Raw genomic sequence first — 132,815 nt, 5'->3', positions numbered from 1 at the left:
GATGTGCACAAACCTGGTGGCCAACTACAATAAATGTCTGACCTCTGTGATTGCCAACAAGGGTTTGCCACCAAGTACTAAGTCATGTTTTGCAGAGGGGTCAAATACTTATTTCCCTCATTAAAATGCATATAATTTTCTAACATTTTTGACATGCGTTTTTCTGGATTTTTTTGTTATTATTCTGTCTCTCACTGTTCAAATAAACCTACCATTAAAATTATAGACTGATCATATCTTCGTCAGTGGGCAAATGTACAAAATCAGCAGGGGATCAAATACTTTTTTCCCTCACTGTACCAATTTAATTTAAGGACCAAAAAACTGACAGCTTTGCCATATAAATTGCAAAATAGTTGGGCAGAGATTTTCGATGTACCCATTCCATGGCACATGGTTTATGAATTGACACACAAAACAATGCCGGATTCAAAACTTCAAATTTTTCAATTTAAATTAGTATACAAAATTCTTGCAACCAATAGAATGCTATATGTATGGGGGATTCAATCTTCCCAACTCTGCAGGTTTGCTGTGAGGAGGCAGAGTCATTAGATACATTATTTTGGTATTGTCCATATGTAGCTCGTTTTTTGTCACAGGTCCAGGAATGGCTGAAGAATTGTAACATTTGCTTAGATTTAACGCTGCAGATAGCAATACTGGGTGATTTGAAAAGCCATAGTCAATCAATCAATAATATAATTATTATTTTAGCAAAAATGTTTATTTTTAATTTACAATCTGTAGAAGCTATGAGAAAATAAAGGTTCAGTACTTTTGTCAAGCATCACAGCACAGTTGAAAACTATATGGCAAATAGAAATCCAAAATGGATGGTGTTGGGAGATAGATGGGAGGGGTTGAATGGAGCTTAAGGGTGGGACCAATAACAAGATAACTAATGTAAAACATACGGGGTCTGTAAAATGTATATAGGTTCAGAAATTTGGTGAAATGGCACAGTTACAAATAGAAATCAAAGTGGATGGACATCAGAAATAGAGGAAGGACTAAAAACAAACAAAATATATATATTTTTATTTATTTATTTTTATTTCACCTTTATTTAACCAGGTAGACAAGTTGAGAACAAGTTCTCATTTACAATTGCGACCTGGCCAAGATAAAGCAAAGCAGTTTGACACATACAATAACACAGAGTTACACATGGAGTAAAACAATCATACAGTCAATAATACAGTAGGAAAATAGGTCTATATACATTGAAGCTCGTCTGGAGGGTTGTTAACACAGTGTCCAAAGAAGGGCCAGATGTATACAGAATGGTGTCGTCTGCGTAGAGGTGGATCATTGACTCACCAGCAGCAAGAGCGACATCATTGATGTATACAGAGAAGAGAGTTGGCCCAAGTATTGAACCTTGGGAGAGGTGAGGCCCTCCGATTTGACACACTGAACTCTATCAGAGAAGTTGTTGGTGAACCAGGCGAGGCAATCATTTGAGAAACCAAGACTATTGAGTGGTGATTGACAGAGTCGAAAGCCTTGGCCAGGTCAATGAATACGGCTGCACAGTATTGTTTGTTATCGATGGCAGTTAAGATATCGTTTAGGACCTTGAGCGTGGCTGAGGTGCACCCATGACCAGCTCTGAAACCAGATTGCATAGCGGAGAAGGTGCGGTGGGATTCGAAATTGTCAGTAATCTGTTTTGTTGACTTGGCTTTCGAAGACCTTAGAAAGGCAGGGTATGATAGATATAGGTCTGTAGCAGTTTGGGTCAAGAGTGTACCCCCCTTTGAAGAGGGGGATGACCGCAGCTGCTTTCAAATCTTTGGCAATCTCAGATGACACGAAAGAGAGGTTGAACAGGCTAGTAATAGGGGTTGCAACAATTTCGGCAGATAATTTTAGAAAGGCTGATTTGTAGGGGTCCAGATTTTGCAGCTCTTTCAGAACATCAGCTGACTGGATTTGGGAGAAGGAGAAATGGGGAAGGCATGGGGGAGTTGCTGTGGGGGGTGCAGTGCTGTTGACCGGGGTAGGGGTAGCCAGGTGGAAAGCATGGCCAGCCGTAGAAAAATGCTTCTTGAAATTCTCAATTATAGTGGATTTATCGGTGGTGACAGAGTTTCCTATCCTCAGTGCAGTGGGCAGCTGGGAGGATATAACTATTATAACTGGATATAACTATATAACTGGATATAACTATTGTAAAATAGATTGTGTCTGTAAAATGTGTATAAGATGTATAAACTGAAGGTAGAAACCTAAGTGTTATTGTTTATTAGTTTACTCCAATTGGGGGAAGGGTGGTAGTGTTTGCAGGGAATAATAAAGGTATATTCTAAAAAAAGTATGTATGTCTATATAGGTATGTGTATGTATATATGTGTATATGTATGCATATGTGTATGTATATGGATATATATATTCACCCAAAAAATATATGGGGGATTGGAAATGATGCAGACAATTACATTGATGGAAGCAACAATCTTTCCGCAATATTAAGCTGATCCACCCCTTAAAAAAAAAGTAAAATAAAAACTAGGCAGAGCTAGGCTGTTCCCAGCTGAACGTCTACACCGGCTTCACACGAAGAGTTTCCTGTACTGCGGGACTACTGGTCATGTAACGTCCATCGTTAGAAGAAGGGGACCAAAGCGCAGCATGGGCTGGGTTCATCATATTTTAATAAACGTGAACTAGCAAAACAATAAACAAAACACAACGAACGAACAGTATTGCAGGCTACTCACAACTATGCAAAATCAACTTCCCACAAAAGAGAGGTGGAAAAAGGGCTACCTAAGTATGGCTCCCAATCAGCGACAACGATGTATAGCTGTCCCTGATTGAGAGCCATACCAGGCCAACACAAAGAAATACACAACATAGAATGGAACATAAAAATAGAAAATATAGAACATACAACAAAATCCCGAAACACACAAAAGAAACACACCCCTGCCACGTCCTGACCAAACTACAATACCAAAATAACCCCTTTACTGGTCAGGATGTGACAGGTCATTTCGTGTCCTCCTGTCCACTAAAAGACCAGGCTCCCCGGTAGGGCCGAGTACTCTGGTGGGCCACACAGAGAACTTTTCCTCCCCCTTTACTCGCACCCATTTCCATGCCATCCTGCTGTGGGGGAACCAGTTGAAATCTCTCTGGGTACTCATCAACTCTGGGGCTGATGAGAGTTTTTTTGACGCTACCCTGGCGTCCGAGCTGGGCATCCCCACTCAGCCCCTCTCCATTCCCATGGACGTTAGAGCGCTGGACGGGCGCTGTATAGCCCGGGTCACCCACAATACCACTCCCATCAACCTACGAGTGTCAGGGAACCACAGCGAGGCAATCCAATTTATGCTAATTAAGGCTCCTCAGGTTCCTGTGGTATTGGGATTCTCTTGGCTCCAGCGACACAATCCCCTCATAGACTGGACTGCTGGTGCCCTCATGGGCTGGAGCCCGTTCTGCCACGCCCATTGTCTGAAGTCAATACAGCCTGCCCTGGGACATCTTCCTGTGTGCTCGGAAGTTGCCCCGGAACTCTCCGCCATTCCCGCGGAGTACCAGGACCTCCGGGAGGTTTTCAGTAAAGCCTGGGCCACTTCACTTCCTCCGCGCCGAACCTATGACTGTGGGATCGACCTTCTCCCAGGCACCACACTGCTCCTGGGATGACTCTACTCTCTGTCGGGTCCGATGACCAAGGTTATGGAGACCTACATCGAGGACTCCCAAGCTGCAGGGTGTATCCGTCCTTCTTCCTCCCCTGCTGGCGCAGGGTTCTTCTTTGTGCATCGATAGTGCATTGACTATCGGGTCCTCAATGACATCACGGTGAAGAACCACCCACCAGCTACCACTCATCACGTTGGCCTTCAAACCGCTCCAGGGGGCCACTGTTTTCTCCAAGTTGGACTTACCGATGGATCTCGACACCACCTGGTGCGGATACGGGAAGGGTATGATTTGAAAACGGCCTTCAACATGCCCAGTGGTCACTACGAATAACTGGTCATGCCATTTGGCCTTACCAACGCCCCAGCTGTGTTCCAAGCCCTGGTTAATGACTTTCTCCGTGACATGTTGAACCAGTTCATCTTTGTCTACGTCGACGACATCCTCGTTTTCTTCCACTTAGCCCAAGAACACGTGCTTCATGTCCGACAGGTCCTCCAGCACCTGTTGGAGAACCAGCTTTTTGTGAAGCAGAGAAATGTGAATTCCATTGCTCCACCATCCCCTTCCTTAGTTACATTATCGCTGCAGGGAATGTACAGTTGGATCCCGGGAAAGTGAGAGCGGTGGTGGATTGGCCCAAGCCTACATCCAGAGTACCGCTGCAACATTTCCTGGGATTTTCCAACTTTTATCGCTGCTTTATCCGGGGTTACAGCACTCTGGCTTCCCCCCTGTCTTCACTCACCTCTCCCAAGGTTCTGTTCATGTGGTCTCTAGTTGCTGACCGGGCGTTCCGGGACCTCAAGCACCGCTTCACCACTGCTCCCATATTGGTTCATCCTGAACCGTCCAGTGGGTTCGTGGTGGAGGCCGATGCTTCGGATGTCAGAGTGGGGGCTGCCCTGTCCCAGCGTTCTGCCCTGGACCTCAAGTTACATCCCTGCACTGCCTTCTCCCATCGCCTCAATGCCACGGAGAGGAATTACGATGTGGGCAATCATGAGCTTCTCGCGGTGAAGATGGCATTGGAGGTGTGGAGACTGGCAGGAGGGGGCGGAACGTCCGTTCATTGTGTGGATGGATCACAAGAAGCTGGAATATCTCCACACTGCCAAGCATCTGAATTCCAGGCAAGCTAGGTGGTCCCTGCTTTTCACCCAGTTTAACTTCTCACTCTCCTACCGACCGGGATCCAAGAATGTCAAACCGGAAGCACTTTCAAGCCGCTATAGCCCCGCGGCAACATCCTCAGACCCGGAGACCATCCTTCCCACCTCGTGCGTAGCTGCGGCACTCAGCTGGGGAATAGGGAAGCAGGTACGTGAGGTGCAGCATTCCCAGCCGAACCCCGAGGGGGGGCCCGGATAAGCAGATGTTTGTTCCTGATGCTGTCCTCCCCTCGCACCTGGAATGGGCCCACTCCTCCAGGCTTACCTGCCACCCGGGCTCCCGGCAACTCTTTTGGTGGCCTATCATGGTTCCGGACGTCTCTGCGTTCATTGCCGCCTGCACGATCTGTGCGCAGAACAAGACTCCTCGGCAAGCTCCGGCTGGTCTCCTTCAACCACTGCCTGTCCTTCACCGCCCCTGGTCTCACATATCACTGGACTTTGTCACGGGTCTCCACCCATCTGATGGCAACACCGACATCCTGACTGTAGTGGACCGGTTTTCCAAAGTCTCCCATTTCATTCGTTTCCTCAAGCTACCTGCTGCCAAAGAGACAGCCTAAAGTGGTCTGCTTGAAATATGTAGGTATTATAGACTCGGTCAGGGAGAGGTTGAAATTGTCAGTGAAGATACTTGCCAGTTGATCCACGCATGCTCTGAGTACATGTCATGGTAATCTGTCTAGCCCGCGGCCTTGTGAATGTTGACCTAAAGGTCTTGCTCACATCGGCTATGGAGAGCGTGATCAAATGTTATGTCACACCCTCCACTTTCTGTATTGTTCAGTTGACGTTATGATTATAAGAGTACAGTTAGCTCTGACACCTGTGGTCGTGTCTATCCTTCAAACTTAACATCACTGTTTAGTCATTTTAACTATAATTTAATCCGATAGTAAAAAAATACATGATACATCTTTCAAAACGGATCATTTTAAAGTTCTGAATAGAAGGAATGATAGAGGGACCATTTTCCATACAATGTTTAGGGGCATTGTGCGGCATGTATTGTGAAGCCTAATCTTACAGGCTTTGATTTTTCCATTTTATATTACGAGGTTGGACATTAGCACATGGGGCGCACCGATTGGTGTCATATCGTTAGTCAGTCTGTATTACACCTGTGCTGGTTGGTAATCTCGTTAGACGGAAGATGTTTCACCTGTGCTGGCCCAGGTGAAACGTAAGAGTGGCTGGCCCAGTACTCCACTTGGTCTTGAGAAAAGTTGAGAAAGTAGCACATTTTGTTGGTGCTCCCTATTTAAGTTCTGAAACAAAACCTTTTATCTGGTGTTTTCACTGTTTGGTTTTGCTCCATACTCTTTTTAGTCCGTATCCTAAAGTTGTTGTGGATTTTTCTTTTGGTTCGTCTTTTCAGAGTCAAACCTAGTGGGCGTCTTTAAGAACCCCTTACTAGTGTCTTGGCCAACTTTCAGTGGGCACCCACTTGGCTGTCTTGGTTGTCAGTGATTTTTTTTTACTTAGTTCCCTTTGTTGTGAACAATATTTTGAGTTTGTCTTGTGAAAACTTAACAACAGAGTGAAAAGGTATTGGTGTAGCCTGGTGTTCTGCCAGGGTTGGGGTCAATTCCAGTTTAATTTGAAATTCCAATAAAATACTTGAATTAACTCATGAAGAGGATAATTTGTTACATTTTATTCAAATTGGTACAATCTTCAAAATATGGAATTGCAATTGAATTGTAATTAGAATATTTGTACTGTTTGTATTGGAATTGTGTTGGTGTGTGTGTGTGTGTGTGTGTGTATAGTACCATTCAAAAGTTTGGACACACCTACTCATTCAAGGGTTTTTCATTGTACAATAATAGTGAAGACATCAAAACTATGAAATAACACATATGGAATCATGTATCAGACAAAAAAGTGTTAAACAAATGAAAATATATTTTAGATTTTAGATTCTTCAAAGTCGCCACCCTCTGCCTTGATGACCGCTTTGCACACGCTAGGCTTCATGAGGAATGCTTTTCCAACAGTCTTGAAGAAGTTCCCACATATGCTGAGCACTTGTTGGCAGCTTTTCCTTCACTCTGCGGTCCAACTCATCCCAAACCATCTCAATTGGGTTGAGGTCAGGTGATTGCGGAGGCCAGGTCATCTGATACGGCACTCCACCACTCTCATTGGTCAAATAGCCCTTACACAGCCTGGAGTTTTTTTGGGGTCATTGTCCTGTTGAAAAACAAATGATAGTCCCACTAAATGCAAACCAGAAAGGATGGTGTATCACTGCAGAATGCTGTGGTAGCCATGCTGGTTAAGTGTGCCTTGAATTCTAAATAAATCACAGACAGTGTCACCAGCAAAGCAGCCCCACAGCATCACACCTCCTCCTCCGTGCTTCACAGTGGGACCCACACATGCGGAGATCATCCGTTCACATACTCTGCATCTCAGAAAGACACGGCTGTTGGAACCAAAAATCGCAAATTTGGACTCATCAGACCAAAGGACAGATTTCCACCGGTCTAATGTCCATTGCTCGTGTTTCTTGACCCAAGCAAGTCCCTTCTTATTATTCGTGTCCTTTAGTAGTGGTTTCTTGGCAGCAATTCGATCATGAAGGCCTGATTCACACAGTCTCCTCTGAACAGTTGATGTTGAGACGTGTCTGTTACTTGAATTCTGTGAGGCATTTATTTGCGCTGCAATCTGAGATGCAGTTAACTCTAATGAACTTGTCCTCTGCAGCAAAGGTAACTCTGGGTCTTCTTTTCCTGTGGCGGTCCTCATGAGAGCTAGTTTCATCATAGAGCTTGATGGTTTTTGTGACTGCAGTTGAAGAAACTTTCAAAGTTCTTGAAATTTTCCGGATTGACTGACCTTCATGTCTTTAAGTAATGATGAATTGTTGTTTCTCGTTGCTTATTTGAGCTGTTTTTACCTTAATATGGACTTGGGATTTTACCAAATAGGGCTATCTTCTGATTGGCTCAAACAAAATAATTAAGGAAAGACATTCCACAAATTCACTTTTAACAAGGCACATCTGTTAATTGAAAATGCGTTCCAGGTGACTACCTCATGAAGCTGGTTGACAGAATGCCAATAGTATGCAAAGCTGTCATCAAGGCAAAGGGTGGCTACTTTGAAGAATCTCAAATATAAAATATATTTTGATTTGTTTATGACTTTTTGGTTACTACATGATTCCATATGTGTTATTTAATGGTTTTGACGTCTGCACTATTATTCTACAATGTAGAAAATAGTAAAAATAAAGAAAAATCCTTAAATGAGTAGGTGTGTCCACATTTTTGACTGGTACTGTATGTCGTGCAGAAAAAAGTTAATTAGAAATGATTTTGTATTAGTTAAGATCAAATTGTTATCCAGTAGGCTTTGATTACATTTCCAATATCCCCTTCCATGTGCACATTTTTTAAGGTTAATTGGAGGCCAGTTAGATGGTGGTCCGATCGCATTCTGTCTCCTATTAATACTTTTTAAATGTATGATGCCAGCAAGAATGAGACCAGGAAGTAGTCAAGACGGCTAGCTTGATTAAGCCTCCTCCATGTACGCTATACAGTATATACAAAAGTATGTGGACACACCTTCAAATTAGTGGATTTGGCTATTTCAGCCACACCAGTTGCTGACAGGTGTTCAAAATCGAGCACATCACCATGCAATCTCCATAGACAAACATGGGCAATAGAATGGCCCGCACTGAAGAGCTCAATGATTTCCAATGTGGCACTGTCATAGGATGCCACCTTTCCAACAAGTCAGTTCGTCAAATTTCTGCCCTGCTAGAGCTGCCCCGGTAAACTGTAAGTGCTGTTATTTTGAAGTGGAAACGTCTTAGAGAAGCAATGGTTCAGCTGCAAAGTGGTATGCTACACAAGCTCACAGAGTGGGAGTGCCGAGAGCTGAAGCACATAGTGAGTAAAAATTGTCTGTCCTCGGTTGCAGCACTCACTACCAAGTTCCAAACTGCCTCTGGAAGCAACATCAGCACAAGAACTGTCCGTCGGGGATTTAATGAAATGGGTTTCCATGGCCACGCAGAAGCCTAAGATCAACATACGCAATGCCAAGCATCTGGCAGTCCGACGGACGGATCTGGGTTTGGTGGAGCCCAGAAGAATGCTACCATAATGCCAACTGTAAAGTTTGGTGGAGGAGGAAAAATGGTCTGGGGCTGCTTTTCATGGTTCAGTCCCCATTGTTCCAGTGATGGGAAATCTTAACACTACAGCATACAATGACATTCTTGAGGATTCTGTGCTTGCAACTTTGTGGCAACAGTTTGGGGAAGGCCCTTTCCTGTTGCAGCATGACAATGCCCCTGTGCACAAAGAGAGGTAAATACAGAAATGATTTGTCGAGATGGATGTGGAAAAACTTTACTGGCCTGCACAGAGCCCTGACCTCAATACCATCAAACACCTTTGGGATGAATTGGAATGCTGACTGCAAGCCAGGACTAATCCCCCAACATCAATGACCTCACTAATGCTCTTGTGGCTGAATTGAAGCAAGTCCCTGCAGGAATGTTCCAACATCTAGCTGAAAGCCTTCCCAGAAGAGTGGTGGCTGTTATAGTAGCAAAGGGGGGACCAACTCCATATTAATGCCCATCATTTTTTATGAGATGTTGCACCAAAGTGATTGAAAAAAACAAACTGCCTGTCCAGTTGATTTTCAGGCACTTAGATTCATTTGCTGTTTTAGGATGCCATCTTGTGACCAATTAGAAGCACTACAGGGCTGTGCTTTTTATTCTGGTTGAAGTTTGGAGTGGCCCGGTATGACCCATTCCCCTAGCCTCGGTCAGTTTTTTGAAGTGTTCATTATTAACTAGAGGTGTTTTGTGTTTGTCCAGGTCCCATGCTCCTGTGCCTCTTGTGGGTGACAGACCTTTAGTTTGCGTATCCTAGATTCATGTCCACATCCTGGTTCAACCCTAACCCTAGTCTCATCCACAATGTACCCTAACCCTAGATTCATGTCCACATCCTGGTTCAACCCTAACCCTAGTCTCATCCACAATGTACCCTAACCCTAGATTCATGTCCACATCCTGGTTCAACCCTAACCCTAGTCTCATCCACAATGTACCCTAACCCTAGATTCATGTCCACATCCTGGTTCAACCCTAACCCTAGTCTCATCCACAATGTACCCTAACCCTAGATTCATGTCCACATCCTGGTTCAACCCTAACCCTAGTCTCATCCACAATGTACCCTAACCCTAGATTCATGTCCACATCCTGGTTCAACCCTAACCCTAGTCTCATCCACAATGTACCCTAACCCTAGATTCATGTCCACATCCCAATTCAAACCTAATCTGAGATTTAAGTCCACATCCTGTTTTTTTTTTTTATTAAACTAGGCAAGTCAGTTAAGAACAAATTATTATTTTCAATGACGGCCTATGAACAGGTTAACTGCCTTGTTCAGGGGCAGAACGACACATTTTTACCTTATCAGCTCGGGGATTCGATCTAGCAACCTTTTGGTTACTGGCCCAAAGCTCTAACCACTAGGCTACCTGCCGCCCCCCTGGTTCAACCCTAATCAAAGCCTTAACCCCAACCCCAACCCCAACCCTAGCTTCATGTCCATATCCAGGTCACTGCACCAAATACCCTATATTTGTACTCCTAGTTATTCGTACACCTCTGACGACTCTTCCCACTGGGCACAAATGGATTAAATCAATGTTTTTTTCAACATATTGTGAAGTGGAATCTACGTGGAAAATAGATAGGAGTTTTAAAAAGTCGAATTAACATTAAAACGAGTAACACATAAATGGCCACATTTTGAGGTTACTGTAACTATAAATGTCTTCTCTTATGCAATCTTGTAAAGCGTGCATGTTCAAGATAGCATGCATAGGTCATCACAGGTCAGTGGAGATCTTCACAAATGCTGTAATACTCTGCAGAATCTTGATTGATCAATTGAGCATTGATCACTTGCACTTTTAATGTAATCTCAACTGCAATCTAGGTAATTTGGTTGTGCTATTAGATTAAGCACAGTGATACCACATTATTCCGTTGCATAAATAAACAAAATATCGGACATTGTATTCCCATTTTAACTTTGCTGTGCTTTTAAATGGTTAAAAGCGCAGAGATATACATTTGGGTGACAACTAAACCAAAAATCTGACATTGTTTTTCCATTGGAATTTGGTTGTGCTTTTAGATGGTTGAAAACATAATGATAACACATTGGAAATTCAATAAATGTTTGGCTGTTTTCTTGAGTGGGTGAATATATGTTCTAATCTCACTGATAAATGTCTCAACCAAATGTTACTCAATTATCCAAGTTGAAATGATGTGGTGTGCCCAGTGGGTTGTCACTTACTTGCCACTAGGAGGATCAACAGTATTTTATCTGTGATGATTCAAAAGCAGGTTTATCTCTTGACTGTTTGATAATGGTAACACAGGTGTGAACACAACTCTAATAATCCTGACTCCCACTCTGTCCAGCCCGGTTCAACCCTATTCCTATTCTTAACCACAACCATAACCCTAACCTCAACCCCAACCCTAAACCTAAACCTGTCCCTCATAACCTCGTGGAAAGAAACATCTCTCAGGTGAAACAGGAAACCTCTACTAAGTACATCTGCCAGTTGAAGAGAGAATAATGTGCAGCCTAGAACAAAGTGTATGAGGAAGGAAGTTGTTCATCACTCCACTGTCAGTGGGGATGAGGCAGCCGCAGGGTCTGGAACAGAACACAGCCTTGGTCTGGTCATCAACAGTAGAAAACCGTCAGAAGGTTGAAAGCATCGGAGAGAAGACTGTTGCCACATCACTAGCACTCCTTCACACCGGGTTCAAATACTATTTCAAATCTTTCAAATACTTTGTGTGTTTGTCTGTCTGTTGTGCCAGGAGGATGGGTTTTGCATTTGGACTATTATATTGGTCCATTAAACCAGGCAGGCCCAATCAAGCACAGCTAAAGTATTCAACATGATTTTAGACAGCATTTTAACCCTGTGCTCTTCTGGGGCAGCCATAATGTGGTTTATTACTCTATCTGTTCCCACTGGAGTGAGCAAGGTGGGTTTCGCAACATGCTTTTAGAGAAAATCCTTTCTGCTCCAAATCCAACCTTTGGACCCATTAACAAATCACTCACATGGCTATTAATAGTACAGTATCAGCCTTTCACACCACCTAGCCAACCTGTTACTGTTATTCAAGGCAAGGCAGCCGTAAAGTTTATTTTCAGCTTCTTTAGTTAAGACCAAGAGCAGCACAGTAATATTAATCTGCACTAAAATGTGCCAAATTAATAAAAAAAGATTTCACCAAAATGATTTCTGCCTTGATTGACAATGCCATATACATAGGTACATGGTGGTAGATCTATGCTGAGTTGTCTCCTAGGTGAGTGAGGAGTTGTACCCAGTAGAAGAGGAGAGAGACAGAGATCCACTGGGCACAGACATCAGTTCAACGTTTTGATTTGAATTTGGTTGAGTTGTCAACTAACGTGAATTCAACGTGAAATCGACATCAAATGTCACCATGTTATTGGATTTAGGTGAAAAATATATTTAAAAAAATCCCTTATGTTGATGACTTTTTGCAAATACAATCAGTTTTCCACATTGATTCAACATCATCACATTTAATTATGAAATTATGTGGAAACAACATTGACTCAACCTGTTTTTGTCCAATTTGGGGGGGGGGGAGCAGGATTCTTTATCGATGGCTGAGAGGTAGTTTCCTGTGTGTCTACCTACCTGACCACGCTGGAGACGGTGGTATGCTAATGGTCTGAACACCTAGGCTGAGCACCCTGGCAGATGGCCTCAGCTTGTTTGAGTCCCTGTATGTGTGTGCGTTCACTACTCCAAATGAAAGTGTCTGACAGAACCTTAGCTGCTCCATTTCTTCTCCCCTCGACCTCTGTCTCACCTGCCACGCTCCTAATTGGACTCATCTCTCTGATCCCTGGGTGGTGAATAGTCATGGCGAACTGGTCCTAGACCATCATCCCTCTGATCCCTGGGTGGTGAATAGTCCTGACCTGGTCCTAGACCATCATCCCTCTGATCCCTGGGTGGTGAATAGCCCTGACCTGGTCCTAGACCATCATCCCTCTGATCCCTGGGTGGTAAATAGTCCTGACCTGATCCTAGACCATCATCCCTCTGATCCCTGGGTGGTGAATAGTCCTAACCTGATCCTAGACCATCATCCCTCTGATCCCTGGGTGGTGAATAGTCCTGACCTGATCCTAGACCATCATCCCTCTGATCCCTGGGTGGTGAATAGTCCTGACCTGTTCCTAGACCATCATCCCTCTGATCCCTGGGTGGTGAATAGCCCTGACCTGGTCCTAGACCATCATCCCTCTGATCCCTGGGTGGTGAATAGCCCTGACCTGGTCCTAGACCATCATCCCTCTGATCCATGGGTGGTGAATAGTCCTGACCTGGTCCTAGAACATCATCCCTCTGATCCCTGGGTGGTGAATAGTCCTGACCTGATCCTAGACCATCATCCCTCTGGTCCCTGGGTGGTGAATAGCCCTGACCTGGTCCTAGACCATCATCCCTCTGATCCCTGGGTGGTGAATAGCCCTGACCTGTTCCTAGACCATCATCCCTCTGATCCCTGGGTGGTGAATAGTCCTGACCTGTTCCTAGACCATCATCCCTCTGATCCCTGGGTGGTGAATAGTCCTGACCTGTTCCTGTTAAACTCATTGTTGAACTCTCATTGAACTGTGAATGTATTGGAGGGAGCTCTATCTCTGATCATTCTCACAACAGCTTAAAGTGGTATATGACCGAGTGATGTCATAGTGGTGACCCTCTCCTGTTAGTCCACCTGTCAGTCCAGCTGTTTCCATGGTTTCAGTACAGCAGGTCAGACACCCCACTCCAACGCTCAACTCTATAATCCCATTTCATAATGTCATGATGTCCCACTGGATGACCAATGTCTGACACGGATGGCAAAGACCTGGGAATAAATGTATTAGTTGGGTCGGCTAAGTAGCAGGGTTAGAACCAGTGTAATTAAATCATGAAGAATACTCCCTGGGACATGCTCGTTAATCAAACCACGAGCTCCATCCCTCTGCCCTTGATTCATCATGTCTGTTTTACTCATTATTTCACCCTAAGGCTCTGCTAAAGCCACAAAACTCAATATTATCATCACACCAAAGACAGATGGACAAAATGTTGTTTGTTTGTTCTTGTTTACCAAAGATATGAAGTAGCCTCACCCCGGCATTAACAAGCACAACCAGAGAATTGGCCAAAAGCAAAGCTTCACTTCATTTACAACATCCTATGAATCTTCATATCTTAACATAAGTATGTGCTCTTCTTTGATTTACTTCCCTTGAGAGAGCAATGGGGTCATTGATGTGATTGTGTGTCCTTGCTTTGAAAAGTAGTGTGGTTCAGAAGAGAAGAGAGGTTTCTGATTGTGTAATAGTAACTTGTATCACAGGTGACCTGGCTATGTGTTCATCAAGGCCAGTGTGTGTGTGTGTGTGTGTGTGTGTGTGTGTGTGTGTGTGTTCATCATGGCCAGAGTGGTGGTGTGTGTTCATTTAGGCCAGAGTGGTGTGTGTGTGTGTGTGTGTGTGTGTGTGTGTGTGTGTGTGTGTGTGTGTGTGTGTGTGTGTGTGTGTGTGTGTGTGTGTGTGTGTGTGTGTGTGTGTGTGTGTGTGTGTTCATCAGACCAGAGTGGTGTGCGTTCACATCAAGGCCAGAGTGGTGTGCGTTCACATCAAGGCCAGAGTGGTGTGCGTTCACATCAAGGCCAGAGTGGTGTGCGTTCACATCAAGGCCAGAGTGGTAAAAACCCTGGACAATATTTAATAGGACACATCGTTAGATCACCTACTTCACCGCCAATTGAAACCATTTTGAAACATGTATTGTGTCTATCATCCAATCAACTCTCCTCCAACGGCCAATTTCAGAGGATGGATGAGAAGACTATGATTCAGTTGACAGTGGTTGTTTTCGGAATATGATGAATACATTGTGAGAGCTCCATATGGTAAAGTCAACAATTTCAAAATGACATACACTATACAGTATATACAAAGGTATGTGGACACACCTTCAAATTACTGGATTCGGCTATTTCAGCCACACCCGTTGATGACAGGTGTATAAAATCGAGCACACAGCCATGCAATCTCCATAAGCAAACATTGGCAGTAGAATGGCTCATACTGAAGAGCTCAGTGACTTTCAACGTGACACCATCATACGATACCACCTTTCAAACATGTCAGTTCATAAAATGTCTGCCCTGCTAGAGCTTCCCCGGTAAACTGTAAGTGCTGTTATTGTGAAGTGAAATGTCTAGGAGCAACAATGGCTCAGCCTAGAAGTGGTAGGTCACACAAGCTCACAGAACGGGACTGATGAGTGCTGAAGTGTGTAGCGCGTAAAATTGTCTGTCCTCGGTTGCAACACTCACTACCGAGTTCCAAACTACCTCTGGAAGCAATGTCAGGAAAATCATGAAATGGGTTTCCAAGGCCGAGTAGCCACGCATCAGCCTAACATCACCATGCGCAATGCCAAGCGTCGACTGGAGTGGTGTAAAGCTCGCAGCCATTGGACTCTGGAGCAGTGGAAACATGTTCTCTGGAGTGATGAATCGCGCTTCACCATCTGGCAGTCAGACAGACGAATCTGGCTTTGGCGGATGCCAGGAGAAAACTACCTGCCCGAATGCGTAGTGCCAAATGTAAAGTTTGGTGGAGGAGGAATAATGGTCTGGGGCTGTTTTTCATGGTTTGGGCTAGACCCCTTAGTTCCTGCGAAGGGAAATCTTAACACTACAGCATACAATGAAATTCTAGACGATTCAACAATCACCTTTGGGATGATTTGGAACGCTTACTGCGAGCCAGGCCTAATTGCCCAACGTCAGTGCCCGACCTCACTAATGCCTTGTGGCTGGATGGAGCAATGTTCCAACATCTAGTGAAAAGCCTTCCTAGAAGAGTGGAGGCTGTTATAGCAGCAACTGGGTGACCAACTCCATATCAATGCCCATAATTTTGGAATGAGATGTTCAACAAGCAGGTGTCCACTTTTGGTCATTTAGTGTAGGTTCATATCATATTAACATGCTTTATCAAACCACAATGCTCAAAACCATATAGAAAGCATATAGAAATCTAGAATCAAATCTTCTTTCTCTCCATAGCTAGATTTCCATTCAGTTATTATTTAAAAAATCTGCATGAAAATATATATTAAAAAAATAAATAAATATATGTAAATATATATATATATATATATATATATATATATATATATATATATATATATATATATATATATATAGCGTTTCCATCCAACTTCTATGATTTAATCTGCCTATAAACTGTATGCTTTTCCATGACCCCATGATAGTAGGTTACAATATAACATACTGTATCATTGCATGACTCCAGGTTTACTTCGACATTATATTTATTATGCTAATGTTTACGCATAAATGCATTTTCACTGAAATTGTCAAATAATCTATTTCACTGACAGAAAAATTATCCCACCTTGTATAGCGTATTTATTTTGTGGACAATAGCTAGGTTTCCATCCAATTGCGAAATATGTTCATGCAGCATCCAAACCTTGTAGAAAATATGTTGAATTGTACCTTTGAAACAACGTCAGATCTTCAACATTATATCCACTATACATATATAAATATATACTTCACTAGAATGGGCAGCACCTCCTACTGGAGATTTGATCTACTGCTATTAATTTGGTCTCCCATGCATGGTTTTAACCAAGCCCTGCTTAGCTTTTATATTTGTATATATTGTTATATTTATATTAATACTATAATAATACTACTACTAATATTGAGAGACCTCTTAATTATTAAATATTTTTCACTGTTGCTATCGAAGTCATTCCAAAGGGTGGCAGAGCAAATAAAATGTAACCATACTTTATAAGTCATATTGTATATCAACAATGATACTATTTAGGGCTATATACAGTGCCTTTGGAAAGTATTCAGACCCCTTGACTTTTTACACATTTTGTTATGTTACAGCCTTATTCTAAAATTGATTAAATAAATACAAATCCTCATTAATCTACACACAATTGTCCAAAGCGAAAACAGTTGTTTTGAAATTATAGCAATTGTATTAAAAATGGAAATACCTTACTTACATAAGTATTCATACCTTTGCTATTGATCATCCTTGAGATGTTTCGACAACTTGATTGGAGTCCACCTGTGGTAAATTCAATTGATTGGACATGATTTGGAAAGGCACACACCTGTCTATAAAAGGTCCCACAGTTAACAGTGCATGTCAGAGCAAAAACCAAGCCATGAGGTTGAAGGAATTGTCCTTAGAGCTCCGAGACAGGATTGTGACGAAGCACAGATCTGGGGAAGGGTACCAAAATATGTCTGCAGACTTGAAGGTCCCCAAGAACACAGTGGCCATCATCATTCTTAAATGGAAGAAGTTTGGAACCATCAAGGCTCTTCCTAGAGCTGTCCGCCTGGTCAAACTGAGCAATTGGAGAAGGGCCTTGGTCAGGGAGGTGACCCAATGGTCACTCTGACAGAGCTCTAGAGTTCCTCTGTGGAGATGGGATAAACTTCCAGAGGGACAACCATCTCTGCAGCACTCCACCAATCAGGCCTTTATGATAGTGGCCCGACGGAAGCCACTCCTTAGTAAAAGGCACATGACAGCCCGCTTGGAGTTTGCCAAAAGGCACTTAAAGACTCTCAGACCATGAGAAACAAGATTCCCTAGTCTGATGACACCAAGATTGAATGCCACGCGTGACATCTGGAAAGAAACCTGGCACTATCCCTATGGTGAAGCATGGTAGTGGCAGCATCATGCTGTGGGGACGTTTTTCTGCAGCAGGGACTGGGAGACTAGTCAGGATCAAGGCAAAGATGAATGGAGAGATTATTCAAGTCTCTGAATGTCCTTGAGTGGCCCAGCCAGAGCCCGGACATGAACGCAATCTAACATCTCTGGAGACACCTGAAAATAGCTGTGCAGAGCTTGAGAGGATCTGCAGAGAAGAATGGAAGAATGGGAGAAACTCCCCAAATACAGGTGTGCCAAGCTTGTGGCGTCATACTCAAGAATAGTTGATGCTGTAATTGCTGCCAAAGGTGCTTCAACAAAGTACTGAGTAAAGGGTCTGAATATTTATGTAACTGTTATATTTCTGTTTTTATTTGTAATAAATTTGCTAAAATTTCCCCCCAAAACTTTTTGCTTTGTCATTATTGGGTATTGTGTTTAAATTGAAGAAGGGGAAAAAACTATTTAATCAATTTTAGAGTTAGGCGGTAACGTAACAAAATGTGGAAAAAGTCAAGGGGTCTAAATACTTTCTGAAAGCACTGAAGCATTTGCAAAGTCATCAGCAGCAATTTTTTTAATTCCACCCAGGGTTCAACAAAAAATAGACAATACATATAGACCTAGGGTTTCAAGTTTTGGTTGATTTCAAATATAATCTTCAAGTTAATCCTTAATATGTTGCATTCACATCTCCATCTCTACCAAAAATCAAAGTTAAAGAATAGGACTAAATCAAATTAAACTTCATCTAAAGTGCATTTGAAGTTATGATTAGAATAGATTTAGTCCTATTCTTTAACTTTGATTTATTTCAATAATTAATTTGTAGACAAACTGGATATTGAATTGTGTTTACAAAAAAATATGAACATGTCACGTCCTGACCAGTATAAGGGGTTATTGGTTATTGTAGTTTGGTCAGGACGTGGCAGGGGGTATTTGTTTTATATGGTTCGGGGTGTGTGTGTATGTAGAGGGGTGTTGGATTTATGTGTTCCGGGGTTTTTGGTTTATGTTCTTGTTTTGTATTCTAGGGTTTCTATGTTGTGTATTTCTTTGTTGACCTGGTGTGGCTCTCAATCAGGAACAGCTGTACATCGTTGTTACTGATTGAGAGTCATACTAAGGGAGCCTGTTTTCCACCTGTCCCTTTGTGGGTAGTTGTTTTTTTTGCATTGCTTTTGTGTAGCCTGCGAAACTGTCGTTCTTTGTTTATTGTTTTTTCGTGTTCACTTTACAAATAAAGTTATGATGAGCACGCAACCCGCTGCGTATTGGTTTCTCCTCATCAGAAGACGAAGCTTATGACAGAACATTTGTAGTAGACGTATCTTCTGCTTTGATAGTTCCATCTGTGCTACTGACTTAGTCTGGTTTTAATTCCATTTTGTCTAAAAATGTATAATTGATATGTTTTATTCACATTTCCATCTCAACCAAAAATCTAAGTTGAAGTATAGGACTAAATTAAATCAAATCAAGAGTTTGATTTGATTTATTTCTATTCTTTAACTTTGATTCTTGTTTTGAAGACAAACTGAAATTTGTTGACAACTAAACACAATTCAATATCACTTTTTCAATACAGTAAATAGCCTATTAACTTGTTGACAAGTTACAAATAAAATGTTGGATTCACATCTTTAACTAAACCAAATATAAAAGTTAAAGGATTAAGCCAGTGGCTCAGGTGAAACTATCCAAGCATTAGATATCCTATAAATGTTTATATTTGGTTGTTATAATTTTTTTTGTAATACAGTAAATAGCCAAAAGTTAAGGCTAGCTCGAGACAACATAGGAAACTGGCAATATAGCTAGCTAGCTGTTATTTATCAACCTTGAAACCTTTTCCTGCAGTGGGCTAAATCAGGGTCACACAGAGTGATTCTTGGTAGTTTAAACAAATCTACTTTGAAACAGAAGTTTACACCTCACACACATGATTATGGGCTTAAAAAAATAAGGCACTTGTATGAAGTGAGACAGAGTTAATCTATTGAATTTTGAGTTTGCATCACAATATTACACTTCACAGAAGACTGAAATATAACAAAACACTAGATTTTCATCAGGTTTTTGGAAATAATTGTTATTAATTATGACATTCTACCCATGAGGCCAAAGAGGGTGCTTTTGGTCATTGACTGCAGGAAAGGGTTTAAAATGAGTAACTACCATGGCCACATTTTAAGGTTAACCTACTGTAACTATAAATGTCTTATGTAACCACAGAAAGAAGGCAATCATGAACAGCATTGATCACTTGCACTATGTGCTTTTAATGTAATCTCAATTGCAATACAGGTCATTTGGTTGTGGTATTAGATGAAGCACAGTGATAACATATTAAGTTGTTGTATAAATATAAAATATCTGACATTGTATTCCCATTTGAATTTTGTTGCGCTTTTAGATGGTTGAAAGCACAGTGATAACACGTTTAGATGACAACTAAATCAAAAATCCGATATAGTTTTTCCATTGGAATTTTGTTGTGCTTTTAGATCGTTTAAAGCATGGGGATTAAACATTCAATGTCTTTCCAGTGCATTTTCAACTCTACCGATGGTTTTGTCACAAATGGCATCGCACACAGATACAGCCGGGTAGGCTAGTCTACATGATGAGATTATTATGGAACGGCAGTCAAGCGTCGATCATCATGTCAACAAAATAAGACACTCAATATTTATTGGAAAGGAGCATCGAGCTCATCACCGTACACTTTCATCACCATGTGAAGTTCACCATAACTTATTACATCTGTAGCCTAATAAACTGCATGGTTTCCAGAGTTGTAGTGGGAGGACTAGACCCCATATCATTACATAAATCCAAGATTACATCGATGTGATCAACACAATATCATAGCTTACAGTGAAATAGACACATTGCTTTAAAAATCCACTTTTTCAAGCATTACAGGATTTTGTTTACAACGCATTTTGTGTGTATTACACCATTTTCTTTCTTCATATCTCATTTGTGTACATTACACACATTCCAATGTGTTGTGGCTAACGTTATCTAGGTTAGCTAAGTGGCTAATGTTAGCTAGGCTATTTAGGTGGCTAACGTTAGCTAGGCTAGGGGTTAAGGTTAGGGTTAAGGTTAGAGTTAGGTTTAGGTAATGTTAGCTAGGCTATTTAGGTGGCTAACATTAGCTAGGCTAGGGGTTAGAGGTTGGGGTTAGGGTTAGGTAACATGCTAGCTACACTGAACCATAATATAAATGCAACATGTAAAGTGCTGGTCCCATATTTCATGAGAAGAAATAATAGATCCCAGAAATGTTCCATACACACAAAAAGCATATATCTCTAAATGTTTGTGCAAAAATGTGTTTACATCCCTGTTAGTGAACATTTTATCCTTTGTCAAGGCCTACCTATCTGGCCCGACAGGAGCTATCTGACTGTCTGGCCGGCCGGCCTCACAACCGTAGACCATGTTTAACCACACCATTTAACCACGCCCTCCGGCTTCTTCACCTGCGGGATCATCAGAGAGGGGTGAGGGGGGATTCTGAGGAGTATTTCTGTCTGTAACAAAGCCCTTTTGTGGGGGAAAACTCATTCTGATTGGCTGGGCCAATGGGACCAGCACTTTACATGTTGCATTTATATTTTGGTTCAGTGTAGTTAGCATGTTAGCTAACCCTAATCTTAACCTTAACCTTAACTCTTTAATTTCTTAGCTAGCATGTAGCTAGGGTTGCTAGGCGATCGTGTTATGCGCCCACCCATCCTCCCCGACCAACCTCCCTCCTGTCGTTTCTGTCTTAATTACTGTCTTTATCTGTAATTGAAATACTCTGTATACAGTGCACTGTGATCGTGTGTCTGTCACGAATTTCCAATAAGCAATTAGTTACTATTTCTCAGAAATCTGTTATAGTGGGTTGACGGTTATCAGGCCTATGTCAATATTTGCTCATAAAGGAATTTCCACCTCCATTTCTTGCATAATACATTTTATCGACACAAAACGATCCAACCATGTCGAACTAACAAATTATGTGTTGGCATTTATAAAATTGTACCGGAACGTCCTGCTTCCATCATCTGCATGAAATGGTTGGTTAGTGTAATGCGTGTATATTGGAGGCGAAGTCAAGAGGAGGAGAGCGGAGTATAATAAACAGTTGCACTTTAATACCGGTTACCAAAATACAGCACATAACACATACAAGTGCCAAAACACGGTCTAAAACAAAAGTGCAACGCCTGACAAATAATCCACGTAACAAATAACAATCACTCACAAATACAACATGGGGAACAGAGGGTTAAATAATAAACAAGTGATTGGTGAGTGAAGCCAGGTGTGATAAGACAAAGACAGAACAAATGGAAAATGAAAAATGGATCGGCGGTGGCTAGAAAGTCGGTGATGTCGACCGCCGAACGCTGCCCGAACAAGGAGAGGGACCGACTTTCGGCGGAGGTCGTGACAGTTAGAAACCTCGTTCATAACAACATCAACTCATAAACCCACTGCATGGTCCATAGTATACCGCTTATTAGCTTGATTTCCATCCAATTGGTGACAGATTTTCATGCAAATATTCTAAAATCTGCATAAAGAAATATGCACATTCTTCCACCAGAGGTGTTTCCATCAAACTGAATTGTTGCTGATCAAATATTGTGCGTGATGATGAAGTGTACATAAAAAGCACTTTTGTGGTTGTTTCCTTGTAGGTGTAACGAAGACGCAGGAAGCGCGTGCAGTCGGTGAATAAACGATAAAGAGTAGCGTCTGAACATGAACAGAGGAACAATACTGCCTGATGGGTGATAACAACGCAGTGCTAGATTAGGAGGGAGTCATCTGGGTAGTGATAAAGTCCATGAACTCTACCGATTGTTTTGTTGCAAAAACTGTTGCAATAAAAATACTGAACAAAAATATAAATGCAACATGCAACAATTTCAAAGATTGTACTGAGTTACAGTTCATATAAGGAAATCAGCCAATTAAAATAAATGAATTAGTCCTTAATCTATGGATTTCACATGACTGGGAATACAGATAAGCATCTGTTGGTCACAGATACCTTAATAAAAGATAGGGTGTGGATCAGAAAACCTGTCAGTATCTGGGGTGACTACCATTTGCCTCAAGCAGCGCGACACATCTCACCTTGCATAGAGTTAATCAGACTGTTGATTGTGGCCTGTGGAATGTTGTCCCACTCCTCTTCAATGGCTGTGCGAAGTTGCTGGATATTGGTGGGAACTGGAACGGAACACGCTGTCGTACACATCGATCCAGAGCATCCCAAACAGGCTCAATGGGTGATATGTCTAATGAGTGTGCAGGTCATTCTAATCCTAACTCTAACTGGGACATTTTCAGGTTCCAGGAATTGTGTACAGATCCTTGCGACATGGGGCCGTGCATTATCATGCAGAAACATGATGTGATGGTGGCAGACTAACGGCAAGACAATTGGGCTCAGTATCTCATCACAGTATTGTGTTCAAGTAAAACTAAATGCATGCTCTTCAACCGATCGCTGCCTGCACCTGCCCGCCCGTCCAGCATCACTACTCTGGACAGTTCTGACTTAGAATATGTGGACAACTACAAATACCTAGGTGTCTGGTTAGACTGTAAGCTCTCCTTCCAGACTCAAATCAAGCATCTCCAATCCAAAGTTAAATCTAGAATTGGCTTCCTATTTCGCAACAAAGCATCCTTCACTCATGCTGCCAAACATACCCTCGTAAAACTGACCATCCTACCGATCCTCGACTTCAGCGATGTCATTTACAAAATAGCCTTCAATACCCTACTCAATAAACTGGATGCAGTCTATCACAGTGCCATCCATTTTGTCACCAAAGCCCCATATACAACCCACCACTACGACTTGTACGCTCTCGTTGGCTGGCCCTCGCTTCATACTCGTCGCCAAACCCACTGGCTCCAGGTCATCTACAAGACCCTGCTAGGTAAAGTCCCCCCTTATCTCCGCTCACTGGTCACCATAGCAGCACCCACCTGTAGCACGCGCTCCAGCAGGTATATCTCTCTGGTCACCCCCAAAGCCAATTCCTCCTTTGGCCGTCTCTCCTTCCAGTTCTCTGCAGCCAATGACTGGAACGAACTGCAAAAATCTCTGAAACTGGAAACACTTATCTCCCTCACTAGCTTTAAGCAGCAGCTGTCAGAGCAGCTCACAGATCACTGCACCTGTACATAGCCCATCTATAATTTAGCCCATACAACTACATCTTCCCCTACTGTATTTATTTATTTATTTATTTTGCTCCTTTGCACCCCATTATTTCTATTTCTACTTTGCACTTTCTTCCACTACAAATCTACCATTCCAGTGTTTTACTTGCTATATTGTATTTACTTTGCCACCATAGCCTTTTTTGCCTTTACCTCCCTTATCTTACCTCATTTGCTCACATTGTATATAGACATATTTTTCTACTGTATTATTGACTGTATGTTTGTTTTTCTCCATGTGTAACTCTGTGTTGTTGTATGTGTCGAACTGCTTTGCTTTATCTTGGCCAGGTCGCAATTGTAAATGAGAACCTGTTCTCAACTTGCCTACCTGGTTAAATAAAGGTGAATAAAAAAAAAATATTTAAATTGTCCGTAGCTTATGCCTGCCCATACCATAATCGCACCGACACCATGGGGCAAACTGTTAAAAACGTTGACACCAGCAAACCGCTTGCCCACAATGCCATACACGTGGTCTGCGGTAGTGAGACCGGATGGACGTACTGCCAAATATTCTAAAATGACATTGGAGGCAGCTTATCAGTGGTGTAAAGTACTTAAGTAAAAATACTTTAAAGTACTATTTAAGTAGTTTTTGGGGTATCTGTACTTGACCTAACTATTTATATTTTTCACAACTTTTACTTTTACTTCACTATATTCCTAAAGAAAAGTATGTACTTTTTACTCCATACATTTTCCCTGACACCCAAAAGTACTCATTACATTTTGAATGCTTAGCAGGACAGAAAATGGTCAAATTCGCACACTTATCAAGAGAACATCCCTGGTCATCCCTACTGCCTCTGATCTGGCAGACTCACTAAACACAAATGCTGTGTTTGTAAATGATGTCTGAGTATCCCCCCCAAAAAATGTAAACACATTTTTCAATGACTTGTACTTTTACTTTTGATACTTAAGTATATTTTAGCAACTACATTTACTTTTGATGCTTAAGTATATTTAAAACCAAATACTTTTAGACTTTTACTCAAGTAGTATTTTACTGGGTGACTTTCACATTTACTTGAGTCATTTTCTATTAAGGTGTCTTTACTTTTACTCAAGTATGAGAATTGAGTACTTTTTACACCACCTGCGGCTTATGGTAGAGAAAGGAACATTCAATTCTCTGGCAACAGCTCTGGGGAACATTCCTGCTGTCAGCATGCCAGTTTTACGCTCCCTAAAAACTTCCGACATCTGTGGCATTGTGTTGTGTTACAAAACTTCACATTTTAGAGTGGCCTTTTATTCTCCCCAGCACAATGTGCACCTGTGTAATGATCATGCTATTTATTCAGCTTCTTGATATGCCACGCCTGTCAGGTGGATGAATTATCTTGTCAAATGTGAAATGCTCAGTAACAGGGATGTTAAGCTTTTTGAGTGTATGGACATTTTCTGGGATCTTTTATTTCAGCTCATGAAACATGGAACCAACATATTTTTGTTCAGTGTAGCAAACTTTCCCAATCTGTTTTTGGCTCATGCTCTCTAGGTTTTAATAATTGGCAGCCAAGCACTGATCATCAGGTCACCAGCATTCAAATATACTACCCTTGATATTTATTTGAAATACGTGCACTTAACCTCCATAAGTTATGAAGTTATGAAGCTCATCATAACTTATTGAATCTAACTATGAACTCTGCATACTTTACTCGTAGTGGTGGTTGACAAACGTAACATATCTTCACATAACTCCACGGCTATTTTATCAATATTTGCGCATAAATGTGTTTCCATCACAGTTGTCACATCTATTTCACCAACCCAAAAATTATCCACCCTTTTCTAACAGACCTATTTTTTTTGTCAACATTGGAACATTTTACAGACAAATTAGCTGTTTCCATCAGCCCTGCCAGGGTCTCAACTTGCTGTTGAGAGTTGAAATAGTAGAATACACAAGGTGACATTTTGAAGTTTGGTTGTACAACAGCAGTTATTCTCTTGTTTATGCCATTCACTGACAGTCACTCAATTTTCCATGTCAGCTAACAATTTTTAGATTGGTAAGTTAGTCTAGACAGCTATCTAAACTTTTAGTAGTCATGGCCGAATACCGACCAGGCACGCAGGGCATACACCCAGGGGCCCTGACCTCCAGGGGGCCCGCATTGATTATTTTTGTTACTCTCACTCAGAGATCATTAACATGGTATAAGTCTTGGAACAATTGGTAGAATTGCAGGAAATTAGCTTTAAAACTGCAAAAATGTCTCTCCGCCCCATGGCAAAATGTGTAGAAATGCAGAAAGCTTGCTTTAAAACTGCAACATTTTCTATACTCCCCATGGCAAAATTTGTAGAATTTATTTTCAAAACGAAAAAAATTTCTCTCCACTATCAAAATTGGGGTCACTAACATGTTTTTCCCATGAGGTGTGGGGGGCCCCCCAACCAAATCTTGCATTGGGCCCCCAAAAGCCTAGGGCTTTATGCATGTATGACTGGATAAAAGTGTCTGCTAAATGCCATATATTATATTATTTGTATTATAATATTGTATCACTATTTCAAAACATGCTAATTGGTGTCACTTGAACACCATGGCAATGGTTTGTTTGAGAGTGTGTGGGTGTGTGTATAGATGTACACAGTGTAGTCTCCGTGAGAGAGTTTGTGTGTATAAAGGGAACTTTAATCCTAGGCTTAATAAGAGTTGTGTCTCATTTTATGCCAGAACACTGTCATACTAAAATGTAGCATTAATCCCTCTGTGTGTGAGTGCATGTGTGTACGCATGTGTGTTCAATAACCTGTTCCAGTATACCACTCCGCCTCCTCAGCATTGTGTGTGCGCGTGTGTGTGTGTGTGTGTGTGTGTGTGTGTGTGTGTGTGTGTGTGTGTGTGTGTGTGTGTGTGTGTGTGTGTGTGTGTGTGTGTGTGTGTGTGTGTGTGCGTGTGTGCGTGTTTAATATTCTGCATACACCTTTGCATTGAGGTGACAGTGTTTCCTGTAGCCTGTGTGTCGTCACTAGGTTTTGTCCAGGCGTCAATATAATCGACCAAGGTTATCAACCTCCTTTAAAGGAGAACAGACCGAGACAGAGGCTGCTGGGGTCCAGTGTTGAGTTTCCATCCTGAATACCCTGCCTGTCATTGTTTATTCTGGATACTCCATCTCTGTAAATGTTCTCCTGTAGAAGTGATAGCCATTTCAATATACAGTATTTGCACATCAAAAAGCGGAGCATCATAAACTGTCACTGTGTTATCATGCTTTTAGGATTTTACAACACTTGGCCCTGAATGTAGCCTTAATAAATACCCTGACCTTGTTTTTAAAACTGGTGTGTGTGTGCGTGCATCTGTGTGTGTGTGTACATGCGTGCCTGCAATGCGTGTATACTAGGCTGTGTGTGCGTGCGCGCGCGTGTGTGTGTGTGCGCGCGCGTGTGTGTGTGTGTGTGTGTGTGTGTGTGTGTGTGTGTGTGTGTGTGTGTGTGTATTGGTGTGTGTGTGTGTATTGGTGTGTGTGTGTGTATTGGTGTGTGTGTGAATCTGTTTTGGATATATTTCCTCTACCTGGCTGTCACAAGCTCAAGCTACCCTGAATTCCCTCAAAAACACTGAAGATGCTCCCACTTTCTGTTTTTTCAGGGCATTCCCATGACAACCCAGTCAGCTGTCAGGAGTGTGCAGAGCTGGACCAGGATCTGGAGCTCATTCATATACATTTGTAGGATCTTAATTTGAACCAGTTTGCTACAGCAGGAAAATAATCCTGTAGCAACAGGAAATGTAAATTATTGCGTGGATTATAGTTAATGGACAACTTTGTAGGGGTTGATATATTTTTCGTAAATGGAAATTACAAACTTCAGAAGTCTTTTTCAACCCGCAAATACACTGCATTGCAGGAAATTCTCCTGCAACAGGGTGATCAAATATAGATCCTACATCTGTATCTATCTATTCAACTAATCTGTTTATTTATCTATTTGTTTTTTATTTGTTCGCAGATTCCCATTTTCGTTCAAATCTGGGCCGTGCATAAAGGGGACACGATAGGCTTTTGAAAATGTAGCTCAGAATGTTCTTTTGCGTTGATCACCCATGTCTGTCTCTATCCCACATTATCCCTTAATCTCTCTCTGTGCTGTGTGGGAGTTATAGGGTGAAGTCTTCAGCTCTTCAGCTTTTCATAAATGTGCAGTGAAGAGGACATTATTTTTAGAACAGCATAAGCATAATTTCTTGCAAACAGTTCTTTCAGAAGTTTATTTGTACAATTAAAGCAAAAACAACTTGTCCATATAGAAATAAGTCACCTTTGAGAGTGTAGTCTCTGCCATCACCTGTAAAAAGGTAGCCTATTGAATGCAATGTGCTTTCATTTATGATAACGGATAATAACGCACTGCTTTGTAAGAAACATACTGTATGTAGTTAAGAATATTGCAATTAAACCTCAACTGAGAACCAAATAGTAAAATTATCAAGTTTGATTTTGTGTAATATAAATGTTGAATGCTCCCTGTATTGAACATGGAATAAATAGTAAATAGACAGTGAATATATGATACAGTGGAAATACAATTTGTATTGTCTTTCAACTCAAAATGTGTACTGGTAGTTGTGTAGTAGAAGTGGTAGTAGAATATGTACTAATATAGGTGATTGGAATGGTTGGTGGTAGGTAGCTGAATTAGTGTCTTTATTAGTGGTAGTTGTAGCAAGAAATAACAATTCATAATTGAGAAAACAGTATTTTTCAGCACATAATGCACTTCAGTTATATGCTGAATTCTGGACTCATCTCTGGATGCAGAATAAACTCAATCTAATTAACAAACTAGAAATATCAAAAGAAAACACTCTATTTGTTGTCCCTTCCAAGTGCTGTCTATGTGTGTTTTAAATTAAGGGCAGAGTGTAGCTGGTAGTACTGTTGCCACACTGTTACAGCAGTCAACTACAGTAGATGCCAGTGGCATGACATGCGTACAGTATCTACGAGTGTTGTTTACTGAACTCATTAGGTATCTGCCATGGTATCTTCAACCCAGCCATCTGCCTTGTCCAGGCTTAACAGTTTTAACTTAACTCTTCTGCCAATAACAGCAGACAGGTACCAGTGTCAATACAGTGACAGTATATAAGTGGGGACCAGGTTAGTATATCAGGGGCGTTTTAACTGAAATCCTCAGGTATCTGCCCAGGTATCCTGAAGCCAGCCGTCTGCTGCCCAGTCTGGTTCAGGGTGTTCCTGGGACTGGATGTGCAGGTAAAGCTGGCTCTGGTCTCCACCGTACAGCTGGTCCTCTGGAGGAACTGCAGGAAGTTCTCATGGGCCGAGCCCTCGTGGCTGCTGGATATGGCCAGCTCGACGGGCCGGACAGAGTAGCAGCGCCGCAGCTTACACAGCTCCTCCCTGATCTGGCGGTTCAGCAGCCCGTAAAAGAAAGGGTTGACGGTGAAGGAGGAGTACGCCAGCCAGGTGACGGCCTTCTCTAGGTCGGCGGGGATCTTGGGTGGGTTGTTGATAGTCAGGTGCAGGTGGAAGGAGAAGTAAGGCAGCCAGCAGAGCAGGAACTGGCCCACAATGACCACCAGGGTGAGGGCGGCCTTGCACCCACCGAAGGACCTGTGGTGGTGCAGCCTCCTGGGGGCACTGCGGGTGGTGATGATTGTGGTCTGGCTGCTGATGGAGTCAGAGCGGTGTTTAGGATGACTGGCCGTCCAGGATGGTAACGGTCCATGCTGTCTAGCCGCCATGCGGGCCACTTTATAGACGTTACTGTACACAGTGAAGATGACCGCAGCAGGCAGGCAGAAACAGGCCACTGTGAAGAGGACAGAGAAGGCCCGGCGGTGGCCGCTGTGGCTCCAGTGCAGGGAGCAGTGGGCGGCACTGATGGATCTCAGGCTGCTGTAGCTGGGCCAGCCGAACACAGTGGCCAGCCCCAGCAGGCCTGAGGCCACCCAGACCAGGACCATGACGGCTGTGGCCAGCTTCAGGGTCATCTTCACCTCATAGCGCATGGGGTGGACGATGTAGTAGTAACGCTCCACGCTGATGGCCGTGATGGTGAAGATGGAGGCTGTAATTAATATCAAACTTTATAAATGGCTACACACAGTACAAAAATCAATGGAAAGTGATAAAAAGAAACAGAAGAGACTGTAAAAAAAGAGATGAATATAAGAACATAAAAAACATAGCAGTAAACCCATTGATTGATTAAAGGCCATGTGTCCAAAATGGCACCCTTTCCACTGTCTAGGCCTAGTGCACTACTTTTGACCAATATTCTGTCTGTCCCTTGTACTGTACCTGCGATGAGAAACACGTTGAGGAAGACATACACCTGGCACTCCAGCACTGTGAACACCACGCTGGCGAAGTACGGCGAGTTGGACACAATGCCCAGGGGCATGAGCAGTACGGCACATAGCAGGTCCACCGCACACAGGTGGCACACAAAGACAAACTTCCTGAATTGAATGGAATTAACTGTATTAATCCCCAGAGAGGAAACAATATACACATGATACCTTCACTAAAACAAATTGAATTTACTGATGTCTGGTGAAACAAGTAGAATACATGAGATACAGTACCTACAATATTTCATGAATTAAACTCTAGGTATAAGCAATAGAAACAAGGGAATTCAAATCAGTGCATTAAAAAAATCATAGTTCTTTTCATGGATCTGTTCGATTATAATCTGGTGTATATTTAACCTGCCTGATGGCCAAAATGAGGACCACAATGGAAATACATTGTTAAACGTTTTGGGTTATCTGTGTTGATTATGCATTGTGGTTGAATTGTGTTATTAACTGGTAAAAAATAAATAAAATAAAAAAGTACCAAGTACCTGAGGTGCGGGGCCTTGACCACCACCACCAGCACGGCTGTGTTAGCCAGAAGGGCCACCACGTTCAGGGTCACCATGAACAATATCCCTGACAGGTCCTTGAAGTGGGTCTGGGCGTTGGGCAAGGTGCCCAGCTGTTTGCTAGGGGCCGAGGCGAAGGGGGACCCCAGCCCCCACCCCAGGCTGTCATTGGCTGTAGTTTCACTGAGGTTGGGGGTCAGAGGTGAACCAGAGTGTTCCATAGTTCACGATGAGAGTTTCAGAAGAGACATCATGAGCGTTCCATTAGACCCCATCTTTCACTGTGGTGAGCCAGGTGATTCATTCTGCTCAGGAGTCAAACGGTTATACTACTTTTCACTGTTGGAAGAAAAAGGACGACAACATCAACGAATTGGGAGTGTTTTTGGGGGATAGTTTTGTATTCACAGTAAATCATTATAGGCCAAGTTTTGTAGGCCATTACATCTTCAAAGACACAATGGTGAAAACAACACAAACACTGATATCAAAGTTCACCATTACAAGAGCCAGCCAACAATAGCTCAAAGTTATTTAATGTTTGCATGCGTAAGCTTAGTTTAACCCTGTTCTGTTTTAATGATTGCAATGTCCCACTTAATACTGTCAAGGGATAATAACAACAATTGTATGTCAAATCCACAGTGGAAGTGACATTTTTCTGTTATTTAGGAATATGTTCTGTTTTCATTTTGTACACTGTACATTATTCCTTGTGTTCACAAGTATCCATAATAAACCCATCTATGTTGTTAGTGACTTTTAGTTTCAACACAGTTGATTGATATTGATATTTAAACAGGTGTCTACCATCTACCCAAAAGCTATGGAATAGGACATCTATAACATTTATAATATTCTATTAGCATATTTATCCAAAAAAAGGATGCTCTCTCTCCATCTCCCTCCCCTCCCCCTCTCTCTCTTTCTGTAAGAGGAGAGGTGGACAGGGACCTGATCAATAGGAATAATTCATGGAGGAGAGGACACCCTCTCACTCTCTCTCTTTTCTCCTCTATCCTTCCCTAACCTTTTGAAATGAGAGATAATGAGCTTGCTTGTTTTAGCAATGCAGCTGCAGGGGACTGACCCTGTTGATTAGTATGAGCAGCTTACCGATCGCTGCAGCTGTACATAGCCCATCTGTAAATCGCCCATCCAACCAACTACCTACCTCATCCCCATATTGTTTTTATTTACTTTTTTTGCTCTTTTGCACACCAGTATTTCTACTTGCACATCATCATCTGCACATCTATTACTCCAGTGTTAATAGCTCAATTTTAATTACTTCGCTACTATTGGCCTATTTATTGCTTTACCTCCTTTCTCCATTTGAACACTGTATATAGATTTTTCTATTGTGTTAATGACTGTACTTTTGTTTATCCCATGTGTAACTCTGTGCTGTTGTTTTTTGTCGCGCTGCTTTGCTTTATCTTGGCCAGGTCGCAGTTGTAAATGAGAACTTGTTCTCAACTGGCCTACCTGGTTAAATAAAGGTGAAATATATATATATATTTAAGTATGTGCCCTGTGTCAACCTGCCTGTGTAGGGCCATGCAACCTCTTACCAGGACAGACTTGATCTCCTGATCCCAGCGACACACACAAAGCCACTGCTCTTCTACCCAGACTACATCAAAAACAATATAGTTCAATGAACACTGTCTTTTGGTAACATGAACACACAACGTAGGCCCAGTCACATTGATATTTCCATGCTCCTGTTCAAAATGTTTCTCAGAGCCTGTGGATGTCTGTGTGTTTGTAACTTTGGAGGTAGTGGATTTACTGTACCTCTAAACCTAAATGTCAGGCATAGAGTTACATCAGGTGTGTGACTTCAAAGCAACTTTATCTCCATCCACACAGCTCACATATTATGCCCTTCTCCCCTTTGTGTGTGCCATGATCACACACACACACAGTCACCTGAATCACTGCTGTGCTAGGAGCATCATCCATTTCCCAGAACCTATGACTAAAGCATTCTGTTCTGTCTTATTCCCATGTCTTCCAGACTACCATACTAGACTAGTGCTTCTCTACTGATGCTCTCTGCCCCTGAAATCTGCTCTGGCCAGACAACAGATTGGCATGCCATGTTAACTAGGCAAGTCAGTTAACAAATTCTTATTTTCAATGACAGCCTAGGAACAGTGGGTTAACTGCCTTGTTCAGGCAGTTTGGTTCAGTGGCAGAACGACAGGGGAAGAACGACAGATTTTTACCTTGTAAGCTCTTGGATTCAGTCCAACGCTCTAACCACTAGGCTACCTGCCGCCCCACAGCACAGGAAGGACTAGTCAGTGCATGTACAGTACATTCTCGTGTGCGTTATGTAAGGATGTCCCCGTTTTCATCCTGTCCTAGTATTAGTCCTACATACAGAATATAGCTTCTCCTTTTGAGGCATTAACTAGGTTTCTGAACAGGCCATGTTCAGCCATGCAATAGCATTTGGTTGAATATCACTACATTCTTAGGAAAATTACTTACTAAAAAATATTTTATTTAAAAGTCTACTTCAACAGTATTTTGCCCATCAAAAAGTATGATTTTCTTAAAATGTCTAAACTCGGACAATTGAAAAGGACTGTCAGTTACCGAAGCGCAAGAGGACATTCACAAGTCTATGTACTTGAAAAAGTGATCTAGTGTCATTTGATTGAAATGAAAACATCTGCCACAAATAAATCACACCTCTTTATATGAGACATTCTCTTTATGTACCACAGCAGGAAAATTCTAGTTCACATCAGCATACAACTCTTCTAGACTGTTTACTGTATCGATTAAACCCAACGCACTGAGCTCTAGCTAAATAATAGGCTACCTGAGCTTATTTCAACATGTAAGCTAAGAGTTTTCATATATCTAAAATCTAATTACACAATAAGTATCAATAGTATTTATTTCAGTGTATACCAGGCAAAAAAATCTAGTTAGTAAATTACTTTAAACCACAATAAACCTTTTTGATTGAAATAATTGAAATCAAATCAAATTTGAAATAATTAAATCACAGCTCACCTGACATGAAATGTGTGTATCATAAATCCTTTATAAAATCCTCCTGTCACACTTTCACTCCATTTGAGTTAAAAGGGTACAACTACCTGAAAAGGTGCTGGTGTTTTCTGTCCAAGTGGAACTCTATTACAGTATGTCTCCAGGCCAGCTGTGGGGCTCTGGTGTCTGGCTCGGGTCAATCAGACAGTAAAACAGGTGCACCTGTTCCTAACTCTACAGACTTCTCTTAGTACCCATCAACCTCTCGAGTTGACCCCAGGGACAACTCACTAAGGCTGGCTGCTCCTTCTATTACCCTGGTTCCTGGCAGTCTTGGTCCTTGGGTTGATAAGTATCCCTGATGGATGGATGTCCTGTGGGAAGGACTTCTGGGTAGGACTGGTGAAGGTGTCAGAGGAGAGTAGTGATAGACTGATAGATGTGCAGACTAGGGTCCTCAGAGACAGAACAACTGGCTGGGGGAGGGGCTATCCATAGGTCACCGTTAGAAGCACATCAGAGGATCATTGGTGAGGATGCTTTTGTGAAACCACACCCACCCTCATTGTCCCGCCCACACTCTGTTTCTCTCATCTCTCAGTCAGTCTATGGCTGTGATTCCTCAGCCTACACACACATTCTCTGTCCTCCTCCTGTCCCTCCAGGACTGCCCTGGGTGCTAAGAGTACAGACACACACAGTTAGGGGTTTAACATGTTTTCTTTTATATAAAAAATTGTAATTTAATAGTTTAGTGAAACCAGATTGGATGTTGTGAGATGAGTGGGAATCAGAAAGACATTTATTTAACAGGCACAATCATTATAGAATAATGTGTTGTTAAGGCTACTATGTGAGTGAATCTATCACAAATGTAATCTATAATATGTGTAGTCTACAGTACTCTTAAATCATACAAACAGACAAAGTCAATATCCTTCTTATCAAAAGTAACATCAACCAACTAAACTGTTTAAACACTGACATCTGTTGGTGGAATAAAACATTGCACTTACAGGACAGAATACAGTAATTGCAATGTAAACAATTGTGTGATTATAACCTGGTATTTGGTTATTTTAATTGTTTTGACTGGAGATTTAACGGATCCCAAGTCTCTTCTTCAACAGTTTGTCTTCATTATTTAACTTTGTTCTGACGGCAGCTCGAATCGCACTGTAATCCACACCAAACTTTATCCTCACGTGATCTAGAAAAAATATAATTTAAACATGTATTATTGATATCTTTTATCATTAGAAATAAAAAACAGGCAGCGCCTTCAGATTCAGATTTGTGTCACTGGCCCACATACAATACACCATAATATGAAAGTGGAATTGTGTTTTTAGACATTTTTACAAATGAATCAAAAATGAAAAGCTGAAATGTCATGAGTCAATAAGTATTCAGTCCCTGTTATGGCAAGTCTAAATAAGTTTTGCTTAACAAGTCACATAATACATTGCCGTCACAAACTTTTCCCACATTTTGTTGTGTTACAGCTTGAATTTAAAATTGATGAAATTGAGATTTTGTCACTGGCCTACACACAATACCCCATAATGTCAAAACAACATTTATTTTTTTACAAATTGATAAAATAAATAAAAAACTGAAATATATTGAGTGAATAAGTTCAGGAGTAAAACTGTACTTAACAAGTCACATAATAAGTTGCATGGACTCAATAATAGCAACAATAGTGTTTAACATGATTTTTGAATGACTACTTCATCTCTGTACCCCACACATACAATTATCTGTAAGGTCTCTAGTCGAGCAGTGAATTTCAAACACAGAATCAACCACAAAGACCAGGGAGGCTGTCCAATGCCTCACAAAGAAGGTCACCTATTGATAGATGGGTAAAAATAAAGAAAAGCAGACAATGAATATCCCTTTGTGCATGGTGAAGTTATTGATTACACTTTGGATGGTGTATCAATACATGCAGTCACTACAAAGATACAGGTGTCCTTCCTAACTCAGTTGCCGGAGAGGAAGGAAACTGCTCAGAGGTTTCACCATGAGGCCAATGGTGACTTTAAAACAGTCACAGTGTGTAATGGCTGTGATAGGAGAAAACAGAGGATGGATCAACAACATTGTAGTTACTCCACAATACTAACCTAAATGACATAGTGAACAGAAGGAAGTCTGTGCAGAATAAAAATATTTGAAAACATGTATCCTGTTTGCAATAAGGCATTAAAGTAAAACTGCAAAAAATGTGCCAAAGAAATTAACTTTATTTCATATATACAAAGTGTTATGTTTGGGGCAAATCCAACACAACACTGAATACCACTCTTCATATTTTCAAGCATGGTGGTGGTTGAGTTTTTTAGTATAAAAATAAATGGAATAGAGCAAAGCACAATCCTAGAGGAAAACCTGGTTCAGTCTGCTTTCCAACAGACACTGGGAGACAAATTAACGTTTCAGAAGGATAATGACCTAAAACACAAGTCCAAATTTACACTGGAGTTGCTTACCTAAACCACATTGAATGTTCCTGAGTGGCCTAGTTAAAGTTTTGACTTAAATCAGCTTGAAAACCTATGGCAAGACTTTAACCTAACTAAAGCATTCTATGAATATCAGCACAACTGGACAGTTTTAGTGTTTTGGGAACCTCTCTCTTGTCATAGCCCCACAACCTAAAGAAACATTCTAGGAATCTTCAAAGAACAGACTAAAATATGTTCTGGAAACATTATTGTAACGTCAGGTGAATATTTTTTGCACCCTAAAAGAAACATTGTAGAATCATCCACACAACTGGATAGTTTTGTGTTTTGGGAACATATATTTTGTGACGTCCTCACAATGTTCTCGCCATACTGTTCCCACAACCTAATGAAAGATTCTTGGAACCTTTAAATATGTTCTAATCATCAGCACGACTGGACATTTTTTTGTGTTATGAGAAGATTTGCAGCGAACTAACAAATGTTCCGGGAACTTTCACAAAACCAATTTTGGTTTGCTGGAATGACTTTCCCTTGGGAAAGAGGTCCTCCGACCTCAATGAGACAACCTGGTTAAATTAAGGTTGAATAAAATAGACAGCAATAAGAAATAGACAAAGTACAGTACCTAGAAGGCCTCTCATGATGTCAGGGGGAAGTTGAGGTTTCTGGGTTTCCTCTTTGGCGATGTTACACCTCCTGCCCTGCAGACTGTGTGTGCCCAGCGTCTCCCTGTCAAACAGCACCATCAGCATGGCTGAGATGTACTTCTTGAAGTCCATGATCTCTGAGATCCCCTTGTACAGATTCCTCTGCACTCTCAGACCCCCGGGGAGGTGGATATAGTTAGCGTCCTGATAAAGTTAAAGACAGAACTGAAGTGTCCATTGTCAGAGAACATTGCAAAGTTGATTTGTCAGAGACATATCTAGCTTTATTTTAGAGAGATACTTTATTTGAATTGCTGTATTTTATGGCCAGCAATGTTTGGTTATTGTGTATCTCCTTCCATCAGAAATACTCCTAGTCTGGTTAAATTAGACTGCATGATGCACTTACCATTTTTTCATCTGTAGGTGGAGCATTTGGTCTGGTTTAACCCGGCTAAAGTAATCCTAATGCCATATCTCAGGTCGTCTGTCTGAACCCAGGCAAACATGAGGCTATATACATCATTTTCTTGAGAGGACAAATTGAATGTGACAGTAGCAGCAACTACATTGTAGAATGGCCTGATGGGGGTGGTGACCTCACCTCTACCTCCTGTGACACCACCTGTGACATCTGAACTGGCACGTCCGCATAAGAGATGCTCTGCCCCTCACAGCTCTCTGGGGTGACTGCGTCGTTCACAACATCGTTCACATCATTCCCCTGCTGCCCCCGGGCATGGTCCAGAACAGTCCTCAGGTCATGGGCAGTGTGTCTCATCTGGGTCATCAGGTCATTCATCTCTGACAAAGTATTACAAGAATGTATTATACACTCAGTTAACAAAACATTAGGAAAACCTTCCTTATATTGAGTTGCACCCCCTTTTGTCTCAGAACAGCCTCAATTTGTCGGGGCATGGACTCTACAAGGTGTCGAAAGCATTCCAGAGAGATGCTGGCCCATGTTGATTACAATGCTTCCCACAGTTATGTCAAGTTGGCTTGATGTCCTTTGGGTGGTGGACCATTCTTGATACACACGGGAAACTGTTGAGTGTGAAAAACCCAGCAGCGTTGCAGTTCTTGACACACAAAATCGATGCACCTGGTCCCTACTACCATACCCCGTTCAAAGGTCAGTCTGCATCATGGAAAGAGAAGGTGTTCCTAATGTTTTATACACTGTGTATATAGACCACTCATGAGCAATTCCCCTAACTGATCAACCTTTTCCAATTTATATTTTCAAGATAACTGAGAACATTGGCAGGTCGTTCATCTCTGACAAATATCAGAAAATAATCAGCAACACCCATTTGACCAATGAGAATCGATTATTCAGTCAAGCCATGTTATAAAGATAGATAATCAGCAATCACCCTAACTGATTAGCCTAACCTTTTTCAGTGCATCATTGCAAGATAACGGAGTACATTGGCAGTGGTGTTTAAAATACTTGCAGTATCTGTCATGATAAGAAGGCTTTTTAAAAGTTAACACTAACAAAGTTTAAGGTTGACGCCAAAAAAATTGCCTATTTGGGTAACTTCGAATTCCCATTAAATACAATTAAGTGAACAATGAGTGTAGTTTTACAACACACCTTTCATCTGTTTCAGTTCCCTCTCAGCCATCTGCCTGCATCTGCGCTCATATTTCAGTTCTGCTTGGAGCTGATCAATTTTCATCAGGAGAGTTATGGTGTCGGTTCTCGTTTCAGGACTTTGATCGTCTTCTTCCTCGAAGGTGATTGGTTCACCCTGAGAGAGAAACAAAGTACGACACCATGGTGTAAAATACAGTACAGTTACTACAGCACATCAACCATACAGGCAGGATATTGTACATGGGCCATAATCCTTACTGATACTGCAGGGTGGAAAAGTAAGGGGTAAAGTATTCCGTGAAACAAATTAAATTAGATTACCACCACGGGTTACAATCTACAATAATTGTTAGTAACTTATCATCAATAAAATAACATCTCTCACCTCTATGGGTGAATATCCATCATCTGGTATTCTGTACTTCTCTTCTATTACCTCACCGAAATCCTCCAGAGAATGATCCATGCCGATCTTCATCATTTTGACAGAAGAGCCTGTGTGGACACTGACAGAGTGTGTTGTTGTTGCTGCCCGCTTTGGTGCCATTACTCAGGTGGGCAAACACCCTGATGAAATATATAACACAGGCACAGAAAATAAGTAATTTGACTAAATACACAAAAAATATTTTCAGCAGGTCTGGAGCACTATAATTGTGTATTTGAATAAATAAAATATAAATATTGAAACTGTACATTACTTTCTTCCATCAACTTTTAAGACCATTAGCTTCACATTGGGATTATATTTAAATAGGTTATTACTACATTGATGATGCTGTATGCGCTGCAATAACGTTAGCCACAAAGAGACTCATCTCTGTGGACGCCATATCAGGTCCTCTACAGGACGTGAGCTCTGCGCTGGCAGTTTTTTGGCATTTTCCAATATTGTACAAATTAGCCAATTTCAAGCAACACATTACATATTTTAACACATCATATTACAGCTAACGTTACCCACCTGTGTATTCAATTTCGTTGCTGAGATCGCAGTGAGAATGGATGCAAATCTTTGTCAGTACATGGAAAAGTACTAGCTGGTACTAGCTAGTAGCTAGAGGAAGTAGTACTGCAGTACTGCGGTGTATTTGGTCGCATTAAGTATTTCAGTGTGTGCTTGATGGCAGTGAAAATATATTCGATTTTTTTTATAAAACGAGATAATTCCATTTTTTTAGGTTTGTGCTTAACATGTAACCTTAATGTAAAATCATTATTTCATCCTTTTAATTACTTACTTGGTTTAACTGCGTTCTGGAAGGAACCATTTGCCAGGATCACATCTTTAGGGGAATGATTTTTCCTCTGCACATGTTTCCTTCTGAGCATGGCAGGCCTTCTCAGCCAATAAAATGTAGACTTTAGTTCCTACTTGCTCGGGGATCCAGTGAGAGCTCTGTATTTGTGGGCGGGACAAACAGATGCTGCAATATTATCCAATCAACACCTCCATTTCAAAACTTGTGTCTGTGGTGTCTATAGTTTGGTTGAATCAGAAGAGAGAGAACCCATGTGGGTCTTATGTTGATTTGCGTGGACAAAATGTGTGCTAACTAGTGTAAAGATTGTTTTAACAGTGCTTCAGAGTTAGTCAATCTAAAGAATCTAATCATGTCGTCTTTCTTTATAAAGAAAAAAGGACCTCCAAAGGTTTTCAAAAAGAGCGAGAATTCAGCCGGTTCAAAACGAAAGGTAGGGAGGTAGTTAGCTAACGTTAGCTAGCTATCTACGTAACTATTACAATGATGGCTATATTAACTTTCTTCTGACCTGTGATGCTTGTGTGTTGGTGGTTTAGAATGATGGAGACACGGGAAACAAACTCAAGAAGAAGCTCAATTCAAAGCACAATGATGAAATCTCCAGCGACTCTGAAACGGAAGGGTAGGCTTACTCTGTGTAGTTGACTGGCTTCACAGATAGCTATCTTAGTTGGCGAACAAACTGATTTTATTTTGAGCTGTATGAGTTGAAACAATATATTTATGTAGCCCCGCAGTGCACAGAAAAAGGAGGGCCAATGTCGAAGAAGAGTTTGATGAGACTCCACAGGAAAAGAAACTACGATTAGCCAAGCTCTACCTTGACCAATTGAGGGATGAGGGTAAGGGAGTAACGTTAGCGAGCTACTGTAACTTAATTGAGCTGTGCTAAATTGTTTTCTTTAACTTTATATTTAAGTGCTTTTTTGGAATCTGATGCTTCACTGTTCTGTCTTCATGTCTTATCAATAGAAGAAAAGAAAGCAGAGGAAGAGTCTTTTGAGACTGACCTGATAGCTGGAAGACTTCAAGAAGAAGTGGTAAGTGTACTAGCTACAATTTGCAATGCTGATTATAAACTGGGTGGTTAGAGCCCTGAATGCTGATTGGCTAACAGCTGTGGTATATCAGACCTTGTACCACGGGTATGACAACATTTATTTGTACTGCTCTAAGTATGTTGGTAACCAGTTTATAATAGCAATAAGGCACCTTGGGGGTTTGTGGTATATTGGCCATATACCATACCCCCTCATGCCTTATTGCTTAATTATAGCCCTAATATATATCACAAGTCCTTTTATGAACATGGTATTGCCCTCATAGTGAACAAGTTCTCTTTTCCTCAGCTTGAACAGAAAGGAAAGCTTCAACGGATGGTTGCAAAAGATGTGAGTATCTTTGTTGGGTGTCTCCCATATAAGCACTCTGTGCATGTCCATCCAGTATCCACACAGTATGAGTTTTCTATGGCCCATAGTGAGCTGTGTAACACCAAGGCTGTGGTCATTTTGTAGGGCACATTGAAAAACAGTTTTTGATTGGACCTACCCATTTCTGTCCACTTCTGTTTTGTGCCTACTAAACACAACCCCTATGTTGTCATGGTTTTCAGCTCCTGCCACCAGACGCGTCAGAGATTTGTCTGTTGAGAGGCCACAAGCTGCCAGTCACCTGTCTGGTCATCTCTCCTGATGACAAGCACATCTTCTCTGCTGCCAAAGACTGCTCCATCATCAAATGTGAGTCAACATTATATTTATTTGTTTACTTCTCCAAAATAATCAAAGATAAGTTTGATGTTGTACTGAAATAGACTGTGCAAAATCAGTCCCGTGCTGCCTGAAATGCAACAGTCAAAGTGAGCTTACTTATTCTCCCATTTTCTTCCGTAACTGCAGGGGATGTAGAGAATGGTAAGAGACTGCACACAATAGCTGGTGGGAGGAAAGGAACAGAGGATCGCCATGTTGGACATACAGCCCATGTCCTGTGTATCTCCATATCGTCGGACGGCAAGTACCTGGCAACGGGAGACATGAATAAGTTGATCATGATCTGGGAGGCAGCAACATGTAAACACCTGTACAAGTTCACAGGACATAGAGGCCCTGTGTCGGTAAGCTCTTCTTGCTTTAAAATGTGCTTTCTTTTAAATTCTTATTTTTGTTGCACCCTCTCTCAAACTGAGCCATCTATTCTCCACAGGGCCTGTCTTTCAGGAGGGGCACCCATGACCTGTACAGTGCCTCTCACGACCGCTCCATCAAGGTGTGGAACGTGGACGAAAACGCCTATGTGGAAACCCTGTGAGTAGCTGACTAGTAATATCTGTGTGTTTCTTCAGGTTGGCATGAGAATTGTGTTTTATTGACTGTGTCTCCCTAGATTTGGTCACCAGGATGTGATCACGGGGCTGGACAGTGGGAGTCGGGAGCGCTGTGTGACTGCAGGGGGGAGGGACCGCACTGTGAGGGTGTGGAAGATTTCCGAGGAGTCCCAGCTAGTGTTCCATGGCCATGAGTGAGTCTTCCTGGACTCCTTTCTCTGTATTAGTCAGTCTCACAACACTGTATAGTCTCTGTTGGTCCGTGAGTGTCTATTATCCTTGTGTGTTAACCTATTGGGATGCTCCTCTCGCTCAGAGGCTCCATCGACTGTATCCAGCTCATTAACGAAGAACACATGATAACAGGTGCTGATGATGGGTAAGTGTGGCTTTATACTCAACTAGGTGTCGCCGTACTCCACATCTGTAGAGGTTCTGGAACCACTTCTCGGCAAACGGCACAGGGTGTTCTATTACAAATGTTTTCATTAATCAAAAAAAGATTTCTCTTCCTCAGTTCCGTCTCCCTCTGGAGTGTGAACAAGAAGAAGCCCCTCAGCACGGTGAAGGCAGCCCACGGTCGGCATGGCGACTCGGGGTTGGAGCAGCCCTACTGGGTGGCAGCCGTGGCAGCTCTGCAGAACTCTGACACCGTAGCCTCAGGTGCCAACTGCTGTGCGAGTCACCAGCTTTATAACACGCATCTATACACACACACACACACAGCACTGCAGAACTATTGACACTGTAGCTTCGACTGAGTCCTCTTCACCAGCTTTGCTATACACCGTCTCATCTGTATACATCCTGTGTGGGTTATTAGTAATGATCAACCCCAAACTTCCACCTCTCCTTGCTATAATGCGTACTGTAATCCTATAGTGTGATGCTCTACATTAGTGCTCAATCCTTGGTCCTATATTCCTCCATATTTGGACGGTGAAGCTAAATTTGGTAAATTTGGCTCTACTCTAACAACCAAGTTTGTAGAGTCAAAAGCTTGATGTAGTCATTGCGTGCTAGGAATATGGGAGCAAATACTGAACTTTTGACTACTTTGTCCAAATTCTTATGGAAAAACAACTTCTTCAAATGGGGGGGGAGCGAGATGCATAAAGTGCTGTAATTTCTAAACAGATAAATGTATTAAAATACTGTACTGTCACCTCATATAAAACATTTGTTCTCAAATCCAAAATGTACCAATTTTAGCTTCACTGTACAAAAAAATATGGGGGGAGTGTATTAGGTGTTGACCGCTAATATTGACCTGCCCAATTGATGATGCTGGAATTTAATAATTGTTGTCACTTGGCAGGTTCACACAACTCTAAGGTGCAGCTGTGGAAGTGTGGCCAGGGGTTCCGTCACCTGGAGCCTCTCTTCAGCATCCCTGTGGTAAGAAAGTCCCAGCTACACTGCTCCATACCTAATACATCCATAACTTGCATTGTATTCAATCATTGTGTAGCATGACAATATGTGGTAAACTCCATTTGGATGTCATTCAGACATTACACATTCAGCCTATTTGCATAGGCCTATGTGTATGATCAACTGACTACTACAAGTGTTCTACACTAAAACATCTGTCTTGTCACTAAAGTGTTTTCTGACTGTCTTTCTCTTGTAGACTGGTTTTGTCAACAGTCTGAAGTTCTCCAGCTCTGGGAAGTTCCTAGTGGCAGGAGTAGGACAGGAGCACAGGTATGTACCCAGCTACTTACCTGTCATACAGAGATACAGCCCAGAGCGTACTTACTCTCATTATACACTCATTGCTGACTGATCAAAAGCCTCACTATATTGATCGTATACTCTGGGCCTACCCTTTGAGTTAAGCCTGTTTTCAGTGTTCTGTATGAAAGTAGTTGCAATGAGGACAGGTGCCCACAAGGTGGCACTTATTTCACTCAAATCCTAAGACTCCCTCGACTGCTTGGGGCAGTGATGACAATACCTCCTTCCATGTTTTCTAATTACAAGATTAAATGGCTTCTTAGACTGCGTTCACGTGCTAGTTGGAAATTCGGAAATGTTAGACTTGCTAAGTCGTTGTAGACAGAGGATCCCGCGTTTCCCACTTGGGAAGTATCAGAATCAACCAATGGGTAGATCTACGCAAATAACTTGCATTCATTTTAACTCGGACACGTACTTATATACTGCATAACTTTATTCATGAAATATCTGTTTTGTCAATGTTCTTTGTTTTTGTTAATAAAGTCTTTGTTGTCAGGCTTGGTCGGTGGTGGAGACTGAAGGAAGCAAAGAATGGACTCTACATTATTCCTCTGAAAAGACAACAGCCAGAGCAGGAAGAGGTCCAGAATGGAGAAGAGAATGGGGTTTAGTTGATCTATGTATGCCTTAGCCTGTGTATGAACATTTATTTAGATTTTGTCAATTAAATTCTTTACACAAATGCTATTTGTATTACCATCTATCAATTAACTGTAGTAAACAGTTTCTGTTAAGGGGGGGACAACTTTTACAAATCTCAGTTGAGGACTAGAACTGTTTTTGTGCTCTGCCTGCATCTCATCTCTGTGTGCAGATGGGCTCCGATTCTGAGTTAAGCGTGCTTAAATGGAATGTAATTCCGTTTTTATGCACTTCACTCTGTGTATTTTGAACTTAAGCATGAGATAAGCGTGCTATTTGTTTTGCATGGAGAGTTAATAAATGAAGGTGTTTCTACAGATATGCCATATTCTGACCGTGACTTAATTCCCTAATAATTCCACCACCTTTACGCATGAGGAAACCATGAATAAGGTCTCGCGAACCTGCCTCTTCCAAGTGGAAAAAAGTATCTAAGAAAAATTTCCCCCATAGAAATAACACCATTCTGCATGCACTGTAATTTACAACTTGATAAGAGCTGGGTAAATGATTAAGGGAATTGTACATATAAATGACTCATTTTAGATCTATTTTACTTTATAATCACTGGAGACCAGTGGTGGTGGGGGGGGGAAAGTTGAGTAAAAGTATAGATACCTAAATAGAAAGTTACTCAAGTGAAAGTCAGCCAGTAAAATACTACTTGAGTAAAAGTATTTGGTTTTAAATATACTTAAGTATCAATAGTAAAAAAGGTTTTTATTTAGCCAGGTAGGCCAGTTGAGAACAAGTTCTCATTTACAACTGCGGCCTGGCCAAGATAAAGCAGTGCGACACAAACGACAACACAGACTTACACATGGAATAAACACATGTACAGTCAATGATACAATAGAAAAGTCAATATACAGTGTGTGCAAATGAGGTAAGATTAGGGAGGTAAGGCAATAAATAGGCCGTAGTGGCAAAGTAATTACAATTTAGCAATTAAACACTGGAGTGATAGATGTTCAAGTGGAGATACTGGGGTGCAAAGGAGCAAAAAAATATAATATGGGTTTGAGGTAGTTGGATGGGCTATTTACAGATGGGCTGTGTACAGATGGGCTGTGTACGGGTGCAAGGATCTGTAAGCTGCTCTGACAGCTGATGCTTAAAGTTAGTGAGGGAGATATGAGTCTCCAGCTTCAGTGATTTTTGTAATTCGTTCCAGTCATTGGCAGCAGAGAACTGCAAGGAAAGGTGGCCAAAGCAGGATTTGGCTTTGGGGGTGACCAGTGAAATATACCTGCTGGAGCGCATGCTACGGGTGGGTGCTGCTATGGTGACCTAGCAAAGACTTGTAGATGACCTGGAGCCAGTGGGTTTTGTGACGAATATGAAGCGAGGGCCAGCCAACAAGAGTATACAGGTCGCAGTGGTGGGTAGTATATGGGGCTTTGGTGACAAAACGGATGGCACTTTGATAAACTGCATCCAGTTTGCTGAGTAGATTGTTGGAGGCTATTTTGTAAATGACATCGTCGAAGTCAAGGATCGGTAGGATAGTTAGTTTAATGAGGGTATGTTTGGCAGCATGAGTGAAGGATGCTTTGTTGCGAAATAGGAAGCCGTTTCTAGATTTAATTTTGGATTGGAGATGCTTAATGTGAGTCTGGAAGGAGAGTTTACAGTCTAACCAGACACCTAGGTATTTGTAGTTGTCCACATATACTAAGTCAGAACCGTCCAGAGTAATGATGCTGGGCGGGCGGATGCAGGCAGCGACCGGTTGATGAATATGCATTTAGTTTTACTTGCATTTAAGAGCAGTTGGAGGCAACGGAAGGAGAGTTGTATGACATTGAAGCTCGTCTGGAGGTTAGTTAACACAGTGTCCAAAGAAGGGCCAGATGTGTACAGAATGGTGTTGTCTGTGTAGAGGTGGATCAGAGAATCACCAGCAGCAAGAGCGACATCATTGATGTATACAGAGGAAAGAGTCGGCCCGAGAATTGAACGCTGTGGCACCCCCATAGAGACTGCCAGAGGTCCGGACAACAGGGCTCTGATTTGACACACTGAACTCTGAGAAGTAGTTGGTGAACCAGGCGAGGCAGTCATTTGAGAAACCAAGGCTGTTGAGTCTGCCGATAAGAATGTGGTGATTGACAGAGTCGAAAGCCTTGGCCAGGTCGATGAATACGGTTGCACAGGATTGTCTTTTATCGATGGCGGTTATGATATCGTTTAGGACCTTGAGCATGGCTGAGGTGCACCCATGACCAGCTCTGAAACCAGATTGCATAGTGGAGAAGGTACGATGGGATTCGAAATGGTTGGTGATCTGTTTTTTAACTTGGCTGGGTAGGATAGATATAGGTCTGTAACAGTTTGGGTCTAGAGTGTCTCCCCCTTTGAAGAGGGGGATGACCGCGGCAGCTTTCTAATCTTTGGGGATCTCAGACGATACGAAAGAGAGGTTGAACAGGCTAGTAATAGGGGTGCAACAATTGCGACGGATAATTTTAGAAAGAGAGGGTCCAGATTGTCTAGCCCAGCTGATTTGTAGGGGTCCAGATTTTGCAGCTCTTTCAGAACATCAGCTATCTGGATTTGGGTGAAGGAGAAATGGGGGAAGCTTGGGCAAGTCATTTAATCCTTATTAAGCAAAGCAGACGGTACCATTTTCTTGTTTTAAAAATGTACGGATAGTCAGGGGCACACTCCAGAGATTATTTACAAAAGATGCATTTGTGCTTAGTGAGTCCACTGAGGCAGTAGGGATGACCACATGTTCTTTTGATAAGTGTGAATTTGACAATTTTCCTGTCCTGCTAAGCATTCAAAATGTAACGAGTACTTTTGGTTGTGAGGGAAAATGTATGGAGTAAAAAGTATATTTTTCTTAGGAATGTAGTGAAGTAAACGTTGTCAAATATAAATAGTAAAGTACAGATATCCCTAAAAACTACTTAAGAAGTACTTTAAAGTATATTTCCTTAAGTACCATACACCACTGCTGGAGACAAATGTAAAACCAGTCATATAGGAGAAAACTGAAGCATATCAACTTAACCACAGTAAAATTTAGGAAATGTTGTTGCCATTGTGTAGCATTTACATTGTACGGCCTTAACTTGCAGGAATGGGCACTGTCGAATATCTTAATTATAGGCTACCCTGACTTTCTTTCTCTGTCCTATTTCTATCAGGTTAAATATTAGCCGCTATCAATATCGACCATAACCACATATACAACTGCCAATTTACTGTTATTTCCATTCAGTTTGTATAGCCTACATTATTATTACATTGTTTAGTTTACCTTCATTTGCTTCCTCTGTAAACACAGTTGTGTGATTGTTGCTGAGGATCGTTAATAACAGTTGATAATATAAAGAGATGTAGGCTAATTAAATCGTTATGGAGTGGAGTGCAGACCAAACCATAACAGTTTGAAACTGACACATAGCTCAGTACTTGGTTGTGTCATCATACAGTTCCATGGTTAGTGCAGGCAATAGACTAAGGTATAGCCTACTATTGTACACTGTTCTCCCTAATATAATTCTACCGTACCAGTTAAAAGTTTTTCTACATTGTAGAATAATAGTGAAGACATCAAAATTATGAAATAACACATCTGTAATCATGTAGTAACCAAAAAAGTGTTAATCAAATCAATATATATTATATATTTGAGATTCTTCTAAGTAGCCACCCTTTGCCTTGATGACGGCTTTGCACATTTGTTTAACACTTTTTTGTTTACTACATGATTCCATATGTGTTTTTTCATAGTTTTGATGTCTTCGCTATTATTCTACAATGTAGAAAATAGTAAAAATAAGGAAAAACCCTTGAATGAGTAGGTGTGTCCAATAAGCATATATATTTAAAAGGCTTTCTTCCATTGATCGCTAATATTCTGAACCTGTTCTCTCGATATTCTAGTCTGTCAAACTAAAACTAAAAAGTGCACTGTATTAAAAGGGATGTCTTAAGATAAATCTACCAAAAATGAATGAAAACTAATTTTTTACATTTTAGTCATTTAGCAGACGCTCTTATCCAGAGTGACTTACAGTAGTGAATGCATACATTTCATACATTTGTTTTTGTTTTTTTTCTCCTATGCTGACCTGACCCCCCGTGGGAATCGAACCCACAACCCTGGCGTTGCAAACACCATGCTCTGCCAACTGAGCTACAGGGAAGGCACTTCCCAAGTGGGAGGATTTTCAGCAGTTGAAATAAATGTATTTAGAGCGCGCAAGGTAGCCACTCCTGCAGAGCGTTTTACGTTTTACGTGACTGAATGTGTGTAGGAAAGGCATACATTCCTAAATCGGGATTGGCCCTTGGTGCATGTCTTGCTGTCAGCTACACAGCTTGTGGCATGTTGATCGAGGAATCCCCTGAGATTTGGCCATTTGAAAATGAAATGCTCCTAACAGCTTTTGCATCAGTAAACTTCTGAAACTCCAAAAATGAAACCTAAGTTTACTTTGATAGATTGGCCTGATGCCATGTAGCCAGTAGCCACCACTCCGACCATAGCGCTTTAAAACAACACTAGATTTTTAATAGGCAATGCTAATAGGTGTTAATAATCAGTGCGAATGGAATGTTGAAACTGGAAGAGAACCTTTCTGTGCAACAATGTCTCTGGGAAACTTTCCACATTATTTCCAGGATTATCTGCTTCGATAACCGAGACACCAGACCAGCTCGGGGGAAGAGTGACGAGCTAGCTGCAGTCAGGTCAGTGTGGGACAAGTGGGTGGACCGCCTTCCCCTGTTTTACAACCCTGGGCCCAACATTACTGTTGATGAGCAGCTTATGCTATTTAGGGGCCGCTGCCCCTTCAGGCAGTACACACTGTCTAAACCCGCAAAATATGGGATCAAGATCTGGGCTGCCTGTGATGCTGCTTCATCATATGCGTAGAACTTGCAAGTGTATACGGCGAAGGCAGATGGAGGAGCCCCTGAGGAGAACCAAGGGATGCGTGTTGTCCTGGACGTCACACACGGACTCACATGCAATAACATTTTTACTTCGCACAACCTGGGACAGGAGCTCCTCAACAGGAAGCTGACGATGATTTGAACAGTATGAAAAAACAAGCCAGAGCTCCCACCTTAGCTGTTGAATACACAGAACAAGCCTATCAATTCCTCTAAGTTTGTGTTCACAGCTGACACGTCCCTAGTGTCCTACGTGCCAAAGAAAGGCAAAAATGTGGTACTCGTGAGTACACTGCATAAGAATGGGAGAATCTGTGGGCAGGAACATCAAAAAACAGAAATCATAATGGATTACAATGCCACAACAGGAGGAGTGGACAATTTAAACAAGCTGGTGACTAGCTACAGCTGCAAAAGAAGAACCCTACACTGGCCCACTTGTGATATTCTTCAACATTTTGGACATTTCGGCTCTTTCTCGAGGAGCTGAGCAAGGCATTGGTAAGACCTCAAATCCAGAAGAGGCGACATATCCCAAGAACCCCAGCAGCCATCGTGAGGAGGATTCAGGAGGAGGATGCTGGTTCCCTATCCACCCGACCCACAGAACCAACAACTCCAATACCTGAAGTAAGTGTGAGTGTTGTTGTTGTATGTGTGTGTGTCTGACTCTCCTACCTTGGCCTGCTGTAACTATATATATGAGTGAGTGAGATGTTAGTAAAGTTCCTGAACTAAGTGTTTTCATAATTCTAGATTGCAACCGGTAGCAACAAGAAGAAGCGCTACGATGTGTGTGGACCCAAGAAGGACAGGAAGACACAGCACACATGCATCAAGTGCAAGAAATACATTTGCAGCACACACACTCAGTAAAACTCATGTGGTGTGTAGACCAGCCTTAATTTGTGTTCAATGGGGCTCATTTATCATTTCCATAAAATACTGTATGTAAAATTTGTCCTTCAGTTCAAAGCAATAAACATCAATAAGGATGAAAGCCTTGTTTAATTTATATTTGTTCAAGATAAACATGATTTATTCCACCCGTGTCTTGATTAGAATTGATTTTTGTTTAAAAAATCACATTTTATAAAAACAAATACGAATAGTGATTTTATTGATAAATGTAATCTAGCAGAGGTAAATGGCAAATATTAACCATGTAGGCTGTCTTTATTGCTTGTAATTGATATGTCAACTAAGTATTAAGTATTTTTACATAAATCCATCAGACTCCCGAACATTGGGTGAATAACAAAAACATGAACACCATACGGGTTAAGGAAAGGAGAATACATTTCAGGTGATTAAGACAAGCTAGCTGCTCTTCTACAGTTCATTGCTGCTGTCTCAGAAACCACTGTGAGAGAGAATATGTAGGCGTGTAGATGTTACATCCAATAGTCATTTCAAACAGATTGGGTGTAATGTTTCTCTAGGTCCCCGGGCTGGGATGATGTTCACTGGTGTCTGAGATGGTTAGCTAATAACACTGATTTAGTCCATTGCTAGTTGTAAATTAAGCAGTCCCCAAAGCAGGAAGGACCTGAGCTTGCCAGTCCCTGGCAAAAATGAGGTTGAGAAACACTAGTGTAGACTGCTTCTTCCCGGAACGCTTGATGTATGTACAAAACCCATCGGCAATGATTGCTTTAATCCCTCCTGTCGAGCTACCATCAAAACTGCCTAGAGACTTCTGTGAACAAAATACACAATAGCATTTTATGTTTTAATAATTAAAAAATAACACCATTTATTTACATAAATTACAAGAAAGCACAAACTGGTTCACCAAAGTCTACATTAAAACATTGTCCTTTATACTGATAGTAGGCTAGTTTTTAATCATCACTTTCACTATGGTTCATATCATTCAAATGTGGTTTAAAAACAAGTGGCCAAATTAATTCAATAAGTGTTATGTATTAATAATATTCTAGTCAAAGAGAAAAATAATATTTTGATATCGCATTCACAGCACTGTAAGGACAAGATAAGAACAACCTTTTGTTATGACACCATGATCGCTTCACATGAACCACCTCATTCATAAGACTGATTCTCTGTACTGACAGCAAGGCATACAGCAGTGCATTCAACAACGAGTCTATCTTGAAACCAAGTAAAATCAATCACGTACTGTTAAATCTATACAAAAATGCTTTACAGTCCTACATTACATAACACTCCTAAGTATAGTCACATAATTTATCTTTCACAGTTAGGTGCATCCTGGCCTTCCCTCTGTCCGAATAGACAGACTCTACTGGTCTCTACTGTAAATGGGACTTAGATATGACAGCAGCCTTGTTGTATGAGAGGGGATGAATTTGGATGGAATTGTGGTTTGTGTTGTTCTCAGGACAGAGGAATGATACAAGCAGCTCAACCTTCTTCACAAAGAGGACGTAGTGGAGTCCACTACCTCACGACCGTTACAGACTGTTGTTACCGCTGTTGGCACACTGGTAGAGGCTGATGCTGGAAAAGAACGAGAATAGAGGGTAACATATTTTCAATAAAATACCAAATTAACAGACTAATTATAAAGTGTAGGTATGACTTAGTTTTTCACATTGATTAAAGCAAAAAAATACTGAACCAAGGGATCTGTTTTTGTGAGAAGTTTGTGGTGTTCTACTTTTCCATAGGCCTATAGTATGGCAAACACAACATACTCGTCACACACTGTTTACAACAGGTATAAATGATGCAGCGAAATGCTTACTTGCAAGCTCCCTCAACAGTGCAGTACAAATATCAATATAATCTGAATATAATGAAATCATAAATAGCAGTAGATGTGCAGTATGTTTCAGTTGATGGCTCACCAAAAATGACTGAAACTTTTAGCTGATTGTACGATTTATATGTGATGACAAAAATAAATGTTAATGGTTGTTTAGAAAAAGCTAAAACCCATTTAGTAGTGATAGAGACGTTACCTTTCCAGGAGCTAGAGCTGGGGGCAGACGCCGATGCTGATTTGACTGTGGCCCCAAAACGGTTGGCAGCCACTCTCAGCGTTGTCACGTTCTTCTGGGGCTGGAATAGGATGATGTGGACCTTAGGAGCAAAGAGACAGCCCAGCACCACCGACCCACTCAGACTGACAGAGATGCACATGGTGGTTGTCTGAACCTGCACGGGGTAGATTGAGAGAGAGGAGGTTGGGTTAGAGTGAACGGGACTCACTGGACATTTTGAGGCAGCCCAGCCAGCACCACAGAGCCACTCGGACTGACAGGACTAGTACTAGATTAAATCAATAGCCTTGAGTTTAAGAGAGAAGCGAGAGAAAGGGAAGGAGAAAGCAGGAGAGAGCGAGGAAAACTAGAAAAAGCATGTTATTTCCTACTAACTTTGCTGATAAATATTTTTTGAGAGAGAAAATGTACTTGATACGATTGGGATGTGTTGTTGTCTCACCTAGTTATCTTAAGATGAATTCACTAATTTCAAGTTACTCTGGATAAGAGCGTCTGCTAAATAACTAAAATGTAATGTAAATATTGCTGGAAGCACTGGCTGAAATAATGAATGTCCATCTGGGAGACTCCAGGTTCATCACAATTGAATGAACAAGGCAGCTTGTTTTTCATGTGAGAATATCTCTGCAATGTTTTATCTAAACCATATTTAAATTGCAGGAAGACCAGCCCAACTGCTGGTATTTTTAATGGCACACAAACAGAGATCAAAGCATCAAGGTTTCTATTGCAGAGCCAAAATTGTTTCTAACACAGCTCCAACATGAACACTAATCATCTATATTCAATATGTACACATTATTAGACTGTTCATTCGTTCAGTCTGTCACTCCTTTCACACGCCTTTCTCAGATGTTTCTATTTCAACTTAGGTATTGCTAGTGTTGACATTTATTTTTCTCAAAGGTTTTTTGCTATTAGATGGATAAAGCACCATTGAGATGATAAGGAGATGTCCTGGGGAAGCTCATAATGCATGGCCAATGTGATTCTACCCCTTACTCTCTCCCCCTTCTCTCTGTCTGTACACCCAGAGCCCAGTGGCACACCAACAGAAACCGGACAGGCATTAGACTAGACTAGATTCAGCCTTGGGTCACAGTTATAATACACCTTGGACTAAACTGTTCTGTCCGTTTTATACACATTGTCTCTCTTTATCTTGCTTACATGGCAACAAAGACTTCATAGGCCTGATGCAAGATGGTGAAAGCCCTATGTGGGCCTTAAAGCTATACTTCATGCCCAAACCTATGTGGACAACCCTTCAAATGAGTGGATTCGGCTATTTCATCCACACCCGTTTCTGACAGGTGTATAAAATCGAGCACACTGCCATGCAATCTCCTTAACGAAACAATGGCAGTAGAATGGCCCACAGGGAAGATCTCAGTGACTTTCAAAGTGGCACCGTCATAGAATGCCAGCTTTCCAACAAGTCAGTTCGTTAAATTTCTGCCCTGCTAGAGCTGCCCCAGTCAACTGTAAGTGCTGTTATTGTGAAGTGGAAACGTCTAGGAGCAACAACGGCTCAGACGTGAAGTGGTAGGCCACACAAGCTCACAGAACATGACTGCCGAGTGCTGAAGCGCGTAGCACGTAAAAATTGCCTGTCCTCGGTTGCATCAGTCATTGCCGAGTTCCAAACTGCCTTTGGAAGCAACGTCAGCACAAGAACTGTTCGTTGGGAGCTTCATGAAATGGGTTTCCATGGCCGAGCAGCTGCACACAAGCCTAAGATCACCATACACAATGCCAAGCATCAGCTGGTGTGGTGTAAAGCTCGCCGCCATTGGACTCTTTTGTGATAGAGTGAATCACACTTTACCATCTGGCAGTCCGACAGACGAATCTGAGTTTGGCGGATGCCAGAAAAACGCTATCTGCCCGAATGCCTAGTGCCAACTGTAAAGTTTGAGGGAGGAGGAATAATGGTTTGGGGCTGTTTTGCATGGTTTGGGCTAGGCCCCTTAGTTCCAGTGAAGGGAAATCTTAATGGTACAACATACAATGACATCAGTGCCCGACCTCACTAATGCTGTTGTGGCTGAATGGAAGCAAGTTCCCTGCAGCAATGTTCCAACATCTAGTGGAAAGCCTTCCCTGAAGAGTGGAGGCTGTTATAGCAGCAAATGGGGGACCAACTACACATTAATGCCCATGATTTTGGAATGAGATGTTGGACAAGCAGGTGTGCACATACTTTTGGCCATGTAGTGTATATTTGTATACAGATATATATATACAGTACAGTAAATCATCTATCCTGTTAGGCTACGATGTGGTGTCATATAGGGCTCATCATCTGGGTGTTTATTTGTTTAACAGTAAAAAAGAAATGTGGATGCTAAGCCTGTCTGTTGATGACTATCAATAATCTTAGACAATCTAAGCATTAGGCCCTGAGAAGCCCAGCTCCCATCCCTTCATCCCTCTATTCCCTCCTTCGAACTGATCTAAGCTGAGAACAGGAAACAAAGCTGCGGCAGTATTAGATTAGTCTTCCTATCTTAATGCCATTTTAGTAGAGGGATGCTGAGAACAAGAGTCTTCCTATGAAAGACAGTGCAGTTTGAAGATAAAACTGCTTCTCCAATAGAAATCTCAGATCACGCTTGTTTGCGATGATGAGATGGCGGCGTTGGCAAGCTAAGCTCATGCATAGAAACAAATCATCGGTCTAACAGTCGTCTCACGCCGAACTGTGCATGTGCAGGCCTTCATCCCCCTTGGCGTTTTTCCTATTTTGTTGCATTACAACCTGTAATTTAAATAGATTTGGATTTGGATTTCATGTAATGGACATACACAAAATAGTCAAAATTGGTGAAGTGAAATGAAAAAAATAACTCAGTATATATACACCTGTTCTGAAAGGGGCACCACCAAGCAAGCGGCACCATGAAGACCAAGGAGCTCTCCAAACAGGTCAGGGACAATGTTGTAGAGAAGTACAGATCAATGTTGAGTTATAAAAAAATATCCAAAACTGTGAACATCACATGAAGCATGATGAAATCCATTATTTAAAAATGAAAAGAATATGGCACCACAACAAACCTGCCAAGAGAGGGCCGCTCACCAAAACTCATGGACCAGGCAAGGAAGGCATTAATCAGAGAGGCAACAAAGAGACCAAAGATAACCCTGAAGGAGCTGCAAAGCTCCACAGCGGAGATTGGAGCATCTGTCCATAGGACCACTTTAAGCCATACACTCCATACAGCTGGGCTTTACGGAAGAGTGGCCAGAAAAAAAGCCATTGCTTAAAGAAAGAATTAAGCAAACATGTGGGAGACTCCCCTAAGCATGTGGGAGACTCCCCAAACATATGGAAGAAGGTACTCTGGTCAGATAAGACTAAAATTGAGCTTTTTGGCCATCAAGGAAAACTCTATGTCTGGCGCAAACCCAACATCTCTCATCACCCCGAGAACACCATCCCCACAGTGAAGCATGGTGCTGGCAGTATCATGCTGTGGGGATGTTTTTCATATGCAGGGACTTGGAAACTGGTCAGAATTGAAGGAATGATGGATGGCGCTAAATACAGGGGAATTATTGAGGGAAACCTGTTTCAATCTTCCAGAAATTTGAGAATGGGATGGAGGTTCACCTTCCAGCAGGACAATGACCCTAAGCATACTGATAAAGCAACACTTGAGTTATTTAAGGGGAAACATTTAAATGTCTTGGAATGGCCTAGTCAAAGCCCAGACCTAAATCCAATTGAGAATCTGTTGTATGACTTAAAGATTGCTGTACACCAGCGGAACCCATCCAACTTGAAGGAGCTGGAGCAGTTTTGCCTTGAAGAATGGGCAAAAATCTCAGTGGCTAGATGTGCCAAGCTTATAGAGACATACCCCAAGAGACTTGCAGCTGTAATTGCTGCAAAAGGTTGCTCTACAAAGTATTGACTTTGGGGGTGGGGGGGTGAATAGTTATGCACGCTCAAGTTTTCAGTTTTTTTGTCTTATTTCTTGTTTGTCTCACAAAAAAAATTATTTAGCATCTTCCAAGTGGTAGGCGTGTTGTGTAAATCAAATGATACAAACCCCACAAAAATATATTTTAATTCCAGGTTGTAAGACAACAAAATAGGAAAAATGCCAAGGGGGTTGATTACTTTCTCAAGCCACTGCAGAAGAGGGACGCTGGGAACAAGTCTTCCTATCTAAATGCCTTATTAGAAAAGGGACATTGGGAACAAGAGTCTTCCTATCAAAATGCCCTGGTTCAATCTCCTGTACATTTCACTGTCGACATTATAAGAGAGAAAAACATAATTACTTTTCACATCGTAATATAAGGTATTGCAATGGCAATACTGCAGTTTTAGATTAGATACAGAAAATAATTTGGAGAATGTCTTTGTCTTCTCAGTAACAGTCGATGTGACTATACTATATGTGCCTATTAAAACTGGGGTTTAATGCCCACATAATCAAGACTGGGTATCTCTATCTCCAGTGTCTTTGTTCTTGTCTTTAAAGCATCTCTACGACACATGAAAATAAATACAGTCCTTTGATGAGACACAGAGGAAGGTGATGATCAAAAGGAATGTATGTATGTCACCTAGATCCTTTGGTATGCTATGACACATTCAAGGACTTATAGATTTTTTTAAAATAATGATCTGGGAAAAAAGACACCCACTGTCATTCATATCGTACTGACCCTAGTGTTGATAAGCACAATTAACTCATGCTAGTCCATTTCATTACAATATATTGGAGTTGGGGTTGCATAAATTACGGTAACTTTCCTAAAATTCCTAAGTTGTCTAAAAATCCTGTTTAGAAGATTCTTGAACTCTGGAGGGAATAAGCAGGAAATCCGAAAACCTCCAACCAGGATTTCTGGAAAACCTGGACCTTTTGGAAAAGTTACCAGCATTTTTACAACCCTAATTGGAGTCTATTATTCCCACTCACCCTGTAGTCGCTGGCCGTTACATAGAAGATGGGCTGGAAGGCCAGCCAGATGATACAGGTGGTGTACATGGTGAACCCAATGAACTTGGCCTCGTTGAAGTTCTCGGGGCACTTCCTGGTCTTGAAGGCATAGACCGTGCAGAGGACGATGAGGATGCAGTTGTAGGCCAGAGCAGCCAGCATGCTGGAGTCCTTGCTGTTGCACTTTAGGGTGACTATATCCCTCCTCTCAGGGCTCACCTCCATATAATTAAATAGAATAGAATAGTATTAGCTATATTGAGTAGTGAACAGTATATTAATATAGAATAGTACTATGCTCTTGTGACAGGCGTCACTGTCATTGTGCTTGCTTAACAGTATAGCTTCCGTCCCTGTCCCTCACTGAGATCCTCTGCCTTGCAAACACACATGACCGCCCGCTTGACAACGCCTTATTACTCTATAGAAAAGCAAATGATTTGACAGCATGAGTGGAAACATTTCAGGCTGGGGGTTAGGAATCCAACTCTGTTACACCCACCTCCTTCCTGACGCCAGGCATCTCCACCAGGAGCCAGACCAAGGCCACCAGGAGCTGACAGGAGATCAGCCCGCCACAGATAGCCACCTGGGAGGCCGGGCTGATGAACCGTGGCCGTGTGGCCCCGTCCTTCACCCCGCTGAAGATCCGCGCAATGCGGTTGGTCTTGGTGAGGAGCGCCGAGTAGCACACGGCAAAGGAGGTACCCAGGCCGAGTCGACGTAGGGTACACACAGCCGTGGAGGGCTTGGCGATGTAGATGAAGGTCATGCTGTAGCACATCAGAACCCCCAGCAGGAGGATGTAGGACAGCTCCCGCCCACTGGCTTTGACCACTGGGGTGTCGTTGTGTTTGAAGAATAGGCCCACCACGGAGAGGGTACACAACATGCCCAGGCAGGAGATGGTGACCGGCCCAATAGCCCAGGCATCCTAAATCAAATCAAGGTTTATTTAAAGTGTTATTTCACATGTATACGTTGCAAAACACTTTACAGAAATTTTTTAAAAAAGGGAAGAAAATAGCAGCAAAAGGAGGGAGAGGGAAGACAGTGACAGTACCTCCCAGCGGATGTACTCCTCTGGCAGGTCGAAACAGCCTGTCAGGTTGGCCTGGGGCCACTGTCCAAAGCTACAGTCCGCACAGGTGAACTCATCCAGCAGGTACTGGTAGGGCTGGCAGGGGGAAAGGAAGTGTATAGTCCCAAATATATGTTTTGTAGATGTTCAGTAGTTGTTAAACTAACTATCGACAATATTTGATGAGCGCCTTAGGAACATCTACATTTAAAAAAGTCTAATAAATCAATTTAATATACACCATCACAATAAATCTATTATTTATTAGTCATTATGATATGAAGTAAATGTATTTCTGAAGAACAGACAGAATATGAGTTGGCCTACTGTATGTTAACTGGCTATGTTCCATGCCATAGTCTGTTTGCTTGTTCATTTAGCAGACAAGATATGCTTAGAAGTCCGGTGCCATTACTTAGTTTTATCTGATTTTATAGTAAGAAGAATATCATTGAACTTAGCTGAATTAAATAGAAAGGAGCGAGTGAGCATATGAAGTGGCTAAATTGAGCATAAAAGTGATCATTTGAAACAGGTCCTATATGCTACATTTAGAGTCATTTGTCAACTTTAGTTGTGAATGATACAATCCTTAGAATGTCATATATGGGCTGCATGGTGCGACTATAGGTTATTGATGATTTTAGAAAGTGACATAAAAAAGCTTGCGCTTTGTTCCTTGCCACAGGCTGCACAGCTGTTCTCTCATCAAGTGATCATATTTTCACCCATCAGACTATTCTCAATTTAATCTTGTCTTCACTAATATGTAAAATTAGTTTAGATTTAGAATGGCCCATTATCAAATGGGCAGGAACAGGGGCAGGGGCCTCCATTCACACTCAAATAGCGAATGGAGGCCGCACGCTTTCCTGACAATCTGTTTTGTAGGCTACTTCGGTTTCATAATGGAGATGTGCTTAATATGAACAACTGATATGAACAACTGAAAAATATAAGACTTATTTCCCTCCATGCATCAGCCACTGTTTGAGGAGCATGCCCTTGATGACCGACAGGTGATATTCCGCCCAAACTCTGTATGCCACGGGCTCTCAAACCTTGTTCCTGCAGCTACCCAGTAATTAATTCTGCTCAGGAACATCAATAGTAACATGTTTTCGCAACTAAACATATTTCACTAAACTGTTGACAGTCTGTCTGCATGCTCAATAAAGGAATAAAGGAGAGAGAGGAGATGGAAACACATGGTGGAGAGATATTCTGTATAACTGAAGGTATCGTGTCACTCAATATGTTCTCCCCCAGGCTCATGGATAGAAATGTTGGAGCGTAGCATAAGATAACCAGTCCATCCAGTATGCATAATAATATAGTCCACACTCAAAGGCTAGACCAATTATGTACCAAAGACATCTTAAATCAGTTTTGTTTTAGGTTTTTCTGCCATGTGTAAAATGCAGTTGGCTATGTATGGTATAATGGCACAATCATCATTTTTATTCCACTTTTTTTGTTGGCTTAGGCTCATAAGCCTATTCATATCAATAAGTTCTAATATGTGTTTTGAATTAATCATCACCTTAGAAAGCGCTGTCCATTTAGTTGTGTTAGGCTTTGAAACAACATCACAACAACCATGTTTTACACTGTTTCAACCTGCTGTTGAACTTCTTTCTTCAAAATGATCATCACATTAAAAGTACTATAGGCCGACTGTTCTGATGTGTTTGATGTGATTTTCAAAGGCATTTGCATTGATGTCAGAGTGGTTAGAGGGACAATAGAGCCCTGAGTACCAGTCCATTAGGACCTAATGAAGGGGCAATAGAGCCCTGAGTACCAGGCCATTAGGACCTGATGGAGAGACAATAGAGCCCTGAGTACCAGGCCATTAGGATCTGATGGAGGGACAATAGAGCCCTGAGTACCAGGCCATTAGGACCTGATGATAGTTAGCAAGTTGGGTACTACCAAAGCATGTCCAGAGTACATAAAAGGATATTACCGTGACTCAATGGTCACACTTAATTTTACTGCAGTCATGACTCATCACTGCCAGTGTGGCGGTAACATGGTCACTGCAACAGCCCTATCCTAACCCTAAACTTAAACCTGAAAAAAATAAGGTAGTGTATTTTCAACTGGCAGAAATGAATGGTGTCGGGTGGAACACACCCTCAAAGTGAGATGCTGACTGACAGAAGATAAACTATACAATGACAGAATAGTGTAATCTCTTACACTCTTCTCTCCTTGCTTGTGGATGTATTACCTGGCAGGGGATGCAGATCCAGCAGCACACGTCTCCAGGCTGCATGCTCTTCACCTCGTTCTTCCTACAGGGGTCGCTGCACTGGGAGGTGGGGGGCCCCTCGCCCGGGCCCCTCCATGGCACCTGGCTGGTGTTTAAGATGAGGCCCTGGGCCCAGTAGCCCACCTTTAGAGAACAGGAGTGGAGAGGAGAGATACTTGGTTAAAACAGAAATGTGTCTTCTGCCTTTTTCCCAATCACGAGCGCACACACACACACACACACACACACACACACACACACACACACACACACACACACACACACACACACACACACACACACACACACACACACACACACGGTGAGAGGCACATGGTCAGCCGCAGTACAGCACCCCTGGATGGAGAGCTACATACCTTCCTGTACACGTATTTATCCTCCTCTTTGTGGTAGTGGAAGATGTTGTAGCGGCCCAGACTGTCTCCGTAAGCGTCGAAACGCACCATGTTCTCCGTGTCCGCAGGTCTGAAGGGAGCTGAGGGAAACAGAAGAGCGGATAATATTCAGCCAATCTTGTCTTGGACAATGGAAATAGATTTCAGAAATGCTTCTATATTGTTATTATGATTATTATTGTTATAGGGTGTGATGCCTTCTTCAGGGTTTCAGATGAGGAAACAGAAATATATAAATTATGACATTTAAGAGGAAAGAAAACCCCTCCTCTTTAGTTAGATATTGAGTTTTAATATGTAGTAAAACATTTTTCTCACATACTTAGATGTTATGTAAAAGTTTCCTTCATCGAAGATATTATGTAAATGTTTCCTTCATCGAATCCGTTTTCTTTTTAATGAATTCCTTTAATGCAAACATCCATTCATGAGGCATGTTCTCAAAATACTGCAGGTGGCTTGCTAAGCATCTTACTCAGTCTCTATTTGTTACTGATGATCCCATAGATGTTAATTCATGTTTTATCACTGCAAATTGAATCTTCACCAAACCTTTCTCAACTCCACAGGGACACAACATCAACTGAAAAACCAATCTCATGCTCAATCCAGATTAGAATTTGTTTCAAATTGCTCCAATTTGCCAATATTCATGATTAAATAAAAAAATGTAATACTCAATTAAATTTAGACATCATTCTAGGAGAAGCTCAGGGTAATAATAGGATTACTCTGTGATTCTGAGCTGCTTGCAGAGCGCTTACATTCTGTGTGTTATTATATTGAAATAAGAAAAGTAAGATAAACATTATGAGTGGCAAAGATAGTTTCATTCTATAGTATATCTAAACTTGTGTGGTGAATGAAGTATAGGCTAACATTGTGATATAGACAGTAATCAAGTCACCTGACCTTATATGGCTGTTAAGGCCATAGAAATTGAATTACATTACCCACAGAATTGGGTGCACTCAATATGGCCACCGGTCCACCCATTATGGAATATTTACAAGAATGGTGTTGGCCCCTTCTGGTAATGCTATTTCTATTGTTGACCTCTTCACTCACCATCAAACTTGGCCTTGAGGATGAAGTCTCTATAGAACCTCTTCCCGGTGCCTGGTTTCATGGCATCACATATCTTGGTGGCATTGGGTAGGCACACCGCCTGCCTCATATTATGCAGGGCATGAGCCATGGCATACACCGCGTTGACTACAAACATGATCTTGGACTCCTGCTCAAACTTGCCGTCCCGCAGACTGTGTTCGCTACAACCAGGCTCCGTGAGACTACAGTCGAAGCGGTGCTCCCAGAATTCTCTGAACCAGGGGTTCCGTGTGTTAGTGTAGGGGTTCAGCTTGGTGAAGTAGTCTGCAAACTCCCGGATGGGGTAAGAGGCCAGCTCGATGGTGAAGGCCCCCTCTGCTGCCGTCTCGCTTCCCCTCACCACGCTCTCCTGAAAATCATTCACATTTTATAATTAATTGGAATGAAAACATAACATTTCTTACTTAACTTACATCTGCAGTTACCAAAATCACAGTCACAAAACATTACATTTTATCGAAAATAGCAGTAAAATGACGGGAATCGATTATTATACAGGAATTAGTTCTATAATTGTTAGGGAATCGGGAATCAACCATTTTTGAATGGACTACCAGACCCTACCTGCGCCCCCCAGCCATCGCTGGCCACCCAAGTGAAGGTGCTGTTCATGCGCGCTGCAGCCACCAGCAGCTCCCTGGCATCCTCACTGCGTGTGAACAGGATGACCACCTTGGCGTTGGACTTCTGCTGCAGCGAGCGGATCACCTGGTCGTAGCTGAACCGGTTCATCGAGCGACTCACCTGTTTGACCAACAAATTAATTATGCACTAACTTATAATCATTGCATGTTACAATAAGACACAGTAGTCTTCAACACTATTGAATCATTTACACTATATTAATTATTTAGCTGTGACAGGGGCAACAACAACAGCAACAAACAAACAAATAACAACCGGCTGACCTTAGCCGAGGTGGCGATGCAGATTTGGCGGGCACGGGCCTCCTGCTGGAAGGCATCGATGCCCGTCTCGCCGTAGTCGCCCTCAGATGCCACAGTGGACACGTAGGTCCAGTTGAAGTAGCGCAGGATCTCGGCGATGGCCTTGGCCTGGTAGAAATCAGGCGGCACGGTGCGGGCAAAGTAGTCGTAGCGAGACTTGTCACTGAGCTTGGCGCTGGTGGAGGCATAGCTGATCTGAGGGATCTGGAAGAGGCGGAGGAGGTTGGCCACCTGGTGAGGGAAGGAGGGAGGGAGGGAGGGAGGGAGTGAAAGACGGAGAGGGATGGAGGGAGGGAGGGAGGAAGGAAGGAAGGAAGGAAGGAAGGAAGGAAGGAAGAAAGGAAGGAAGGGAAGTTGAAGAGAGGGAGGGAGAGAGAGAGGGAGGGAGAGAGCGAGAGAGAGAGAAGGAGGTATGGAGAGAGGGAGAGAGGAAGGTATAAACTATGTTAGCTAGTCCCAGACATTCACCACCTACACTTACATGTGCTAAACACCGTAAGAGAGCTTCTTCCTCATGTCAAATTCACATTGACTATAATCATCTCAGTTCTCATTTAAATGACTCACATAGTGACAATGGCTCCAGCCTCTGTATGGTTGTAGGAGATATATATGATAGACAGTGCCCGCCTTCGGTTAGGTGATCTCAACCGGCACACATATTTTACAAGTAAACTAACAAATCAACTGCAGCACACCGTTCTCTCTGTTTACAGAGCTAATTTATCAGGGAGTGATATCAGATCCGCAGCCCCAGTCCAAAGGTGTCTATGACTGCTTCCTAAGTGGCACCTTATTCCCTATATATTGGCTCTGGCCAAAAGTAGTGCACTATATAGGGAATAGGGTGCCATTTGGGTTAGCAGACTAGCATACATCTTTAATATCTCTACACCTCAGAGGACCCTCTTAAGAAAATCTTCTGCTGTCCAAAAATGTCTATCTCTTTATCTCTGCAGCCCCAGTCCAAAAATGCCTCTCTCTACTGTATCTCTGTACCTTGGAGGATTCTCTTTTGAAAAGCTTCTGCTGTCTACAGGGCCGGTTTCAGGTATACGCAACATAAGTGACCACTTAGGACCCCGCAGCCACTAGGGCCCATGGCAAAATGCGTAGAATTGCAGGAAATTAACTCTAAAACTTCAATTTTTGTCTATTAGGTGCCTACCTGAAGGTTTGACATTGTAGATAGAGAGAGGTCACCAGCCAATGCCCCTTTCACATGTCACACAATCTAACACTATCACCAACCCTGTCTACAATGTCAGTTATCCACATTACCTGGAGCAAGAGCCACACATCCGAATACAGATGGAAGAAATGGATAACAACCATATCTGTTTAATTATGTGATAACAACCAGTACTTTGAGATAAGAACTTTAGACGCTTGTTTTACCCAGCAGCTTAAAGCTGTCTAGTCTAGGGCCAGACACACTAAAGCCGCCAGATAGGCAGACTGAGGTGTGTGCGTGTGTTGTGGAATCTACCATTGATATTTCGACACCATAAGCTTATTATGCCCCAAATAACTGAGACATCATCTATTGATCTAACACGTGAAAGCTATTGAAAGTGGATGTTGCTGAGAGAGACATAGGCCTAATCACATAATTGAATAGAACAATATTATATTGTACCTCTGTGTAAAGCAGAACATGTTGAATAAATAGTCAACATCGATTAGTGTACGTGTGTGTGTCTTTTTAGTTTTACTATCCTTTTGGGGTCCAGAAGTCCTCCCAAGTAAAACAAGGAAAATGGTGGGGACATTTCGCCGGTCCCCACAAGGAAAAAGGCTATTTAATAAGGCTTAGGGGTTAGGGTTAGGGTTAGAATTAGGGTTAGGGGTTAGGGTTAGGTTTAGGGTTAGAATTAGGGTTAGGGGTTAGGGTTAGGTTTAGGGTTAGAATTAGGGTTAGGGGTTAGGGTTAGGAGTTAGGGTTAGGTTTAGGGTTAGGGGTTTGGTGTCAAGATTAGGGTTAGGTTTAGGGGTTAGGGAAAATAGGACTTTGAATGGGAATCAATTGTTTGGTCCCCACAAAGAGAGTAAAACAAATGTGTGTGTGCACGTGCTCGAGCATTCGTGTGTGTATGGTCATGTTTGTTCTTGTAATACCCCTGTAACTACCACCTTCTCCCTCAAGCACATCAGGATGCCTAGGGGCTTCCACAGCCCTACCATTCCCATGGACCTCATTTAACTCCTCACTCTTTCACACTAATCCACTTTCAGATGTTCATTATTTCACCTGCCTTCCCTTCCCAACACGTGACAATAGAATAGTGACTTGATGGGAAAAGGAAGCCCGAAGCTTCATTTTTCTAACTTTTTAGTTTACTAATTAGTGGCCATCATCCCTTTAGTTTTTCGGCCAGTACATAAGAATATTATGAGACAGATGTCCACCTTCATTTGAGGAGATTAATCCAGTATTTGATAGTTCTTGCACATCATTAATACACCCATAAAGTTCTGTGTTCTGTGCAGAATAGCCTACAGTATACTGTATAATACTCTGTGCAGCATGTGTTGTGAGATGCCCCATGCCGTGCTGCAGCTGTATGTTCCCATTACAAATGGAAAGTAGAAATGTCTTGAGTCATAAGTATTCAACTCTTTTGTTATGGCAAGCCTAAATAAGTTCAGGAGTAAAAATGTGCTTAACAAGTCACATAATAAGTTGCATGGACTCACTCTGTGCAATAGTGTTTGACGTGGTTTTTGCATGACTACATCATCTCTGTACCACACATATACAATTATCTGTAAGATCCCTTAGTTGAGCAGTGAATTTCAAACACAGATTCAACCACAAAGACCATGGAGGTTTTCCAGACATGAAATATCCCTTTGGGCATGGTGAAGTTATTAATTACACTTTGGGTGGTGTATCAATACACCTAGTCACTACAAAGATACAGGCGCCCTTCCTAACTCAGTTCACCTGCTCAGGGATTTCACCATGAGGCTAATGGTGACTTTAAAACAGTTACAGAGGTTAATGGCTGTGACAAGAGACAACTCAGGATGGATCAACATCATTGTAGTTACTTCACAATACTAACCTAAATGACCAAGTGAAAAGAAGGAGGCCTGTACAGAATAAAAGTATTCCAAAATATGCATCTTGTTTGCAAGAAGGCACTAAAGTAATACTGCAAAAAATGTGGCAAAGCAATTAACTTTTTGTCCTGAAAATGAAGTGTTATGTTTGGGGCAAATCCAATACAACAGATTATTGAGTACAACTCTCCATATTTTCAAACACAGTGGTGGCTGCATCATGTTATCCGTATGCTTGTTATCGTTAAGGACTGGCGAGTTTTTCAGGATAAAAAATAAACTGAATGGAGCTAAGCAAGGGCAAAATCATAGAGGAAAACTTGGTTCAGTCTGCTTTCCACCAGACACTGGGAGACTAACTCACTTTTCAGCAGGACAATAACCTAAAGCGCAAGGCTAAATCTACACTGGAGTTGCTTACAAGACGACAGTGAATGTTCCTGGGGAGGGGACGAGTTAAAGAGTTAACTTAAATCTACTTGAAAATCTAAGGCAAGACCTGAAATGGTTGTCTGGCAATGATCAACAACCAATTTGACAGAGCTTGAAGAATTTTGAAAAGAATAATGGGCAAATGTTGCACAATCCAGGTGTGGAAAGCTCTTAGAGAATAAATAAAGAAAAACCCTTGAATAAGTAGGTGTGTCCAAACTTTTGACTGGTACTGTACGTACAGTAGTGTAGATGCCCCTGCGTCTACACAGAAAGAGGACATGGAATGGATTGCTGTTATCCAGAGGGAGCATTGCACTTTTCCTGCCTAAATACGTCATATTTACTCAATTTGTCCTCTTGAACCAGTAGTGTGCCTGCTGTTCCCCCAGGCCTGTGGTATACAGGGCGTTTTAAATGGATCTGTCAGAGTGGGTTAAGTGCAAGACTGTTCTGAGATCAGTGTTAATGTCAATCAACTCCATCGAGGTAGAAAGAGAGACCATCCCTTATCTTTGCCATTATCACTTCTGTGACAGCATGGACAGCCCCATGAGGCTTTTGTGTGAAGTGTGCCCTCTATCCAACTCTATGGTCAGTTTATAGAGAAACCCTCTAGGGAGGCACACTCCACAGAGTATGTTAGTGTTGCACTCACCACACTAGCTGATCTCTCTGCTCTCTCCAGCTTGCCTTATGTCCATCCACTTTGGTGCACTGATGTTTATTTATGGAACAGTGTCCTTGAGATGAAATACCCCAGATATTTGGAGGACATAATCTCTCAATCAGCTGTAAGATGCCATCCATAGGACTGTAGAAATGTTGACTACAGTGTAGGTAGGCATTAATCAGTACATTTTTATGAAGCTATTGTTTTGTTTTTATTTAATTGTTTTGTTTGTCTTTTTTTCTATTTCTGACACAAATGGGAATACTATGTTTAGGAATATACTCTGCTCATTAGCATATTATCTTCCTGAGACTCAGAAAAAAAACATTGTTTTTGAACATACAGCTGAAGTCAGAAGTTTACATACACTTAGGTTGGAGTCAATTAAACTAGTTTTTCAATCTCTCCAGAAATTTCTTGTTAACAAACTATAGTTTTGGCAAGTCGGTTAGGACATCTACTTTGTGCATGACACAAGTCATTTTTCCAACAATTCTTTACAGACAGATTAGTTCACTTATAATTCACTGTATCACAATTCCAGTGGGTCAGAAGTTTACATACGCTAAGTTGACTGTGCCTTCAAACAGCTTGAAAAATTCCCGAAAATAATGTCATGGCTTTAGAAGCTTCTGATTGGCTAATTGACATAATTTCAGTCAATTGGAGGTGTATCTGAGGATGTATTTCAAGGCCTTACCTTCAAACTCAGTGCCTCTTTGCTTGACATCATGGGAAAATCAAAAGAAATCAGCCAAGACCTCCACAAAAATTGGAGACCTCCACAAGTCTGGTTAATCCTTGGGAGCAATTTCCAAATGCCTGAAGGTACCACGTTCATCTGTACAAACAATAGTAAGCAATTATAAACACGATGGGACCACGCAGCCGTCATACCGCTCAGGAAGGAGACGCGTTCTGTCTCCTAGAGATGAACGTACTTTGGTGCGAAAGGTGCAAATCAATCCCAGAACAACAGCAAAGGACCTTGTGAAGATGCTGGAGGAAACAGGTACAAAAGTATCTACAGTGGGGGAAAAAAGTATTTGATCCCCTGCTGATTTTGTACGTTTGCCCACTGACAAAGAAAGGATCAGTCTATAATTTTAATGGTAGGTTTATTTGAACAGTGAGAGACCGAATAACAACAAAAATAACCAGAAAAACGCATGTCAGAAATGTTATAAATTGATTTGCATTTTAATGAGGGAAATAAGTATTTGACCCCCTCTCAATCCGAAATATTTCTGGCATTCCAGGTGTCTACTTCATGAAGCTGGTTGAGAGAATGCCAATAGTGTGCAAAGCTGTCATCAAGGCAAAGCGTGGCTCCTTTAAAGAATCTCAAATATAAAATATATTTGTTTAACAGTTTGTGGTTACTACATGATTCCATATATTATTTCATAGTTTTGATGTCTTCACTATTATTCTACAATGTAGAAAATAGTAAAAATAAAGAAAAACCCTTGAATGAGTAGTTGTGTCCAAACTTTTGAATGGTACTTTATATAGTGCGGAACCGAAGACGGACTGAAATATGAATCCACTAAGAGCATTAAACTGTAACATATCATTAATAAAGCACTAAATACAACTGAAGGTCTTGTTAATTGAAGGTCTTGTTCGTTCAAATATTTTTTATTGAACACATTCAACAAGAATGGTGTATAGGTATAAAAGACAAGTTTACAGTTGTTATCTAAACATAAGAGAGCAGACATTAACCAAAAGACCCAGAATTTGAAGGTCTTGTTAACTTGAATAAATACATTTTAGTATAAATTGGCAACTTCTATCAATACATAAGATACAGTAGCCAACATTGACTATAGTTGCTTGGATTGGTTACCTGTCTTTGCATCTGTTTTAAGCACAAGAGTGTACTAGGTAGCAAGGACCAACAATGACATCGACAGCTCTCATTATCTGACATTTTTATACTTTATTCCACTGCATGTATCCGACTACACTGAGGCAGGTAGTCACACATGCATGGGTCCCACATCCTCCACCACTCTCAGACAGACAGTAAAGTGTCAGTTAGCTGTCACCAGCAGAAACTGAAAAGGGATCAGGATACCAGGATCAGGATACCACTGGAGTGTGTGACAGTAACTGTCTCTGTATGCCTTTCTGTACTCACTCTACTCTCCATTTCTCCTTTACTCTTTATCTCACTCTTTTTATCGCTCTCATTATATCTATCTCTCTCCCTGTCTCTCTCCCTCTCTGTCTCCTTCCGAGGGACAACTAGGAACACCTCAGCTGCCTTAGACCCTTGTAAATTGATCAATTAAATCTTAGTTTCCAAAAATCTAATTTTCAGCAACTTAACCTTTAATTGACCTAATTTCTTTATTGAATTTGTACTTAAACTCTGCTAATATGATTAGGATAGACTGCATTATTGAAACAGAGAGTTTAAAATGCTAGCTGAGTGAGTAGCATCCCACGTACTGCTGCTTTAACCCTGGCCAGGTTCAAAGGGGGTTACATACTCTATTTGTTTATGTAAGAGTGGAATCATAGCGAGAGTAGTTCCATCACCACACCTCTGGCAACCTCCAGTCATTTCAGGTGTAAAATTTTGATATGAAAATATGAAAATTAATGTGCAGAAGCCTATATATATTCCCTGGAGTAGACCTTATATTACTATGTGTTGCAGCAAATATATGTTGCAAAAACCAACTAATGGCATTTAAAATATAATTACTAACAAACTCCCTGGTTAGCTTTTAAGCTTAACTAATAGAATGTGAGACTGCAGCTTATAAATCCATCACTGACATTTCAGTCCTTTAAGGGTTGAGAGTTTGAGTTATAAATTGCTTCCCTATACATACATGAGACTACATAGACATAATGCTCCAGAGACTGTTTGAGAGATAAGAGTTCCAGTTCTAGGTACAATAAAGTCTCACGTAATTGGTCAGCTCCTCGATAAAGTTCTGTGTCCATACCTGTTAAGAGAAGAGATGAAGAGATGCTAGAATGAGGAACGGAACGAATGTGGAGTTGTCCCCTCCTCTTCTGAAATTCGAAAGATGCTAACACCAGCAAAATGATGATTTGTTCAAATAACGCATAACAAAAAACCCAAACCCAAACCCCGGAACTACTGCTGCTCGTTATCCCACACATCCCATTCCTTCCCAACAGATACTATGGTACCAGTTATGTTTACGTGGCTCTGTCCATGAGAGATAGGTACTGGCATGATTCCATATACAAAGAAGACTACAGTTCCAGTTAAGGTTTCTGTATCCCAATGGACAGGATGCATCTATACATCCATCAATACATCCATATATACACCCATCTATACAGTCCATCAATACATCCATATATACACCCATCTATACAGTACATTCATATATACACCCATCTATACATCCAACTATACATCCATATATACATCCATATATACATCCATATATACACCCATCTATACATCCATATATATACATCCATATATACACCCATCTATACATCCAACTATACATCCATATATACATCCATATATACACCCATCTATACATCCAACTATACATCCATATATACACCCATCTATACATCCAACTATACATCCATCAATACATCCATATATACACCCATCTATACATCCAACTATACATCCATCTATACATCCATCAATACATCCATATATACATCCATATATACACCCATCTATACATCCAACTATACATCCATCTATACATCCATCAATACATCCATATATACATCCATATATACACCCATCTATACATCCATCTATACATCCATCAATACATCCATATATACATCCATATATACACCCATCTATACATCCATCTATACATCCATCAATACATCCATATATACATCCATATATAAACCCATATATACATCCATATATTCATCCATATATACTCACATCTATATATCCATCTATACATCCATCTATACATACGTATATACATCCATCAATACATCCATATATATATATATAACCATCAATACATCCACGGGAGACAGTTTGATGAGAAGTCACCTCTTCAGAGGAGATAGGAGCAGAGAAGGGGCTGAGATAGAGGACATATGTACATGAGACAGCCTGGGTGCGGGCGAGTGGCAGCTCTTACTCATCCACACGTATGTCATGATTTTTTCAACATGGAAAGCCCATCTGTACATCCCAGAGGGCCATGCCAAGCATGAAGACGGGATGACGAGGAAGGAGGGAAGGAGGCTAAGCTACAGATCCACTACAGATGAAATGTAGAAGAGAGCAACTCCAGCCTGTCTATTGGCCTCTCCATCCAACCTTCTACCATTGGAACGCACGCACGCACACACACACACACACACACACACACACACACACACACACACACACACACACACACACACACACACACACACACACACACACACACACACACACACACACACACACACTCAATCCATCCATCCATCCAGTCTTCTATCATGGGACCATACAAGCATGTGCATGATCGTATCAAATGCAGAGAGTCATTGTAACTGATTGTAATTATACTGTTAATGCACTGTCAGTCAATGTCAGTTATGACAATCGTTTGATTGACAATGAGATGATGTAAATTGTTACTTTTTTCTTTATCTCAATCTTGTTCTCTTTGGCAGTCTCTATGGCCATTAAGATCTGTGTATCCATTGTCCAAGGCAATGGTGCTTAACTTTGCCTGGTTCATCATAATCAAAACCATGCCAGTGTATATCATACACACCACAGGAGTGAAAGATTCGAGTCAGTCAGTATTGACCGAGAGGCTGCATGATGTCTGGCTGTCTATTGATGAAACCTTATCGATCTGTGTGTCAATGAAAAGTAGACGGTTGCTGAAGAAATCAGTAGAGTGCTCAACATTGAAATAACAACACCTCACAACCTCAGCATTATAACTCATATAAGGAAATCAGTCAATTTAAATGAATTCATTAGGCCCTAATCTATAGCCCTAATATGGGGAGCCAGGCCCAGCCAATCAGAATTAGTTTTTCCACACAAAAGGGCTTTATTACAGACGAAAATACTCCTCCGCAACCCCCTGCTCCCTCCTCTGACGATCCCGCAGGTGAAGAAGCCAGATGTGGAGGTCCTGGGATGGCGTGGTTACATGTGGTCTGCTGTTGGATGTATTGGCAAATTCGCTAAAACGACGTTGGAGGTGGCTTATAGTGGAGAAATTAACATTCAGTTCTCTGTCAACAGCTCTGGTGGACATTCCTGCCGTCAGCATGCCAATTGCATGCTCCCTCTAAACTTGAGCCATCAAATCTTGGTTTCATCAGTCCAGACAATCTTGTTTCTAATGGTCTGAGAGTCTTTAGGTGCCTTTTGGCAAACTCCAAGCGGGCTGTAATGTGCCTTTTACTGAGGAGTGGCTTCCGTCTGGCCACTTTATCATAAAGGCCTGATTGGTGGAGTGCTGCAGAGATGGTTGTCCTTATGGAAGGTTTTCCCATCTCCACAGAGGAACTCTATAGCTCTGTCAGAGTGGCCATCAATTTCTTGGTCACTTCACTGACTAAGGCCCTTCTCCCCCGATTGCTCAGTTTGGCCGGGCGGCCAGCTCTAGGAAGATTGTTGGTGGTTCCAAACATCTTCCATTTAAGAATGATGGAGGCCACTGAGTTCTTAGGGACCTTCAATGCTGCAGAAATGTATGGACAATTCCTTCGACCTCATGGCTTGATCTTTGCTCTGACATGCACTGCCAACTGTGGGACCTTATATAGACAGGTGTGTGCTTTTCCAAATCATGTCCAATCAATAGAATTCACCACAGGTGGACTTCAATCAAGTTGTAGAAACATCTCAAGGGTGATCAATGGAAACAGGATGCACCTGAGCTCAATTTCGAGTCTCATTGCAAAGGGTCTGAAAACTTATGTAAATAAGGTATTTCTGTTTTTCTTTTTATACATTTTATTTCACCTTTATTTAACCAGGTGGCTAGTTGAGAACAAGTTCTCATTTACAACTGCGACCTGGCCAAGATAAAGCAAAGCAGTTCGACACACACAACACAGAGTTACACATGGAATAAACAAACATACAGTCAATAATACAGTAGAAAAAATCTATATACACTGTGTGCAAATGAGGTAAGATAAGGGAGGTAAGTCAATAAATAGGCCATGGTGGCGAAGTAATTACAATATACCAATTTAACACTGGAGTGATTGATGTGCAGAAGATGAATATACAAGTAGAGATACTGGGGTGCAAAGGAGCAAGATAAATAAATAAATACAGTATGGGGATGAGGTAGTTGGATGGGATATATTACAGATGGGCTATGTACAGGTGCAGTGATCTGTGAGTTGCTCAGACAGCTGGTGCCCTCTTACATCTAGACGTTCCGCTAGGGGAACACCTGCTCCAATTTCCAATGATGGGCATGGCGCGAAATGCAAACTCCTCTAAAATCCGAAAACTTCAATTTTTCAAACATATGACTATTTTACACCATTTTAAAGACAACTCTCCTTTATCTAACCACACTGTCCGATTTCAAAAAGGCTTTACAGCGAAAGCAAAACATTAGATTATGTCAGCAGAGTACCCAGCCAGAAATAATCAGACACCCATTTTTCAAGCTATCATATAATGTCACAAAAAACAAAACCACAGCTAAATGCAGCACTAACCTTTGATGATCTTCATCAGATGACAACCCTAGGACATTATGTTATACAATGCATGCATGTTTTGTTCAATCAAGTTCATATTTATATCAAAAACCAGCTTTTTTACATTAGCATGTGACATTCAGAACTAGCACACCCCCGCAAACTTCCGATGAATTTACTAAATTACTCACGATAAACATTCACAAAAAACATAACAATTATTTTAAGAATTATAGATACAGAACTCCCCTATGCACTCGATATGTCCGATTTTAAAATAGCTTTTCGGTGACAGCACATTTTGCAATATTCTCAGTAGATAGCCCGGCATCACAGGGCTAGCTATTTAGACACCCAGCAAGTTTAGCCTTCACCAAACTTCGATTTACTATTAGAAAAGTTTGATTACCTTTGGTGTTCTTCATCAGAATGCACTCCCAGGACTTCTACTTCAATAACAAATGTTGGTTTGGTCCCAAATAATCCATAGTTATATCCAAACAGCGGCGTTTTGTTCGTGCGTTCAAGACACTATCCAAATGGTAAAGAAGGGTTACGAGCACGACGCATTTCGTGACAAAAAAATTCTAAATATTCCATTACCGTACTTCGAAGCATGTCAACCGCTGTTTAAAATCGTAAAAAAGTGATAATATTCCGACCGGGAGTCGTTGTATCCGTTCAAAGACGATAGAATAAAAACATGGGGTCGTCTCGTGCACGAGCATGAGTCCCATTGTCCGCTGATAGACCACTTAGCAAATGCGCTAAAGCTTTTCAGCCAGGGCTTGGAATTACGTCATTCAGCTTTTTGCCGCCTTCTGAGAGCCCATTGGAGCCGTAGGAAGTGTCACGTAACAGCAGAGATCCCCTGTATTGGATAGAGATGATCAAGGAGGGCAAGAAATGGTCAGAGAGGGCGCTTCCTGTTTGGAATCTTCTCAGGTTTTGGCCTGCCAAATGAGTTCTGTTATACTCACAGACACCATTCAAACAGTTTTCGAAACTTTGGAGTGTTTTCTATCCAAAGCTAATAATTATATGCATATTCTAGTTTCTGGGCAGGAGTAATAATCAGATTAAATCGGGTACGTTTTTTATCTGGCCGTGAAAATACTGCCCCCTAGCCATAAGAGGTTAAAGCTAGTGAGGGAGATATGAGTCTCCAGCTTCAGTGATTTTTGCAGTTCGTTCCAGTCATTGGCAGCAGAGAACTGGAAGGAAAGGAGGCCAAAGGAGGAATTGGCTTTGGGGGTGACCAGTGAGATATACCTGCTGGAGCGTGTACTACGGGTGGGTGCTGCTATGGTGACCAGTGAGCTGAGATAAGGGGGGGACTTTACCTAGCAGACACTTGTAGATGACCTGGAGCCAGTGGGTTTGGCGACGAGTATGAAGCAAGGGCCAGCCAATGAAAGCGTACAGGTGGCAATGGTGGGTAGTATATGGGGCTTTGGTGACAAAACGGATGGCACTGTGATAGACTGCATCCAATTTGCTGAGTAGAGTGTTGGAGGCTATTTGTAAATGACATCGCCGAAGTCGAGGATCGGTAGGATGGTCAGTTTTACGAGGGTATGTTTGGCAGCATGAGTGAAGGACGCTTTGTTGCGAAATAGGAAGCTGATTCTAGATTTAATTTTGGATTGGAGATGCTTAACGTGAGTCTGGAAGAGTTTGCAGTCTAACCAGTATTTGTAGTTGTCCACATATTCTAAGTCAGAACCGTCCAGAGTAGTAATACTGGACGGACGGGCAGGTGCGGGCAGCGATTGGTTGAAGAGCATGCATTTAGTTTTACTTGCATTTAAGAGCAGCTGGAGGCCATGGAAGGAGAGTTGTATGGCATTGAAGCTTGTCTGGAGGTTAGTTAACACACTGTCCAAAGAAGGGCCAGAAGTATACAGAATTGTGTCGTCTGCGTAGAGGTGGATCAGAGAATCGCCAGCAGCAAGAGCGACATCATTGATGTATACAGAGAAGAGAGTCGGCCCGAGAATTGAACCCTGTGGCACCCCATAGAGACTGCCAGAGGTCCAGACAACAGGCCCTCCGATTTGACATACTGAACTCTGTCAGAGAAGTAGTTGGTGAACCAGGCGAGGCAGTCATTTGAGAAACCAAGGCTGTTTAGTCTGCCGATAAGAATGTGGTGATTGACAGAGTCGGAAGCCTTGGCCAGGTCGATGAATACGGCTGCACAGTAATGTCTCTTATCGATGACGGTTATGATATCGTTTAGGACCTTGAGCGTGGCTGAGGTGCACCCATGACCAGCTCTGAAACCAGATTGCATAGTGGAGAAGGTACGGTGGGATTCGAAATGGTCGGTAATCTGTTTGTTAACTTGGCTTTTGAAGATCTTAGAAAGGCAGGTTTGGATAGATATAGGCCTGTAACAGTTTGGGTCTAGAGTGTCTCCCCCTTTGAAGAGGGGGATGATCGCGGCAGCTTTCCAATATTTGGGAATCTCAGACAATACGAAAGAGAGGTTGAACAGGCTAGTAATAGGGGATGCAACAATTTCGGCAGATAATTTTAGAAAGAGAGGGTCCAGAATGTCTAGCCCGGCTGATTTGTAGGGGTCCAGATTTTGCAGCTCTTTCAGAACATCAGGTATCTGGATTTGGGTGAAGGAGAAATGGGGGAGGCTTGCGCGAGTTGCTGTGGGGGGTGCTGGACAGTTGATCGGCGTAGGGGTAGCCAGGTGGAAAGCATGGCCAGCCGTAGAAAAATGCTTATTGAAATTCTCAATTATCGGTGGTGACAGCGTTTCCTAGCCTCAGTGCAGTGGGCAGCTTGGAGGAGGTGCTCTTATTCTCCATGGACTTTACAGTGTCCCGGAACGTTTTTGAGTTTGTGCTACAAGATGCAAATTTCTGTTTGAAAAAGCTAGCCATAGCTTTCCTAACTGCCTGTGTATATTGGTTCCTAACTTCCCTGAAAAGTTGCATATCACGGGGGCTGTTCGATGCTAATGCAGTACGCCACAGGATGTTTTTGTGCTGGTCAATGGCAGTCAGGTCTGGAGTGAACCAAGGGCTATATCTGTTCCTGGTTCTACATTTTTTGAATGAAGCATGCTTATTTAAGATGGTGAGGAAGGCACTTTTAAAGAATAACCAGGCATCCTCTACTGACGGGATGAGGTCAATATCATTCCAGGATACCCCGGCCAGGTCGATTAGATAGGCCTGCTCGCTGAAGTGTTTGAGGGAGCGTTTGACAGTGATGAGGGGTGGTCGTTTGACCGCTGACCCATTACGGATGCAGGCAATGAGGCAGTGATCGCTGAGATCTTGGTTCAAAACAGCAGAAGTGTATTTGGAGGGCAGGTTGGTTAGGATGATATCTATGAGGGTGCTCGTGTTTACGGATTTGGGGTTGTTCCTGGTCGCTTCATTGATAATTTGTGTGAGTTTGAGGGCATCAAGTTTAGATTGTAGCGTGGCCGGGGTGTTAAGCATGTCCCAGTTTAGGTCACCTAGCAGCACGAGCTGTGAAGATAGATGGGGGGGCCAATCAATTCACATTTGGTGTCCAGGGCACAGCTGGGGGCAGAGGGTGGTCTATAGCAAGCGGCAACGGTGAGAGAATTGTTTTTGGAAAGGTGGATTTTTAAAAGTAGAAGCTCGAAATGTTTGGGTACATACCTGGATAGTAAGACAGAACTCTGCAGGCTATCTCTGCAGTAGATTGCAACTCCGCCACTTTGGCAGTTCTATCTTGGTGGAAATTTCAGGGTTTTTGGTGGTCTTCCTAAACCAGGATTCAGACACGGCTAAGACATCCGGGTTGGCAGAGTGTGCTAAAGCAGTGAATAAAACAATCTTAGGGAGGAGGCTTCTAATGTTAACATGCATGAAACCAAGGCTTTTACGGTTACAGAAGTCAACAAATGAGAGCACCTGGGAATAAGAGTGGAGCTAGGCACTGCAGGTCCTGGATTAACCTCTACATCACCAGAGGAACAGAGGAGGAGTAGGATAAGGGTACGGCTAAAGGTTATAAGAACTGGTCTTCTAGTACATTCGGAACAGAGAGTAAAAGTAGCAGGTTTCTGGGCGCGATAGAATAGATTCAAGGCATAATGTACAGACAAAGGTATGGTAGGATGTACATTGGAGGTAAACCTAGGCATTGAGTGATGATGAGAGAGATATTGTCTCTAGAAACATTTAAACCAGGTGATGTCACCGCATATGTGGGAGGTGGAACTAAATGGTTGGTTAAGGCATATTGAGCAGGGCTAGAGGCTCTACAGTGAAATAAAACAATAATCACTAACCAGAACAGTAATGGACAAGGTATATTCACATTAGGGAGAGGCATGCGTAGCCGAGTGATCATAAGGGTCCAGTGAATGGTTGGGCTGGCTGGAGACACAGCGATTCAGACAGCTAGCAGGCCGGGGCTAGCAAGCTAGCAGAAGGGCCTTAGAGAGACGTTGCGATGGAGGAATGTCTGTTTTAGCCTCCTCGTGCGGTTCCGTCGATAGACCAGTCGTGATGGATTAGTAGGATTCCGTGTAGCAGAGGGGTCCAGTCCAATTGGCAAATGGATCTATTCAGCTAACAGTCCAATATGCTCTAAACAGCTAACGGGCCACGGCAGGCAGGCTAGCAGATGGGCATTCAGGGGATGTCGCGACGAAGGGGCCTGTTGGAAAAAGACCCTCGGGCAGATTACGTCGGTAGTCCAGTCGTGATGGATAAGCAGGGCTTCGTGTGGTAAAAGGGGCCCAGGCCAATTGGCAAAATAGGAATAGTGGCCCGACAAATTGGCCGATGGACCTATTAGCCAAGAGTCCGATATGCTCTAGGCAGCTAGCGGGCTGCGGCTAGCAGACTAGCAGATGGGCATTCAGGGGACATTGCGACGTAGGAGCCAGTTGAGTAACCCCCTCGAGCAGATTACGTCGGTAGTCCAGTCGTGAAGAATCGGTGGGGTTCCGTACCCTGTACTGGCAGTAAAAGGGGTCCAGGAGTGGCTGATGGTTCTCTTCAGCTAGCCTGAAGATTGGCCTAGCATGGGCTAGCTCCAGGCTAATTGGTGCTTGCTTCGGGACAGAGACGTTAGCAAGGATATAAATTATAAAATGTATACATTTATAAAATTATATAAATTTGCTAAAATGTCTAAAATGTTGTTTTAACTTTGTCATTATGTGGTATTGTGTGTACATTGCTGAGGATTATTTTTCATTTAATCACTTTTAAAATAAAGCTGTAATGTAACATGTGGAAAAGTTTAGGGGTCTGAATACTTCCCGAAGGCACTGCAGTCAGCATGCCAATTGCATGCTCCCTCTAAACTTGAGACATCTGTGGCATTGTGTTGTGTGACAAAACTGCCCATTTTAATGTGGTCTTTTATTGTACCCAGTACAAGGTGCACCTGTGTAATGCTGTTAAATTAGCTTCTTGATACAGTGAGGGATAAAATTGTTTGATCCCCTGCTGATTTTGTAAGTTTTCCCACTGACAAAGAAATGATCAGTCTATAATTTTAATGGTAGGTTTATTTGACCAGTGAGAGACAGAATAACAACAAAAAAATCCAGAAAAACGCATGTCAAAAATGTTATAAAATGATTTGCATTTTAATGAGGGAAATAAGTATTTGACCCCTCTGCAAAACATGACTTAGTACTTGGTGGCAAAACCCTTGTTGGCAATCACAGAGGTCAGATGTTTCTTGTAGTTGGCCACCAGGTTTGCACACATCTCAGGAGGGATTTTGTCCCACTCCTCTTTGCAGATCTTCTCCAAGTCATTAAGGTTTCGAGGCTGACGTTTGGAAACTCGAACCTTCAGCTCCCTCCACAGATTTTCTATGGGATTAAGGTCTGGAGACTGGCTAGGCCACTCCAGGACCTTAATGTGCTTCTTCTTGAGCCACTCCTTGTTGCCTTGGCCGTGTGTTTTGGGTCATTGTCATGCTGGAATACCCATCCACGACCCATTTTCAATGCCCTGGCTGAGGGAAGGAGGTTCTCACCCAAGATTTGATGGTACATGGCCCTGTCCATCGTCCCTTTGATGCGGTGAAGTTGTCCTGTCCCCTTAGCAGAAAAACACCCACAAAGCATAATGTTTCCACCTCCATGTTTGACGGTGGGGATGGTGTCTTGGGGTCATAGGCAGCATTCCTCCTCCTCCAAACACGGCGAGTTGAGTTGATGCCAAAGAGCTCCATTTTGGTCTCATCTGACCACAACACTTTCACCCAGTTGTCCTCTGAATCATTCAGATGTTCATTGTTTGCCAAACTTGCCAAGTTTGCCAAACTTCAGACGGGCATGTATATGTGCTTTCTTGAGCAGGGGGACCTTGCGGGCGCTGCAGGATTTCAGTCCTTCACAGCGTAGTGTGTTACCAATTGTTTTCTTGGTGACTATGGTCCCAGCTGCCTTGAGATCATTGACAAGATCCTCCCGTGTAGTTCTGGGCTGATTCCTCACCGTTCTCATGATCATTGCAACTCCACGAGGTGAGATCTTGCATGGAGCCCCGGGCCAAGGGAGATTGACAGTTCTTTTGTGTTTCTTCCATTTGCGTATAATCGCACCAACTGTTGTCACCTTCTCACCAAGCTGCTTGGCGATGGTCTTGTAGCCCATTCCAGCCTTGTGTAGGTCTACAATCTTGTTCCTGACATCCTTGGAAAGCTCTTTGGTCTTGGCCATGGTGGAGAGTTTGGAATCTGATTGCTTCTGTGGACAGGTGTCTTTTATACAGTTAACAAACTGAGATTAGCAGCACTCCCTTTAAGAGTGTGCTCCTAATCTCAGCTCATTACCTGTATAAAAGACACCTGGGAGCCAGAAATCTTTCTGATTGAGAGGGGGTCAATACTTATTTCCCTCATTAAAATGCCATGCTTTTTTTTTTTTTTTTTTTTGTTATTCTGTCTCTCACTGTTCAAATAAACCTACCATTAAAATTATAGACTGATCATTTCTTTGTCAGTGGGCAAATGTACAAAATCAGCAGGGGATCAAATACTTTTTTCCCTCACTCTATGCCACACCTGTCAGGTGGATGGATTCTACTTTTGACCAGAGCCCTATGGGCCATATATACTGCTCAAAAAAATAAAAGGAACACTTAAACAACACAATGTAACTCCAAGTCAATCACACTTCTGTGAAATCAAACTGTCCACTTAGGAAGCAACACTGATTGACAATAAATTCCACATGCTGTTGTGCAAATGGAATAGACAACAGGTGGAAATTATAGGCAATAAGCAAGACACCCCCAATAAAGGAGTGGTTCAGCAGGTGGTGACCACAGACCACTTCTCAGTTCCTATGCTTCCTGGCTGATGTTTTGGTCACATTTGAATGCTGGCGGTGCTTTCACTCTAGTGGTAGCATGAGACGGAGTCTACAACCCACACAAGTGGCTCAGGTAGTGCAGCTCATCCAGGATGGCACATCAATGCGAGCTGTGGCAAGAAGGTTTGCTGTGTCTGTCAGCGTAGTGTCCAGAGCATGGAGGCGCTACCAGGAGACAGGCCAGTACATCAGGAGACGTGGAGGAGGCCGTAGGAGGGCAAAAACCCAGCAGCAGGACTGCTACCTCCGCCTTTGTGCAAGGAGGAGCAGGAGGAGCACTGCCAGAGCCCTGCAAAATGACCTCCAGCAGGCCACAAATGTGCATGTGTCTGCTCAAACGGTCAGAAACAGACTCCATGAGGGTGGTATGAGGGCCCGACGTCCACAGGTGGGGGCTGTGCTTACAGCCCAACACCGTGCAGGACGTTTGGCATTTGCCAGAGAACACCAAGATTGGCAAATTCGTCACTGACACCCTGTGCTCTTCACAGATGAAAGCAGGTTCACACTGAGCACGTGACAGACGTGACAGAGTCTGGAGACGCCGTGGAGAACGTTCTGCTGCCTGCAACATCCTCCAGCATGACCGGTTTGGCGTTGGGTCAGTCATGGTGTGGGGTGGCATTTCATGTGCTCCATGTGCTCACCAGAGGTAGCCTGACTGCCATTAGGTACCGAGATGAAATCCTCAGACCCCTTGTGAGATCATATGCTGGTGCGGTTGGCCCTGGGTTCCTCCTAATGCAAGACAATGCTAGACCTCATGTGGCTGGAGTGTGTCAGCAGTTCCTGCAAGAGGAAGGCATTGATGCTATGGACTGGCCCGCCCGTTCCCCAGACCTGAATCCAATTGAGCACATCTGGGACATCATGTCTCGCTCCATCCACCAACGCCACGTTGCACCACAGACTGTCCAGGAGTTGGCGGATGCTTTAGTCCAGGTCTGGGAGGAGATCCCTCAGGAGACCATCCGCCAACTCATCAGGAGCATGCCCAGGCGTTGTAGGGAGGTCATACAGGCACGTGGAGGCCACACACACTACTGAGCTTCATTTTGACTTGTTTTAAGGACATTACATCAAAGTTGGATCAGCCTGTAGTGTGGTTTTCCACTTTAATTTTGAGTGTGACTCCAAATCCAGACCTCCATGGGTTGATAAATTGGATTTCCATTGATTATTTTTGTGTGAATTTGTTGTCAGCACATTGAACTATTAAAAAATATTTAATAAGATTATTTCTTTCATTCAGATCTAGGATGTGTTGTTTAAGTGTTCCCTTTATTTTTTTGAGCAGTGTATATTAAATAGGAAGAGTAGTGCATTATATAGCGAATACGGTGCCATTTCAGATGCACACTGTGAGATGTTACCTGATCTGCGGACAGTGCTCTTTACCAGGAAGACACCCACAGACAAATCCACCACATGTTAATTACCTCTAACACTTCCTCCATCCTCCACACCAACCACAATGCAAGGCTCTGAGTGAGTGACCTCAAAAACCACCTTGATAAACACACCTACTCACACACACACACACACACACACACACACACACACACACACACACACACACACACACACACACACACACACACACACACACACACACATACACACACACACACACACACACACACACACACACACACACACACACACACACAGCTACGCACACATGCCTGTGTATTCTGGTTCTCTCCCTAGTCTCCTGCAAAGCGGGACCAATTTTTAAAAAACGTCCGAAATGACTAGCACTTTTTCATATCATCATAGCTGATACCAGAAGATATAAGCATGTCATGCATATTTATGAATACACAGTGCCTTTAGAAAGTATTCACAACCCCTGACTTTTTCACATTTTGTTGAGTTACAGCATGACTAAACATTTGATTAAATTGAGATGTTTTGTCACTGGCATACACACAATATCCCATAGTGTCAATGTGGAATTATATATATTTTTAAATATATACAAATTAATTGTGTATACCTTGTACCCATGCACATCGACTCAGTACTGGTATCCCATGTATATAGCCAAATTAGTGTTACTCATTGTGTATTTATTAATACTTGTATTATTACGTGTTTTACTTTTCTATTATTTCTCTATTTTCTTTCTCTCTGCATTGTTGGGAAGGTCCCCAATAAGTAAGCATTTCACTGTTAGTCTACACCTGTTGTTTATGAAGCATCTGACAAACAACATTTCATTTTATTTTGATTTGATTGGAACCTGATGTCGTCCGACCTTCCCATCCTCTCACATTCTCTTCACTTCTAAACACCATTCTGCCGCACTAATTAATGTGCCGCACCGTGGCTGGCAAAAACATCCAGTTTAAAAATAACAGATTCAGGGAGGAGAAGGTGGGAGGAGGGAGGGAGGCACAAGGCGAACAATACCTTTTTTGGAAGTTCACACCAAAGGAGAACTATGTTTTACCCTGTATTGCAATCTTTGTGTGAAGCTCAGTTGAGCTCAAAACACAAACACACACATTGATCTGTCCACCTTCCTATCCACTCAGTATGACACTAAACCTACACTCCTATATCTTCCTCATCATCTTCATTATCCACTCTGAAATAACAACACCCCACCACCTCAAAATCACAGTGGACCTCCTTCCTCAAACACCACATATTATTGCCTCCAGTGATGAGTTATAAAACAGAAGATGTGTGTCCTGTTTAATGGCTGTACATACTGCCATTTGTTTTGTGTTCCTCTAATTAAAAGCCACCATCTGGAACAAGGCTTGAAGGTCCAATGCAGTTGTTTTTTATCTCAATATCAAATCATTTCTGGATAACAATTTAAGGAAAGATTCACCCATTTTGAATGCTATATTATTTGTGTGCAACTCTGAGCGATGTTCTAGCGAATCAAATAAAATCTAACTTTATTTCTCACATGCACCGAATACAACAAGTGTATGCCTTACCACGAAATGCTTACTTACAAGCCCTTAACCAATTTTCCGCCTGGTGATGTCACCAGACAGGCCAAAACTCCATCACACCACAACAGGCAGAAATGACAGCATGACTTTCAAGGACAAAAGAGACAGAGTTAAGATTAAAACTTAGATTTTGGCAATGTTGTGACACATACATATACAGTAACAGCACACCAATCAAGTGATATTATGAAGAAATCACCATAGACAAACCATATGAAATTATTATCTGTCCTATGTTAAAATAATTCCATTCTGTATGGACGATAGACGTGTGCTTGCTATACCTGGGAGACAGAGACACCATGTGACCCTCCAAGGCGGCAGTTTTAATGTTCGAGAAGAAAACTGTAGCCTGCTAAGCACAGTCTGTGCCTTCCGTTGTTTTGAAATGACTATTTCGCACTTGGATCGTGTTCCTTATCTGTCGGATTATCCCTATATCTGGATTACAAAACAGATCGCAAAGAAAGTTTCATGAGTGTGGATGCGCCTTCAAAAAAGTGTCTGTGTTGGGTTTATCGAAATACATATTACTGAACTGATAAATCACCTACTATGTTCCCATAGTTTTTTCTTGCTATAAGTCCTGTTTAGTTTTGGGAGATATGTGATTATGTGATAGAGTGTGCAGAGCCTCTCTTTATAATTTGCAGCATTTATTTATTAATATCCAGCACCTGCTTTAAGACATTTATGTAAATATGTAAAGGTTTATTTAAGTTGACAAATACAAATATTTTCAAGACTATTCACATGGAGTATGGTTGTTTACTTGTGAGGAGTTCACACAAAACCTTCTGTCTGAATACAAATACATGACCACAGAATGCTCAAACTAGTATACAAACAGACCACCTCAGTAGACGTCTGTCAGGTACTGTAGAAAGACAGGTATGGGCAGTAAGAGTGTACTGTAGAAATAGCCCCAACTCTGACCACAACAAGCACCACACATACAGATTCCATTTCTAGTTGTGGTGGGTTTACAGTAGCAACATAATTCATATAAAGCGCATCACGATAATGTTATAAAATGTATAGGCTATGCCATTATTATTTGCACCCATGCATAAGTCAATTCCAAACAGATTACATTTTTCTACTTGTGGTGGTTGGTTAGTAAAGCCTAAAGAGCATCATGGAATTAAACTTTTCAGATGCCTATACCATCATTTGGCACCTGAACTAAGTGTCATTTAGGCCATAGTTACACCTTGCATTAACATGTGGTTGTTGTCATCCAATCAAGATGATCCAATCACTATCTGATCGAGATTTGTTGCTTGTAGCAGGCATAGGTGTGTCTGTGACGGCCAATACAGCACGGCTTGGAAGCATTAGCATCCAGGATCCCCCCAAAAAGTTTTAGAAATGGTAATAAAATGTGTCTCTTATCTGCACACTGTGTCCGCATTGCGACCAGATTCCATGGTCCCTCCCTATATGCAAATTAATCCAACCTGCCTTGGACCTACCCCTATGACACAAGCTATATGAATTGACAGAAAATGAAACACTTTTATAGTCAATAGTTGTATACTCTCATCATTACAGCCTACTTTTGTTATCCAATGATTTAAGATTTGGTGTAATACTGTCCCGATAACCTCAACCTGTCCACAGCCGTACATATAAATATTCTGTGAAACTTTCCCATCACTCAAAAAGTCGACACACAAACAAGCTGAGTATCTGGATGTGTATAATTACAATTAATGCACAGCATAAATAAAAATGACACTTAGGCCCCAATGCACACAGCAGAAACAGAAACAAGTTAAGTTACAGAGTACCATCTCCGAATGGTTCAACGCATTTATCCAAAAAGGTCTCTTTACGCATGGATGTTAACATACGTTGTCTTTATATTATTGTAATCTTGTGTTGAAAGTAATCTTTGACATTGCTATTTTGTGAAGTTGGCTCCACCTCTATTTTAACGCAATACTAACTTCCACAACAATGCTGTTTGAGAAAGACCTGCCTTCTTCTCCAGTGGCAGATAATCATATGTACTGAACATGATGGGAAAAGGTCAGCTCTTTGTTTTACTACGAATGATTTGCAATCGTGGAAGTGGCCTCGCTCATGCTTTAAAGCTATGCATCAGTTTGGACATCTTCTGCACTTTATTGCTAGTGATTTATCTGGAAAATGCTAAAAGATTCACAGAATATAATATAATAGAATATCATACACTCTAAAAGGATTGCATTATATTCCAGAGGTCAGATTATTATTCAGTAGGCATATAGACCTAAACAGTTTTACCAAAGCAACAAAAGAGTAACATGCTGGGAGAACGACCGTGTTTGGTTTCCTCCAAATCACTGATCAGTGATAATTCAGTAACGGAGGCTCTTTCACTCATCGAGGGTTGATAAACTGATATATTAGCAGTACAGAATTTAAACTAAACTACAAATGTATTGGGGATGCATGGCGGACTATGATGGAATCACAGCAGTGCATCACAAGTGAAGGTCAAGTTATAATGTAGGCCTAATTTCCTCCTGTACCTTTAGATCTAGCCAGAGTAGACTTTTATAACATTTCCATAGACAAGCAATTATAATACCACTGTAGCCTATTCATTTCATATCTGATATAGCAACTGAATTAAGACTATACTTCACATTCCCCCAAAAGTTGAAAAATCATTCAGCAGATATATATCTCCATTATCCACAGCGCTGTCCAGAATGAATGGTGGGATGGTCACCTAATACCACGTCCAGCTCTGAATAAAATGGGCATTGGGTTCTCCCGTTCACACTCCTGCTATTACAAACCATCCTACCGATCCTCGACTTTGGCGATGTCATTTACAAAATAGCCTCCAGCACTCTACTCAACAAATTGGATGCAGTCTATCACAGCGCCATCCGTTTTGTCACCAAAGCCCCATATACTACCCACCACTGCGACCTGTACGCTCTCGTTGGCTGGCCCTCGCTTCATACTCGCTGCCAAACCAACTGGCTCCAGGTCATCTACAAGTCTCTGCTAGGTAACGCCTCGCCTTATATCAGCTCACTGGTCACCATAGCAGCACCCACCCGTAGCACGCACTCCAGCAGGTATATCTCACTGGTCACCCCCAAAGCCAATTCTTCCTTTGGCCGCCTTTCCATACAGTTCTCTGCTGCCAATGACTGGAACGAACTGCAAAAATCACTGAAGCTGGAGACTCATATCTCCCTCGTTATGTTTAAGCACCAGCTGTCAGAGCAGCTCACAGATCACTGCACCTGTACGTAGCCCATCTGTCAATAGCCCATCCAACTACCTCATCCCCATACTGTATTTATTTATTTATTTTGCTCCTTTGCACCCCAGTATCTCTACTTGCACATTCATCTTCTGCACATCTACCATTCCAGTGTTTAATTGCTATATTGTAATTACTTCACCACCATGGCCTATTTATTGCCTTACCTCCCTTATCCTACCTATCCTAACCCGGATATCCTAGCAGTGTCTGAATCCTGGCTTAGGAAGTCCACCAAAAACTCTGAAATCTTCATCCCTAACTACAACATTTTCAGACAAGATAGAACGGCCAAAGGGGGCGGTGTTGCAATCTACTGCAGAGATAGCCTGCAGAGTTCTGTCCTACTATCCAGGTCTGTACCCAAACAATTTGAACTTCTACCTTTAAAAATCCATCTCTCTAAAAACAAGTCTCTCACCGTTGCCACCTGCTATAGACCACCCTCTGCCCCCATCTGTGCTCTGGACACCATATGTGAACTGATTGCCCCCCATCTATCTTCAGAGCTCGTGCTGCTAGGTGACCTAAACTGGGACATGCTTAACACCCCAGCCATCCTACAATCTAAGCTTGATGCCCTCAATCTCACACAAATTATCAATGAACCTACCAGGTACCACCCCAGAGCCGTAAACACGGGCACCCTCATAGATATCATCCTAACCAACTTGCCCTCTAAATACACCTCTGCTGCTGTCAACCAAGATCTCAGCAATTACTACCTCATTGCCTGCATCCGTAATGGGTCAGCGGTCAAACGACCTCCATTCATCACTGTCAAATGCTCCCTCAAACATTTCTGCGAGCAAGCCTTTCTTATCGACCTAGCCCGGGTATCCTGGAAGGATATTGACCTCATCCCGTCAGTAGAGGATGCCTGGTTATTTTTTTAAATGCCTTCCTCACCATCTTAAATAAGCATGCCCCATTCAAGAAATTTAGAACCAGGAACAGATATAGACCTTGGTTCTCTCCAGACCTGACTGCCCTTAACCAACACAAAAACATCCTGTGGCGTTCTGCATTAGCATCGAACAGCCGCCGTGATAAGCACATTTTCAGGGAAGTTAGAAATTAATATGCACAGGCAGTTAGAAAAGCCAAGGCTAGCTTTTTCAAGCAGAAATTTGCTTCCTGCAACACAAACTCAAAAAAGTTCTGGGACACTGTAAAGTCCATGGAGAATAACAACACCTCCTCCCAGCTGCCCACTTCACTGAGGATAGGAAACTCTGTCACCTCCGATAAATCCACTATAATTGAGAATTTCAATAAGCATTTTTCTACGGCTGGCCATGCTTTCCACCTGGCTACCCCTACCCCGGTCAACAGCACTGCACCCCCCACAGCTACTCGCCCAAGCCTTCCCAATTTCTCCTTCTCCCAAATCCAGTCAGCTGATGTTCTGAAAGAGCTGCAAAATCTGGACCCCTGCAAATCAGCCGGGCTAGACAATCTGGACCCTTTCTTTCTAAAATTATCTGCCGAAATTGTTGCAACCCCTATTACTAGCCTGTTCAACCTCTCTTTCGTGTCGTCTGAGATTCCAAAAGATTGGAAAGCAGCTGCTGTCATGCACCTCTTCAAAGGGGGGACACTCTTGACCCAAACTGTTACAGACCTATATCTATCCTACCCTGCCTTTCTAAGATCTTCGAAAGCCAAGTCAACAAACAAATTACCGACCATTTCGAATCCCACCGCAACTTCTCTGCTATGCAATCTGGTTTCAGAGCAGGTCATGGGTGCACCTCAGCCACGCTCAAGGTCCTAAACGATATCGTAACGGCCATCGATAAGAAACAATACTGTGCTGCTTTATTCATTGATCTGGCCAAGGCTTTCGACTCTGTCAATCACCACATCGTCATCGGCAGACTCAATAGCCTTGGTTTCTCAAATGATTAACTCGCCTGGTTCACCAACTACTTCTCTGATAGAGTTCAATATGTCAAATCGGAGGGCCTGTTGTCCGGGCCTCTGCTAGTCTCTATGGGGGTGGCACAGGGTTAAATTCTTGGGCCTACTCTTTTCTCTGTATACATCAATGATATTGCTCTTGCTGCTGGTGAGTCTCTGATCCACCTCTACGCAGACAACACCATTCTGTATACTTCTGGCCCTTCTTTGGACACTGTGTTAACAACCCTCCAGATGAGCTTCAATGCCATACAACTCTCCTTCCGTGGCCTCCAACTGCTCTTAAATACAAGTAAAACTAAATGCATGCTCTTCAACCGATCGCTGCCCGCACCTGACCACCCGTCCAGCATCACTACTCTGGACGGTTCTGACTTAGAATATGTGGACAACTACAAATACCTAGGTGTCTGGTTAGACTGCAAACTCTTCCAGACTCACGTTAAGCATCTCCAATCCAAAATTAAATCTAGAATCAGCTTCCTATTTCGCAACAAAGTGTCCTTCACTCATGCTGCCAAACATACCCTCATAAAACTGACCATACTACCGATCCTCGACTTCGGCGATGTCATTTACAAAATAGCCTCCAATACCCTACTCAATAAACTGGATGCAGTCTATCACAGTGCCATCCGTTTTGTCACCAAAGCCCCATATACTACCCACCACTGCGACCTGTACGCTCTCGTTGGCTGGCCCTCGCTTCATACTCGTCGCCAAACCCACTGGCTCCAGGTCATCTACAAGACCCTGCTGGGTAAAGTCCCCCCTTATCTCAGCTCACTGGTCACCATAGCAGCACCCACCTGTAGCACGTGCTCCAGCAGGTATATCTCACTGGTCACCCCTAAAGCCAATTCCTCCTTTGGCCGTCTCTCCTTCCAGTTCTCTGCTGCCAATGACTGGAACGAATTACAAAAATCTCTGAAACTGGAAACACTTATCTCCCTCACTAGCTTTAAGCACCAGCTGTCAGAGCAGCTCACAGATCACTGCATCTGTACATAGCACATCTATAATTTAGCCCAAACAACTACCTCTTCCCCTACTGTATTTATTTATTTATTTATTTTGCTCCTTTGCACCCCATTATTTCTATTTCTACTTTGCACTTTCTTCCACTACAAATCTACCATTCCAGTGTTTAATTGCTATATTGTATTTACTTTGCCACTATGGCCTTTTTTGCCTTTACCTCTCTTATCTCACCTCATTTGCCCACATTGTATATAGACTTATTTTTCTACTGTATTATTGACTGTATGTTTATTTTACTCCATGTGTAACTCTGTGTTGTTGTATGTGTCGAACTGCTTTGCTTTATCTTGGCCAGGTCGCAGTTGTAAATGAGAACTTGTTCTCAACTTGTCTACCTGGTTAAATAAAGGCGAATTTTTTTTATATAAAAATATATTTGCACACACTGTATATAGACTTTTTTCTACTGTATTATTGACTGTATGTTTGTTCATTCCATGTGTAACTCTGTGTTGTTGTATGTGTCGAACTGCTTTGCTTTATCTTGGCCAGGTCGCAGTTGTAAATGAGAACTTGTTCTCAACTAGCCTACCTGGTTGAATAAAGGTGAAATAAAAATAAAATTAAAAGAGTCCTTGGCCTTTCTGTACGATGTTTTCAAACATTAGATTTTGCGCTGGCATTGGACATGGGAACAGCAGAATCCTTTTTTCTCTCATACTTCTATATGAGTTATCTAATTTCGATTTGACTGTGGCATCTGACCACAATGTCAGTAGGCACTTCGATTCCAACACCATGATCTTAATTCTGGAACATTTACATTTACATTTAAGTCATTTAGCAGACGCTCTTTACCAGAGCGACTTACAAATTGGTGCATTCACCTTATGATATCCAGTGGAACAACCACTTTACAATAGTGCATCTAAATCTTTTTTTGGGGGGGGGGGTTAGAAGGATTACTTTATCCTATCCCAGGTATTCCTTAAAGAGGTGGGGTTTCAGGTGTCTCCGGAAGGTGGTGATTGACTCCGCTGTCCTGGCGTCATGAGGGAGCTTGTTCCACCATTGGGGTGCCAGAGCAGCGAACAGTTTTGACTGTGCTTCCTCAGAGGTAGGGAGGCGAGCAGGCCAGAGGTGGATGAACGCAGTGCCCTTGTTTGGGTGTAGGGCCTGATCAGAGCCTGAAGGTATGGAGGTGCCGTTCCCCTCACAGCTCCGTAGGCAAGCACCATGGACTTGTAGCGGATGCGAGCTTCAACTGGAAGCCAGTGGAGAGAGCGGAGGAGCGGGGTGATGTGAGAGAACTTGGGAAGGTTGAACACCAGACGGGCTGCGGCGTTCTGGATGAGTTGTAGGGGTTTAATGGCACAGGCAGGGAGCCCAGCCAACAGCGAGTTGCAGTAATCCAGACGGGAGATGACAAGTGCCTGGTCTAGGACCTACAATTGTAGAGGTATCATAACCCACAATTACTAGCTCAACTGGCCGGTGTAATTTCTTTTTAGAGGGCGGGAGAACTGTCACAGAAAGATTTATACGCTTTTGCTGTCAGGATTCGTTTACACTTGCTCCTTTGACTACACTACCGCTCAATAGGGTTTTTCTGTATTTTCACTATTTTCTACATTGTAGAATAAAAGTGAAGACATTAAAAGTTTGAAATAACCCATATGGAACCATGCAGTAACCAAAAAAAGTGTTAAACAAATCAAAATATATTAGAGATTTGAGATTCTTCAAATAGCCACCCTTTGCCTTGATGACAGCATTACAAACTCTTGGCATTCTCTCAACCAGCTTCACCTGGAATTATTTTCCAACAGTCTTGAAGGAGTTCCCACATATGCTGAGCACTTGTTGGCTGCTTTTCCTTCACTCTGCGGTCCGACTCATCCCAAACCATCTCAATTTGGTTGAGGTCGGGGATTGTGGAGGCCAGGTCATCTGATGCAGCACTCCATCACTCTCTTTCTTGGTCAAATAGCCCTTTCACATCCTGCAGGAGTGTTGGGTCATTGTCCTGTTGAAAAACAAATGATAGTCCCACCATGCCCAAACCAGATGGGATGGCGTATTGCTGCAGAATGCAGTGGTAGCCATGCTGGTTAAGTGTGCCTTGAATTAAAATCACAGACAGTGTCACCAGCAAAGCACCCCCACACCTCCTCCTCCATGCTTCACGGTGGGAAATACAAATGCAATGCAGAGATAATCCGTTCACCCACACCGCATCACACAAAGACATGGTGGGTGGAAACAAAAATCTCCAATTTGGATTCCAGACCAAAGGACACATTTCCACCGGTCTAATGTCCATTGCTCATGTTTCGTGCCCCATGCAAGTCTCTTCTTCTTATTGGTGTCCTTTAGTAGTGGTTTCTTTGCAGCAATTCGACCACGAAGGCCTGATTCACACAGTCTCCTCTGAACTGTTGATGAGCTGCAATTTGAGAGAATGCCAAGAGTGTGCAAAGATGTCATCAAGGCAAAGAGTGGCTATTTCAAGAATCTCAAATATAAAATATATTTTGATTTGTGTAACACTTTTTTGTTAAAACATGACTACATATGTGTTATTTCATAGTTTTGATGTCTTCACAAAGAAAAACCCATGAATGAGTGAGTGTTCTAAAACTTCTGACCGGTATTGTACCTCCGGAGGTGGTCAGGAAGATCTAATCACAATCAGCTCACAATGCATATTTTGCTTCTCAACACCTGTCGACAAATGTGGGCACAATCAGAATGTGGACAAGATCTGGACAACTGACGCATGTTAGAACCAGGTATAAACGGGGCTCCTGTCATCAGTGATGCTTCGCCCCAAGTCTCAGCCAGATGGCCATACAACTTTTTCACATCAGTGTGAGAAAAACCAGCTAATCTATACGGAATGATGCTATGCCATGTGTTCTCTGTCTGAGTGTCCTGTTATAGCCTATGGATACATCCCAAATGGAACCCTTTTCCCTATATAGCGCACTACTTTTAATAGGGCTCTGGTAGTGCACTATAAAGGGAATAGGGCGTTCCATTTGGGATGCAAAATGGGCTTTTATTCTGGGCGGTGAATGACTGCGTAATAGCACAAACAGAAGGCCAGCACATCACACAACCTCCTCTCAGGCAGCAGTTGGCACCAGTGACAGGCATCCAGGCTGAGGCAGCATCGCTGCATCTTCCCCCCCACCCCTAGTCAGGTGGACAGGTCTGTGCCAAGATTCTGTGTTTCTATGTGGCCCTGTTGCACCCCACAGATGGGAAAAGCAAAGCTGTTCCTCTGAAGGATGCAGGCAGCACCACAGAATTGAATAACATTCTAAATGAGTGTTATATTGGATCTCTATGGGCAGAGCTCTCCAGTGGTGTCATTTCAAATCAAATCAAATCAAAACCAAATCAAATTTTATTTGTCACATGCGCCGAATACAATAGGTGTAGACCTTCCAGTGAAATGCTTACTTACAAGCCCTTAACCAACAATGCAGTTTCAAGAAAATACCTACAAAAAAGTAAGAGATAAGAATAACAAATGATTAGAGCAGCAGCAAAAATAACAATAGCAGGGCTATATACAAGCGGTACCGGTGCAGATTCAATGTGCGGAGGCACCGGTTTCGAGATAATTGAGGTAATATAGTTATTTAAGTGACTATGCATAGATAATAGAGTAGCAGCAGCGTTCCGAAGGGGGGGGGGAATGCAAATAGTCTGGGTAGCCATTTGATTAGCTCTTCAGGAGTCTTCTGGCTTGAGGGTAGAAGCTATTTAGGAGCCTCTTGGACCTCGACTCGGCACTCCGGTACCGCGGTAGCAGAGAGAACAGTCTATGACTGGGGTGGCTGGAGTCTTTGACAATTTTTAGGGTCTTCCTCAGACACCACCTGTTATAGAGGTCCTGGATGGCAGGAAGCTTGGCCCCAGTGATGTACTGGGCCGTATGCACTACCCTCTGTAGTGCCTTGCGGTTGGAGGCTGAGCAGTTGCCATACCAGGCAGGGATGCAACCCGTCAGGATACTCTCGATGGTGCAGTTGTAAAACCTTTTGAGGATCTGAGGACCCATGCCAAATCTTTTCAGTCTCCTGAGAGGGAATGGGTTTTGTTGTGCCCACTTCACAACCTTCTTGGTGGGCTTGGACCATGTTAGTTTGTTGGTGATGTGGACGCCAAGGAACTTGAAGCTCTCAACCTGCTCCACTACACCCCCGTCAATGAGAATGGGAACGTGCTTGGTTCTCCTTTTCCTGTAGTCCAAAATCATCTCCTTTGTCTTGATCACATTGAGGGAGAGGTTGTTGTCCTTGCACCACATGGTCTCATCGTTGTCGGTGATCAGTCCTACCACTGTTGTGTCATCAGCAAACTTAATGATAGTGTTGGAGTCGTGCCTGGCTGTGCAGTCATGAGTGAACAGGGAGTACAGGAGGGGACTAAGCACGCACCCCTGGGGGGGCCCCATGTTGAGGATCAGCGTGACAGATGTGTTGTTGCCTACCCTTACCACCTAGGGGCGGCCCTTCAGGAAGTCCAGGATCCAGTTGCAGAGGGAGGTGTTTAGTCCCAGGGTCCTTAGCTTAGTGATGAGCTTTGAGGGCACTATGGTGTTGAACGCTGAGCTGTCAATTAATAGCATTCTCACATAGGTGTTACTTTTGTCCAGGTGAAAGGGCAGTGTGTAGTACAATAGAGATTGCATCATCTGTGGATTTGTTGGTGCGGTATGCAAATTGGAGTGGGTCTATGGTTTCTGGGATAATGGTGTTGATGTGAGCCATGACCAGCCTTTCGAAGCATTTCATGGCTACAGAAATGAGTGCTACCTTAGTGTTCTTGGGCACAGGGACTATGGTGGTCTGCTTGAAATATGTTGGTATTACAGAGAGGATGAAAATGTCAGTGAAGACACTTGCCAGTTGGTCAGTGCAAGCTCGGAGTACAAGTCCTGGTAATCCGTCTAGCCCTGCGGCCTTGTGAATGTTGACCTGTTTAAGGGTCTTACTCACATTGGCTGCGGAGAGTGTGATCACACAGTTGTCCGGAACAGCTAATGCTCTCATGCATGTTTCAGTGTTACTTGCCTCGAAGCGATTATAGAAGTTATGTAGCTCGTCTGGTAAGCTCGTGTCAATAGGCAGCTTTTGGCTGTGCTTCCCTTTGTAGTCTGTAATAGTTTGCAGGCCCTGTCACATCCGACAAGCGTCAGAACCGGTATAGTACGATTCGATCTTAATCCTGTATTGTCGCTTTGTCTGTTTGATGGTTCGTCGGAGGACATAGCGGCATTTCTTACAAGCTTCCGGGTTAGAGTTCCGCTCCTTGAAAGCAGCAGCTCTACCCTTTAGCTCAGTGCGAATGTTGCCTGTAATCCATGGCTTCTAGTTGGGGTATGTACGTACAGTCACTGTGGGGTTTAGGTCTTCCATGCACTTATTGATAAACCCAGTGACTGATGTGGTGTACTCCTCAATGCCATCAGAAAAATCCCAGAACATATTCCAGTTTGTGCTAGCATCTGCTTCATCTGACCACTTTTTTATAGACTGAGTCACTGGTGCTTCCTGCTTTAATTTTTGCTTGTAAGCAGGAATCAGGAGGATAGAATTATGGTCAGATTTGCCAAATGGTGGGCGAAGGAGAGCTTTGTACGTGTCTCTGTGTGTGGAGTAAAGGTGGCCTAGAATTTTTGTTCCCTCTGGTTGCACATTTAACATGCTGATAAAAATGAAGTAAAACTGATTTAAGTTTCCCTGCATTAAAGTCCCCGGCTAGTATGAGCACCACCTCTGAATGAACGTTTTCCTGTTTGCTTATGGCGGTATACAGCTCAATGAGTGTGGTTTTAGTGCCAGCATCGGTCTATGGTGGTATGTAGACAGCTACGAAAAATACAGATGAAAACTCTCTAGGTAGATAGTGTAGTCTGCAGCTTATCATGAGATACTCTACCTCAGTCGAGCAAAACCTTGAGACTTCCTTAGATATCGTGCACCAGCTGTTGTTTACATAAATGCATAGGCCCCCGCCCCGTGTCTTACCAGAGGCTGCTGTTCTGTCTTGCCACGACTCGGTGAAACATAAGATATTACAGTTTTTAATGTCCCGTTGGTAGGATAAACGTGCTTTCAGTTCGTTCCATTTATTTTCCAGCGATTGAACGTTAGCTAGCAATACGGAAGGCAAGGGCAGATTAACCACCCTTCGCCTGATCCTCACAATGCACCCTGATCTCTTTCCGCAAAATCTCGTTTCCTTCTCCAGCGAATGACGGGGATCTGGGCCTGTTCGGGTGTCTGTATTATATCCCTCCCATCCGACTCATTGAAGAAGACTCTTCGTTCAGTTTGAGGAAAGCAATCGCAGTTCTAATGTCCAGAAGCTCTTTTCGGTCATAAGTGAAGGTAGCAGTAACATTACGTACAAAACAAGATACGAACAAGGTGAAGAAAAAAAATAGCATGGTTGGTTAAGAGCCGATAAGACTGCAGCCTTCCCCTCCGGCACCATCACTAACCCCCACTGGCCCTGGTGGCGTCCATCTCACACACTACTTTGCCTCTGATTCTGTGGCACAGTGGGACAAACTGGGTAAGCATAAACATATATACACACATCTCTGCCTCTGATTCTGTGGCCCGTTGGACAAACTGGGTAAGCATAAACACATATACAAACATCTCTGCCTCTGATTCTGTGGCAGAGTGGGACAAACTGGGTAAGCATAAACACATATACAAACATCTCTGCCTCTGATTCTGTGGCAGAGTGGGACAAACTGGGTAAGCATAAACACATATACACACATCTCTGCCTCTGAGACACAGTGGGACTGAGTATGTAAGCAGCCGCCCTCCTGACAAAACTCACCACAGGTTCCTCAGTCATCACTACTCAAAAAGGAGTGAGGCAATGAAAGGGACCTGGAAGTATACGGCCACTGCCAACAGAACATTGAACCCCAATTACATTATGACAGTACTGTAAGCATGTATTCTAATTCTAATCCATATGGAAACACTCAAAAGCTCAGTTTTTTCCAAAACCTTTATGTGTGACCGTCTAGTAAAGTGTCCCTCTCTGTCACCCTTTCTCACACACGGTGAAGTATCCACTTCCTTTCAGCTCTCCTGTCACTGACTGTCACTGACCACAAAAGGTGCCGGGGATCCATAAAGCTCTACTCTCTCAGTAGGGAGGCTTTGTGTTCACTGCTGCCTCAATTGACTAGACTGGAGTGTATAATGCAATCCCTGCTGTGTTGTCTGGTGTTTCTCTAAGTACTACACTGAGAGGTATAGACCGGAATGCACTTTACGTAGACACTGAACACAAGCATAAATTAGATCTTAAAAGTTAGAAATAGAATACAGAATAAAAGAATGCAGTCGCTGGAAACAGTCACTGATCCTGTCATTTTACACAGTTTTTTTTTATGGAGGATGTCATTATGAATGATCTTTTCAGGATAACTTAATGACTTCATGAGCAGACGCTTTATCATTCGTTAAGCAAATAGAAACTACTGATCTGCCTCATCACATCTGACAGAGAGTCATCTATCAAGGGATTTGTTATAACGTCCAGTTAAGACTTGTCATTTAGTGCTTGCTAGGAAGCATGGCAGAAGTGAATACTTTACTTGATAAATCACTCCAGAAGTAACTTGTTGTGGACTACGTCTGCTTCCCAAATGGCACCCTTTTCCCTATGTAGTGCACTACTTCTGACTAGAGCCCTATAGGCCCTGGACAAAAGTAGTGCACTACATCGGGAAAAGGTTGACGTTTGGGAAGCAAACTATGTTTCACCAAGGCTTGGCACTTTACAAAAGCCTCCCCATGAAGTCACAGCTCATAAGTGTGATCATATTGTGATCTGATCCGTACATGTTTTGACTGGCATGGTGCTGATGGATTCTGTAGCAGACATGCTGTAACACTCCATGATGACACGTTCTGTCTGTGGGATCACTTCATCATAAGCAATACACACCCGCCCACATGCACAAACATGCACTCAAACACACACACACACACACACACCTCTCTATCAGCCCCATCGTTGACATGATCAATAACTAACAACATCCCTCCCAGTGTAACGCCCCGTCTGAATTATACAATTATTCACGCTGGCCTCCTATACGCCTAGTGCATCATGGGTAATACAGTAGCCTAAACACTGGGAGTGGAGAACAGGCATTAATTAAGTAGCTACATCTCTGACTCCATGTCGCCGCAGGCTCCTCTTCATAGGTGTAGAGAAAGGTCAGCGTTCCCCGCGTTGCAGACGGGAAGTTATCGCGCTGACAATGTGACGGAGGTCCCTGTGAACGAATGCCGTGGCGGAGGAGAGCTTTAAACACCTACTGCAGGCAGCTACTGCAAGCCTCCCAGATTGATAATTATTCCAGCCCGACCACAGCCAAACAAAACTGTTAAAGCTGGAGCTAGAGGATTGTTCCTATGGCTCAGCGGAGGTAGGCAGCTAGGTGGGGATAGGATGCCATCCACTTCTGGTAACTGTTTTCTTCTTCTTTTTTCAATTTTTTTCAATTTATTTTTTATATTAAAACTTCCTATTCAACGAGACAGACAGCATCTCAAAGACATAGTGTACACACTTATAGACACAGCAACCCACTCAAACATAAACACGCACACACATAGGCACACATGCACGCACACACACACAAACAAACGCAGTATGTGGAGTACTAACTAATGGAGAGGAACACGACAACATCTCAGCTGGAATCAATTAGTTAGAGAGCTTTGATTTGTCAGTGAGAGCTGAGAGCTCTATTCAATCTCTCTGTTTCAGCTCCATTTCTCTCTGCCGCTCGTGAAACCTGAATACTGATCAATGTCAGCATCAACATCCTGTTAGCAACACGTCTCTACCGGCACGTCTCACATATATCTACCAGTTTGCTACAGCAGGACAATAATCTTGCAGCAACAGGAATTGTGAATTAATTCTATTATTAATTATGTGGATTATAATTCATGGCCATTTTTTGTAGGGGTTGATACATTTTTTACATTTTTACATTTTTTTGTATTTGTGTTTTTTGATACATTTTGTTTGTTTGATACATTTTGTGTTAGTGCAAATCAAGTCTGACATTTTAAAGTGGAAATTACAAACTTTAGAAGCCTTCCTAAACCTCAAGTACACTGCAAATTTGCATTCCCTGCTTTGCAGGAAAGTTCTCAGCAACAAAAGAATGATCAAATTAAGATCCTACATCTGTATGCAGGCATAGGCACAGAAAAAAAAATCTACTCCAGATACCTAATGTGCAAATGAATAATTTTGTGTGGCTAACAGGTAAAAAGACTGCATATCTGCATTGTCCAAGGCTTGTTTTGGAATCTGTGATGACTGAAAGAACCTGAACAAAACTTAGTCTGTCACGTCCTAACCAGCAGATGGAGCTAGTGTTTTAGTTTTGGGGTCAGGACGTGGCAGGTTTGTGTTTGTTAAATGTTGGGTGGATGATTGGGACTTCCAATTGAAGGCAGGTGTGTATAGTTGCCTTTGATTGGAAGTCCTATATAGGTGTGTGTGTTTTTCTTTGGGGTTGTGGGTGGTTGTTTTTACACTGCGTGTATAGCCTGTAAAACTGCTACTGTTGTCACCGTCATTGGGTTTTTCAAGTGGATGCTCTACTCCTTTTTTTGGTAATAAATAACCATGAGTATTCACATACCTGCTGCGCCTTGGTCCATTCATGAAGACAATTGTGACATAGTCGTCCTATCTGCTGGTTGGTACGGATAGCCTACCTTATGGTCGGTCAACTTTTTGTAATGTGTCATATATTAGGCATAATCAAAAATCACATTGTATGTGGATTCATTCATAGTATGAATCACAAAAATATGACACAAAGGGGACACCTTAGACTGCTATGGGTGAGATGTGAGTCGACAAGATGTAAAAGTACCTGTGTGGACCATAGACTGTATAGAAATAACTGGACACAGTCATAACCAGCTAATGAATAGATTTCTATGAGAAACATACCTGGATAGACACATCACTGTAGGAGCCCCCAATGACTCCAGATATGGCCAAAGGGACGTCATCCTGGATTGGGTTGGATCCATCTGGGCAGATGAACCCCGGCTCATGCACCTTGGTGAGGGAGGCTCGTACGAACTCCAGGCTTTGCTCCAGAGCATAGGTGTCCTTAGAGCAGGTGTCTAGGATGTGGGCGCCCAGCCTGAGACCAGGCAGCAGCCGCTCGTCCGCGTTGATCTCATCCAGCGCTAACAGCATCGCCTCCAGTCTCTGGATCCCTCTCTGCTCGTTGATCTTCCCACAGTCCTCCGCCACCTCGCCCTTCTCATGCACCGGGAACAGACCGCCGATCACCAGGTCCCCATCGATGGTGATCTCCCTCTTGGTGGAAGGAGGGAATCTGTTGTTAGGGCTGGGCAGGGCCTCTGGGACGAGCAAGTCAAAGAGGAGCAGGTGGAGGGACCACCATGGGGCAGCCTTGGCCCAGAGCCCGGGGCAGAGGAGGCCGGAGGTGGGCATGGTCAGGTCAGGTAGCTGAGGTCAGTGTGGTGGGTGGTGGGTAGAGGAGTGGGACACAGGAGGTTCTTACAGGGGCTGGGGCTGGGTGAGGTGGATCGCTCTAGAGCTCTCTCTCGACACTCGTGGCATCTTGGTTACTCGTTGCAAGTGGAGGAGAGAAGATGGAACAATATATCATTACTGATGTTACAGTGCATCAATATTGTGGTATTTCAGTCATAAAAGTAATTGATTCATTTGTAATTCAAATAGTATTTTTGCCCCCTTTAAAATAAAATAATCGAATTTATTCCAAACTATCACAGATGCTATTTGCTCCTATTTCTCATGGGAGGAGGGTGTGAAAATCCAGACGTTCCTCTCTACCTCCAGTCCAGTTTAAGGTGTAAAGGGAATAGATGGCTTCATTTTCCCCATCAATCTTTCAACAACCTTTAAAGGTTGCTTTTACAGCCTTTCTATAAGTGCTCTATATCTTAAAGACTGGCTACTGGCGGTCGTGGCTCTCGGCGCATTCCTCAAGCAGCACTTCATCCCAGTAACTTGTCTTGGGCAACACAACCAGACTGTCAGCCATCTCAACAGATGAGTGTGTGTCACCCTTCCTCGGCAAGCCACTGTGTGTGTGTGTGTGTGTGTGTGTGTGTGTGTGTGTGCGTGCGTGCGTGCGTGCGTGCATGCGTGAGTGATTGCATGCATGTTGGAGACAAGAAGGACTGGATTATTTTACTACTCTGCATGGATTTCCCAGCACCCCAATCTACTGCCCTCTAGCTCTAAGACATTTAAATACCTTCATTCTCCCATTTTTTGTATCTCTCTCTCTCTCTCTCTCTCTCTCTCACACACACACACAGTCTCTGTCTGTCTGTCTGTCTGTCTGTCTGTCTGTCTGTCTGTCTGTCTGTCTGTCTGTCTGTCTGTCTGTCTGTCTGTCTGTCTGTCTGTCTGTCTGTCTGTCTGTCTGTCTGTCTGTCTGTCTGTCCCATCTCACTCTTTCTACTATGTTGCTCATAATGTTGCTTCGGTTAAAGGACCGGTGGTTAATGAGGTCCCTGTTAGCCTTATAGTCTTGTATGCGTCTTAAATGGCACCATATTCCCTATATAGTGTGCTACTTTTGAACAGGGCCCATAGGGCACTGGTTAGAAATAGTGGACTATGTAGGAAATAAGGAGACATTTGGGATGCACAACTTGTAATCTGTCCTTTATAATGCTCACTGAGCATGTTAACCTTTCCATGTGTTTGTGCCCTTCATTAAAATATGATAGAAATTCAAATTCTGGGCAGTCCAATTGATCATCTATGTGTGTCATTTCTTGATAGATATCACACCCTTAAAGTCTTGCCTGACTACCCAGACTCCTTGCTCTGGCCAAACTCTACGCCACGCCCATGGACGTTAGTTTCTTCTAAGCAATGAGTCTAGATCTGAGTACCTCCCCAACGCTTCACAGAATGCAGACACATTGGGACCATCTGATTGGTCCAGAAACCGATGGGTTGGGCCAGAGCTACAACACACGTGGGTAAAGTGGCGGTTTGAAAATGTCTCATTGGCTTTGATACTCTGATTGGTTATAGACGATCCAATCGCTGATGACTTTGTTTTGTACAACGCCCCTCGTCACCACAAACGACTTCAATGATGGCAATCTCAGACTGAAGAATGTAGCGAGCATAGAGCAGTGGAATAATTTAGTTTGAGTCGTCAGACTATGCATTTTCCACAGGTTTATTGATTGCATTTCTTAGCAATAGCAGTTGGAAAGCCTCTGTTCTTAAAAAAAAAGGTCAGAACATTTACAGTGGTCATAGCCTACTTCAAGTGAAGCTAATCGAAGACGAATCGGTAATGAAAAAGCTGAATCAAATATTTACAGTACAGCATCATGGAGTATGAACCATATTACCCAAGAACTATCATCAGCTTGCCGTGCCTTACAAAGAGATATTCTCACACTTGGAAGGGCTCTCTTCTTCGCTAACTGAGGTTGCCATGGAAACATTGTGGGTAAAAAAGAGGATGGTGGTATTGGTGGTGGGGGGAGGGGTAAGTGGGCAGTATGACAAGAGTGTTGCTGAAATAAATTCTCACCATGTTGAGGTTATATATCTGGTATATTAGGGGTTGAAAGTATATTTTGATTGGAGGTACAGGGAGAGGGAGAGAGAGACAAGGAGAGGGAGAAAGAGGGAGAGAGAGAGTGCTACATGGGTTTGTCAAACAAAGCAATGAAGCATTTGTAATGAATAGGAAAATATATTGAGAGAATATTATCTTGATATTCACAAATAGACGTTCAGGATATAAATTAATGACCATTTAATAGAGACTCAACTGTGAGCAAAAGAAAGATGATAGCAGGATCCCTGTATAGGATATAAAGGTGTGCGTCCTAAATGGCATCCTATTCCTTATAGTGCACTACTTTTGACCAGGGCCTATAGGGAATAGTGTGCCATTTGGGACGCAAGCACAGTAGTGATCAACACTATATCAACAAGAAACAATCAATTTACACTAAGGAAGCATATAAGGAAGTGGTCTGACACATACACCACTTTCTCTTGTGATTTCTATTTCACAATCAACATTCAATTTCAAACTATGATTGATCATCGGAGAACTTTCTGGAGGAAAGCTGAGGTAATCAGTCACATTAGCTGCTGGATACCACCTCTTCACTGATGGGAGATAGTAGCGAGAGTTGTTGGTTGAAGGTGTGGCTGGGCTTTCAATCAACCATCTCACTCATAGGGGAGAGTGGGGTGAAGTTGAGCAAAAGGGGTAAATTCAATTCAGCCACCCTTGTTTCTAGGAAACCATACACAAATTGAATAATTTGACCAAATATTTAGGAATAAGTCATCATTTCATGGAGTCTGTGAAGGATGAAACCACATGGAAAAAGTGGTAAGCAGGTTACATGAATTTATTGTGTTAGAGGTTTCATGATGCTTGTATCTAAACCAAAGTACATACTTTTAAGATTGTCAGTTGGGGTCTCTGTAGGCTTCAATACATCAGTTGGGGTCTCTGTAGGCTTCAATATGAGGTTCTTAACCTAGCATGAACGTGCATCCTTGTAGCTGGGTGGGCTAATATAGTCAAAATGTTTGCGTTGGGGTAAGTTGAGCCAATGGCTATGGGGTAAGTTGAGCTAATGGTTGAGCCAATGGCAAGTTGAGCATATTAAAGTGTTTTCTTCCCAGGCATAATGCAAAGCATTATCGCTGGGATATGAGGTAAAGTAATAACAGGGCCTGGCCTATGTTTAAAAAAATTGTTAAGTTTGTTAAGCCTGTATTAAAAGATGCTTAAAAATATAAAAAGACAAAACACGATTGGGATTGTGTTGAATTGTGTTCTGGAAATAAAGATAGACATGTTTTATTTTTAAATACCGTAGTGGTAATATTTAATTCTGTACAGAAATGTGTATGCAACTTAACTTACCCTGTCCTGCAGATCAACTTAACCCATACCTGGGTTGAGACCACTTTTTTGGACAAGCTAACCTTTTGCTGTCAGAACAGCCTCAATTCCTCAGGGCATGGACTCAACAAGGTGTTGAAAGTGTTCCACAGGGATGCTGGCCCATGTTGACTCTAATGCTTACCACAGTTGTGGCAAGTTGGCTGGATGTCCTTTGGGTGGTGGACAATTCTTGATACATACGGGAAACTGTTGAGAGTGAAAAACCCAGCAGCAATGCAGTTCTTGACACTCACCGGTGCACCTGGCACCTACTACCATGCCCCGTTCAAAGGCATTTAAATATTTTGTCTTGCCCATTCACCCTCTGAATGGCACACATACTGTACACAATCTATGTCTCAATTGTCTCAAGGCTAAAAAATTATTATTTAACCTGTTTCCTCCCCTTCAGCTACACTGATTGAAGTGGATGTAACAAGTGACATCAGTAAGGGATCATAGCTTTCACCTGGATTCACCTGGTCAGTCCATGTTATGTTTTGTATATCAGTGTGTATGTAAATATATTTGTTAGAAAGAATACTATATTTCCCTTAAAGGAGTGATGCTGAATGTAAAAAAAGGGCTCAACTTACCCCACTCTCCCCTACATGCTGTTGCTGAACCTTACCCGGTTATAAATACATCATTTCAACCCGTTTTGCAGTTGAATTGATGTCCTGTCGACCAGCTTTGTTCACTGGTATAGGCTATAAGGGTACTGATGTTGATCAACTTTGCCTAGCTCTGATCCATTGTAGTAGACATTATAGAGAAGTTCATGTAACACTGTTTGTCATGAAAAACTTCTTAATCTTAAACATTTTCTAAATAACGTAGTGCAGTACACTGTGTAATGTTAAACTTCCCTATAAAAGTACTTTGCATTTCGTAGTACAGAGGAAATGTGCCCACCTACTCCTCTAGCTAGGCTAAAGTTAGTAATAACTTATCGTCACAGTGCGAGTATGTAACATATATAATTTTCTGTCACTCTTCCTGTGTGTGGCCCTGGTGAGTGCGTACGTGTGTGATAGTGTTCAGCCACACCCCAGCAGCAGACACAGCAACAGACAATGAAGCAAATTAGCCAGAACAAGTACAATGATTGCTGCTCAATATGTCATCTCTACAGAAACACCACTATGTAAGGGATAATCAATGAGGGGCTATGCGTTCTATGGAAAATAATGAATGAAAGGTGTTCCACAACGCGCTAGCAGAGAATGCATAGAGCCCCGAGTTGATTATCCCTTTATACCATGGCTATAATTTAACTAATTTGCTCCTAGAAATGTATTCATTTGCTGGTAGAAATGTGTTCAAAACCCACTGAAGTAGCTACCAAGTTTACAAGATAGCTACAGTAGTTGCCTTGGTATCCAAACAAACAGACGTTAGCTAACCAAACCATCAGTCCTAGGTTGCTATTATAAAAATTTAATTCAACAATGCCAATACTGTTTTCAATTCAATTTTTGCTTTCAAAAGCAGTTTGAATATAGAACATGTGGGGTGTCTGCGTAGCCTAGTGGTTAGAGTGTTGGACTAGTAACCAGAAGGTTGCAAGTTCAAATCCCTGAGCTGACCAGGTACAAATCTGTCATTCTGCCTCTGAACAAGGCAGTTAACCTAATGTTCCTAGGCTGTCATTGAAAATAAGAATTTGTTCTTAACTGACTTGCCTAGTTAAATGAAGGTAAAAAAATGTTTTTAAATGAACTTTAGCCATTGAATTCTACAATGCCGATATAACATGCATTATTAGGAAATAATGCACACTCTAGAATGCTCTTCAAGCCAATCAGATATGAATATGCAAAATGCAAAATAAATTCCAAATATATAAATGTCTGTATAAACTGGGTGGTTTGAGCACTGAATGCTGATTGGCTGACAGCCGTGGTATATCAGACCGTATACCACAGGTATGACAAAACATTTATTTTTACTGCTCTAATTACGTTAGTAACCAATTTAAAATAGCAATAAGGCACCTCGTGGCCAATGCGCCGTGCCTACGAAAAGCCCTTAGCCGTGGTATATTGGCCATATACCACACCCCCTCGTGCCTTATTGCTTAAGTAGGCTGTTGGATACAGAGAACATATGGAGCATTGATAAAACCTTTTCTCGACTGAAACTGTCTGTCCAACATTTTCAAGACAGTGATCCACGCTCAATCAAAAGAGTGTGAGGAGGACACTTACAATGTCCAAAACTTCATACATAACCATGCTACTCTTGTCCAAATCTACTGTCCATTTTATCCTTCTTAAATGTTGTATAGCCCTTTAGACCTGTCAAGGCAAAACCAGACATGTTGTTTAGTATAGTGTAGTGTAATGTAATGTACTGTAATGTCATGTAGAGTAGTGTAGTGGAGCAGGTGTTTAGCATGGCTATATTTGTATTTATTAAGGTTCCCCATTAGCTGCTGCCAATTTAAAATATTACATGACATTACATTTCATAACACTTTTCACAACACATTAAGTGTGTTCCCTCAGGCCACTACTCTACTACCACATATCTACAATACAAAATCCATGTGTAGGAAGGGAAAGGGGGATACCTAGTCAGTTGTACAACTGAATGCATTCAACTGAAATGTGTCTTCTGCATTTAACCCAACCCCTCTGAATCAGAGAGGTGCAGGGGGCTGCCTTAATCAACATCCACGTCTTCGGCGCCTGGGGAACAGTGGGTTAACTGCTTTACCCAGGGGCAGAACGACAGATTTTTACCTTGTCAGCTCGGGGATTCGATTGTGTGTAGAATGCGTGTCTTATCGTGTGTCTGTACCTGTGTGTGTCTCTTCACAGTCCCCGCTGTTCCATAAGGTGTATTTTTATCTGGTTTTTAAATCTGATTCTACTGCTTGCATCAGTTACCTAATGAGGAATAGAGTTCAATGTAGCCATGGCTCTACGTAGTACTGTGTGCCTCCTATAGCCTGTTCTAGACTTTGGGATTGTGAAGAGACCTTTGGTGGCATGTCTTGTGGGGTGTGCATGGGTGTCCGAGCTGTGTGCTAGTAGTTAAAAAGACAGCTCGGTGCATTCAGCATGTCAATACTTCTTACAAAAACAAGTAGTGATGAAGTCAATCTCTCCTCTCCTTTGAGCCATAAGAGATTTACATGCATATTATTAATGTTAGCTCTCCATGTACATTTAATCGTGCTGCCCTGTTCTGAGCCAATTGTAATTTTCTTAAGTCCCTCTTTGTGGCACCTGACCACTTGTCTGGACAGTAGTCCAAGCGTGAGAAAACTAGGGCCTGTAGGACCTGCCTTATTGATAGTGTTGTTAAAGAAGGCAGAGTAGCGTTTTATTATAGACAGACTTCTCCCCATCTTAGCTACATGTTAGCAACATGTTTTGACGTGACAGTTTACAATCCAGGTTACTCCAAGCAGTTTAGTCTCCTCAACTTGTTGAATTTCCACATTACAAGATTAAGTTGAGGTTTAGGGTTTAGTGAATGATTTGTCCCAAATAGAATGCTTTTAGTTTTAGAAATCCTGTATTTAGGACTAACTTATTTCTAGCCACCCATTCTGAAACTGACTGCAGCTCTTTGTTAAGTGTTGCAGTCATGTCAGTCGCTATAGTAGCTGACGTGTATAGTGTTGAGTCATCCTTATACATAGACACACTGGCTTTACTCAAAGCCAGTGGCATGTTGTTAGTAAAGATTGATAAAAAGTAAGGGGCCTAGACAACTACCCTGGGGAATTCATGATTCTACCTGGATTATGTTGGAGAGGCTTCCATTAAAGAACACCCTTTGTTTATCCACAATATAGCAGGGGGTGTAAGGCCATAAAACATATGTTTTTCCAGCAGCAGACTATGACCAATAATGTCAAAAGCCGCACTGAAGTCTAACAAAACAGCTCCCACAATCATTTTATTATCAATTTCTCTCAGCCATGCATGTTGAATGTCCTTCCCTATAAGCGTGCTGAAAGTCTGTTGTCAATTTGTTTACTGTAAAATAGCATTGTATCTGGTCAAACACAATTTTTTCCAAACATTTACTAAGGGTTGGTAACAGGCTGATTGGTCGGCTATTTGAGACAGTAAAGGGGGCTTTACTATTATTGGGTTGCGTAATGACTTTTGCTTCCCTCCAGGTCTGAGGGCACACACTTTCTTGTAGGCTTAGATTGAAGATATGGCAAATAAGAGTGGCAATATCGTCCGCTATTGCCCTCAGTAATTTTCCATCCAGTTGTCAGAACCAGGTGGGTTATCATTGTTGATAGACAACAATAATTTTTTCACCTCTTCCACACTCACGGAAATCAAACTTACAACGCTTGTCTTTCATAATTTGGTCAGTTATACTTGGATGTGTAGTATAAGCATTTGTTGCTGGCATGTCATGCCTAAATTTGCTAATCTTGCTGATGAAAAAATAATTAACGTACTTGGCAATATCAGTGGGTTTTGTGATGAATGAGCCATCTGATTCAATATATGATGGAGTTTGCCTTATTGCCCAACATTTCATTTAAGGTGATTCAAATCTTTTTACTACCATTCTTTATATAATTTATCTTTGTTTCATTGTATAGTTTCTTCTTCTTTGTGATTGGCATGGTGAGATCAATGAAGCCTACATATATGCCAACCAGATCCTTCTTCCTGCCTCATATTGTGCATTCCAATAATATCTCCTTTCTCTCGAAGTGTGTACTTCTTCACTTACCTTCATAAATTTGAAGGATATGGCTGGTATATGACAACTCCCTCTAGCCAATGCCTAACACCAATCCAATGCTTAAAACTGTGTGGGGAGTAGTGAACAAGATTATTGGGACAAAGCCACAGTCTTCCAGCATGAGCTACGGGGTCCAGGTGACCCAAAACAGTTTTATTGATGTTAGAAATCGAATCATCACACTCGACTGTCTCTTGGACCAGATGGGTTCGGTGGGGGCTCTCAATTCGCCGAGCCTATCAGAGAATGGGAGTTTAATGGACGAATCAGTGCCAAGCAGGAAGATCAAGAAGGGACAGGAACTAGGCCAAGGTAAGGTCTAAGGACTGACTGGCATAGATGCTAAACGTCTCCTACAGATATTGCATGCTGATACAAGATTGCTCCACCAGATACCTTTAATTTGGCTCAGTTATACAACATTTGGATCCAAGAGTGGATTTTAGTCTGGTGATAGCTAACAAAGTGCTACCACAAATCCCCCAGGTGTGTTGAAGAGTGTGTTGAAGAGATTTGGGGACACACAAGCTTGAAGATTGGAGGTAGGCAGATATATCAAATTATATTAGTGACAATATTATGGAAACATTTGCCACTTAGCAGAGGCCATACTTATCATTTTCCTGAAACAGGAGATAGAAAACAGACAGAGGAGATAGATAACAGACAGAGAAAACCAAGAGTAATTTGACGTGATTTGGAGCTGCTGCTACGACTGTCGACGCTCGCTCAGCCTCCTCTTAGTTCTTAGGTATCTTCTATCAGGCCTTGATCACATTAAATCTGGCTCGTGGCAGAATCGGCCGTCACGATTGCACTCGGCAGCCAAGAGAGCCACTTTCTCCCTACCCAGCTGTCTCTGCACAATTATTCCCTGTGAAACAGGAGTTCAAAAAGAGAAAACAGTGTGCCTTGCTCCGCTTTGAACCCTCAGCTAGCCAGATAGCACACACATACAGTACCCACCCCACACCAGCCTCACATCACATGCATGGAAAAGCTGTTTGTCTCTCCAACTCAGATCACTCTAGCAACATAAGCTACATTAGTCAACCGCCTCCAATACAATGTGCCTCTCTCTTGGATCCAAATAACAACCAACAATTGAGTGACTAAGTACAGTTGTTGCTTTGAGCATGTTTCAACCAAACACAGGTCTTGAAGATCATACAGATGACAGTTGGTACAGTATAGTTCACTGGCTTCAACTGTACAAAGAGTCCCAATTAAGCTTCTGTTCGCATCAACTGTGGGCAGCAGAAGCTTGTGAATACATTGATGTAGAACAGTCTAGAATAGATTCTACTGTGCTGGACATTCAGGTCAAATAGATTGCAGCTTGTCATCTTGGTAAATGGTGCATGATGGCACCTTCATATGGACGGTGATGTATAATTTCTATATTTTTATTTATTGAACCTTTATTTATCCAGGCGAGTCGTTTAAGAACAAATGATTATGTCCTCTTGGAAGATAATGGTGTGTGGCACCTTTACATGGGTGTTGATGTCCTTTTGGTAAAAAGAGCATGGCATCTTCATATGAACCTTAATGTTATCTTGGAGCATGACACCTTCATTAGTTGGTAGATGTCCCCATGCTGTGTCAAGTGGCACCCTGATCAGGTGATGAGATGTCAGACAGCAGCCAGTGTTGATAGGACTGACCCCACCTCCTTAACGGACCTGAACACCATCATACAACACATGGTGGAGCCAGAAGGAGCCTAAGCCTTGTTAACCCCCAGACAGAGAGCCCAGCTGCTCAAGGCACTGCTCAAATATAGCCTTCATAGATTAAATATGTCTGATTTTGTCTATCATAACATTGGTAATATAATGGGTATTACCATTGGTATGAGTATGATTGGCCGGTGTGAGTATACTAAGTATTATATAGTCATTGGTTTAAGTATGATTGGCCGGTGTGAGTATACTAAGTATTATATAGTCATTGGTATCAGTATGATTGGCCGGTGTGAGTATACTAAGTATTATATAGTCATTGGTTTAAGTATGATTGATGCACAGTCTGTAATGTTAAAAATAATGGCATAATTTGTTTTAACATTTCAATGAAGAAACAATTAAACAATTCATGCTAAGATGGATATAAATATTTAATACATAATACATACAGTGCCTTCAGAAATAATTCATACCCCCTTGACTTATTCCACATTTTGTTTGGTTACAGACAGAATTCAAAATGGATTAAATGGATGTTATTACTCACCCATCTACACACAATACCCCATAATGACAAAGTGAAAACATGTTTTTAGAAATGTTCGATAATTTATTGAAAATGAAGTACAGAAATATCAAATTGACATAAGTATTAACACCCCTCAAAGTCAATACTTTGTAGAAGCACCTTTGGCAGCGATTACAGCTGTCAGTCTTTCTGGGTCTCTAAGAGCTTCGCACACATGGATTGTACAATATTTGAACATTTTCTTTTAAAAAATTCCTCAAGCTCTATCAAGTTTGTTTTTGATCATTGCTAGACAGCCATTTTCAAGTCTTGACATATTTTTTCAAAACTGTAACTAGGCCACTCAGAAACATTCAATGCCGTCTTGGTAAGCTACTCTAGTGTATATTTGGCCTTGTGTTTTAGGTTATTGTCTGCTGAAAGGTGAATTTGTCTCCTAGTGTCTGTTGGAAAGCAGACCAGGTTTTCCTCTAGGATTTTGACTGTGCTTAGTTCTATTCCATTTCTTTTTATCCTAAAACACTCCCTAGTCCTTGCCGATGACAAGCATACACATAATATAATGCAGCCACCACCATGCTTGAAAATATGAATAGTGGTACTCAGTGACGTGTTATGTTGGATTTGCCCCAAACATAATGCTTTGTATTCAGGACATAAAGTTAATTTCTTTGCCACATTTTTTGCAGTTTTACTTTAGTGCCTTATTGCAAAAAATATGTATATTTTGTACAGGCTTCTTCATTTTCACTCTGTAATTACGTTAAGTATTGTGGAGTAACTACAATGTTGTTGATCCATCCTCAGTTTTTTCCTATGGAAAACCTCCCTGGTCTTTGTGGTTGGATCTGTGTTTGAAATGCACTGCTCAACTGAGGGACCTTACAGATAAATGTATGTGAGGGGTACAGAGATTATTTAGTCATTCAAAAATTATGTTAAACACTATTATTGCATATAGTGAGTCCATGCAATTTATTATGTGACTTGTTAAGCAAATCTTTACTTCTGCATTTATTTAGGCTTGCCATAACAAAGGGGCTGAATACTTATTGACTCAAACATTTCAGGTTTTCATTTTTTATTAATTTGTAAAAAAATAATAATCTAAAAACATAATTCCACTTAGACATTATGAGGTAATGTGTGTAGGCCAGTGACTCAGAATCGACAACAACATGTGGAAAAAGGCAAGAGGTGTGAATACTTTCTGAAGTTAACAATCACTCACCCCCTAAAACAACAATAGACACCTTGTGTTGATGAATGGGAATAACACCTGTAATCATAAGGCGATAACACTTCTTATTCTAGACAGATAAGCTTAAAGGTGGAATCTATTTGTCAATGGGAAATAATCATGATTTAGATTTACCCATGTGATACAGCACCTTTCCAGCTTTCTTATCTCTCCAAGTGACTAGTTATGTCTCAGTGCTCCATTTCATCTCTCAATCCAAACACACGCATACACAAAAAAAATGCAGGTCAATTCCATTTTTCCTCAAAATGAGCCAAAATGTTAACTTCCAAATCCTTCCCCCGACACTCATCTCTGCGTTGCTAGGGAATTTTCACCAGCACAGTGTGAGAATGCCCATGACTCAATGGGCTTCAAAATGAACTCAAAAAGTTCCGCGGCTGAATCCAACTCTGATAGGTACTTCAGATTTCAAGTAGCTCTCACACGGGGACATTCAGAAGGCCAACTGGTGTTTTTTTGTGAATGTATCAAAAAGCTGCACTCCATAAACAGAAGCCTATTCAAACCAAATTGTGTGATTGAATAGCCATTGTAGGCTACAATATAGTGCATTAGTGACTGCGTGTCAAATTCACACAGAAGGGTTTTGGGCTCAATCCAAAAAGAAGTCCTCCAACTAGGACCTACTTTCAGTGGGGTGATAAGAGGCTTTTGACTCTTTCTACATGAAATGAATGGGGCTATTGGTGCTGTATAGTGAGAAGAGACAAAACACACAATGGGTGTCACTTCAAAAAAGGAAGGAAGGTATTTTGAAGGTGTTTCATGAAGAGGAATGGAGCTCAATAAAATGAATCACATTTACATATGCCTATAGAGGATCTATGTCCCTTTCTGAGGAGAGTAAAAGCTGTCCTTCAGCAGATTTCCCTAAATCAATCATTCCACAATAATGTCATATTGCTCATGACAATAATTTCTGTTGCATACATGGACATTTGAATTTAGTGAAGTGATGTTCAAGAAGAAATCATACATTTGGACAAATTATAAGACCTAGGCAAGCGTACTCAAATCATCATGCTCAAAAGCTTGCCCTGTGAAATCAGCAGAAAGTAATTTGGCGCAAACCTCCAACACGCCGGTTGGTCATTTCGACCGACGAACGGTTCGTTTTATGTATGGAAATAACACCTACGGAAAAGCTTCCTATGCATTCTCTCGAAACCAGAGGAAATAATTCCCTTCTATTTAGATGATGACAGAAATAACAGAGGACAGAGGTAGTGGCCTACAGCTAGAAGAGAAACCAGACAAAATCCAATTAGCCTCAGCAACATATTAAAGTCAAATCCTACGTGTTCACCACATACTGTTATCTAACAATATATTAATATAGTGCCTGTTGCTACCCTACGGTGACCTATAGGCCTACCTTATCTGCTACTATGGTGAGCGTTACATTTTAGAACAGATATCTGACGTCTCATGCTGGTTATTATTGTTTGGCACTGGCAGTTGTTTGTGTGTGTTCATTGATTGGCATATTTCTCTGTTTGTAGGCTACCACCTGCATCTCCAGCTCAGCACTCAATAAAATAAAAATACAATTCCCTGCTCTAAAGACCAACTTATCATCATAACTCTTAAATATTTGCGTCGTAAACCTGTGTGTAATTTCTATATAGCTTACCGGTGTGCAATAACTTGGCTATAATTAAGTAATAAACAATGGACCGTCTAAGAATATTTCATTAAAAAAAATACTGTTTTAAGTAATTATTCTGACCTGTCACACTTTGTATTAGACAATGTGCCTGTAGAACAATAGAGCCTTGACTCCAGTGGGAGTGGCAGTTACATGTGCCTGTGTTTATTAACAATTGATTCAAAAATATATCCAAACAGCTTGTAAATTCATAATCTTTCTTAGAATAGAAAACAGTCTATGTGTAGGCTATTTCCATAAATTGCATAATGTTGCCATATAACATAGGGCTAGAATGCGTAAACCTACATTGATATGGTGGTAAAATAAACAGCCATTTATGCCAAGACAGTCAGCTACAGACCGTAGCTATGCTGTTCTTTATTCCCTGTATTCTTAACAATCCACATGTTGTAATAGCGCTGTTATCATTAGACTATCATGTATTGTAGGCTATAGAGATGTAGAAAGAGCATTAAATAATGTGCGTGTAAGCAATGCGTCAGCTCATGCTATATAGATGCAAAAGTATTTGTGATCAAACTGGCGCGCTGTGAGTAGCCTAGCCTAAAACAGAAGAGTTCATTTCTTACCTGGTAGCATTTATTCAAATCTTGTCGTAGCCTTATCAAGACTTCGAGGTTCAGTCATCCGATCCCACCAATATGATGACCCTTCAAGTCCCTTCTTTCCAAAGTTGTGTGGACCTATGACTTTTGAAATAGTATAAGAACTTTTAAGACAAATTGAGTCCGGAAGTCGGGAAACCTCGCGCGTCGGTCTCCCAGGTGGAGCAGGTGGGAACTGTCCTTGGTTCTGAAATCGAGTTCAGATTGACACGGGTAGCAAATTCCTCTACGTTGTTGACCACATAGTTGTGATCAAAGTTACACGTGCCGAGTGTATATAGTAGGCTACTATGACTTTAAACGGACAGACCGACCAGAGTAGATAGTCAAGTAGGCCTATACAGTTACATAATTCAAAATGTTCCTAAATGTCTCGGCAAGCGCTCTTCAAAACCACGAAGCATTATGCTGTGTAAAATATTCTAAAGCTTAGAATTCTCATTAGCAAATGTACACATCACGCGCCATTTAATAATACGATTATAACATTCTTGCCTATTGTGTCACTTCGAATGAAATACCTTCATAGCAGAGAGAGGGAGAGAGAGATCCTTCTATGCGCTGGAGTTCATCAGGATCAACTTAGAAACAGGCACACACCCTGACTATTGAGGACAGTGGACACGCGATGTTAATAATGTTCAGCTCAGACCAACCTCTCTGCTTTGTAGTCTCAGACGCAAGTTGCTTGGTTGATAGCAGTTGTGCTTGGAATGCAGGTTGCAGTCTGTTATTACTATTCATAAATAGTAGTTGTACATTTATATACAGTACAAGTCAAAAGTTTGGTACTGTTTTCTACTATTTTACTATTTTCTACATTATAGAATACTAGTGGAGACATTAAAAATATGAAATAACTCATATGGAATCATGTAGTAACCAAAAAAGTGTTAAAAAATGTAAATAGATTTTGTATTCTTCAAAGTAGCCACCCTTTGCCTTGATGACAGCTTTGCATTGGCATTCTCTCAACCAGCTTCATGAGGAATGCTTTTCCAGGTGAAAGGAGTTCCCACATATGCTGAGCACTTGTTGGCTTCTTTTCCTTCACTCTGCGGTCCAACTCATCCCAAACCATCTCAATTCGGTTGAAGTCGGGTGATTGTGGAGGCCAGGTCATCTGACGCAGCACCATCACTCTCCTTCTTGGTGAAATAGCCCTTACACAAACCTGGAGGTGTGTTTTGGGACATTGTCCTTTTGAAAAATAAATGCCAGTCCCACTAAGCGCAAACCAGATGGGATGGCGTATCGGTGCAGAATGCTGTGGTAGCCATGCTGGTTAAGTGTGCCTTGAATTCTAAAAATCTAAAATTTGGACTCATCAGACCAAAGGTCAGATTTCCATGAGTCCATTGCTCGTGTTTCTTGGCCCAAGAAACTCTCTTCTTATTATTGGTGTCCTTTAGTAGTGCTTTCTCTGCAACAATTCAACCATGAAGGCTTGATTCACGCAGTCTATGTTGAGATATGTCTGTTACTTGAACTCTGTGAAGCATTTATTTGGGCTGCAATCAGAGGTGCAGATAACTCTAATGAATTTATCCTCTGCAGCAGAGGTAATTCTGGGTCTTCCTTTCCTGTGGCGGTCATCACGAGAGCTAGTTTCATCATAGTGCTTGATGGTTTTTGCGACTGCACTTGAAGACATTTTCAAAGTTCTTGACATTTTCTGGATTGACTGACTTTCATGTCTTAAAGTAATGATGGACTGTCGTTTCTCTTTGCTTATTTTATCTGTTCCATAACATGGACTTGGTCTTTTACCAAATAGGGCTATATTTTGTATACCACCCCTACCTTGTCACAACACAACTGATTGGTTCAAATGCATTAAGAAGGAAAGGAAATTCCACAAATTAACTTTCAACAAGGCACACCTGTTTATTGAAATGCATTCCAGATGACTACCTCATGAGGCTGGTTGAGAGAACGCCAAGAGTGTGCAAAGCTGACATAAAGGCAAAGGGTGGCTACTTTGAAGAATCTCAAATATAAAATATGTTTTGATTTGTTTAACAATTTTTTGGTTACAACATGATTCCATATGTGTTATTTCATAGTTTTGATTTCTTCACTATTATTCTACAATTTAGAAAATAGTAAAAATAAAGAAAAACCGTGGAATGAGTAGGTATGTCCAAACTTTTGACTGGTACTGTTGTCACGTCCTGACCATTGAAAGCTGTTATTTTCTATGGTAGAGTAGGTCAGGGCGTGACAGTTTTTTTTTCTAGTTTAGATTTTCTATGTTGTTATGTTCTAGTTTTTGTATTACTATGTTGGGCTTTTTTGGGATGATCTCCAATTAGAGGCAGCTGGTTATCGTTGTCTCTAATTGGAGATCATACTTAAGTAGTTGTTTTTCCCACCTGGGTTTGTGGGAGATTGTTTTTGAGTTAGTGTATGTTGCACCTCTTCATCACGGTTGGTTGTTTTTGTTCTTTAGTTTATTTGTGTATCTTGCATAGTTTCACAGTTCAATAAAATATGTGGAACGATACACACGCTGCACTTTGGTCTGCTCCTTCCGACAAACGACGTGACAGAATCTCCCACCACCAAAGGACCAAGCAGCGTGCCCAGGAGGAGCAGGGATCCTGGGCTCGGGAGAGAAGAGAGTGGAGGACATCCTGGACCTGGGAGGAGGTAATGGCAGGGGACAAGACCCTGCCATGGAAGCAGGCGGAGATAGCGAGAGAGGAACGGCGACAATACGAGGAACTAGCACGGCAACGACGGAAGCCCGAGAGACAGCTCCAAAACTGTTTTGGGGGGGCACACGGGGAGCTTGATGGAGTCAGGTTGTAGACCTGAGCCAACTCCCCGTGCTTACCTTAGGGAGCATGTGACCAGTCAGGCACCGAGCTATGCTGTGATGCGCACTATATCACCAGTGCGCATTCATAGCCCGGTGTGATCTGTGCCTGCACCCCGCATTTGCCGTGCTAGAGTGGGCATTCAGCCAGGACGGATTGTGTCGGCTCAGCGCTCCTGGTCTCCTGTAAGCCTCCTCGGGCCAGGATATCCTGCGCCAGCTCTACGCACTGTGTCGCCAGTACGCCTTCACAGCCCAGTTCGTCCTGTGCCAGCTCCCCGCACTTGCCGGGCTACACTGAGCATCCAGCCAGGACGGGTTGTGCCAGCCATCCGCTCCAGACCTCCAGTGCGCCTCCACAGTCCAGTATATCCTGTCCCGGCTCCTCGCACTCGCCCTGAAGTATGTGTCACCAGTCTGGCACCACCTATGCCAGCCCCACGCATCAGGCCTCCAGTGCGCCTGCCCAGTCCGGGGTGTCCTGTACCTGCTCCATGCACATGCCCTGAGGTGCATGTTACCAGTCTGGCGCCACTTGTGCCAGCCCCACGCATCAGGCCTCCAGTGCACATTCCCAGTCCAGAGCTTCCGGCGATAGTTCCCAGTCTAGAGCATCCGGTGACAGTTCCCAGTCCGGAGCTTCCGGCGACAGTTCCCAGTCCGGAGCCTCCAGCGACGGTCCCCCAGTCCGGAGCCTCCAGCGATGGTCTGCAGTCCAGAGTCTCCAGCTGCGGTCTGCAGTCCAGAGTCTCTAGCTGCGGTCTGCAGTCCGGGTCCTTCGGCGACGATCCAGGGTCCTGTGACACAAAAGTGGAGGGATCAGCGGGCGGAGCGGGGGCTACGCCCCGACCTGGAGCCGCCTCCTCTGCTGGAGGATCCGCGGGATGAGAAGGTTCTTTGTCCTGCGCCAGAGCCGCCACCGACATTAGTCACCCACCCTAACCCTCCCTTTTTTTTCTTTTATTTTCGGTTGCGTTCAGAGTCCGCACCTTTAGGGGGGGTACTGTCACTTCCTGACCATAGAAAGCTGTTATTTTCTATGGTAGAGTAGGTCAGGGCGTGACAGTGGGTTTTCTAGTTTAGATTTTCTATGTTGTTATGTTCTAGTTTTTGTATTTCTATGTTGGGCTTTTTTGTGATGATCTCCAATTAGAGGCAGCTGGTTATCGTTGTCTCTAATTGGAGATCATACTTAAGTAGTTGTTTTTCCCACCTGGGTTTGTGGGAGATTGTTTTTGAGTTAGTGTATGTTGCACCTCTTCGTCACGGTTTGTTGTTTTTGTTCTTTAGTTTATTTGTGCATCTTGCATAGTTTCACAGTTCAATAAAATATGTGGAACGATACACACGCTGCACTTTGGTCCGCTCCTTCCGATGAACGACGTGACAACTGTACATAAATCGTTGCTGCTGTAAATATTAATCTAGGTCCTTCATGGAATGCCTTTCCAATAAAATATTAATAGAATCCCCCTCTCATTAAATCCGATATCCACCAAATGCCTTTGATGGTCTTTATCGATGTGCTACTCTTATAACATTAGGCTGTTAATAACCGCAATACATTCATGGCAAGAACTTTATTCCAATTGCTCAATCTCATGTCTCTTAAGCTTGAAAGACTTCCCAAACTTCAGTATTTAAATTCACATTATTTCAAGAATCTTTGCCTGGCTTGGTTACTATGCAGACTGAACTGGTGTCCTTCCATTTCCATTCGATTACAGGACTGTAGCCTATTGGACTGCTGCCTTCTGTTAGTTAGTGTGAAGAGGTTCCGTTGGCTGTGTTTAATGAGTGCCTGTCCAGTGCACTGTCATGGATCGGCTACCAACTACCATCGGGGCAACTTACTCCCCCTCTTCCTATCTAAATTTAGTGGATTCTTTAACAGGAGGAGTGGAGTCACCATGTATACGGAAGGGTAGCCTAGCCTACTCTCATATCATAATTGTCAGAAGTCTTCCGTCAGCTGTCTAAAGACATGCCATTTTAGAACACAAATGAGTGTGAGGTGAAGTGCTTATACTCCCTTTATAGATTACTTATATTTGATTAACACCAATAATGTATAAATCATACACCATTCTGTGGTTTTGAGTAGTAGTGTTATCTCATCCATTACTCACACATACATACAGATGTTATTAATATACAACAAGTGTATTAGTTTGTGAGTGAGTGTACTTGTCACTGGACATTGTGGTCAGAAAGCTGAGAGGGGAGTGGTTTATTGCTCATCTTCGTAAGCTGTTGTCAGAAAACTGGAAACGCCAGACAACTCCCTCCTCAACAATAAACTATCTATTTGACTATATTACCGTGGGGAGTTTTTGTGTGTGATATTTTTTTGATTTTTTTTATATAAATATTTTTTTCTGCTGCTGTATGTTTATTTATTCCATGTGTAACTCTGTGTTGTATGTGTCAAACTGCTTTGCTTTATATTGGCCAGGTCGCAGTTGTAAATGAGAACTTGTTCTCAACTAGCCTACCTGGTTAAATAAAGGTGAAAAATAAAAAAATAAAAAAATAGGTTAGTTATTTTTAGCTCTCTACTTCCGTATTGACACAAATTCATGGGGATAGGGGAGCAATGGAGATAGAGAGGTAGACAGAGATAGACAGAGAGGTAGACAGAGATAGACAGAGAGGTAGAGAGGTAGAGGGAGGCAGAGGTAGAGACGGAGACTAAGAGATAGAGAGGGAGACAGAGAGAGAGAGATAGAGAGGTAGAGAGGGAAAGCGAGAGAGGTAGAGCTTGTAGGTGGCAGGTGGACAGAGGGCTGTCTGTTTGGGCCACTCAATGGTACAGCTGTTGTGAACAGCTGTTTGGATAGGCTGGGACTGGATGAGGTGTGGCGGATTCCCACCAGAATGTCCTGAACACAGTCAGGAGAAGTAAGAGCGAGAGAGAGGGAGAGAGATAAACTCTCTATCACTGCCTATTAGAATTCTTTATAGACTACAGACTTTGACCTTAAAAACTTGATGATATTGTCTCAGCCGGTCCAGAGCTGGCAGGCTACTTCGTAACACTTTTGTTGAATTTCTTCAATGGTGTTATAACACCTACCGGTATAACATCAACCAAATGACTGTTGCATAATCTGTCACAGAGGAAGTGCTCATGAAGTCCTCATCCCCCTCTCTTTCATTCCATCTTTCCTCCCCTTCTCCAGTCGTCTTTTGTTGTCAGCTTGTCTGAATGGGGACACAACCAATTAAGAGAAAATCTGGAAACAAGAACAGGAAGCAACATAAGAAAACCAAATCATTCTATCTCAAATGAACTTACTTCATTACCTCTCTCTCTCTTTCCTGTCTCCCTTTCTCTCTCGCTCTATTTTCTCACCTCGGGACAAACAGAAAAGGTTGTTTTCAGTGGGAAAGAGAGAGAGAGAGGTAATTCAAATGACAAGGGGTTGGTATTTGTTTGTTGCATAATTCCCCCTCTGCTAACACAAAGGGACCAATTTCCTCCTGAAATAGACTTTTAGTTTAACGTTACAATGTCAGGGAGCTCTGGGGAGGAGTAGGGAGAGAAAGAAGGATGGTAGATAGAAGCATGTTGATTAATGTCCTGGGGGATTATAGAAAACGGTCTGTTATCAAAGACTTCCTGTCCAGTGGTCACTCACTGTCTGATGAAATATCTAGATGTTGTATTAGGCTAAGAACCAAAAAGTAGGAATAACAAAAAAACTGTGTGTGTGTATGTGTCTCTCTCGCTGTCTCCGTTGTTCCATCATTTGGAGAAGGATGAATGCATGGTAGGTGGGTCATGAGAAATGCAAGTACATTTTTATCCAAAACATATCTCTGCTTGCACTTATTCATTTACTTACCAAACCATCTATATTGCATACAGTACGTGTTCTTTCATATCAATGGTTACAGTATAATTAAGCTGGCAATGGCAGTACCAAGCTCAGCCACAGTGGGGTGCTTGTAACTCTGGACTTTGCACTGTTCCAGGGTGAGTTACTACAGATATGTCCCAAATGGTACCCTATTCCTGATTTAGTGTACTACTTTTGACCATGGCCCATAAGGATGGATATAGGGTGCCTTTTGGGACGCAACCATCCTTTCCCTCCTCACTATTTCTCACCTTACTTCACCAGACACTGTAGGGCATAGCAGGCTGGGGGGGAGCTGTAGGAGGACGGGCTCATTGTAATGGTGGATTGGAATGAGTGGAACGTTATCAAATATATACTGTACCGTAGGGCTAATTAACATATTCATATGTTTAGCTTGAGGTTAGAAACAATTTGAAACACCTTATGAACAGATTTCATTATTAAATGGTGAGGATGCAAGCCTGTGAAAATATGTAATATATTTTGGAGGCCTGTTACACGACCAAAACAAGGAGGAAATATTCACTACATGCATTATACTGTATGCACCCACTCTTTAAGAACATACATTTGGCGAGGGAGAAAACTGTGCGCGCACACACACACACACACACACACACACACACACACACACACACACACACACACACACACACACACACACACACACACACACACACACACACACACACACACACACACACACACACACACACACACCTCCCAAAGCAGTATTTAGCATAATGACAAAACACAACATTGCATGTCTTCTCTGACATATAACCTAATTTGTCTCATGTTCCTACAGTAGAACAGTATACCACATGGGCTGCAATGTTCCTAATCTAGACAATAATTATTAGCAATTAGATCAGAAATGCAAATACACACTACAGGTCTTTACCAAATGGTACCCTAGTGCCTATGGTCAAAAGTAGTGCACGAGAGGGACTAGGGTGCCATTTGTTTAATCGGATTAGTGCAACTTGTGCCAGATCAGAGGTTCTCTCTCAGGCCCTGTACACACATAGGTTGTACAACTAGGGGTGCATAATTCCAGGAACTTTCAATAAATTCCCTGGTTTTCCAGAAATCCTCATTCCGGATTTCCTGCTTATTCCCTCCTGAATCTAGGAATCTTCCAACTGGGATTTTAAAAAAAACAGTGGATTTATTGACATTTCCCAGAATTTTGTAAGCCAATGTGCAACTGATGTACAAGGCATTTGACACCATAGTTGCGATACACAACTAATATTCTTAAGATGCAACAGAGAGTTTTCTGCACAAACATATTTACACAACCATTGTATAGTGTCTCAACAACCTTCCGATGTATTAAAACAGTTGTGTCCAATGCTTTGGACATCAGTTGTACAACTAGAGTGTGTATAGGGCCTATCAGTCTGTCTTACTGGGTCCAACATTTGAGTCTTGCTCTCTGAGGCAACTAATATATAACTGAATATTTAGAAATTGAGTGAACACAGAAATGACCTATGTTGTGACCCTTAAAGAAATAGCAGAACTGTGTTTGTTGATACACATGTTTTATATGCTCATCATTTTCATTCATTCTGCTTAGCAACACAGTGTCAACAAAACTCTTGGGAGAACAGTGTTGTTTACCAGAGCTGCAAAAATGGGCAAATCAGTTTGATATCAGCATTCACACCCTCAAAATGTCATCTCCCTCTGGGTCAGTATCAACCTTGTCATTATGGTCTAAGTCCCAAATTGTTGACTACATTTGACCAGAGCCTTAGGGTGCCATTTGGATGCACACTGTTCATCACATCACATGCCAAATAGACAACCTCAGTACACCTACCCAGAGGGGAAATATCCACACCTGCACCTAGTGAACCTATGGGAAAAAAACATGTTTAACTAAGTGCACCTGCACACAACCTGAGTGTATAAACATTAGGAACACCCTCCTAATATTGAGTTGCATCCCTTTTCCCCTCAGAACAGCCTCATTCGTCAGGGCATGGACACTACAAGGTGTCAAAAGCGTTCCACAGGGGTGCTGGCCCATGTTGACTCCAATGCTGGTGGACCCTTTCTGAACCTTTCTATTCTCATAGTTTCTACAGATTGTAAATTAAATAATTGTTTTTGCTAAGAGTAAGTTTATATTTTTGATCAATTGACTATGACTTTTAGAATCACATTGCAATGTTATTTGCAGAGTTAGCTCCAAGTAGATGTTGCAATTGTTTTGCTATCCCCGAACCTGCGACCAAAAACAGGCTACATACTGTATGGCAGTACCAAAACAAGTGACCTAATAATTCTGTCTCTTCGCAGCAAAATATGCAGAGCTGGGATGGTTGTATATAACATTATGTTGGTTGCAAGAATTTTGTATAATCATTTACATAGAAAAACTCTACGTTTTTAATCCGGCGTCGTTTTGTATCAGTTCATAAACCATGTGCCATGGAATCAGTACATCGAAAATCTCATCCCAACTATTTTGCAACCTGTATGGCGCAGCTGTACATTTTTTGGTCCTTAAATGAAACATACTTTTTTTATTTATCACAATTTTGGTCTTTAATGCAGGGCCAACAGTCAAGTTCCTTACCTTCTCCCTGTTCCACTTGCGTTAATGCTGCAATCAGTTGTAATTTTTGATAGCCTTGACATTTCCATTTGTTTTTGTTAACTGCATGTGAGACTTAACCCCACCAGTCCTATTTATGAAATAATTCATAAAGATTACATCGTTTAATTTTTTAAAAAAAAATTTAAAAATCAATTAGTATATTTGAGTTTAAGTATACTGTGATATTTGTTATAATATTTGTTCTGTTTTTTTTCTGGTAGATTAAACTGAAATTGCAGCCAGCTTTATATGGCTAGTTTTAAAACTAGCGATATTTTGGAGATTATTTCCTTTTCAAATAACCGAAAGTGAGAGGTTTTAATCTGAATGAAGGTAAAAATGCCATTCTTACTAATCTGCTAGAGAACCAGTTTGGATTTAAGTATAGTTTTTGTATGACTGAAGCCTTTAGTGAGAGGTGCAATGCTTTAATATTTAATCATTTCTGCCCTTCCGAATTCATATTCATTATATAAATAGGCATGTTTAATTTTGTCTGGTTTGCCATTCCAAATAAAGAGGAATATTTTTTTGGTCATATAATTTAAAAAATAAGTTGTTAGGTGTAGGCAGGGCCATGTAAAAGCTTTATTTTTTTGCAAAACAATAGGTAATATGGTGCACGAATCATAATTCTGTTTTAATCCAGAGAGTTTAGAACAATTATCTAGATCCTCTATGGTGCACAAATCATAATTCTAATTCCGATTTTAATCCACTAATCATAATTCTGTTTTAATCCAGAGGTCAGAAAAATTATCTAGATCCTCTATGAGGCTGTGCAGGGATACAAATTGCAGATTTTTCGTCAGTGTACAATGACAGCTTTGTTTTTAAACCCTGGATTTCTAAGCCATTGATTTGGTTGGATCTGATTTTAATAGCTAACATTTCGATGGCCATAATAAATAGATATACCGATAGTGGACAATTTAATAGTTTCTGAAAAGTAGCCATTATTTACTATTTTACACAAGGTGGTAGATCATTCTTGATACACACAGGAAAATATTGAGAGTGAAAAACCACCATCTTTGCAGTTCTTGACAGACTCAAATCGGTGCGCCTGACACCTACTACCATACCCTGTTCAAAGGCACTTAAATATTTTGTCTTGCCCATTCACCCTCTAAAACATGTGACATCAATAAGGGATAATAGTTTTCACCTGGTCAGTCTATGTCTTGGAAAGAGCAGGTGTTCCTAATGTTTTGTACACATTGGAAATAATTGACAGCAACATAAAAATGTGGGTATACATTGCAAACAGGGCTTGTATCAGTATCAGAGTGGGTGGTTGCAGCACTTTGAAGTTTGCTTGAGAACAAGTATACACCAACCAACAAGCCTTGATTTCACTAAGGAGTGGAACAGCAACTGAATTGAACAACCTAGAGGAAAGTTGTTGTGATGGATAAAACAATGGATGGATCAGGCTTTGGTTGATTGATGATCTTTTGAAGAAAGTGGTATGTGTGTGTCTGTTCTTTTCTCACATATTCTCTTTTATAGAATGACAAACGACAGAAAAAATATATAACATTTCATATATGTCTGTTGCAGTGGAGGCTCCTCAGAGGAAGGGTAGGACCATCCTCCTCAGTGAACTTCATTAAAATAAAAATGGCAAAACATTGAAAAAGTTATCCTTTTTAGATAAAACTATACTAAATATATTCATGTCACCAAATAATTGATTAAAACACTGTTTTGCAATGAAGGTCTACAGTAGTCTCAACAGCACTCTGTAGGGTAGCACCATTGTGTAGCCGGAGGACAGCTAGCTTCCGTCCTCCTCTTGGTACATTGACTTCAATACAAAACCTAGGAGGTTCTTGGTTCTCACCTCTTTCCATAGACTTATACAGTAATTATGACAGCTTCCGGGTGTAACCGATGTGAAATGGCTAGTTAGTTAGCGGTGGTGCGTGCTAATAGCGTTTCAATCAGTGACGTCACTCGCTCTGAGACCTGAAGTGGTTGTTCCCCTTGCGTCGCAAGGGCCGCGGCTTTTGGCGCGATGGGTAACGATGCTTCGGTGGGTGTCAGTTGTTGATGTGTGCAAGGGTCCCTGGTTCGAGCCCAGGTTGGGGTGAAGAGAGGGACGGAACCTACACTGTTACACGGGGGACATCCTCCAACTTATCAGAGCTCTTACAGCATGAACTGACATGTTGTCCACCCAATCAAAGGATCAGAGAATGAATCTAGCACTGAAAGCATAAGCTACAGCTAGCTAGCTAGCACTGCCGTGTGCATAAAATGTGGTGAGTAGTTGACTCAAAGAGAAAGAAAGACAATAGTTCAACAGTTTTCAACAAATTAATTTCTTCAAAAATGAAGCAGAAGCAAGAGAGAGATTTTGTTTTTTTCAGTTTCAAATCAAATCAAATGTTATTTATCACATGCGTCGAAAACAACAGGTGTAGACCTTACTGTGAAATGCTTACTTACAAGCCCTTAACCAACAATGCAGTTTTAAGAAAATACCAACAAAAAAAGTAAGAGATAAGAAAAACAAATGATTAAAGATCATCAGTAAATAACAACAGCGGGGCACAGGTACAGAGTCAAGGTGCGGGGGCACCGGTGTCGAGGTAGTTGAGGTAATTATGTACATGCAGGAGGGTTATTAAAGTGGCTATGCATAGATGATAAGAGAGTTGCAGCAGCATAGGTGGGTGTGTGGGGGGAGGGGTGCAAATAGTTTGGGTAGCCATTTGATTAGCTGTTCAGGAGTCTTATGGCTTGGGGGTAGAAGCTGTTTAGAAGCCTCTTGGACCTAGACTTGGCATTCTGGTACCGCTTGCCGTGCGGTAACAGAGAGAACAGTCTATGACTAGGGTGGCTGGAGTCTTTGGCAATTTTTTGGGCCTTCCTCTGACCCCGCCTGGTATAGAGGTCCTGGATGGCAGGAAGCTTGGCCCCAGTGATGTACTGGGCTGTACGCACTACCTTCTGTAGTGCCTTGCGGTCAGAGGCCGAGCAGTTGCCATACCAGGCAGTGATGCTTTCACTTACTTAGATGGCAAATGCAGCTGACTAGTTTAGTTACTCAAAACCCCGTCTCAAACAGAGGGATGCTATGTTAGCTAGCTGGCTATGACTATCCAACACAACACTTGAACTCTTCCAAGTCAAGGAAAGCTTTTGGTTTTATTAATTTATTGTCACCAGGGTCCGCCGGTGTAACTGCTTACTGGCTATACACTGTAACGTTACTGCATGATTGTAGCGGGTTTACTAATGCATTAGTTCTATTAGCTATGTTGACTAGGATGTTACTTTGTGTGTAGCGGTTATGACATGGTTTGGCTTGGAAAGCTTTTTTTGCTTGGTCACATACAGTACAGTTGATGTGTTGTTCATTGAAGTCCACAAACGAAGGGAAAAGGTGAGAGGAGGAGTGCAAAGAGGCTAGAATGAATAAAATGTGGTTGCCATGATCAGGGGTGTATTCATTATGCCAATTCTGTTGAAAAACGTTTCTTAAACAGAAGGAAACGAAACGGGGATAAAAATACCTGAATTTGTCCAATAAAAAACTCTCGTTTGCAACTGTTGGACTAATGATTACACCCTAGATAAGCTAGATGCAGGCGCGAGTATGCAAGGTGTCATTGAATGCGTCACTGTCTGTCATCTCAAAATTGTCTCTCGACTTGTGTGCACCTACGTTGTAAGCTTTTATTCATAAGCTAGACTGTAGCAACCTCATGATGGGCATAGGGAAAATGTGAGTATCATGTAGTAGCCTAAACCTACTGATGTTACATTGAACTGGGTGAATGGAATATGAATGACAGTCATCCAACATGCTGTAATAGAAATAAGGCCATGCTCATGAAAAAATAATCGTCCTCCCTCATCATAAACGGCACTGACCGCCACTGGTCTGTTGTTATATAGACTTTCATAGTACTTATCATTATTGTGTTTTACAAGGCAATATGCTGTGGAACAGTATTGTAACTGTTTGTCATGAAGTAGACACAGGAAAAGGAAGACAAAATGTACATGTTGGTTGATTATATACACTGGGTAACGTAAGTATTAACCTCCCTTGGATTTTTTTTTTTTTTTTTTTGCACTACAAAGTGGAATACTTATAGATGTACATTTTTTTGTAATTGATCTACACAAAATACTCCATAATGTTAAAGTGAAGGGAAAATTCTACAAATTTGTACAAATTAATAAAAACAAAACTAAAATATAGTCGTTGCGTACGTATTCAACCCCTTTGTTTAGGCAAGCCTAAATTAGTTCAGGAGTAAAATTTGGCTTAACAAATCCCATAATAAATTACATGGACTCACTCTGTGTGAAATAACAGGGGTTGACTACCACTTTCATAGACGCTAACTGCTTAAGCTAACACAAACTCCTTTTTGCACAAACTCTTTTGGCTCATCACATACGTTGCTGTTACTGTTATCTATCCCATTGCCTAGTCACTTTATTCCTACCTATATGTACATATCTACCTCAATGACCTCGTACCGCTGCACATTGACTCGGTGCTGGTACCCCGTGTATATAGCCAAGTTACCGTTACTCACTGTGTATTTATTTATATTCCTACTATTTATCTTTTCTTTCTCTCTGTATTGTTGGGAAGGGCTCGTCAGTAAGCATTTCACTGTTAGTGTACACCTGTTATTTACAAAGCATGTGACAAATAACATTTTATTTGATTATTCACAATAGTATCTTCTGACTGGGGGAGTTTTGTTAAGAGTCTGAACGCTTTCTCTAAACATTGCCACACATCACTTCCGGTATGGTTTTGGACACATAAGGAATGTATCTTTCATATCAGCAAAGTTTCAATTACTACACACCTTTACAGGGTTAGGGTTCCCACACGGCCATATTTCCATGTCACAGAGCTTGTTTCCAGAAAACAGATGGAAGACACAGTGTACTACCTGTGCTAATTAGCTATCTTTGTGTCCGAACACCTGTGTGTAAACAAAAGACAGACGCCAAAAACGTGTTGTCACTGAAAAATACTGTCCGCTGCAACTGTGTTAAAACCGGTTAAGACAATAAGTAGCAATGCACATGCCCCGCCCACCTGAGGATCTGTCTTTTTCAGCCATCTATTTGCTGTGTCTGAGTGGTGCAAAATCCACCTGTCACATCTCACTGGATTGATTGCTTTCATTTTACTCCTGCGACTCTCTCATACTCTTGCTTGTGTGATATTATGTCTGATCTCACAAATCAAGTAAAGTATGTATAGATAGGTGTAATCTCGAGGCAAGAGCGTTGATTTTTAATTTGAGGATATCCTGCTAATGACACACTTGAATTATGCAACAGAATGTGACAACAACGGTAATTAATGAGGCGGTCTAGACAGCGGAGGTGAGTGCAGGTAGGCTCAGACCAATACAGTTTTTGGTGGTTGCAGCCCTGTTCCACCCCTTAATAAAAATAATAAAAAATGTGCAAATACACAGTGTGTATTTGCACACATGCAAATTAGGCACATATCATTTTCTTTATTTTTTCACCAAAAATTTAAAAAATGACACCATTAGAACATGTACTGTATACAGTGCATTCGGAAAGTATTCAGACCTCTTCCATTTTTCAAAATGTTGTTACATTACAGCCTTACTTTAAAATGGATTAAATTAAACATTTTTTGTATTTAACTGCTGCCAAAGTAGCCGCTACTCTTCCTGGGGTCCAGCAAAATTAAGGCAGTTTATACAATTTTAAAACATTACAATACATTCACAGATTTCACAACACACTGTGTGCCCTCGGGCCCCTACTCCACCACTACCACATATCTACATTACTAAATCCATGTGTATGTATAGTGCTTTTGTTATCGTATGTGTGTGTGTGTATGCATGTGTCTGTGCCAATGTTTGTGTTGCTTCACAGTCTCGGCTGTTCCATAAGGTGTTTTTTTATCAGTTTTTTAAAATCTAATTTTACTGATTGCGTCAGTTACTTGATGTGGAATAGAGTTCCATGTAGTCATGGCTCTATGTAGTACTGTGTGCCTCCCATAGTCTGTTCTGGACTTGGGGACTGTGAAGAGACCTCTTGTGGCATGTCTTGTGGGGTACGCATGGGTGTCTGAGCTGTGTGCCAGTAGTTTAGACAGACAGCTCGGTGCATTTAACATGTCAGTACCTCTCATAAATAAAAGTAGTGATGAAGTCAATCTCTCCTCCACTTTCAGCCAGGAGAGATTGACATACATATTATTAATATTAGCTCTCTGTGTACATCCAAGGGCCAGCCGTGCTGCCCTGTTGTGAGCCAATTGCAAATTTTCCTAAGTCCTTTTTGTGGCACCTGACCACACGACTGAACAGTAGTCAAGGTGCGACAAAACTAGGGCCTGTAGGACCTGCCTTGTTGATAGTGTTATTAAGAAGGCAGAGCATCGCTTTATTATTGACAGACTTCTCCCCATCTTAGTTACTACTGCATCAATATGTTTTGACCATGACAGTTTACAATCTAGTGTTACTCCAAGCAGTTTAGTCATCTCAACTTGCTCAATTTCCACGTTATTTATTAAAAGATTTAGTTGAGGTTTGGGATTTAATGAGTGTTTTGTTCCAAATACAATGCTTTTAGTTTTAGAAATATTTAGGGCTAACTTATTCCTTGCCACCCACTCTGAAACTAACTGCAGCTCTTTGTTGAGTGTTGCAGTCATTTCAGCCGCTGTAGTAGCTGACGTGTATAGTGTTGAGTCATCCGCATACATAGAAACTCTGGCTTTACTCAAAGTCAGTGGCATGTCGTTAGTAAGAAATTGAAAAAAGCAAGGGGCCTAAACAGCTACCCTGGGGAATTACTGATTATAACTGGATTATATTTGATCGGCTTCCATTAAAGAACACCTTTTGCGTTCTGTTAGACAAGTAACTCTTTATCCACATTATAGCAGGGGGTGTAAAGCCATAACACATTCCAGCAGTAGACTATGATAAATAATGTCAAAAGCTGCACTGAAGTCTAACAAGAGCCCCCACAATCATTTTATCATCAATTTCTCTCAGCCAATCATCAGTCATTTGTGTAAGTGCTGTGCTTGTTGAGTGTCCTTCCCCATAAGCATGCTGAATTTTTTTTGTCAATTTGTTTACTGTAAAATAGCATTGTATCTGGTCAAACACAATTTTTCCCAGAAGTTTACTAAGGGTTGGTAACAGGCTGATTGGTCGGCTATTTGAGCCAGTAAAGGGGGCTTTACTATTCTTGGGTATCGGAATGACTTTAGCTTCCCTCCAGGCCTGAGGGCACATGCTCTCTAGTAGGCTTAAATTGAAGATGTGGCAAATAGGAGTGGCAATACCATCTGCTATTATCCTCAGCAATTTTCCATCTAGATTGTCAGACCCTGGTGGCTTGTCATTGTTGATAGACAAGAATAATTTTTTCACCTCTTCCACGCTGACTTTACGGAACTCAAAAGTACAATTCTTGTCTTTCATAATTTGGTCCGACATACTTGGATGTGTAGTGTCAGCATTTGTTGCTGGCATGTCATCCCTAAGTTTACTTATCTTGCCAATGAAAAATTCATTTGTTTGCAATATCAAAGTCAGTAGTTTACAATATCAGTGGGCTTTGTGATGAATGAGCCATCTGATTCAATAAATTAAGGAGACGAGTTGGCTTTTTTCCCCAAAATGTCATTTAGTTTTCCTCATCAATCTACACGCAATGCCCCATAAAGACAAAGCAAAAACAGGTTAAGAAATGTTTGCAAATGTATTAAAAATAAAAAAACAGAAATAGATTATTGACTTAAGTATTCAGACCCTTTGCTATGAAACTCGAAAAAGAGCTCAGGTGCATCCTGTTTCCATTGATCGTCCTTGAAATGTTTCTACAACTTGGAGTCCACCTGTGGTAAATTACATTGATTGGACATGATTTGGAAAGGCACACATCTATATAAGGTCCCACAGTTGACAGTGCATGTCAGAGCAAAAACCAAGCCATGAGGTCGAAGCAATTGTCAGTAGAGCTCCGAGACAGGATTGTGTCGAGGCACAGATCTGGGGAAGGGTACCAAAATATTTCTGCAGCATTGAAGGTCAACAAGAACTCAGTGGCCTCCATCATTCTTAAATGGAAGAAGTTTGGAACCACCAAGACTCTTCCTAGAGCTGGACATCCGGCCAAACTGAGCAATTGGGGGAGAAGGGCCTTGGTCAGGGATGTGATCAAGAACCCATTGGTCACTCCGACAGAGCTCCAGAGTTCCTCGGTGGAGATGGGAGAACCTTCCAGAAGGACAACCATCTCTGCAGCACTCAACCAATCAGGCCTTTATGGTAGAGTGGCCAGATGGAAGCCACTCCTCATTAAAGGCACATGACAGCCTGCTTGGAGTTTGCCAAAAGGCACGTAAAGGACTCTCAGACCATGAGAAACAAGATTCTCTGGTC

The 132,815-nt window shown here is 42.0% G+C and overlaps 4 protein-coding genes across 7 annotated transcripts; 1 reads left to right on the top strand and 3 right to left on the bottom strand.

Moving 5' to 3' along the window:
• Positions 1-28,162: 28,162 nt before the first annotated feature.
• On the bottom strand, positions 28,163-34,459 carry LOC115150323 (probable G-protein coupled receptor). The gene is made up of 4 exons (XM_029693487.1): positions 33,854-34,459; positions 30,797-31,156; positions 30,247-30,407; positions 28,163-30,013 (listed from the first exon to the last, which is right to left on the bottom strand). Exons 2-4 carry the CDS (start codon positions 31,036-31,038, stop codon positions 29,103-29,105), a joined length of 1,314 nt encoding a protein of 437 aa, XP_029549347.1. The 5' UTR covers positions 31,039-31,156; positions 33,854-34,459; the 3' UTR covers positions 28,163-29,102.
• Positions 34,460-34,536: 77 nt separating this feature from the next.
• LOC115150324 (uncharacterized) lies at positions 34,537-39,884 on the bottom strand. 2 transcript variants are annotated; one of them, XM_029693489.1, is made up of 6 exons: positions 39,807-39,884; positions 38,951-39,132; positions 38,563-38,719; positions 37,561-37,760; positions 36,935-37,160; positions 34,537-35,042 (listed from the first exon to the last, which is right to left on the bottom strand). In XM_029693489.1, exons 2-6 carry the CDS (start codon positions 39,110-39,112, stop codon positions 34,933-34,935), a joined length of 855 nt encoding a protein of 284 aa, XP_029549349.1. In that variant the 5' UTR covers positions 39,113-39,132; positions 39,807-39,884; the 3' UTR covers positions 34,537-34,932. The 2 variants fall into 2 exon arrangements, with proteins under 2 accessions (XP_029549349.1, XP_029549348.1); XM_029693488.1 differs by lacking the exon at positions 39,807-39,884 and adding an exon at positions 39,530-39,662.
• Positions 39,885-40,013: 129 nt separating this feature from the next.
• On the top strand, positions 40,014-44,865 carry LOC115150322 (U3 small nucleolar RNA-interacting protein 2). The gene is made up of 14 exons (XM_029693486.1): positions 40,014-40,260; positions 40,367-40,452; positions 40,560-40,672; positions 40,803-40,870; positions 41,180-41,221; positions 41,446-41,572; positions 41,732-41,949; positions 42,039-42,139; positions 42,219-42,353; positions 42,476-42,538; positions 42,677-42,822; positions 43,478-43,557; positions 43,793-43,866; positions 44,399-44,865. The coding sequence occupies exons 1-14, from the start codon at positions 40,180-40,182 to the stop codon at positions 44,511-44,513; spliced, it is 1,449 nt and encodes a 482-aa protein (XP_029549346.1). The 5' UTR covers positions 40,014-40,179; the 3' UTR covers positions 44,514-44,865.
• A 6,479-nt stretch (positions 44,866-51,344) lies between these two features.
• On the bottom strand, positions 51,345-115,715 carry LOC115150321 (metabotropic glutamate receptor 2). Of its 3 annotated transcripts, XM_029693482.1 has the most exons (13): positions 115,598-115,715; positions 115,041-115,160; positions 100,588-101,232; positions 63,185-63,454; positions 62,841-63,020; positions 62,235-62,625; positions 61,128-61,246; positions 60,730-60,894; positions 58,476-58,589; positions 57,915-58,346; positions 57,392-57,631; positions 52,407-52,602; positions 51,345-51,942 (listed from the first exon to the last, which is right to left on the bottom strand). In XM_029693482.1, the coding sequence occupies exons 3-13, from the start codon at positions 101,101-101,103 to the stop codon at positions 51,857-51,859; spliced, it is 2,709 nt and encodes a 902-aa protein (XP_029549342.1). In that variant the 5' UTR covers positions 101,104-101,232; positions 115,041-115,160; positions 115,598-115,715; the 3' UTR covers positions 51,345-51,856. The 3 variants fall into 3 exon arrangements, with proteins under 3 accessions (XP_029549342.1, XP_029549343.1, XP_029549345.1); XM_029693483.1 differs by having other exon boundaries at positions 100,588-101,240; positions 115,041-115,715; XM_029693485.1 differs by lacking the exon at positions 115,041-115,160.
• Positions 115,716-132,815: the final 17,100 nt, after the last annotated feature.

This window comes from Salmo trutta, chromosome 16 (genome assembly GCF_901001165.1).
Source record: "Salmo trutta chromosome 16, fSalTru1.1, whole genome shotgun sequence".
NCBI classification, from domain to species: domain Eukaryota; kingdom Metazoa; phylum Chordata; class Actinopteri; order Salmoniformes; family Salmonidae; genus Salmo; species Salmo trutta.
Note: the sequence above shows the minus strand (reverse complement) of the source record. Positions and strands in the feature narration are given on the sequence as shown.

Coding starts and splice junctions, on each gene's coding strand:
- LOC115150324 (XM_029693489.1), bottom strand. CDS start 39,112: ATGGCACCAAAGCGGGCAGCAACAACAACACACTCTGTCAGTGTCCAC. Junction 37,161..37,560: donor TGGTGTCACAGGAGGTAGAG/GTGAGGTCACCA, acceptor TAACTTTATCAG/GACGCTAACTATATCCACCT. Junction 35,043..36,934: donor CATCATGAGAGGCCTTCTAG/GTACTGTACTTT, acceptor TATTTTTTCTAG/ATCACGTGAGGATAAAGTTT.
- LOC115150323 (XM_029693487.1), bottom strand. CDS start 31,038: ATGGAACACTCTGGTTCACCTCTGACCCCCAACCTCAGTGAAACTACA. Junction 30,408..30,796: donor GTCAAGGCCCCGCACCTCAG/GTACTTGGTACT, acceptor CATTCAATTCAG/GAAGTTTGTCTTTGTGTGCC. Junction 30,014..30,246: donor CAACGTGTTTCTCATCGCAG/GTACAGTACAAG, acceptor TATTAATTACAG/CCTCCATCTTCACCATCACG.
- LOC115150322 (XM_029693486.1), top strand. CDS start 40,180: ATGTCGTCTTTCTTTATAAAGAAAAAAGGACCTCCAAAGGTTTTCAAA. Junction 41,222..41,445: donor AACGGATGGTTGCAAAAGAT/GTGAGTATCTTT, acceptor CATGGTTTTCAG/CTCCTGCCACCAGACGCGTC. Junction 43,867..44,398: donor GGAGTAGGACAGGAGCACAG/GTATGTACCCAG, acceptor CTTTGTTGTCAG/GCTTGGTCGGTGGTGGAGAC.
- LOC115150321 (XM_029693483.1), bottom strand. CDS start 101,103: ATGCCCACCTCCGGCCTCCTCTGCCCCGGGCTCTGGGCCAAGGCTGCC. Junction 63,455..100,587: donor ACAGTGATGTGTCTATCCAG/GTATGTTTCTCA, acceptor TTCCCTCACCAG/GTGGCCAACCTCCTCCGCCT. Junction 61,247..62,234: donor CCTCAAGGCCAAGTTTGATG/GTGAGTGAAGAG, acceptor TGTTTCCCTCAG/CTCCCTTCAGACCTGCGGAC.